This window comes from Lissotriton vulgaris, chromosome 5 (assembly GCF_964263255.1).
Source record: "Lissotriton vulgaris chromosome 5, aLisVul1.2, whole genome shotgun sequence".
NCBI classification, from domain to species: domain Eukaryota; kingdom Metazoa; phylum Chordata; class Amphibia; order Caudata; family Salamandridae; genus Lissotriton; species Lissotriton vulgaris.
In genome coordinates this window covers 1295974892-1296119070 of record NC_141693.1, presented here as the reverse complement: position 1 = coordinate 1296119070, position 144179 = coordinate 1295974892, and the positions used below count along the sequence as shown (strand labels likewise).

At 47.3% G+C, this 144179-nt stretch overlaps 1 protein-coding gene across 1 annotated transcript; it reads left to right on the top strand.

Moving 5' to 3' along the window:
* The first annotated feature begins 44242 nt into the window (after positions 1-44242).
* UQCC2 (ubiquinol-cytochrome c reductase complex assembly factor 2) lies at positions 44243-137184 on the top strand. The gene is made up of 4 exons (XM_086920348.1): positions 44243-44451; positions 106756-106830; positions 134138-134207; positions 136942-137184. Exons 1-4 carry the CDS (start codon positions 44314-44316, stop codon positions 137037-137039), a joined length of 381 nt encoding a protein of 126 aa, XP_086776474.1. The 5' UTR covers positions 44243-44313; the 3' UTR covers positions 137040-137184.
* The last annotated feature ends 6995 nt before the right edge of the window (positions 137185-144179 follow it).

Sequence of the window (144179 nt, the reverse complement as noted above, 5' to 3'; positions counted from 1 at the left end):
GGGGGCACCCACCGTGTGTTTTAGTCTAGGCTGCTGTAGCTCCCAGGGCACACACAGTTCTTTACCTGATGTGTGCGTGTCTGCGCTGGAGATGGGGCCTCAAAGACAGCCCCATACAAAGTATTTTGCAGGTCACCAATAGGCTGAATTGCTGGTGGGAAATGCATTCTTTCATGATTTGAAAGCTCATTTACTTATAGGGATCACTGCAGGTGGTCTCTATGTAAGCAGACAGACATGAGCTCCTCGTCTCTACTCGTGATCACCCTGCCGCCCCTCCCTTACAATTCCCTCCCAGAGCGCTATTATGCCTCAGTCACCACCTTTTTTTTTAAGGTGTTGTGCGAACCCTCCCAATCAACACAGTTACCCTGACCCATCATCCACGGACACCAGCAGCGGGTCGGAGCCAGAGCTGCCATCACCTCTTGGGCAAAGACTCCCCACCCATCCTCACGCCCACCCTTCGCCGCCCAATGACAGGGGGGGGGGGAGGGGGCGGCGGGCAATCCTCCGTGTGTGGTGGGGGTTGCTGAGTGCGCAACACAGCTGTGGCGAATGAGCTGCAGCTTCTCTGTGACTGCCCAAAGTCAGTGTATCCTCCCAGCTGTAAGATCCAGGCACACTTTGAGTGATTACGATCGCGCCCTCCCACCAGGACCGATCGTGGGTTTGAAAACAGCGTTTCAGCGGGGATATTCTGGGCATGCTGATGCGAGCTCTTCTTTTCCGGTAGAAATCGGGAGAGTCCCCTGACAAAGGAGGTTTACCGCAACTCCAGGACTAAGAGGATCTTGATTTGGGCTTAAGCCCCGCTGCGGAAAGTATACCTTTTTGGGGTTTGCGCAGGGATTTATTGAAATGTCTGTTTTAATGAAGACAGTTTGCATAATTGTACTGTGTTGGTCATTTGGCACATCGTGACAGCATTTTCATTGTCCTGACTTTTTGTTCAAGTTCTCAAGTTCTAAGCAATCCTCTCCAATAACAACCACAGACCGGCACCCATTTTGTGCTCCTCTGCCCCCTAGCTGTGCTAGCTCCCCTGGCCCCTGGCTGTGCTTGCTCCCCTGCTACCTGGCTGTGCTTGCTCCCCTGCCCCCTGGCTGTGCTTGCTCCCCTGCCCCCTGGCTGTGCTTGCTTTCCTGCCCCCTGGCTGTGCTTGCTTCCCTGCCCCCTGGCTGTGCTTGCTTCCCTGCCCCCTGGCTGTGCTTGCTTCCCTGCCCCCTGGCTGTGTTTGCTTCCCTGCCCCCTGGCTGTGCTTGCTTCCCTGCCCCCTGGCTGTGCTTGCTTCCCTGCCCCCTGGCTGTGCTTGCTTCCCTGCCCCCTGGCTGTGCTTGCTTCCCTGCCCCCTGGCTGTGCTTGCTTCCCTGCCCCCTGGCTGTGCTTGCTCCCCTGCCCCCTGGTTCCCCTGCCCCCTCCCTGTGCTTGCTTCCCTGCCCCCTCGCTGTGCTTGCTTCCTTGCACCCTCGCTGTGCTTGCTTCCCTGCACCCTCGCTGTGCTTGCTTCCCTGCCCCCACGCTGTGCTTGCTTCCCTGCCCCCTGGCTGTGCTTGCTCCCCTGCCCCCTGGCTCCCCTGCCCCCTCGCTGTGCTTGCTCTCCTGGGTGCGTGTGTGTGTGGCTCTGGGTGTGTGTGTGTGGGGCTCTGGGTGTGTGTGGGGCTCTGGGTGTGTGTGTGTGGGGCTCTGGGTGTGTGTGTGTGGGGCTCTGGGTGCGTGTGTGTGGGGCTCTGGGTGCGTGTGTGTGGGGCTGTGTGTGTGGGGCTCTGTGTGTGTGGGGCTCTGTGTGTGGGGCTCTGTGTGTGTGGGGCTGTGTGTGTGTGGGGCTGTGTGTGTGTGGGGCTCTGTGCATTTGCGAGCTATTAAGATCTTGGCATTGTAAATGACAATGCCATTTATTTAACGATTAAGCTATTGGCAATGTAAATGACAATGCCATTTGTTTATGATGAAAAAAAATGAAAAAAAATGTCATGAGCAATGCCATAGCTCTACCTTTAATAATGTCGAGACCATTGCATTGTAAATGCTTGTTCATTAATGAATGTGCTACAGAGAACGGAATCTGCGATCACTTAAAAAATGAAAATAGTTTACATTTTTGCTGTTCAGAGAGTTGAACCAGTTCTTTGCGTACGAAAGAGAAACAGCTCTTCAGTTGTAAAAACAACGATTATACTTCATGAAGCAAAAGATTTTTTTAAACGAATCAATCTACAACACGATGCCCGCATGCTTTCTTCTGATCTTGTAAATAAAAAAGCTGCTGTGCTGCCTAATCAATGTCCCAAACCCTGGCCCACGTCTACCTGCATGTTCATCAGCAGCGCGGCCTGGACCTCCAGGGCTGGGTAAAGAGACACAGCACAGCCATGCTGGGACACTTGTCGCTAATGTGCCAAGCTCGGTGTCCCAGCTCTCTATATACATGCGGTAAATGCATACCATGAAGCCCCCAGTGCTTTGTCTACACGACAGTGCAGAAACACAAAAGGAGCACCAGGGGGTAAAAAGTCAGGTCGCCAGCCCAACTCAGTAATATATATGCACAAAAAGACCCGAACAGCTCTGAACAATTAACTGATTTTTAAGACATCTGGGGAGTTTTTTGAAAGCTTTAAAACTTCCTCACAGGATAGGCTCACTGCCAACCTGTTAGTTAGTCTGATTGTTCGATTTCAAAAAAAGTAGCGTCAATACACCACATTACATACAAACATCAAAAGGAAATTTGTAACCACACAAGATTTGTGAACAAACAAAAAAATATGTGACAAAGGTCAGAAAGTACCTCACGGTAGTATCACCAAGGGGGGCTTGCTGGTTGGTACTCACTAGCTTGCCCACATTATCATCATCGGTAGCTTTCTTGACTGAAAAGAACAAGCATTTGCAGTGCAATAGGTCTCGCATTAGGAAAGTTTGAGCTATTGGTATTGTAAATGACAAATTTTTTAGTTATGTGTTGGTTTTAAAAATAGCTAAATAAATATCTTTGTCATTTACAACGCCAATTGTTTTAACTTTCACAAATGTGACCCCTATGGCATTTGTAATGCAATATGTGTTGTATTTACATGACTTAGATGTATTAATATTACAAATAACAATGGCTTTTATTTTTTTTAATAATGAATACTTAAATAAAAGTTATTGTAATTTATAATGGCAATAGCTTAAACTTTAGTAAATAACTTGGGAAGATTATGTTTAGTGTATTTTATTTTGATGAAAATCCAAGAACAGAAGTGAAATATTAACATCTTTTTGTGACATTTGTAATAAAGATTTGAAACATTGAGAGAACATATTAGAACCAGTTGTTGTTGAATGGTTGCACAGAGTGATGCTGTGCCGAGTGATATTTTGTGTGCACCCAGCTGAATTACGCACAGCAGAAAATGTCACGCGCCGGCGTCTTACTCCAGCCGAAGAGCAGCGTTGTAACTGGGTCCGGTAGGATTTTAACTCTGTTGCCCTTTTCAGTGACCCTTTTAGCGAACATTTGCACTGCATTTATCACATGTCATTGGTTCCAAGTACACTCTTTCGTAGGGAGCACGCTGTGTATTTATCTACTGCCGAGCATAGTTTGATTACTGTTGAATACATGAGGCTGTTTTCTATTTCCAAATTGCAGTCCGTATTATTTGATGATATCGAATAGTTTAAGGGAACCGTGAGACATCAAAATGTACAGATAATGGTGTATGGATGTATGGATGCAGGATGGGTGGGTGGATGGATGGGTGGATGCATGAATGATGTATGGATGGATGCATGGATGCATGCATGATGGGTGGATGCATGATGGATGGATGGGTGGATGCATGAATGAATGATGTATGGATGCAGGATGGGTGGGTGGGTGGGTGGATGCATGAATGATGTATGGATGGATGCAAGGTGGTTCGGGCTCGCTCGCTGCGCTCGCTCGCTGCGGTGCAATATGCAAATTAGTTTACGCCCCCACCACTTTCAAATGTCACCAGCCGCCCCTGTGAATAGAGGGTACACATCCTATGCCTTTAACCTTTCTGCAGTCATCTGCTTAGAGGAACTCGTCCTGGGAGGTATACTTCTTATCCTTATTGTAAATATGTCATTGTTTTCTGTCATTTGCAAAATGCAGCTCGGCTATTTCTTACCCTGTTCATCACGGCGTGAATGATAGTAAATGGCGCCAGCCGCCACAGACTATTCAGGCACCATCTTCCCCGAGGGGTAAAGCAGGCCCCTGTGTTGCGCTCGCTCGCTGCGGTGCAATATGCAAATTAGTTTACGCCCCCACCACTTTCAAATGTCACCAGCCGCCCCTGTTAGAAAAAAAAAAGTCTGTTTGCCCGCCTCCCTGGCTCGCTCGCTGCGGTGCAATATGCAAATTAGTTTACGCCCCCACCACTTTCAAATGTCACCAGCCGCCCCTGTGAATGGAGGGTACACATCCTAAGCCTTTAACCTTTCTGCAGTCATCTGCTTAGAGGAACTCGTACTGGGAGGTATACTTCTTATCCTTATTGTAAATATGTCATTGCTTTCTGTCATTTGCAAAATGCAGCTCGGCTATTTCTCACCCTGTTCATCACGGCGTGAATGATAGTAAATGGCGCCAGCCGCCACAGACTATTCAGGCACCATCTTCCCCGAGGGGTAAAGCAGGCCCCTGTGTTGCGCTCGCTCGCTGCGGTGCAATATGCAAATTAGTTTACGCCTCCACCACTTTCAAATGTCACCAGCCGCCCCTGTGAATGGAGGGTACACATCCTATGCCTTTAACCTTTCTGCAGTCATCTGCTTAGAGGAACTCGTACTGGGAGGTATACTTCTTATCCTTATTGTAAATATGTCATTGTTTTCTGTCATTTGCAAAATGCAGCTCGGCTATTTCTCACCCTGTTCATCACGGCGTGAATGATAGTAAATGGCGCCAGCCGCCACAGACTATTCAGGCACCATCTTCCCCGAGGGGTAAAGCAGGCCCCTGTGTTGCAGGGGCCACCCAACTCTTCCGTGGGTGGGGTTGTATTCCACTCAAGGCCAATAATATCTGTGAGATATGGGGAACAATCTTCACATCCTGCTCATTTCAAGTTACGCCACTGCATCTCATGTCACAAACTCAATGGAACAAAGGAGAGAAAACACAAACATACTCCTATTTATTTATTTGAAAGATTTTAGACCGGATTAGAAAAAAAAAAGTCTGTTTGCCCGCCTCCCTGGCTCGCTCGCTGCGGTGCAATATGCAAATTAGTTTACGCCCCCACCACTTTCAAATGTCACCAGCCGTCCCTGTGAATGGAGGGTACACATCCTATGCCTTTAACCTTTCTGCAGTCATCTGCTTAGAGGAACTCGTACTGGGAGGTATACTTCTTATCCTTATTGTAAATATGTCATTGTTTTCTGTCATTTGCAAAATGCAGCTCGGCTATTTCTCACCCTGTTCATCACGGCGTGAATGATAGTAAATGGCGCCAGCCGCCACAGACTATTCAGGCACCATCTTCCCCGAGGGGTAAAGCAGGCCCCTGTGTTGCGCTCGCTCGCTGCGGTGCAATATGCAAATTAGTTTACGCCCCCACCACTTTCAAATGTCACCAGCCGCCCCTGTGAATGGAGGGTACACATCCTATGCCTTTAACCTTTCTGCAGTCATCTGCTTAGAGGAACTCGTACTGGGAGGTATACTTCTTATCCTTATTGTAAATATGTCATTGTTTTCTGTCATTTGCAAAATGCAGCTCGGCTATTTCTCACCCTGTTCATCACGGCGTGAATGATAGTAAATGGCGCCAGCCGCCACAGACTATTCAGGCACCATCTTCCCCGAGGGGTAAAGCAGGCCCCTGTGTTGCGCTCGCTCGCTGCGGTACAATATGCAAATTAGTTTACGCCTCCACCACTTTCAAATGTCACCAGCCGCCCCTGTGAATGGAGGGTACACATCCTATGCCTTTAACCTTTCTGCAGTCATCTGCTTAGAGGAACTCGTACTGGGAGGTATACTTCTTATCCTTATTGTAAATATGTCATTGTTTTCTGTCATTTGCAAAATGCAGCTCGGCTATTTCTCACCCTGTTCATCACGGCATGAATGATAGTAAATGGCGCCAGCCGCCACAGACTATTCAGGCACCATCTTCCCCGAGGGGTAAAGCAGGCCCCTGTGTTGCAGGGGCCACCCAACTCTTCCGTGGGTGGGGTTGTATTCCACTCAAGGCCAATAATATCTGTGAGATACGGGGAACAATCTTCACATCCTGCTCATTTCAAGTTACGCCACTGAATCTCATGTCACAAACTCAATGGAACAAAGGAGAGAAAACACAAACATACTCCTATTTATTTATTTGAAAGATTTTAGACCGGATTAGAAAAAAAAAAGTCTGTTTGCCCGCCTCCCTGCTCGAGGCCGCGCTGCCATTGGCGGACCCCTGAGGCAGGAAGCCAGGCAACAGGAGAGAAGACGTAGGCCGGGCCAGAAGAAAGAAGGAAGTCCCGCCTGCTGCTGGGCTATGATTGGCTGCCCGCCGGGATGAAGCAAAGAAGCTGAGTCCTCCCGCGGCCCGGGGCTCCTGTGAGCTACGGAGCGCCCCGGGGCCGCCCCAGAGAAGAGAAATCCTGCGTAGCCGGTGAGTGGGGTCCGGGTCCGGTGCTGGTGTGTGTGTGTGTGTGTGTGTGTGTATGTGTATGTGTGCGTGTGCAATTGCGGCGGCGGCGGTGGGGGGAGGGGGGTCTTTGTATGTGTGCGTGCGTGTGTGTAGGTGCGCTGGTGTGTGTGTGGGGGGTGTCTGTGTGTGCGTGTATGTGCGCTAGTGTGTGTGTAGGTGCGGGGGGGGAGGTGTGGGCCTGTGTATGCGTGTGGCTGTGTATGCGTGTGGCTGTGATGTGCGCATGCGTGAGTGTGGGTGCGCGTGCACGCAGCTGAATCCAGCCGGGGAGAAGCGCGTGGCAGTTTCTTGTCCGTCATTCCCCCGTGTCAGCTAGCTATAGTTCTCCACCTGGACCGCATCCTTCGGATGCGTGTTCCCAGGCTCGACCTAAAAAGAGTGTGTGTTTTCAAATTTCTCGGCGGTGAGAAATCAAAAGAAAGGAAAACAATGAAAGGGTGTATAGATGCACTGTCAGTGCTGTGTCACTAAGTGTCCGCTGGTCCCCGTGAGAAAAGAAAGCAGTTCTCAAAGTTTAAAATGGGCTACGACTCACTTGCAAAACGCAATTTTATTAGGTGCCGTGATCGTCCTCATATTAAATCAAGCATTTGCAATGCAGTAGGTCTCGCATTTGTCAAAGTTAGAGCCGTTGGCATTGAAAATGACTATGCTTTTTACTTTTGCTTTTTTATTTGCAACAATAAATAGACTCCTTGCACGCAAAGGCACCCATTAATAATCAACCTATAAGCAAGAATACAGAGCAAGCTACCCCGGAGCGATAACATGAGTTAAGTTGAGAAAAGTTACTAGTAGGGAAGTAAAGAAGTGTGTTTCTCTTTTCAAAATAAGCTCAAAATGATAGATTACGCTTATATACCTTTCTATGTTTGTCTTCAGAAAATAAGGACCCTTTCAACTTTGCAGCTATCAAATGGCAAGACATATTTTATTAAAATAGGGTAAGCCAAGACGCAGTTTATATATAGATATATTTAGCTGCTAGGTTGAAATTGTTATCTTTATGTGCAGAGCGGAGCTTTATATCTACTATTTTAGGCTACATGAGACAACTTATGATGATTTGTGTATTGCAATCGGACAGTTTGCAAAAACTGCAATAGAAGTATCCAGGATGTGAGGGTTTTCTACGAATGATACCCTAAATTTATTGTAAACTGTGGGATTTATGGGACCAGATGAAGTAACTTTAACAAGAATAATGTGAGGAACGTTGGGTTGAAATGAAAAAAAAACAAAGCAGTAGTGAAGTGTGGATATGGCACGATTTGGGACTCGTTAAACACTAATCATCAAAACTATGCCCTAGCTGTCTCAGCTCTTCCCTTGTACAGTTTAATCCCAGTCAAACAATACACTCAGCAGCTTCCTTGAGTAAACGCTGCCATGCACAATACAGTTGTATACATATACACGCTTATCTCCTTGCTCCCCTGTTGACTTGGACAACAGGGGCACACTAATCAGTCAGGGTTCAGGGCCCAGCACTCGACGGAATCTGCCCTCCTGTTCACTGTGGAGACCTTGCGGGCTGCCATAGACCAGGGGAAGAAAGCCGTACTGATTTTACTCGATCTATCGGCGGCTTTCGATACGGTCTCGCACTCCATATTGATAGACCGCCTGGTAACATCGGGGATAGCAGGAGTGATGCTGGAGTGGCTGAAACATTTTCTCAATCAAAGGCGGCAAGTCACCGTTTTAGGAGAGTTTTGCTCTGAAGAGAAAGCCTTGGAGACAGGGGCGCCGCAGGGCTGTAGTTTGAGCCCTGTACTTTTCAACCTGTATATGGTCCCCCTGATCGAACTAATCTCATCCTTCCAGATTAGCACAATTTCGTATGCTGATGATACTCAGCTAATCCTAGTGCTGGATAGTGAGGTACCTGGAGCAGACGAAAATCTTAAAAACTGCCTCGCAGCCACCTTCGATTGGATGAGGAATAATCACCTTAAGTGTAACTCGGGCAAAAACGAAATTCTGCCATTTGGACAGCAGAACTTGTTTTCACCTAAACAATGGTGGCCGGAGGATGCAGAAGTCCCTCCTAACACCATTTTTACTGCCCGTAATCTGGGCATTAAGTTTGATGACTCCCTGTCATTTAAACAACAGGCGGTGACTGTGGCTGGCACCTGTTTTAATATCATCCGAGGTCTCAGGAAATTCTTTGACCTTCTTCCATTGGCAGCCAGGCAAACGGTGGATGTGGCACTTATATCATCTAGGTTGGATTACTGTAACAGCCTGTATGCGGGAGCAAATAAATCGGTTCTACACAGGCTGCAGAAGGTCCAACATGCAGCCGCCCATTTAGTCCTTGGCTGGCCGATCAAGTTGTCCGCCTCGGCTGCGCTTAACGCCCTTCATTGGTTGCCAATACACAAGGGCATCCTGTTTAAAATATTGGTCATCACATTCAGGGCCTTCCATCTGCGAGGACCCAAATACCTCTCGAATGGTTTCAGATGGTATCTGCCATCACGGAATCTTAGGTCCTCAAATATGTATCTTTTGGCGATCCCTAAATTTAAGCTTGTCACCAAGGGAGGGAAATCCCTTGCAGTGATTGGATCTAGGGCGTGGAACCAGCTCCCATTTAATCTCTGGCAAATCCCCGCGGAGAGCCAGTTTAGGAAATCTCTGAAAACTTGTATTTGCAATCTTACGGACACCGCCTGTAAAGCTTTAGTATAAGTGTGCAGGCCTTCTGATTTTCGAGCAGTCTGCCGGCCAAGTCCATCTGGCTACGGTCCATAGCACCAAGATGCTCCTTGGAGTGTTAGCAGCGCTATAGAAATGTGCCCTTACATTACATTACATTTAACATTGGTCTTTCTCGGTCTGCCCTACAAAGATACTAATATCTTTCTAGAGACTAAACTCCTGTTCTTATGAGATATTGGTTTGTTCACTGTATTTCTTGTTGTTAAGCGTTCTGCCACTCTGTGCTTAAGATCCTAACATGCATGCTATGTCAAGATCTTAAATAAGAAATGTAATGTGATGGCCCATCAGTATATAAGAATGAACTACCCAGATGTACAGTATTCCAGCGCTCCCACTTAAAATCTGCGCCTCCGAATGTAATGGCGCTGTGAGTGTGTGTCAGCTCCCTGAGAAACATTCCAGCCTCTTGTGGGTTCACCTGGCATCATTTACAAAATATCTGTATAACCCAAGAATAAAACACCCTCTGTGCACTGAACTGAAACGGACATGATTAACCCCTTCACTGCGGCAGCTATTCCGCCGCAGTGCGAATGGGGCGGGCGGGGCGGAAATGCGGCGGGCGCATGCTGGTGACGGCACCGCTCCGTCACCAACGTCGGTTGCGCTGTGCTTATGACGGAGCGGTTCCGTCATGGCCCCGCCCGCTCAATAGAACGCTCAGCGCAGGCGCGGAATTCGCGCCGCGCAATAGCGTCGGGCGGGCCATGACGGAACCGCTCCGTCATCAGCACAGCGCCACCGCAGCTGATGACGGAGCGGTCCCGTCATCAGCAGGGGAGGGGTTAAAGCACGGCAAGGCTACTGTTAGAATGCATTCTTCCTGAAAATGTGCTCACCGGGAGACGAAAACCGGGCAGTGTGAATGGGGCTGGCAGGGAGGAGATAAAATAATTCCACATTCCTGCTACAATGCTGACCAAATAAGAACATGCAACCAATACTCCCAACAGAAACAAGCATGATTAGTGTTTGTTGGCATCATGCTGTTTGCCTCAATGAAATGTGTGTCGAGCTCAAAATTGCACCCGCCGTTTTCAGGCACCATCTGCAAGTGCTTATAGAATTCTCCAGGAATGTACATTATCTGATGCTCAGTGAAGGATGACAGTTCTGTATACCAGAGAGTGAACAGAGTCTGTACAATACTTTTGAAACTCTCTGAGACAACCATTTTTTTTTTAGGAAAGTCTATTGAAAGAAAAAGAAAACATGCATTGTACTGCAGTACAGATAATGTGAATTTGTAAGTTGGCCCTTTTCTTTACTTTTCCTCTGAGATTGCGGAAGCTTTGTTATGGATGGCGAGTTTTAACTTTGTGTCTGAATTTGAATGCAGCAGTCGAAAACAAGATGGCCGGCACTGCTTTGGAACGCATAATGGAAATGCATTATACTTGCGAGTTCCAAAGGAGTGCCAGCCATCTTTTATATTCTACTCGAGTGGAGAGGATGTGGCAAGAGCGGCAGCACTTGAAGCTGGCAAATAGGGTTCGTTTTTTGGAGGGTGGTATAAAATGCCATGTTTAAGTTACTGTGCAGGTTTTGGGGTAGCAGCTGAGTGGCGCTCTAGCAGGTAGCTAATGGAAATCAGTGTAAGAGTTTGTCAGTGAGTGCGTGGTGCCTCCAGGACAGGGGAAAACCAAAAACCCCTAAATGAGTGAAGAGCTTGGTAATTATGAAGTGTGGTGAAATACAAATATTTTAATACAATAAAAAAACTCAATTCAGTAAGTGATGATAGTTCCACACGATCATTTAAACGCTATATACTTTCATCAATAAAACTGTACGTACAAATGTAATGGTCATTTCAACTGAAAATGTGTTGTAAGTAATGGCAGAGCGCTACCACACCATGGATACTCCACTTTACCCAACTCCACTCTATGTACCACTTCTAATCACTGCACTCTACTCTGCATCACTCCACATTGGATCACTGCACTCTACTTTGCACCACTGCACTCTACACCACTTCACTCTACTCTGCAACACTCAAATCTATGCCAATGCATTATACCCCACTCCACTTTACGCTAGTACACCTTATGCCAATATATTCTACGCCACTCTAATCTCCACCACGCTACACCACTGCACTCTACTCAACTCTACTCTGCAACACTTCACTCCCTGCCACTGAACTCTACTCCACTCTACTCTGTGCCACCACACTCTATGCCACTGAACTGTACTCTGCTCCACTCTACGCCGCTACACTATACGCCTCTCTAGTCAGCACCAGTCTACTCTATATCAGTGCACTTTACCCCATTCTACTCTACAATGCACCACTGTCCTCTTCGCCAAAGCGCTCTACACCACTCCATTCTAGGCCACTCCAATCTACTCTACTATACTCTGCATTATGACACTCCATTCTATACCACTCTACTCTGCAACACTGCACTCCGCCAAAATACTCTACTCTGTATCACTCCATTCTACACTGCACGTCACTTCACTCTATGCTGCTCCACTCTAATTTTCATCAATCTACTCTACACCTCTTCAGGCTACACCCTTCTACTCTAAACCATAGTACTCTCTGTCAATATGCTCTGCTCCACTTTACTGAAAACCAATACACTCTACACCACTGCACTGTACGCCACTATACTCTACAACACCACACTCTACACCACTGCACACTCCGCACCTTATTTTATTTATTTTATTTTGAAAGTTTTATAGAGTACGAACAAGACCCAAAAGGGTATCAGAACTCCGTACAGGGTTGTAGTAAGCAATTCTACAGAACATAATGAAGGTATAACATTAATATCATTGGTGTAATTTAGCTCTACGACGAGAAAAAACCCAACAAAACATCTTACAATCAACAGTTGATGCAGTTAAACGGGTTGTCTAAGATTAGAACATAAAAAATGGAAAAATATGTCGTAGAACATCAGTGAAAAATATTTCAAGATTTTGGTTATTAACAGAACGCACTAACATGATCAGCTTGCGAACGTTTGTTAATTAGTAGCCTTTTAACCAGTTTTTAAAGGAAGTAGTGGAAGGATTTGATCTGATCTCTGTTGGTAAGGAGTTCCAAATTCTTGGAGCAAGACCGGAGAACGCACGGTTGTACGATCTTTTCTTTTTGTATCTTGGAGATTTCAGGAGAAGGGTGGACGTACTTCTGAGGTTCCTGTTAGAGCCCGATAGTTCAAGTTTATTAGCTAGATAGTATGGTGTATTGTAGTGTATGGCTTTATGAGTCAGACAGGCTATCTTGACTCGTATTCTTGCTTCAATGGATAGCCAGTTTAGCTGCAAATTTCCTAGAACCCGTTAAAAAGCTGGCCGATGCATTCAATGTGGCTCGGAGAGGAGCCAAGCTAGCTTTGGGAAGTCCTGCGAGGGTCACCAGCCCGTATTCCAATCTTGGGATAATCAGGGATCGTACCGCCGGTCTGAGATCTTCGGGGGAGGAATGGTTTGATTTCTTTCAGTGTGTTGAGTTGGAAATTGGCTCCCCTAGTAGTCACACTGATGTGTGCCTGCATGTTTAGGTGTTTATCCAATGTGATGCCTAAAGATTTGGCAGAGTCTACAACTTGAGGAGTGCAGTTCGGAGCAGTTAGGTGTTTAATCCAGTCTAGGGTAGGAGCTGAGTGATTAGGTGGGGTGATCAACAGAAATTCCGTTTTGACAGTATTTAGTAGGAGATAATTCTGAGCTAGCCATTGTTGAGTTTGAGCAAGTGCAGTGTTTAACATTTTTATGTTCTCCTGCGAGGAGATCTTTAGGTACAGTTTTGTGTCATCCGCATACATGTGGTATTGGATGTTGGCTCTGTTCAAAATGACCGCAAGAGGTTCCATAAATAGATTGAAAAGAGTGGGCGAGAGCGTCGAACCTTGAGTGAATCAAATAAGGACAGGGGTACTGGAAGCGAGGGCATGATTAACTTTGATCCTTTGCGTGCGGTTGTGAAGGAAGGAGAAAAAACAGTTTAGGACTGGGCCGACAATCCCATCCTATGTTGAAGAAGATCAATCAAGTGTTTGTGTTTGATCGTATCGAAGGCTGAGGACAGGTCTAGAAGGATCAAGAGACATTTTGGTCGAGGGCACTCATGGCGTCATCAACAATGTGAGCTAGTGCCGTATCGGTGCTGTGCCCCGCTCTGAATCCTAACTGACGGGAATCCAGGAGTTGATATTTCTCAATATGTTTGCATAGCTGAGAGTTAACGCATTTTTCAAGCAATTTTGTTAGAGTCATGCTGCTGGTGATAGTGATGGAGCAAGGATTTGCACGTTAAGCGACTTGCTTGAACTCATGAACCTTGAATAACGTTAATAAAATAACCAACATGTTTGTTTTACTAATTTTGCAAATTTTTCATTATACGGGGCGACCAAGTGAAGCTTGCTTATGTGTTCACTATAATAATTTGCTGCAAATGTCGAAAACACAAAAAGAAATATACTGTCAATAGGAGAGGAATAAAAAGAAATGTTGAAGAACTCGAACTAGAAGAAATGAATTATCAAATTTATAAAAGAGTGAAAAATAATTCTCATCCCAATAAAGATGCAGAGAAAAAGCTAAATAGAAAGTTTGAAGAGATTGAAATGGGTGAAATGTGAAAAGTTGGCATCTGGTTCCATTAATAGTGATGATAGTACATATCATCAAAGAGGGGATTGATGGAGCAAGGATTCGCACGTTAAGCGACTTGCTTGTACTCATGAACCTCGAATAACATTAATAAAATAACCAACATGTTTGTTTTACTAATTTTGCACATTTTTCATTATACGGGACGACCAAGTGAAGCTTGCTTATGTGTTTATTAACCTTATTACGCTTGCATATTAAAATAGCTGCTGCTACGCTGGAATTTAGACTGCGCATGCGTCGGTCATAACCATGTAACGTGACGTATTCAATGTCTTGGTGGGAAAACAGTTGCACATGCGCAATGAAACTAAGATGGCTGCTCTGTGTTCCCACATGCTCAAAGCTTGCATTGCCGCTTTCGCAAAGCTGTCCGTTCTGCATATCAATAATGCTATAGTTATTATAAAGTAATGGGTGAAGTATAGAAATTCATGGTATACAGTGAAATCATTTCATCTATATTCTAAAACCGTTTCTTTTCCATTTCATGTACACTTCGAAAACTTGGCTTTTTCTGTAACGCTGTGCTCCATTTTGAATGAAACTGCGTCTGCGCAAGATCTGCGAGTCTCCAGAGCAGATGAACTTTGAATAGTTGCCAAGGAGCTGATTGACTGAAGAGATGGTCCTGGGAACCTGAACTGTGACCCAACTGAACGAAGTTGAACTATACTAGAGTTGCAACTAATGTATACGAATATTGTATTCACCATTGTTAGCTGAACGGCATATATCATGAGAACCTGGAATTTAAGGGGCGGGTACAGAAATTGAATATTAAGCCTGAGAAAGTATAAAGTTTAGGTGGTGTGATGACTTAACCTCCTCCTTTGTCAAATCAAAATTGGCAAAATTGGGGATCCTTACACTTGCAACATTGGGGGGTGGTACACTGACCCGAAAAACAGTATAACTAGCGTAGGTTTAGCTAGAGAAATTGTCCGACTTGTCCGAATAGCTGACCTGTCACTGACCCAACGCACTCAATAGGTGACTGAAAGCAGAGAGCTGCGAAGCACTTTGCTGGAAGGTTCGAGAAAAACCCATTCGGGGTTTTGGGAATTGAAAGTGCTGGCGAAGCACTTTGCTGGGAGGTTCGAGAACCCAATCGGGGTTTTGGCAGATTCCTTGCAGCGAGGGAGTAGCGCAGGCGTTGCAACCGAAGCTGCGGGTGTTGGTCGTACACTTTGGTGAACCAGGTCCTGATCCAAATTCTGGGGTTATCCTGTCCTGACTGTCCATGAGCTGCACCTGCTCGCCTACTGGCACCTAAGTCCTTGAGGGTTCTTCCCGTCATTTCCAACTGACCCGTGGCCAGGGTTGGTCTTCATTCTATCCTAGGTAAATATAAAGTCTGTGTGGGTGATTTGCTTGTCTATATTTGCATTCCTAAATTCTTGAATATTGCAAAACCTAATTGCATATGCTCCTTTTCTCCCTTATCCCTTGATAAATGAGATATTTCATGTATTTCTGACCTTAGCATATTCCATTTTTTCCTTACCTTTAGTCAATGCTAAATCGTTTCTACTTTTAGTATATGTTCCTTTTTATTACCCTCCCTTTAGGAGATAAGCTGACTTTAATAGTATGTTCCAAATCTTACCTACTCTATAGTATTGAGCTAAATTTAAATTGCAATAAGTTCTTCTTTAAACTGCTGCTTTTAATTGCGAAAGTCTTTGGGTTTAGCATGTTCCCTTTCTTTACCCTCCTTTAATCAAAGTTTGCGAAAGATTGTTATCTAAATATAGCATGTTCCTTGTTCTTACCTTCCCTTACAGTTAGGTTCTTAAATGCTTAGCATACTCTATCTCTTGCATAGTTATACGTTGCTTATGATTTTGATTATAGATAGTTTAATTTGCTTCACCTTGATGCTCATGACATATGATAATGATGATTAGATAAAAGTTTTGAACCTACCCAGAGTCTGTGGTTATTTCATATTTTTCAAATGTTTTATAACTGTTCTTGACTACCTGATTTAAAACTCATCTCCCTGATCCTAGGTATTTAGGTTCCTAGTATATACATGACTAGGTTATAGGTATAGGAATCAGAAGTATAGAAATCTCAAGTTATACTGATAGTAGAGTGCGAGGTACCTTAGTGATGTTAAGGTGTATGAAAATTATGGGCCCAGGTGAGTATTAGTGAAAGTTTCCTAGCTGGGTGACCTGCACGTTCTATCAGTAGACTTTTCTGGTAGGCAGAGGATGGTTAGGGATTAGTTAAAGTTAGGTAGTTAGTTAGTTAGTTAGTAGGTTAAGATTCATATTTTCATTGATCGATCAAATGTGTTATGTTTGAAATGTTTATTTGATGCTGCTCTATGGAAGTATATGTAACTAACTAAAATTGTGCGTACCTGTTATATGTTTGTCTGGAATCCCCGGGGGCAGAATAGCGGGTGGTAATAGAAGCCACATCGCAGTGAGGTCACTTACTAGAGGAAAATTAGTGCATGGTAGGCAGAACTGGAAGCATTAATTAGGGGATTTCTGTATGAATGATTGAATAAATGATAGTTACGAGTTCGCTAGCAAAACTTCTATTGTGATATAACCTAGTAAGGGTCACACGGAAGTGTAGTGTAGTTCCTAGTTTCCCACTAGGCCCTGCGCATTGGAATAACATAAACAGTAGTATCGACGTGGAACTGCGGATATTCCAGGCCTCCACTGACTATGCTAAACTTAATTGGGTTGTGTTACCAACTAGCTCAGAGGTCACTGGAAACTTTCTTCTCTGCATAGGAAGTGATCAGCTTCCTTGGCACAGACAAGAAGGGATTCAGTTTTCCAACAACCGTGCAACATGACAACTTTGCTCCTCAGATCAAGAGTCAATCTCTAGGGTCGTGTGAAACAATAGACATAGATTTCACTCAGTCAGTCTAGTGCAGTTTACTTTCACGAGATGTAGAGAATAGAGAGACGGGCGTTTGTCAATAAAGGTTAACATTTATTGAACAGTCTTTCTTCTCGTACAAGAGAAATGTATTGCCACAATTGCAATAATTGTTATTATAAAAAGTACGTACAGTAAGATAAGTATTGTGAAATAGAACTGTAAAAGCATTGATATGGTTTCTTAGCCATACAATGGTTTAAAAGTAATAAAACCTATATACAGTCATATATACATTAGGCTAACATACTCAACTGGTGCTTCTAACTAAGCCTACCCCAGTGTGCCTGACCTAAGCCTAATACGTGTAAGGGGAGTAAGTAAGTAGCTTTAAGTTAAGTTGGTTTTGCCAAGGTTTGTTTCAAGAATTCTCGTCTAAGGGTTTAGTCAACACCATACCTCTGAATAGAATGATGGAGGATTGGTATCTCCTTCAGGGATCTCTCTCGATATCCCAGTCACCTGCGAGGGTAAACCGGAAACGCTGTAGCTGGATTTCTCTGCACGAGAAAGGCAGCGGCTGCTCTTCAGCGCGTCGAGGAAGGAGGGGGGACAGCGTCCGCGGGCAGCTGGAATCTGCTGGATGTCTTCGCAGAGGGACGGCTGTTCAGCTCCTTAAGCGTACTGCACCATAGGTCGCGCTTTAGCGGCGATAATGGTATCAGCAGCTTCACCACCACAGGATAGCAGGCTGCAGCGACAGAGTGCTAGATTTACCAACACGGGGTCGTGCAGGCAGCTGGCTTCAGTAGCTCGTACAACAGGCATTGCTTAAGGCAACGTTGGTAATATTTATACCTGACAGGTGCCGGGTTTGACGCAAGTTTGCTGGACATAAGACGTCAATTAAAGATGTCACTAGGAAGTGATAGTTATCAGTTGCTCATTAGAGTTCTATTACTAATCAAAACATAGCAAGCGGGGATTTCCAGGTTTGCTGAGTTTTTATCTTGTTGAAGAACTCGGAGTGTTATCTAGGAATATCAGATAGTGACTACTGCTCTGTCATTGCACTAATTGGTCGCAAAGGAAGTGGCAGAGAGAACTATGCTGGAATGTGGCTCTGTTCGTGTGAGGCCAGAGATGACTTTTCAGAAAATCGCACTTGAACGGTTATGCCAATATAGGGAATAAATGGATTATAGCCGAATAGGGGCATAAGGTCACAGTATCGATCAGGAACCTAGATAAACACGCAACAGAAGGAGTAGCAGGTTCATCAGAGCTTGTTTGATAGCAAAAGGGTTCGCTGGTGAAACTTTAGACTGAGTATATATCCCAGAGTGGATGAGTCGAGGGAGTAGCAGGTTCTCTAATGCTTGTATGAAGGATAGGCAGAAGGGATCTATCCGCAGTATATGAAAAGTAGACAGAAGAGGTTTACTTGCAGTGAAATAAATCTTTCCTTTCTAGACACTCGAGTACAGTGGTGAATGTTTTACGTTGTAAATTAAATAAAGCACTTGCACTTTAAAGAAAGAAATTGATTTTCCATTACCTTGTGAAGGAGGGAGTCAGTTGCGGAGCTGCGCTGACGTCACTCAGTGTCGCGCTGGTATTGGTTGAAATAGCGGGCATGTAGCTGAGATAGTATTGTAAAGGAGGGGTGAGCGCAGGAGCGTGAGAACTTGAATCACGGGGAAAAAAACGCGCATCCATTGGTTAAAATTACTTGCAACCACAGTGTTGATTGGTTGTCGAGAAAAATAATGCGCTAGCATTGGGAGTGATTTTGTAAACAAGGAAAACTTGTAGAAAGTATATGTGGTATCCAACTTATCCAGAGATTAGACCGGATCCCAGATACCAGGGGTTTGCCTTTGAACAGTCGATATGAGGTAGACCTCGCAGAATGTACGGAAGTAAGAGAAAATTGACTTTCGTAGACAAAGTTAAAAATTATAAGGACTGAGAAAACGGGACATTTAATGACTAGTGGTGATTCTGATGATGATTACCTGGAGTATTTATTAATGAAAAATCCACCACCGTATAGTGAAGAAATAAGAATAGTAAACCCAAATAATCCGTTCTTTAGGCCTCCCTGTAATGAGGGGTCAAGCACATCGAATCCGACTGCTCCGTTCTTTAAGCCAACTTTATTTCCGCAAGTGATTCATGAGACCTCCATGAAGAGGGTATTACAAGAAAGAGAAAAGGAAGCTTTAAATAAACAGAGAAGTGAATTAATTCAGAAGATATCCCAGTTAAATACAAGTCCTGAGGCTTTGACAATTCAAGTAACCATTTGCCCAGTTGTTCCATTGTACGGAGATAAACAAGCTAGTCTAAAAGCTCCAGTTATAACGACATCAGTAGTACAGCCAAGAAAAGAAACCCTGATAGTAGATGATCAGGCAAGCGAATGTGAATCAGTGATTTCCTTAATAGATTTACCAATACGAGAGCCAGAAAATGGTTCCATGAGAAAAAACACTCCTGTACCTGCAAAGGAAGTACAGATAGAGACTTCATCAGGAACAAGAAGTGCCACTGTAGTCACGCCTAAAGAAATAGAGAGATGGACCCGAGAAATAGAGAGACCAAAAATGCAGCCCAAGCCATTAGACCTATATAAATTAAGAATTGAAATAGAAGAATTGATGTCGGGAAATGTAGGATTAGAAAGATTAAATACCCTTAGTGAAGAGGAATTGCTGTTTGTCTGTAAAAGCATCACTAGAAATACAAGGGTGTTTCGCGAAAAATTAATGGATATGGCAGCTAGCATGGGAATTGACATTGGCAAATCTAAAGTATTGCAGAAACCCTATCTAGTAGAATTTTCTGACAAAAATTTAGAAAACATGAATGTGTCAGGTAAAAAGGTCCAGATTAGAGTGCTGGTGAATTTGATGCAACAATGGGGTGATCTAGAGAAATGGAGAGCAAGATGGGCAAAGAAAAAGGAAGAGGTGCGGTCAAGACAATTGGCTTCAGAATTTGTCCTAAAAGAAGCAGACAAGGTAGAAAAATGATGTCCCTGGTCCTGGGAGACCTCAACTTCCATCTGGAGAAACACAACGACCGCAACACCAGCACCCTGCTCGACAACCTCGCCAACCTGGGACTCAAGCAACTGGTGTCCACCCCCACCCACCTCGCCGGACACACACTCGACGCTGTCTTCTCATCCAGCAAGGACATCGACTTCAGCCACGCCACAGAGCTTCAATGGACGGACCACAGCTGCGTCCACTTCACCTTCAAGAAAACAACGACCCACCACCACCAGCAACAGGCCGCCCGCAGAAGCTGGAACAAGATCACAGCAGACCAGCTCGCCACCTCCCTGAGCCAGCACCCTCCTGCCAGCTCAGCGAACCCCAGCCAGGCCGCCGACAACCTCACGAAGTGGATCAGCAACTGCGCGGACGAACTCGCCCCACTGAGGACCCCGCCCAGCAGACCCGGCAGCAAGAAAGCCCCATGGTTCACCGACGAACTCAAGAGCTCCAAGAAGAACTGCTGAGCCCTCGAGAAAGTCTGGAGAAGGGAACCGACACCGGACAACAGGACCTCCTTCAAACTTGCCACCCGGAAACACCACCAGCTGATCCGCGCCGCCAAGAAAACAGCATTCAAGGACCGGTTGGACAACAACGCACACAACTGCAAGGAACTCTTCAACATCGTCAAAGAGCTTTCCAACCCCAGCGCAGGAAACAACGACATCACCCCATCGCAAGACCTCTGCAACTCCCTGGCTTCATACTTCCACAACAAGATCGCGGACATACACAACAGCTTCAACAACCAACCAACGCACATCATGACCGAACAACCACCCCCCACCACCAACCTCCACGCCTGGACCCCGATCAGCACCGAAGACACCATCCGCACGATGAACTCCATCCACTCCGGATCACCGACCGACCCCTGCCCTCACCACGTCTTCAACAAGGCCGACGCTGTCATCGCACCCCACCTGCGAGACATCATCAACACATCCTTCGACACCACCATCTTCCCCGAGAGCTGGAAACACGCCGAACTCAGCGCTCTACTCAAGAAACCAACAGCGGACCCCACCGACCTCAAGAATTACCGCCCCATCTCGCTCCTCCCGTTTCCAGCCAAAGTCATCGAGAAGACCGTCAACAAGCAGATGGCCGCTTTCCTCGAGACGAACGGATCCCTCGACCCCTCACAGTCCGGCTTCCGAGCCAACCACAGCACCGAGACCGCCCTCATCGCCGCCACCGATGACATCCGAGCCCTGATGGACAACGGAGAAACAGCGGCCCTCATCCTCCTAGACCTCTCCGCGGCATTCGACACGGTCTGCCACCGCACCCTAGTACGGCGCCTCAGCAACGTCGGAATCCAGGACAAGGCGCTGGAATGGATCATCTCCTTCCTCGACGGGAGAACACAGAGAGTCCGCCTACCACCGTACAAGTCAGAGGCCACCGAAGTCATCTGCGGCGTCCCCCAAGGATCATCTCTGAGCCCCACCCTCTTCAACGTCTACATGAGCCCCCTCGCGGCCATCGTACGCAAACACAACCTCAGCATAATCTCCTACGCCGACGACACCCAGCTGATCCTCTCCCTGACCAACGACCCCGCCGCCGCCAGAGCCAACCTGCACGAAGGGATGAAAGAGGTAGCCGAGTGGATGACGACCAGCCGCCTGAAACTGAACTCGGACAAGACGGAGGTCCTCATCCTGGGCTCCTCTCCCTCCGCCTGGGACGACTCCTGGTGGCCTCCCGCCCTGGGCACCGCACCCAAACCGACAGACCATGCACGCAACCTGGGCTTCATCCTGGACTCCTCCCTCTCCATGACCAGGCAAGTCAACAACGTCTCCTCGGCATGCTTCAACATCCTACGCATGCTACGGAAGATCTTCTGGTGGATCCCCACCGAGACCAGGAAGACCGTCACCCAGGCCCTCGTCACCAGCCGACTGGACTACGGCAACGCCCTCTACGCCGGTACCACCGCCAAGCTCCAGAAGAGACTCCAGCGGATCCAGAACGCCTCAGCCAGACTCATCCTCGACATCCCACGAACCAGCCACATCTCCGGACATCTGAGAGACCTTCACTGGCTCCCCGTCAACAAAAGAATCACCTTCCGCCTCCTCACCCACGCACACAAAGCCCTACACGACCAAGGCCCGAGCTACCTCAACAGCCGAGTCAACTTCTACGCTCCCAAACGCCACCTCCGATCAGCCAACCATGCCCTCGCCGCCGTCCCCCGCATCCGAAGAGCGACTACAGGAGGAAGGTCCCTCTCCTACCTGGCCGCCAAGACCTGGAACTCCCTCCCTCCCGACCTGCGCCTGACCCAAGACCACCTCTCCTTCAGGAAGAAGCTGAAGACCTGGCTGTTCGAGCAGTAGCGGCTCCCCCCCCCCCCCCCCCCCCCCCCCCCCCCAGCGCCTTGAGACCCAACGGGTATGTAGCGCGCTTTATAAGTGTCACTGATTGATTGATTGATTGTCCCATGCGAGAAGTACCAGGTGGAGGATATGTACATGTGCCATGGTCCAGACAAGATATTGTATCATTTACAAATGACTTCCCAAAATTACGAGAGAAACCTGTAGAGTGGTCAGACAGGTCGAGAGATTTTTGAAAGTTTCAAAATGCCTCCTGAAAGATTTAGATGGTTTCTTTGACATTGTTGTTCCCGTGGATCTGTGGACAGAATGTAAAATTGCTGTTGATTGTCCAAATGAGGAATACCCTAGAGACCCAAAAACAGGGCTCCTTCCGAAGATGTTATGAGAAAATACAATCAGGTGATGTTGTACCTAAAAGGAAAGGTGCCTGCAAAAGAGACAGACTGGACCCGAATAGATAGAACTACTCAGAATCGCGATGAAACTGTACATTCATATTATGAGCGTCTGTTACAAGTGTTTAAAACGTACAGAGGGCTAGATAATATTGAAATGAAGGATATGACCCACTTTATTTATCGATTTGTGTTAGGGTTTAGGCCTGAGATTTCAGAGAGGATCAAAGACAATAAAATCTGCTGGCAAGCTAAACCAATTGATGAAGTCCTTAAATATGCTAAATACTGTGAAGATGAGCTAGAAAATAAGAAAAAGAAATTGAAAGAAAAAGTCATGTGGGCACAGGTAAAACTAGCAGAGCACCAAGAACAGCAGTTAAGTAAAATGACAAATACTCAGAATCAGAGCCTTGGGAGTGGGGGGAAACAGAGGGTAAAAATGAGCAGAGAGGAGGCCAGGAAGAAATGTCCCTGCCACGGGTGCGGAAAGATGGGGCACTGGAGGGACGAGTGTAAGGCTGTGCAGAATGATAATGTACAAATTAATGATTTAAATCCACAGGCGCAGAATGAGGTACCACGGAAGACCCAGCAACAGGTAAAACAGAATCAGTTGCCTCGTGCACCTAGGCCAAATTATAGAAGCAAAGCACAACAGGGTGAAGACACAGAAGTTTGGGAAGGAAGGGAGGATAGAAATGCAGCAACTTCGCAATTCCTGTTAAATGATACATTCCTCTGTGATGAACCTTACTGACGGTCCCTGAGGGGGGAGGACGAGGAGTGCGTGCTTGGCGCCTCCTTGCCGGTAGACCAGTCAGGGCCATACATTGAAGGAAAGGTCGAAGGAAATGACGTCACCTTTCTGTTGGACACTGGTGCTACCCGTTCTACTGTGAGAACAGCAGACGTTCCAAACCTACCCCTCTCGGGAGAAGCGATCCAAGTAGTGGGCGCTTCTAATAAATTAATTAGTACCCCAGTACAGAACCCATGGAAAATAAAATAGGGAATTTCAAAGAGATGCATAGATTCGTTGTTTGTGATTCAAGTCCTGTGAACCTACTTGGACGAGATTTGCTGTGCAAAATGAACTGTACCATCTTTTGCACTCCAAATGGCGTCGAAATTCAGACCCCAGATGAAGACGGAATATATAAATTAATGCTGATAAGACCTGACTGTGAAATTAAAAGACTGACAATACAAGACTTACCTAAAGAGCTCCAACAGACAGTGAAACCAGAGGTATGGGATTTTACTGGAAAAGATGTAGGATTAATGGCAAATGTTGACCCAATTAAAATTACCATAAAAGAAGATGCAGTTTACCCAAATACTCAACAGTATAAAATGAGTACAGATGTAAAAGCAGGGGTCGCTATTGAAATAAAAAGTCTGTTGGAAGCAGATATCATACAAGACGTGTTGAGCAGTCCTTGTAATTCGCCCATAATTGGAATAAAGAAACCAAGTGGTAAGTACAGGGTAGTACAGGACCTGCGCAAGGTTAATAAAATCGTTGTTCCTTGCTGTCCTATTGTGCCAAACCCTGAAGTGATCTTGTACCAAATACCATGGAATGCTGGATGGTTTACTGTCATCGATTTATGCCATGCATTCTTTTCGATACCATTACATCCAGACAGCAAATTTCTTTTCTCATTTGAATTTGACAGTCATGTTTACGTCTGTAATAGTGTTCCTCAGGGGTATACAAAGAGTTCTTCGATTTTCAATCAAATTCTGAAAAAATGCCTTGAATCTTTGGTATAGCCTGGAGAATCAGTCCTGGTGCAATATATAGATGACCTTTTGGTAGCGTCTAAAAGTAGAAGAGACTGTGTCGTTGACACCATTGCCTTACTGAACCATTTAGGTGAAGGAGGACATAAAGTGTTGCCAGACAAACTACAGTTCTGTACCTCCTCAGTGAAATATCTGGGGCACCAGATAGAGAGAGGTATCAGGAAGGTTACCATAGAAAGGATTAGAATAATTCGAAACATTGAACTGCCCAATACCCAGAAAGAAATAAGAATCTTTCTTGGAGTTGTAGGATACTGTAGGCAGTGGATTGTGGGATTTGCAGTCCTAGCAAGACCATTGATAAAAATGACAAAGAAAAGAGCAAAAGACCCAGTGGAGTGGGATGATGAAAGCATGTCAGCTTTTACGAAATTGCGGGAATGTCTGTGTACAGCTCCCGCATTAGGAATGCCTGACTACTCAAAGGAGTTTGCACTGTTTTGTGACACACAAGGCAGTTGTGCAATTTCAGTCCTGACTCAAATTCATGGTTTAACTAGACGTCCAGTGGCATATTTTTCCTCTACTTTGGATCCAGTGGCTGCTGGATTACCTGGATGTCTGAACGCAGTAGCTGCAACTTACATGAGTCTTGAACAGAGTGAGTTCATTATTATGGGACATCCTGTTACTGTGTATGTTCCACATGCAGTTGTTATTTTGTTGACCAGAACCAAAACTCAGTATCTCACACCTAGGGGTCCATTACGATGTCGGGCGGTTTGCCTCCGCCAGGCTGGCGGTGGCCACCGCCGGCCTGGGGGAGGCAAACCGCCCGACATTGCAAGCCCAAATCCCCCCGCCATATTAGGATGGCGGAGGGGAAGGTGGCGGTGCAAAATACCGCCCGCCTGTTTTCCGCCCCGGTCGCCTAGCGGCCGGGGCGGAAAACGAGTAACATGGAGGCGGTGTCTGTTAGACACCGCCCGCAATATTACCATGGGCATTGTTAGATGCCTTTCCGCGGCGGCGCTGAAAATGTGAAAGTGCATTTTCAGCATTGTGGCAGGCGGTGCAGAGAGCACCGCCCGCCACAATGCTGAAAATACAGGATGTGCCCGCCACTGTGGCGGGCACATCCTAATGGCACCTCCGGGACCCCCGCCCTTATGGCGGGCGGTCCCGATTTACGATAGGATGACGGGCGGGCAAAGTCCGCCCGTCATCCTAATGGACCCCCTAGTCGGCTGACTAAGTATGAGAGAATTCTTGTAGGTGCAAGAAATGTAACCATTGCCCAATGTAATATTTTGAATCCAGCTACCTTACTACCAAATTCACTCACAGCAGAAGTGAAAGGAGAAGTTGAGCATGACTACCTTGATCTGACTGAGTATAGCACTAAACCACGCCCAGACATAAAAGAAGTACCCCTAACTGACGAGGATTACGAGCTGTTTGTAGATGGCTCATGCATGAGACATGAGGACGGAGGCTTAAGTGCTGCTTATGCAGTATGCACTTTGGGAGGTCCAGTGGAAGCATCCTATTTACATGAAGGCAAGTCTGTACAAATAGCTGAATTGGTTGCATTGGCAAAAGCCTGTAAATTTGTGAGGAACATGAAAATAACCATATACACTGATAGCCAGTATGGTTATGGGGTTGTGCATGAGTTTGGCCAATTGTGGCTGCAAAAGGCGTTTCTGAATTCTTCAGGTACTCCTATCAGAAATGGAAATTTTGTGCAAGAGTTACTGGAAGCAATCTAGTTACCAAAAGAATTGGCAGTGGTCAAGTGTGCAGCTCACAAATCTGGCGATGACAAAGTGACAGCAGGTAATCGATATGCTGACCAATTGGCCCAACATTGTTCAAAGTACAAAATGGCTATTAATAAAAAGATGGGGTTAAACGGAAACAGCTGTCAACTTCTGGGGCTTGAAGGAATACAAACATGGGAAGAAGGCAGAGATTTGCAGAATGCAGCAGAACCAAAGGAAAAGGAAAGATGGAGAAATTGTGGTGGTCAGAGAAGGAATGAGGATGGTGTCATTGTTTACCTTGATGGTATGCCTGGTTTCGAGACTGTCTGCTTGCTCCTATGGCTAGATTAATATATGGAGACACACATTTGAGAAGAGATGCTATGATCCGCATCTTCAGGCAAACATGGTTCAACTCGAAATTCAGGATCATACCAGAAAGGTGCCTGGTTTGTCAGCAATTCAATCCCGGAAAGAAAACTGTAGTTTTGCCAGGAAAGATTGGAAAGGCAGAAGGCCCTTTCATACGATTACAACTTGACTTTATTCAGTTACCCCCTTGTCGAGGAATGAAGTACGTCCTTGTCATTGTCTGCCTATTTTCAAAGTGGGTAGAAGCTTACCCTGCACGCAGGAATGATAGCATTACTGTAGCCAAACTGTTACTTAGGGAACTGATACCACTGTACGGTTTTCCAGTCATAATTGAATTAGACAGAGGTGGGCATTTCCATAGCGAAGTAATAAGATAAATCTGTGAAGCATTCAAAATTACGCAAAAAATGCACTGTGCATATCGCCCAGAGGCTTCTGGAGTGGTAGAACAACTGAATGGCACTATCAAGTCAAGATTGGGAAAAATGTGTGAATCTACTCAAATGGAATGGCCAGATGCTTAGCCACTTGTTTTGATGGGACTATGAAGTATTCCAGACCGGAACACAGGCTTGAGTCCTCATGAGATACAGATGGGAAGAGCAATGCGGCAAGCATGGGTGCCAGTATACAAACTGATAAGCATATCTGATGATTTGGTACTAGAATACTGCAAGCAACTGGGTGACCAAGTGCATTCTCTCTCACCAGATTGGGGAAGACGCCGTCGCCAGACCAACAACTCCAGCACATGACTTGAACCCAGGTGATTGGGTTGTAATAAAGAAACATACTCGGAAGAGTTGCCTTGCACCGAAGTGGGGAAAACCAAGACAAGTAATCCTGGTTACCACAACAGAAGTGAAGTGTGCAGGTGTGCCACGGTGGATCCATGCCAGCCATACGAAGAAAGCGACAGAACCTGAAGAAACTGAGGCTGAAGGTTGTGCAGCTGAGGGGTCTCCAGAAATTGGTCCTGAAGTAGCTGAAGAAGAACAACCGAGCTCCAGTCAAGATGAGTGGGTCTCAATAATCGACCTGACTCTAGATCCAATAAGAACAAGAAGACAAACCTACTTAGATAGAGAGTGGGATAGTGAGGACGAGACAGGAATAGAAGAAGACAATCAGATTATCGAAATCCAAATCAAATCTGATGATGAGGAAGACCAGATAGGGAAAGAACAGATTATTGACACTCCTCCAAGAACCCCAGAGCCTGAAAAGGGACAGATAGTAATTAGAGCAGAAGTTCAAGCGGAAGAAAATCCAAAGTTCGAAGTACTTGAACAGGATCAGATAGAATTAGATAAATGTGTTCAGGAAGAAGAAATTGAGACAAAACAAAGCCCAATCCAGCATATACCAGAACAAGAAGACAATGAAGTAGAAGTGTCACGACTGAATGAGAATAAAAGAGCACTTGAAGAAGGCCAAAACACAGTGCCAGTTAAAAGATTCAGAAAAGGAGATAAAGTACCGAGATTTGTCAAAAGACTGAGACTGAGACTAAAGACTATCGATGAAGAACTTGAGCACGAAAATCAAGACTTCAGTAAAACTGATCAGTCTGTGATAAAACCCAAGAGAAGAAGTGCCTGAATAAAGAGACTGAATAACAAGTATCAAAGTCCTGAATGGACTTATACGGTGTTGGAAGACTTTGAAAACCTTGAAATAAGTGACGAAAGTGATGAAGAATTGATTGCTGACCAGACTGACGATGAAGTAAAACCAACCTGAAAGTTGCCCTGAGTAAGCAACCTGTGCAAAGTTACAAAGAGGGGTAGAAGCTTCTTTTGAGCCTAAATGTCCGATTCCTCTGTGAATGGAAGACCGAGACGAAATTGTTGTAAAACATGCTGCAAAGTATGTTTATGTAGTGTAGCATTCGTACTTAAACTATGGATAGGAATAAAAATAACTATTCCTTACATGATGAGAAAAGATACTAATTTGTACCCTACTAAATCAGTGACAAAGGACATAGAAGAGCTGCAAATGAAAGATACACCACAAAGAGTAGATACACAAGAGAAAGCACTTAGCCTTAGACAAACTAGAATGGACGTAGATGCACGAGATGAGGAAGGACTGCATTATCATCGAATCAAGAATAGAACTCATCTAAATGTATTCGCCAACCTTAGTACATTACGTAGAAGCAATGGAGATAGAAGACTGTTCCGTCTGTATGAAGCTACCTACTTCAGTAGCTGAGGGTGTGACCTACCATCACTTGCCACTAACATATGGAATTTCCTGTAGTATTTTAGCTAGTTTATTCTATAAGAGAAGACCTTTACAGTACTATTACTCTAATTCAGATGTGATATTTTCTGAACTTCCTATACGTGGAAACCTGAATCCTGTACATACTAAGAGTGATGTAACACGTTATATAGGTGAATACTTACTAACTATATTTATAATATATTTAGGTGAAGCACATAGAGATAACTTAACATGTTCATTACACAAACAAGAGAAAATGTTTCTAAATATGGCAGAGAAAAGAAGACAAAGTTTCCAAAGAAAAACAAATGGCAAAAGGCAGAAAACTCCTAAATGGGCTGAAAATATAGGGAGCACCTCCAATGGTGGAGCTAATGCTGCTATGTTGCTGGATTTCGAAAAGAAGGGGAAACTTTGTCTTCACAGAGAAAAGACTAGTTACTATATTAGCATATTCATTGGTTCCAGTGAATGCGAACACAATTACAAAGTAATTGGAGGTTGGGGTTTCAAAAATGGGTCAGAACCTGTGTTTCCCGGAATCTATTATATATGTGGGAACAAGGCCTATTTCAAATTGCCAGATCATTGGTATGGAAGCTGTAATTTTGGTATTGTCTTCCCAAAGATATACCATGTAAATGAAGTCGCTGGAAGCAATGAAAACACTAATGGATTAATACGTCGTAAAAGAGAAAGTGTTGGAGAAATAATAGGTGATACATTTAGTGCATTGATACCTTGTGGGGTGTGGGATTCGGCGGGCCGGAATAACAGGCGGGGAGGCCAGATATAGTGCGCTATGTTGAGCGAGTTTTATTGTAGATACAGGTAGGGATGGCTTATAAGTCTCTGAACAAAAGGTAATCGATGGAGTTCTCCTGGGGAAATCAGAGGGAGAGAAGTCTTCCCGTCGGTGGGGAAAAGGAAGGGCTCCGGCTGCTCGGCTGATGTCCTCCGGGTAGGGTAAAGCTTCCCTCTTCGTAATGTCGTGGGTCTTTGACTTCTGCAGGTGAGCCTCGGAGGTTTGGGGCGAGAGAAAAGATAATAGAGGACCGTTAGTCTTTCACTCCTCTCGGTCTGTACAACTATCACCGACACCAGGAGGTGGAGACACAGAAAGTGGAAAGTGAGGGACGGGTATGACGGGGAGGTGAAAGAGGCCGAAGAATAGAAGGGAAGACCAAGGGTTGACAGGGTGCTCGAGGTGTAGGAAGGTGGGGGCCTATCTATAACTATATATACAGTGCTCTCGTGTTCTAGTAGGTGCAGCGCTATATTATTTACACTTAATTACAACTATCTACAAACGGCACACGGAGATGGATGTCGGTTACTCACGTGGCCCGCCGCAACTCCCTGGTGAGTTGCGGCCGCTCTCCAGCAACCTCCTGAGGACTCCACCAGTCCTCAGACCACACGTCGCCGTCGGCGTCCTCCTCCACGTCTTCCGGTTGGAGCTCCGGCTCCTCTTCTCTCTCTCTCAGCTCCGGTTCCTTCCTTGCTGCCTCCTGCCACAAGTCCGCGGGTTGGAACGCCCTTCGTTGAGGTTCGTTGGTTTTTATACCTTCCGGGATGTAGTCGGGGGCGGGACTTCCGGGTTCAGGTTGAACTGCATCCGGGTGTCGGTCTTCCGGTTTCTGGTTTCGGCAACCCTGCAGTGGGAGAGATAGAGAAGAAGTCCTATGGAGAGGGAACAAGGCATCATCGATGTTAGACGGACCCCTCCCCGCGCGAGGATGCCGCTTAGCTACGGGAGGTACGGTGTCCTTTCCACATCCCCTTTCCCTAGCTGTCTTTCTTGTAGGGGTGGAAGAACAGGGAAAGCGAGAGAGGTAATCCGCATTCCCCTGTTCCGCCCCTTTCCTATGTTCGGTTGTGAACCTATAGGGCTGAAGGGAAAGGAACCACCTAAGGACCCTGTCGTTGTGGCCTCGGTTGCGGGCCATCCACGCCAGAGGGGCATGGTCCGTGTAGAGCACGAATTCCCTCCCCTCTAGATAATAACGGAGACTGTCCACTGCCCACTTTATAGCTAGTGCCTCCTTCTCTACACAGGCATAGTTCATTTCTCTGGGGTAGAGCTTCCTGCTTATATACAGAATGGGCCTTTCATTCCCACTGGGATCTCTCTGGGACAGGACGGCCCCCAACCCCTGATCGGAGGCGTCTGTTTGGAGGACGAATGGTTGGCTATAGTCAGGGCTTACAAGGACTGGTCTGGATACTAAGGCCTGTTTTAATGCTTCGAAGGCCTGCAGTAAGGGTACTGAGGGATGTCTTAAGGCCTCATCCGTCTTGGTACTTTTCTTCAGCAGATCTGTCAGGGGGACAGCTGTTTGAGAAAAGTTCGGTATGAACCGTCTGTAATACCCCAGAAGCCCCAGAAAGGCCCTGAGTTCTGTTTTGGTTTGAGGGAAGGGTATGGAACGGATGGCCTCTATCTTGTTGTCTTGGGGTCGGATGAGACCTTCCCCTAAAAGATAGCCCAGGTATTTGACACTTTGGGCGGCCAAGGTGGTTTTGGCCGGGTTTATAGTAAACCCACTGTTGCCAAGAGCGGCCACCACCGCTCGGAGGTGCCCCAAATGTTGGTCCCAGGTATTGCTGTGGATCACTATATCATCCAAATAAGCCTCAGCATAGAGGGAGTGAGGCTGTAGGACCCTGTTCATGGCCCTCTGAAAAGTGGCGGGGGCTCCGTGTAGGCCGAAAGGCATCACTCTGAACTGGAACAAGCCCTCAGGGGTAGAGAAGGCAGTCTTTCTTTTGTCATCCTCCTTCAGGGGTATCTGCCAGTATCCCTTGCATAAGTCGAGCGTGCTGATGTATTTTGCGGCTCCTATTCTTTCCACCATCTCATCAACCCGTGGAAGGGGGTAGGAATCAAATCGCGAGACTTTGTTTACTGCTCGAAAGTCTATACAGAACCGTACCGAGCCGTCGGGTTTGGGGACCAGTACTATTGGTGAGTTCCAGCTGCTAACCGACGGCTCGATAATGCCCATCTGCAACATCTGTTCTGTTTCCTTCTTTATGACGTTTCTGCATGCTTCCGGGACCCGATAGGGCCGTTGTCTTACAGTTACCCCTGGATCAGTTTGGATGGCGTGTTCCACTAGGGTTGTACGTCCTGGCAGGGAGGAGAAGACATTCTGTACCGGGGACAACATGGTCTTTAGTTCTTCTGTCAATGACGGGGGTAGATCCGGGTCTATGCAACCCTCAAAGGACAAGGGGTTACGCACCGGTTCACTAGATAAGGCAGGTCGAGGCCCCTCCCACTTCTTTAAGAGATTGATGTGGTAGATCTGCCTAACTCCTCTGGTAGGCTCGGTCTCTACTTCGTAGGTGACGGGGGTCACCTGACGAAGGACGGTGAATGTACCCTGCCATTGCCCTAGGAGCTTGTGGTCAGAGGAGGGCAGTAGCAACAACACCAGATCGCCAACAGCCAAGACCCTCTTCTTGGCTCCCTTATCGTACTGTTGTTTTTGGGACGTTTGGGCCTTTTCCATGTGTTGCCGTACAATGTCCCGGACTTGTGTGAGGTGGGTCTTTAGATTTTCCACGTACTCGGGAAGGGGCCGGGTACGATCCGGTTCTGCCTCCCACGCCTCGCGGGCCATATCCAGGAGGGTTCTGGGAGGTCTTCCATACAATAGTTCATATGGGGAATATCCGGTGCTACTTTGGGTTTTGCACCGGATAGCGAACAGTGCCAGGGGCAACATCTCTTCCCACCGCTTGCTTTCCAATTCCAACAGCTTTTTCAGAGTAGCTTTCAGGGTGGCGTTGTAGCGTTCCACTAACCCATCCGTCTGTGGGTGGTACGCTGAGGTTCTCAGCTGCTTGATACCTAGCTGGGAGCATACCTGACGCATCAAGGCGGACACGAACGGGGTTCCTTGGTCCGTTAAAATTTCTCGGGGAAATCCTACCCGAGAAAAGATAGATACCAGGGCTTTCGCTATGTTCTGGGTGGTGGGATGTTTCAGAGCGACAGCTTCCGGGAAGCGGGTGGCATAGTCCACCACCACCAAAGCATATCTACAGCCGCTCCTGGAGGGCAACATGGGCCCGATAAGGTCCATTCCTACCCTGCTAAAGGGTATGTCGATGAGAGGGAGGGGCCGGAGGGGTGCTCTTGGGGGTCTGTAGCGGCTATTCCTTTGACAGATGGCACACTCCTTGCAATATTGTTTGATTTGGCTATATACTCCCGGCCAGTAGAATTTTTCGAGTATTGCCTGTCCTGTCTTCTCTTCCCCGAAGTGGCCACCCAGGAGATGGCTATGCGCAAGGAACAATACCTTATCCCGGAATGGAACCGGAATAACCAACTGTGAAGGTTTCTGGGGGTCTGTTTTTCGATACAATAGGCCCCTAAAACGGAAGAAGTAGGGACCTACATGTAGCGGATCCTCGTTGTCAAGCGCCTGCCCCCAGGCGTGTTGCAGGATGGGATCTTCCTGCTGTGCAGCTCTAAATTCACGGTCCGTTTCCCAGGGATGCAGTGCCTCTTGGACTGGATATGCTTCTGTGTACCTCCTTCTTTCCTTTTTCTTTTGGTTTTTGGTTTTGGTCTGCTTCTCGGGGGAGGGACTTAAGGGGTGGTTTTGGGAAAAAGGGGCTTCCTTCCACCATTTTTCCAAGGAGTCGGTAGTGTCTTTCAGGAGAAGGGGGAGACCACTATAATCACTACCCAGAATGGCTTGTTCTGGCAAGTTAGGGATCAGTCCTACATTCAGGGTTCTTCCGTGGTCAGTACTGGTTTGTACCGTGACTCGGGCTGTGGGATAGCTTTTGGTATCTCCATGTACGCACTTGATGGCTACTGATCCTGTGAAAGGGCCGATGGGTTTCGGCATGTCTTGAGGTCGTACTACGCTGTGTCTACATCCGGTGTCGGCCAACGCCATAAGGGGTTGGTTGTTGATTTTCACAGGACACCTAAACGGTGGAGGAGAGGTTCCCGCGGTGAGACACACATAATTCCGAGTCACCCCGATTTCCATAGGCTCCTCCTTCTGGGGGCAGTGACGGGCAATGTGTCCAAAACCACCGCAGTGGTAACATTGGGGTCCAGGTGGGTTTGGTCGAGGCATCATCGGATAGGGAACGAAAGGAGCAGGTTCTGCTTTTCGGGGAGCGGATGGTCGAGGAGGTCGGATGTGGCTTCCATGCGAGCTCCGAGGGAGGTGTTCTTCTTTGGTCTTCTGAACTTCTTGGGCTTTGCTGTAGGCACTGGCTATCTCGACTGCTCGTTCGAGTGTCAGGTGAGCATGCTGCCGCACCCATTTTTGGGTGCTCGGATGAAGGGAGGCGAGGAATTGTTCTAGGTTTATTTTAGCGACTATCTCCTCCTTAGTTGACGTAGTAGTTTTCAGCCACCGGGATGTCAGGTCCTGAATGCGATATGAGAGTGCCCGAGGAGTTTCTTGGGGCCCCTCTCGTACTTGCCGTAGTCGGATCCTATAGGATTCCTCGTCTATCCCCAGACGCTCGAGGATGCATTTCTTTATGTCGGCATACGGCGTCTGCCCCTGTATATTGGCCTGTTGATAGGCAGATTGTAACTCCCCGGTCAGCAACGGACCCAAGTAATGACCCCAGCGATCTTCAGGCCAGTTGGCGGCTTGAGCCAGTCTTTCGAAATTTGTGAAAAAAAAGTCGGGGTCCTCCCCCGCGACATATTTCTGGAGAACGACCGATGGTAATGGGGCCAGAGGCCTCTGCTGTCCCATCGCCTCCGTGAGCTTCCCTAGAGCCTGGTCCTGTGCAGTCCCTTGCCCTTTCAGGACGTCGTGGAGTTGGCCCCGGTCGTCCTCAGCGGTCTTCAGGAAGCGTTCCATCATTTGTCCGAGCTGCTCCTGGCTTTCGGCCAGCTTCTTGACTGCGGCCTCCATGCCTCCGGGAAATCCCACTTCTGACAACACTTGTGGGGTGTGGGATTCGGCGGGCCGGAATAACAGGCGGGGAGGCCAGATATAGTGCGCTATGTTGAGCGAGTTTTATTGTAGATACAGGTAGGGATGGCTTATAAGTCTCTGAACAAAAGGTAATCGATGGAGTTCTCCTGGGGAAATCAGAGGGAGAGAAGTCTTCCCGTCGGTGGGGAAAAGGAAGGGCTCCGGCTGCTCGGCTGATGTCCTCCGGGTAGGGTAAAGCTTCCCTCTTCGTAATGTCGTGGGTCTTTGACTTCTGCAGGTGAGCCTCGGAGGTTTGGGGCGAGAGAAAAGATAATAGAGGACCGTTAGTCTTTCACTCCTCTCGGTCTGTACAACTATCACCGACACCAGGAGGTGGAGACACAGAAAGTGGAAAGTGAGGGACGGGTATGACGGGGAGGTGAAAGAGGCCGAAGAATAGAAGGGAAGACCAAGAGTTGACAGGGTGCTCGAGGTGTAGGAAGGTGGGGGCCTATCTATAACTATATATACAGTGCTCTTGTGTTCTAGTAGGTGCAGCGCTATATTATTTACACTTAATTACAACTATCTACAAACGGCACACGGAGATGGATGTCGGTTACTCACGTGGCCCGCCGCAACTCCCTGGTGAGTTGCGGCCGCTCTCCAGCAACCTCATGAGGACTCCACCAGTCCTCAGACCACACGTCGCCGTCGGCGTCCTCCTCCACGTCTTCCGGTTGGAGCTCCGGCTCCTCTTCTCTCTCTCTCAGCTCCGGTTCCTTCCTTGCTGCCTCCTGCCACAAGTCCGCGGGTTGGAACGCCCTTCGTTGAGGTTCGTTGGTTTTTATACCTTCCGGGATGTAGTCGGGGGCGGGACTTCCGGGTTCAGGTTGAACTGCATCCGGGTGTCGGTCTTCCGGTTTCTGGTTTCGGCAACCCTGCAGTGGGAGAGATAGAGAAGAAGTCCTATGGAGAGGGAACAAGGCATCATCGATGTTAGACGGACCCCTCCCCGCGCGAGGATGCCGCTTAGCTACGGGAGGTACGGTGTCCTTTCCACATACCTACAGTGGAAGTGGCTCTGAATACACATAGTATCTGCAAATTGTCAACAGTAGTAGATCGGTTATCAACTGACACTGCTGGAGGTTTCCTGATGGTCAATACCGAATTGGTTGCGATCAGATCTATGGTTTTACAAAATCGTCTTGCTCTTGATACCCTATTGGCAAAGAGGGCGGCGTCTGTAGAATGTTGAAAGCGCAACATTGTTGCACGTATATATTCCAGACAAAAGTGTTGAAATTAAGAAATATGTGAAAAACATAACTAATTTGGAAAAAGAGCTCAAACCACTGGAGGTTGATAGTGCCTGGAGGAGGCTAACTGATGGTCGCTCCTCCGTAGGTAATTGGTTTTCTAATCTAGGTAAAAGTCTTATGAGTAAAATACTGATGCCAATAGCGGGAATAGGTTTATTAGTGTTCACTATAATAATTTGCTGCAAATGTCGAAAACACGAAAAGAAATATACTGTCAAAAGGAGAGGAATAAAAAGAAATGTTGAAGAACTCGAACTAGAAGAAATGAATAATCAAATTTATAAAAGAGTGGAAAAGAATTCTCATCCCAATAAAGATGCAGAGAAAAAGCTAAATAGAAAGTTTGAAGAGATTGAAATGGGTGAAATGTAAAAAGTTGGCATCTGGTTCCATTAATAGTGATGATAGTACATATCATCAAAGAGGGGATTGATGGAGCAAGGATTTGCACGTTAAGCGACTTGCTTGTACTCATGAACTTCGAATAACATTAATAAAATAACCAACATGTTTGTTTTACTAATTTTGCACATTTTTCATTATACGGGGCGATCAAGTGAAGCTTGCATATGTGTTTATTAACCTTAATACTCTTGCATATTAAAATGGCCGCTGCTACACTGGAATTTAGACTGCGCATGCGTCGGTCATAACCATGCGACGTGACATATTCAATGTCTTGGTGGAAAAACAGTTGCACATGCGCAATGAAACTAAGATGGCTGCTCTGTGTTCTCACATGCTCAAAGCTTGCATTGCCGCTTTCGCAAAGCTGTCCGTTCCGCATAATCAATAATGCTATAGGTATTATAAAATAATGTGAGAAATATAGAGATTCATGGTATACAGTAAAATCATTTTATCTATATTCTAAAACTCTTTCTTTTCCATTTCATGTACACTTCGAAAACTTGGCTTTTTCTGTAACGCTGTGCTCCATTTTGAATGAAACTGCGTCTGTGCGAGATCTGCGAGTCTCCAGAGCAAATGACCTTTGAATAGATGCCAAGGAGCTGATTGAAGAGATGCTGCCTGGGAACCTGAACTGTGACCCAACTGAACGACGTTGAACTGTACTAGAGTCGCAACAAATGTATACGAATATTGTATTTACCATTGTTAGCTGAACGGCATATGTCATGAGAACCTGGAATTTAAGGGGCGTGTACAGAAATTGAATATTAAGCCTGAGAAAGTATAAAAATGTAGGTGGTGTGATGACTTAACCTCCTCCTTTGTCCAATCAAAATTGGGGATCTTTACACTTGCAACATTGGAGGGTGGTACATTGACCCGAAAAACAGTATAACTAGCGTAGGTTTAGCTAGAGAAATTGTCCGACTTGTCCGAATAGCTGACCTGTCACTAACCCAACGCACTCAATAGGTGATTGAAAGCAGAGAGCTGCGAAGCACTTTGCTGGAAGGTTCAAGAACCCAATCGGGGTTTTGGCAGATTCCTTGCAGAGAGGGAGTAGCACAGGCGTTGCAACCGAAGCTGCGGGTGTTGGTCGTACCCTTTGGTGAACCCGGTCCTGATCCAAATTCTGGGGTTATCCTGTCCTGACTGTCCATGATCTGCACCTGCTCGCCTCCTGGCACCTAAGTCCTTGAGGGTTCTTCCCGTCATTTCCAACTGACCTGTGGCCAGGGTTGGTCTTCATTCTATCCTAGGTAAATACAAAGTCTGTGTGGGTGATTTGCTTGTCTATATTTGCATTCCTGAATTCTTTTTTTTTTTCTGAAAACCTTTATTGCAACATTATGAAAGTACAAGTATGGGCCTACAACCGCAGGGGCCGGCAGCTAGTCATAAGTGTAACCAATCATAGCACGGTGTGTCACAGCTCATCAGCCGACATCCCAGAGGTCCGGCAGCGATTCAGGATGAAGTTTGTCTTGGAAAGCATGGATAGGTCACAGGATACACTAAAGGTTTCATTTTATATTATATAACTAGACGGATCAGGTGCCATACAATCAAGCTAAAGGAGACGGGGGACAGGCCAAGAAACAGGATATATGTTCAGAAACAACAATAGAAGGAACCCTGGCGCCAATGCTTATGAATCGAAGTGAACAACAGTACAGAATACAGTGTTGTAAGCGCCGGTTCCGAGAGCCTGCCCACCCGGACTTTCGATTAACCTATGAAGCGTAAGCACAAAATTCCAGAACACAGTGTAATCAGAATAGAACACAGACGACACTGACCCGAAAGCAAAGAGAGGGAAGGGAGAAAAAGGCCATAGAAAATAAAAAAGGCAAAATAAACCCCCCCCCCCCCAACTCCCCACCCTGCTATAGCCTAACCCCACTAGCAGCGTACATGTCGCCCTAAAGAACTAAAACCCTAAAAGAAGGGAAAGAAAGAGGAAGAGTGGAGGAGGGCCTAGTAGTACATGCCCCCAGCCCCTTAGTCCCCCCGCCAGAAACAGACACCCCCTATCGCAAAGAGACGGATGTGGAGCGACCCTTATGAGAGAAATTAGAGGGCACCGTGACACACCGCCCAGCCTCTTAAATCAAACCATTGCAAATCGAACAGACCTAATACCATTTCAAACCGCCCCGAGTTGATTAATCTCACCCCTGACTCTTCCGGACCAGCACACAAACCCTCCCCCGCGAGACCCAAAGGCATACAACCAAGTCATAGAGGAAAAGGGAAATCATCGAGAGTCAGTCCGTTACCACTTGCAGCAAGTAGGTCCACGGGAGCTTCAGGTGCAGGAAGTCTTCCTCCCCCATCAAGACAGTCCCAATGTTCCTTGCCCCGGGGTCGCGACGTATCCAAAAGGGGGAGAGACGACCACGAGATGAAAAAAGAGTCTACAACACAAGTCTCCGGGGGTAGGATGCCAGTCAATACCTCAAAAGTCAATAGCGGTGGAAGGTGTGGTGGCACACTCACGACCTCTAGGACACCATCTTCCAGGGCTTCATCCGATGATTCCAATACTCGCATCCCCACGGGGTCCTCGCAGTGAGTCAAAATGGCCGCTGCTTGAATGGCTACAGATGGTAGTTCCAATAGTGGGGCAGGGTCCGGTACAATAAGTAGCATCCCAGATAGGCTTGCATCAATTTTATTCATTGAAACAGTTACTTGTGATTGAAACGCCCAGAGTTCTGCCAGCAATGACCTCGGCGATGGCTCAGACACATTTCGGTCCATGGTCTCACGCCCGAGACCGAGCACAATCACCTCCCGAGTGAATTGGTGTCTCCGGGGGGGACAGACGAGGATCACGAGAGGGCAAGCGTGGACGGTGACCCGTCTTTCTCCACAGCCGCGAGCACCCGCCTTAACGCCGCAGGCCGGGCCCCCGAGCCGCCGAACCCCGGAGGGAGCCGGCACCGGGTCCGCGGGACGGGAACCCCCACCTGCCGTCAGTAGCAAGCAAGGTCATCTCTCCATCAGTGCTGAGCAAAGAGTACAATCACCGCCAATTCCGGGCGCAAAAGAAGCCTCCACTACGATCGACCGGACCCTGCCTGGATCTCTCAGCCGTTGTTGTTGCACTACCACCCAGCCATGCAGATACTCGAGGCCCCGGCTTCACCGCTGGAGTAGGCCACAATCTTAAACTCGATGTAACTCCGTGAAACCGGCTGATAAAAATTCCCGGATTTCACCCTCGAAGTGAGGAACTGTTCATGCACGCGGGGACTGGGCGTAAAAACAGGATATTGTGCAGGATCTTGCGGCGGAATACGCAGGTCGGTGGAGCAAGGAGCCTAAGCAGCCATCTTGTTTGCCGTCGTAGCTCCTCCCCCAATTCTTGAAAATTGCAAAACCTAATTGCATATGCTCCTTTTCTCCCTTATCTCTTGATAAATTAGATATTTCATGTATTCCTGACCTTAGCATATTCCATTTTTTCCATACCTTTAGTCAATGCTAAATCGTTTCTATTTTTAGTATATGTTCCTTTTTCTTACCCTCCCTTTAGGAGATAAGCTGACTTTAATAGTATGTTCCAAATCTTACCTACCCTATAGTATTGAGCTAAATTTAAATTGCAATAAGTTCTTCTTTAAACTGCTGCTTTTAATTGCGAAAGTCTTTGGGTTTAGCATGTTCCCTTTCTTTACCCTCCTTTCATCAAAGTTTGCGAAAGATTGTTATCTAAATATAGCATGTTCCTTGTTCTTACCTTCCCTTACAGTTAAGTTCTTAAATGCTTAGCATACTCTATCTCTTGCATAGTTATACGTTGCTTATGATTATGATTATAGATAGTTTAATTTGCTTCAACTTGATGCTCATGACATATGATGATGATTAGATAAAAGTTTTGAACATACCCAGAGTCTGTGGTTCTTTCATATTTTTCAAATGTTTTATACCTGTTTTTGACTACCTGAATTAAAACTCAACTCCCCGATCCTAGGTGTTTAGGTTCCTAGTATCTACATTGCTAGGTTATAGGGATCAGAAGTATAGAAATCTCAAGTTATACTGATAGTAGAGCGTGACTTACCCAAGTAATGTTAAGGTGTATACAAATTATGGGCCCAGGTGAGTATTAGTAAAAATTTCCTAGCTGGGTGACCTGCGCGCTCTATCAATAGGTCGGAAGTTGTTTCGATCTGATAAGTCCGCATTGGGCTTCTTGGGGATGGGAGCAACTTGCCCAGTTTTTAGGCAGTCTGGATTCTTTCCCTGTAAGCGAGATTCCTGAATGATCCTGGACCAAAGAGGGAGAACGGCCGAGATTAAATCTTTATAGAGCTTGGCGGGGTGAGGATCACCAAAATGATTTGAAGGTTTGATGGATGCCATATTGCGAAGTAACTCAGTGTTGTCTGGTAGGAGAAAACTCCTCCAAGAGGCGTTGTTCTTGAGGTCCAAAGGTGAGTGTATTGTCGTGGGTTCTGCCACCTCTCCTGCTCCGGCCGGCAGTATCTTGGATAGCAAAGTTGGGGTAGTTTGTAATAGCTCCAGCTCAATTTTCATTGTTTTTTCAGCGAAGTGAGCTGTAAACTCATCACCACCAGGGAGCGGGGATAACCGAGTCGAGCTCTGGTTAGATTGTTCCTTTATGATTTCGAAGAGTTCTTTTGGTCTTGTTTTGGCTCCATCCAGTTGAAGTCTGAAATGATCGATGTTCATCAAACGTACGTGTCTGTTGTAAATGCTTCTCATTTTCCTCAGTTGAGAGAGATTTGAGGTGGAAGGTGAGTTTCTCGAGAGTCTCTCCGAGAGGCTTAGATTGCGCTGTTCATCATTAAGGGCACCATTAAACCATGGTTTAGAGAATTTGACTGGGATTCTTTTGAGCTGTTTCGGAGCAACAGAGTCAAGAATGTTAGAAAAAGTGTTAATGTATTGCTCCGAAAGATCATCAAGGTTGGTTAAATTGGGGGAGGTGGGGGGGGGGAGTTGTAATCTATTATTTGTGATTGAGGTTATCAAACTAATGTTGAGGTCTCTCATATTTCGAGTCATTCGCCTCGCTTTAAGGGGTTGTCCCTGTCTACCCAGTTCCTTGTCTAGGATGAGGAAGGGAATTTGAAAATGGTCAGACCAGTCACAGGGTAGGATTTCTCCTATTTGTATGAAGTTGTCTTTGGCAATGATGAGGTCTAGAGTGGCTCCTTTATTGTGAGTAGGGCCTTTACAAAGCTGTGAGAAATTGAGGTCAGAGAGGAAAGTCTTAAAGGAATAAACAACTGGATCGTTTGAGTCATTGCAATGAAGGTTGAAGTCTCCGAGGAATATATGACAGGTTTGATCCGAGCTCGAGCTAATGATCTCCATGATTTGCTCTGTGAAGACTAGATTGTCACCAGGAGGGTGATAGATCGAGTGTAGCACACAAACCTTCTTGTCTTTGTTCCAGAATTCAGAGACTAGCTGTTCACAGGAGGATAACACAGTACTGGATGATTGTTTTACTCTAAGGTTAGAGCGATCAATGCAAGCAATGTCCCCTCCTCTTTTATATAGTCTATCACTTCTGAGTATTGTGTAGTCGGGAGGTATTAAGATGTCAAGAATTAGTGAGGAAGTATAATTGAGCCATGTTTCAGTGATGATCAGGGAGGTCCAAGTTACGTGCAATGATTAGGTCAGAAATATAAGCTGCTTGTTTCACAGCTGATCTACAACTGAGAAGCATCGAGTTGATGTGCGGGTTAGATGTGACCACTTCTTGAGTCGACGTGTTTATATGACGTAGGTACTCTATGTTCAATTTTCTGAGATTAAGGCTTGGTTCCCTTTCCGGGTCAGCAACGATAGAGGGTATGTTGAGAGTAGATTTGGGTTGGGAGACCGTTTTAGAGTCAGGGTAAGACCCAAGCAGGGTGAGAATGTCTTCATCAGATAACTGAGGTGGGGGTCTGTGGGGCTGAGAGTGGTGGTTGGGTAGAGGTATCGAGCTCCAGCTGAAGCTAAGATAGGAGCATAATGAGGCAATGCCTTTGGTAGAGTAAATCTTCAGTGGGTTGTGGATATCATTCCTCATTGTGGGGGGGGGTGAAACCCAATGCTTTCTTATCTCCAAGGAGAGCTGCAGAATGCTTTGCACCAACTCTTTGATTACCAAGATATCATGCTTGAGGTCATCAATCTTCTTCTCAAAGCCATGATTGTTCAGGCAGTTATTTGCCAGAGTAGCCCATTCTGTAGGAGTAGACCCAAACTGACTGCTGGACAGAAGTGTGACAAAATATTTTAAAGAATGTAAAATAAACTAACTGAGGAACGAGTGTGTGTGTATACCGCAACTTACAATCCAGTGTGTGCCTCGCAAGAGGAACAGAGCAGGCTCAAATTGCTTTTGGGCCCTGGGAGCCGACACTCACAAGCAGCAACTGGTATTGGGGAGCAGGCCCGCAGCTCCACAGGGCACGCTCAGCTTTCACTATTAGAGCCGAGCCGTGATTATTTTCAGAAAGAGGATTCCGTGCTCAGAAATTACTGCTTTAACTTAACACGAGCACGGTCAGACCGTGCACAACATTCCTAAGTAAGGAGCATAAAATGGCATAAAAAAATGAAGTGCTAGATTTCAATTAAAGGCAAAAAGGTCGGTCCCATAATACTGATCACTAAGTAAGCTAATTTTGAAGTTCAAAACAAAGCGCTGCATCACGAGGGAGACTGAAAATCGGCCTTACCATCTTCCAGTTGTAGTCATACATCAGCGAGTTGGTCCCCATCCTGGGCATGGGACAGCCACAATACATGTTGCTGCCAGAAAGCGTGCCGTGGGCTGGTAAAGTGCACCGCATCTCATCAAGGCACATATCCACCCGCCCGACAGAGCGGCTTCTACTGTACGCGGCAGCCACACATGGACCTACTCACACAAAAAACAAGCGCTGAAAGACAAACGCGGCCCGCAGCTGCGAAATTTAAAGAGTACTTGTGCATGCAGAGCGTTTGCCTTGCAGGAGTGAGCAGCAAGGCGCGATAATTGCAAACAGATGGAGACGCTGCTCGCTCCCGGAAGGCAAATGCTCTGCATGCACGAGTACTCACTGGAAACAGTGCAAAACATGCACAAGTTTCCAAGACAGTACAGAGTGATTCCAAGGGGTCATCTCCTAAGCAGCGCTGGTGCGCTGCGAAGCCGAGACCTAAAAAGGGGAGGACACCAGAAGAGAAGTTAGTTACATGTAGAGAAGTTAAGGTATAGCATGTGGCTCCCTCTTGCTGCCATGATAAAAATAAAGACTCAAAGCACTTCTTGTGTTGTATCATTAGAACTGTATAGACGGGACACACTTAACTCTGACATACTCCCTCCAGGACATGACACTCCATGAAATTCAACTATATGCCACACTACACCATTTTACCCTTTAAGCCAATAACCATTAGCTACGCTGAACAGCAGCCACGCTGGTGTTCAACATGGCTAAAACATATCTGCAACGCAATAGCTCTTGCAGAGGAGAGACCTATTATCTTTGCCAATTTGTGAACTATGTTAGAAAAATAAATACAACTTGGGCAATATGGATATACAAAAGTTTGCTCACTTCGTAGGAGGCTCAAAGAAAGCAACCAGTTTCACCGATGTATCTCTCCACTCTCCAACGTGAAGTGTGTTTTTCTTCCTTAAGACAAAGTAGACCTAACTCCGCCCACCGCTGTACACGTGCATAGGATTTAGGGAATAATGAACGACATCAAAGGGGGGGCGGGAGGCGGACTGAATTGCTCCTCCTCAGGGCACCAGACCGGATGGAGTGATGACATTTACGTCACAAATATGGCGGCCACCAGGTACCGTCGCTTCCTGAAACTCTGCGAAGAGTGGCCACTGGACGAAACGAAACGTGGCCGGGACCTGGGGGTGTTTCTGCGACAGCGCGTGGCTCAGGCCTTCCGCGAGGGCGAAAATACTCAAGTAAGCTCACTGGAAGACCTATTTAGGAGATAATCACCCGAGCCCACTGCAACCCTGTAGCGCGTGCGCAGCAGTAGAAAAACAGCTGGGCCAATCAGCCTTTGCCCTTTCTCACTGCTTTTAAAAGGAGAATATCATTTCGGTCAAGTTGAGGTGATTGAGAGGCGTGGTGTTTTAACTGGGTGGCTCAGTCTGACAGTCTCTTAAGTGTAGCTATCAAAGTCAGCCTGTCTTTTAAGATATCCATTTGTAGTCGTGTTGCACCTCAATTGGACTACATCTGCACAACATAATATTATATCGAAGGAAGAACTGCAGGAATTGAATGCAATTTCCTGATGACGTTGGGCCGTTTGATATAGAAAAACAAATAACGATGGGTTGAATGCTTGAATACATTTTAGACAGCCGCTGCTACTCTTAACTACTTGCGCTGCACTCTAATGAAGTTCGTTGTGATTCCCCTCTATGCTATTAGCAATAGGCAAATCAGTCTTACCTTTTGCAGTAGAAGCACGTCAGGTACCTGTGGTGTCGCAGGGCAGGAGGATTGACACATACTCACTGTTACGGAGTACAAAAGTAATATACGGAACCCCCATTTTCGGGGTTCCGAACTTTTGATAGCTTTAATACGCCACAGGCCAAATCATTTATGCCGGGCCCGCGTGGATAAATTGGACATCACCCCTCTCAGTTGTTTACCCTGGTGGAAGGCAATCCCCAAACACTACGGCCCCTCCAGATTAGAACACAAACCCAGGCCTGTTTTGTACTTGTTAGACCTCATTGGTAAGTGGTGGCACGAGTGTTCTGTGAGTAAGTGACCCAGCTCTGGGGGCATACCAATCATAATTAGAGTGTTTCACTTAGGATCACAAAAGATGATGGAAGGAATGCTTGAGCTAATCTGTCGCTGGTACCCAGGTCCTCACTCTTGTCCATCATATTTTGACCACCATATAACTCCAGATGGAGACCAGCCATATGCATATCCGTTTTGGACATGCTACAAAAAGAAAAGTCCAGCCTGAACTGCCTAAGCCATTGCCCAGGTTTGGCATTTTTATGTTTCATCAGTAAGGTGCTGCTTGAGTCCTGTAAAACAGGAAGCATGGGACCCTTGCACTTAAGCCATCTCGCATAGAAAACAAAAAAGTGATTAGTGTAATGCTTGAATTAATGGAATAGAGCTATCTGGTACTTTAACATAGATCCATGGGGCATATTACCAAGCAATAGCGATAATTATCGCTATTGCTTGGTTAGCGAGAAAAAATTATCGCCGAGCTGCGGCGATTTTTATCGCAGATAAACCTTGGTATTACAAAGGTTTATCGCAAATGCGATAAAAATCGGAAATAATGCATGAATATCGCTGAAAAGTCAGCGATATTCATGCATTACCGAGCTCATGCTCTTAGCCATGTTATCCACCTACCATTGGATAACATGGCTAAGAACTGCTCAGGGGCAGGTGTTAGCTTTTGAGGATATTGGTAATAGGAGATAGCGATGTTAGCGACTGTTTCCAGTCGCTAACATCTTGGCACGCCCACTTTGCATGTCATTAGTGATAAATATCACTGACATGCAAAGCGGGGCACAAGATGGTCGCTATCTCCTACTAGCTGTGGGTAACTGGTGTTAGCGACAGCTAGGTAATAGGGAGATAATTTTATCTCCGCTTTCTTGGCTTTTTAAAGCCAAAAAAGCAGAGATAAACCCCCCTTAATAATATGCCCCCTTGTCTTTTGTGCATTATATTTCCAGCCCTAACATGCTTTATTGCAAATCCATTGTCAGTTATGTCAATCTACTTAGCTCAACAGCACATTAACCGCCAGAACTCAAGTCTTTCAAATGAAAGTCTGGGACTGGAAATGAGCATCTCTCAGTCAGATTCATGACCCACAGGTGAGCAACTGAAACACTGAGTTATTCAACTCTTAAATAGAATTCCTTGTCAACTCCGTATTAGAGTTGTGAAGAAAATTGTTTATGAAAGCTTTGAAATGAGAAAAATTTGAAAAGTTATCTTCATGATTAAACTTTGAGACATACTTTCATGAAATTCAGAGTATACTGTGCCACAGTTGTTGGTGTAGAGCAGTGGTACTCAAAATATGGCCCACGGGCCACTTGCGGCCCACCAGACCTTTCCATGCGGCCCCATGTGGAAAACAAGCAGGCTCAGAAGCAGTTATCTCGTCTTTTCCTTCCTCAGGGGCCGCATTCAAAATGAAAAAAAGTTGACAGAGCATGCTCAGAAAAACATGTGTGTCTACCTGCTCACTTGGGCCCTGTGCCCCCCGGCCCCCCCCCCCCCCCATTCCTACTCCGTGTCTTCCCTCACTTGCAGCCGGCAGTGGAAGAGACAACATTGGCGTGCAGGTTGCATTCTGTCCTTACTAGTCCAGCCCAGACATAATGTCTTACCTGCCCCCTGCCTTTCCTTTCCACCTACTTTTTGCTTCATGGCTGTGTGTTTTTTCTAGCCCTCGCCACCAGCACTGCCTCTCACCTGATCCACCCTGAGATCCGCTGAAGCTAAGCTGCCTGCAGAAGAGCAATGTACTGAGAAAGTATAACTCGCATATCTAACCAAGAATCTGCAGCTGGAGTTTCGTTTTTAAAAGTTCCTCAGCTTGCCAGGAAATGGGAAGCTTCGGAGAACTGAGGGATGGGGGCCAGGGTGTATTTGCTGATGGAAGGGTGGGAGCTCCAAGTGAGTAGAGAAGGTGATTTTAAGGATCCAGGTGTTTGAGTTCTAGCAAATATTCGTAAAATTAGAAAGGAAATAAATGTATTTACTTGCCCCTTTTCAAAAAAAAATTTTTTGTAGCCACCCAACATTTTGTTTTTAGATGGACTTTTTTTCCAAAGGAGGTTCAACTTGTTGTAGGAGCAAGGCTGCTCCTGTGCTGTGGTTCTGCTGTAGCATGCAACATTGAGGTACAGATGTTTAGAAATTTGACCGCATGATCATAGAATGTAGTTTACTTGTAAAAAGCGGCAAATTTATCTGTATTTTATTAGGCAGACCAATTTCCGATCTGGGACAGAAAGCAACAACATCTCAACGTTTTTTGATGCTTGGGAAAAGGCTGTTTTTTAAGTTTAATGTAGGAAAGGTTTTGTGAGAGAAAATGTGTTTTTTTTTTTTATTTCTTTTATCCAGTCACATGTTTATTTCAAAATGCAGCATTCCTTCAATCTTTTGAACAGTTTATTTAAAGACGTACTTTGTGAATGCCATGCATAGTTTTACTCTGCGTGGTTAAAATTTGTCCACCAGACTCCCCACCAGGCCATGTCCTGCCAATCTTGGCCCTGCTCCAATCACATGCCACACCCCCACCCAGCCTGTCCGTTTCGGCCCTTGAGGGAATGTTTGTGAGTACCCATGGTGTAGAGGGACACAGTGGACCACTGTGTGCTGGACACTTTTCTGACACATAGTTGTCCAAAATTCACTTCCTTGAAAACCACGGTGTCCTGCGTTACCTGGGAGTGGTATTGGATTATTAAGGTTGCAAGTATTGATCCCTTGTACACCCCTACCTTTTGGTTGGAATCTTAGCCCCCGAAGCCGCCATCTTTGTTGAGCAATAATCCAGTTGATTTATTCCACTGTTCTGTGCACTAGACAAGTGGGGGGGAAAGGTGGGGGTGGGGCAGCTAGGTGGTGATTGGGTATTGACTAGCACAGTTGATTTTATTGTGCACAATCTATGGATTTGAAAAAGTAGACATATGCCTGTTGTTTATAAAGTTCTTCCTAGGACACTACTGTCAAATCCGGGCTTGAATTGTTTGGTCCTAAAGTGGTTGCTTCTATCAGAGGTGTGAGTATGCAGTGGCTGATTTTTTTTTCTCTCTCTCATGTCCCAAGAGGTGGGGCTCATTATTTTTTTTATTTCTGAAAAATAGCTTGTTTTTGTAATAAAAAAAAAAAAAGTAAAGCAGCAGTTATGGTGGAGGGTACCATCTGTTGGATGTTTCACATGTTGACAGGAACTGCTGGCCACAGGGATGTGATGGGCCATCACTGGCATGATGGGAGGGCGCAGCCCTACTTGCACTTGAGGAGTAGGCTGAGTCCTCCCTCTGCGCAAAGGGCTGCATCACTCCTGTTGTTACTCCGGAGCCTGGGCAGGGGAGTCAGCATGCCTGGGGACTTCAAAGTGATACCTCTAGAACCTTCTCCCCCTACTTCAAAGGCACAACTAGATATAAATATTGGATCTCAGACACCAATTCCTCAGTACACTTTAAGACCTGTGAATACTCTGCGAGGAAGAAGGACTGTTGTGGTGCTGAAAGGACTGCCATTTACTAGACTGCTGCTCTGAAGGACTGTTGCCCTGCTGTGCTGACCTGCTGCCCTCTTGCATGGTTGAGAAGGACTGGGCCTGCATCTCTTGAACCCAGAAGCCCAGAGTGACTCTAAGGGCTGGTTGACTGGCCTCCGGATGTGAAGCCTCAAAATACAACAGACTTCCAACAAGATTGCACCTGGTCTCTGCCATCTAGGAGACTACCTTTCCAAGTGGTGCTGCCCTGGTCCTGGACCCTTGAAAGTGGGCCCAAGGTGCTTTGGCAGCCCTTGTGGATCCAGTGGAATTCATGCATCTCCCCTGCTGAGTGGCGTAAACCCAAGCAGAGCAGGCTTTAAACTCAAACAGGATTTTACACTGTAATGTCAAAAAGGATGCACACAGCCCCCATCCTGCATGTTCTGAGAGGTATAGAGGAGTCCTCTCTGCCCAATCAGGCCCGCCTATTCTTTGCTCCCCTCACCGCCTTATTGGTTAGGGCCTAGGAGCCATTCCCACCCACTAGTTCATGCCAGGCATAAGTGTAGCTCCTCCAGGCACTCACATTTGAACACTCCTAGGTGTGAGAATGTTAAGAAGAGAACTGAACCTGCTGTCCGTGATCTGAGAAGAGCGCTGAGGGACTGAACCTGCTCTGTCTTGTATCCAGGAGAAAGAAGTGGACTCCAATGTAATTCTGCCTAGTCAACGCCAACCTATGCTTGCATTAGGGTGGGGTAGTGGCCAACAATTCTGGCTAACTGTTTCTAGACCGGGCTCACCACTTTCAGAGCTTTCATTAAAAAAGAGAGAGAGAGCTATTCACCACTTCCCCTATCTTACTCTCTCTCCCCTGCCGACAGATTAGAGTGAGTAGAGAGAAGAATTAGGTGAAAAGAAAAAAGTGAGGGGAAGAGTGGTGTCGCCTCACGGGAGTAACACCATGGAGGCTCTGCAGGAAGGTACTCGCCTGCTGCCTAGGTTCTCATCATCAGCGTCCACCACTCGAACCAAAAAGTGTGAGATGAAAGAAAGTAAACCGTGAAAAGGATGGTGAAGGTGCTAGGGCAACAGTACCTGCCTGTGCACCAAAATTAGTACACTGCAGGACTGGACCCAATAGTGCGGAGAAGGGTGGCACGAGTAGTGCCACTCTAATCCTGTGAAATTAAAAGTGAGCTAATACACGCTGGCCGTCTCTACTTTATTTTAGGCTGCGTGTTTGCTCAAATTAAAACGCCGACATGTTTCATTGCCTAATAGGAAACTTACGGCAACTTCTTCAGGGCTCGGGTCTGTAACTCCACCCTGCACCAATTCACTGGTGTTCCTGTGAAAAGAAAAAGAAGGAGCGCTCCCTTTGTCAGTGCTAATCAGATTAATGGCTGACTATCTCTAACATAGAAAGTGTACTCCATGTTGAATACACATATCGGTTCCCCTTTGTTTATATCTCAAAAGATTTACCTTGTTGAGGTGATACCTGGCGCGCGACGTAGAAAGCAAGACGTGGCCTCCCGCGCGCGCCCGGGTTACCAATCAAGATGTACCTTTTCGAATCGCGCTCATTGTCCGCAGCTGTGAAGGATTCTGTTTTCCACCGTTGTCTAGGGCTTGTTTCGATGCCCATTTACGAAGCCATGTCTCCGGGGCTCTCTTCTTACCTAATTAAAAGGTGAGAAGGATAGCTTTCAGTCACGACAAGGTCACATGATTCATCATGCCTCGGCCTTCATTCCTCCGGGGAAAGTTGTAGCTGCAGAGGGCCATGCTACAGTACAAGGTAAAAGAAATGTGAGGTGGGTGGACCGGCTAACTGTTTCTTTTGCCAGAACGTAACGTTTATTCTGACGTGATCGATAATGCGCCTGAAAGCATTGTTGAAGTTGGGCTGCCGGGATACTAGAGGTCTAGTGAGTGGAAGACTGCCTCTACGACTGTTATTGGTCTGGAAATGCATTGTGCTTATTTCAGTAGTTAAACTTACGACATAAGACTATTGCATGGCATGCTAGGCTGTTGCCTGAACATAGTAAACAAATGCCTGCTCCCAATGTGTTCTGATAGATGTCCAGCTGCTGTTTAAATACAGTCCAAGTGCGATGTCCTGGGTCTCACAACTAGCACTTAATATTGTAAAACAAAAGCAAGACTGTGTTCTTTATATTTTCTTTGAAACTATTACCAAAATGTAGTTATAAAACACACGTCTTGTTTGGGGGAAGAGGGGAAACCAAGGAAGGGCTAAAGCATACATCTGAAGTACAACAGTATGCTTAGCAGCACTGGTAGATGTACCCGACCCAACATACTTTTTCTGACTCAATTATTTTGTAGTAAAATAAACATTTGTACACACACAATTTCACTTTAAGGTACAACATAGTCAACATTTTACTTGTAAGTTTGCATATACACAAGTACATAAAATACAGCATGGCAGTCTCTCAGGACATTTTTTAAAATTAAGCTGTGTCTATCTGGAAATGTCCCTATGTCTTGGGATTTTTATGCGGACATTCTTGTGCATTGTAGATTGGTTCTACAATTTTCAGCGACCTGTCTGTCAACGCACATCCATATCCTTAAACCATTCTTTTCTGGGGGACCTCTTTCTGATTTCCAATATTTAGCTAGGTCTCTTTTTATCCAACACAACTCACATTGGAGCCTTCCCTCCCCATTCTCCCCCAACTTATCTTATGCCCTTAATAAGTTCATTTTGGGTGGCATGTCAACGAGTCTCCCCAATATCTCTGTTAGTGTGTTTAAGATGTATTACGAGTGTTGTGACAGTGGGACTTTTGCAAACCATGTCAAAAAAATCTCCATCAATTTGGCATCTACGGCGTGTAGGGAAAAGCATCCTCCCAAGGTAAAATGATCTCTGAAAATAAATAAATTGTATTAACCTCTTTCTGGATAAAATGGCCAGTGAGCATGGGGACATTGGTGGCTCTCTGTAGTCAGCCTCGTCTAGGTTGCCCAGATATTCCTCACATTTAGATTGAATGTTTTAAAGGTGGTTGGGAGTGTTATATATCAGAATACCAGTGTTCTTTATGTCATGGAGGTGTCACCTTGTGCTAGGCATCCCATTAACACTCTGGCCTTGATTGAGCCATGATAAAATCTGATTGTGTTTTGTGCAGATTACATTCTTGCTGTAATGTGGCAAAGTCCATCATGCAGTTCCTTTATCTGACTTCTTAAACACTAGCTACCTTTGGTAACATTAAATACCAACCCAACAATGTGTGAGATGTTTTAACTTCTGGCAGATTAAAGACATTCAAGACTACAATTTTGGGTCAATTTAGAAATTAAACAGACAGAGTTCTGATGTTCATGGCAAATTATTCAGTTGTGAAAGAAAAATATCAAGTGAATCCACTTGATGTCTACAATATGTTTATTGAGCAAAAATATAGCAATATCACTTTTCAGCAAGACCGGTTCACCTCACCAAACAACTGACCATCTAATATTTGCCCATCCCTAAATTTCACCAACATTTATAGATTTTACTCACATAGACAGTTGAGGTGATACACACATGAGAGAAATTGAAACTTTAGATAATGGTGCCAAGAGGTGCCTAGGATTCTCAAGAAAAAAATAAAAAGTACCTTGTGAAAAGATACAACAGCGCAGATCTCAGACACTGAGCTAGCTTAACTGAGAATCCTTGCTTTATAGTGCCATCTTGAAAGCAAACACAACCATGTGGCAGGCAAAATAACTAAAGTATATTAGTATAACATGGGTATGCCAAATGCCTGCTGTGTGTTGTGCATGCCAGATTGTAAATTCATAATTTAATTTATTGTTAAATCAATATATAATAGAACCTTCTCTGTGCAAATCTAAAAAGCATCCCAATGTTCGACCCCCTCAAGATGCCCCTAATCTCCTGAGCATGGCCCTTTCCTTCTTTTCGAAGGTGTCTCATTTTGCAAGCCCTCAAGCGGCGTATGCACCTGCAGTCCCACTACTTGGACTTCCGACCCAGAGGAGCCGCCTTGTCAGCCAGCAGCTACAAGTGTGGGAGGAGAAGGGACTGTCCAGTTGGGGGACCTCTTTTAGAGTGCGCAGTTAATATCTTTGAGACCCTGACTGAGTAGCATGCCTTTCCTGAGGGCCAGTTCCTCCTTTATGTGGCCCTGAGGGGAGCCATGGGGAACCAGACACAAACCTAGTCCTGCAAACATTACACACAATGGGGAATGGCCGCAAGCTGATACGTTGGCTCAACACAGCTTTAATCGCACACACTGACATTGCTGTGTTTCCTACGAGACACCTGGGAAACAGACTTCGATAGACCACTCCACGATATAGAATGAGAAAGAGACCTGGTATACCCCTGGATGGTCTCCCAGAATGCAAGGTTGAAATTAATTCAATTCTACATTCTGTATGGGGCATACTTACCCCCGAAATGCTTAGTCCATATGTTCCCTATGGCTGCTGACACCTGCTCCAGATGTAACGCCCCGGGGCGAGCCTGAGACAGGCTTCTTGGATACTGGGGTGCGATCCTATCCACCATGAATCAATTCACAGGGATCAAAGGTATTACAACATGGGAGGCAGGAGCTCTGGGCATCTATACATGATCACCTAAGCAAAAAACAGTGAAACAGAACTAAGAACTGCCCCTAATCATAGCCAAGAAACTTATGATGCTCTGGAATCTCCTGGCACCTCCTGGCTCGGAGCACTAGCGGAGTACCTTCATTCTGTGGAGGAGGTCTGAGGCAGTAGCCTTACACCACATGGAGGCCAGAAGCCTACGATGCTGCTCACGGATGGGAGACGTTACTTACCCAATTAATTGACGCATACTCAGACTCCCAGGACTCAACAGCCATGACACCCTAGCTTTTTCTTCAGACCGGGCAGAGGTGATTCCTCCTTCTTGGGGGCCATCAACTGCACCACCGGTCTCTACGGAACTCTCTACCTTTGTCTTTATCTGCAAGCAGTAGATAAAACAAGCATTGGCATAGCCAATAGGTCTCACCTTTGGGACCTTTTTAATTATTTAGCCATACAACAGTTGTTGTTGCACCGAGAATATTGTGCTGCATAACTAAATACTTAGGCAGTCCCAAAAGCGAGACCTATTGGCCATGCCAATGCTTGTTATATTAGCAGAGAAATATGCTGTCAAATAGGTCTGAATTCATAACGACTGATATGAATTAATCACATACCAAGGATGATTTTTCTCTGCTATTGCGGTTTTATCCAACTGAAGAGATTCAATATTCTTTTTTTATTATAAGTAATTTATAATTAGACGTTGCCAATTCCCGAAGGGCTACTTGCAGATCCCTTAAACATGTTAAAATATGGGATCTCCATTTTACAGTATGGATAGACTTATTTATATCAATCCAGCAGTAATTTCCGAGGGAGGCAGGAGCAGCAGACAACATAGCAGAAAACATAGAGTACATACATTTAAAAAATACTCTGGCTGACACCAAACTCTGCCTTCGGAGACCAAACTCTGATCTAATTCCTGCTTTCTCTACTGATCTCTGGATCCCACAATTTGATTTAAAAGCCTTGACCAGCAATAAATCTAAAAGTTTTACATCTTTCCCCTGGTAATGGGAGAACCATACAAAAGTGTTGGCTCTAGCTTAGCTTTCATACATTTAAGAATATAACCATAAGATTGACGATTCAATTTTTTTAAAACCTTTAAAAGCATGAATTAAAACCACAGTTTTTGCCCTTAGATCTTTAAAATGAAATGTAAAATAAACTTTGTTATCAAACACCACCCCTAAATATCTGTATGTTTTAACAACATCAATTGCTCTGGCTCTCAATGTTTTAAACATTTGTTTAGTAAGTCCAGTTTTCATGATTTTAGTTTTTTTAACATTCAATTTGAGTCTATATAAGCATTTATAAGTCGTTGGAGACTGATAGGTGTGTGACTGAGAAGGATAGTATCATCTGCATATTGGAGGTAGCTAACTTGCACATCCCCCAACCTTGGCACGTTGGCATTTACAGAGTCTAAATGCTGAGCCAGATCTGCTAAAAATAAGTTAAAAAGACAAGGAGCAACAACACCCCCCTGCTTTAGGTCCTAATTTTCTTTGTTAATGATCTACCATCACCCAACTTAACTTGAACCCAGGTAGAGGTGAAGCTCCTGATCAGGAACTTCGCTCAAACCAGGGATGGCTGAATATGCACTCTTCAGGCAGGATGCAGAGTCGTGCAGGATTGAATAGGCGCACTTGTTTCACGAATCCAATGCCTGGTTGGGCCTTCCCCATGTATTTGCCCACCTTTTCCAGTGAATTTTCAAAAGCTTCATTCAGCAGGGCTGTTATCTTTTCTTTCTGTGTCAGAGTTAATTTAGCCCCTGCAGTGGTCTGTAGAAATGGTTGTAGTGACTCCAGAGTGAGGACTGAATTGTTTGTTAGGTTCATGTGGAGGTCCTCCAGATAATCATACACCTTCCTTGTCACTGGTGTCTGACTCTGCACATGCATATCCACTGTGTGTTTCAGGATGTGGTCCACCGCCACATTGCACACACTGCAAAACTGCACGCCACCATCAGCATGCATCACGGTACTGTACTCTCTGGCTCTATCTGCTGCGGTTATATTAGTAGGTAGATGTGATCGGTGCTTCACAGGCTGCAGAAACTTCTCCATCCTGCTTTTGTTGTGGCTTGTTGCTCCCTTGGATTCCAAAAGATCTCTGGGTTGTGGCACAGTGACGTTACTCACCTACAAATATATTATGTGTTACTAGATGTGTTTCAAAGAAGAAAAAGGCATTGCAATTGTTGAATGGAAAGTTAAGATAGCGTAGGGAAGCAATGATTAAAAATGCATGTAACTCTGAAGCACCTGCAAATGGCAAAAAATTGAAAACTTGTTGGGACAGAACCACAATGGGTATGGCACTCCCCAAACGGAGTTGAACAAACCGTGTTAAAACAGCATGGTCAGTTAAAAAGAAAGGAGAATGTGATACCTTTTGAAGCAAAGTTACATACGTGGACCGTTAATACATACAGGTAGGCAGAAGTCCTGTGAAGTGAAATGGCACACTTGTGTGGCCCGCTAGGCAACTTTGAGTCGACTGTGAACGGCAGTGGGGGTGAGAGGTAAACATAAAAAACATAAGGCCAAAATGTTTTTCAAAAAACAACCAACCCTGTCCCAAAGTGCCTGCACGTAAAAAAATAACATAACAAAGGTTGCATGGGTGGAGAAAAATTGACAAAAAAGGGCAGGATGAGCCACCTGCAAACAAAAGTGAAACCTCACCATCCAAAACAAATTTGTACAAGTGTACTTTATAGGAGCTAGGCGTTTACACTCGGGTGGGGGAGGGTCGGTTGGGAGAAGAGTAGGAGCAGCCAAGTGCTTAACCGGTATGTACGGAAAATCCACAAATTGCCCAAAATAAACAATTATGAAACCCAATATTCATCTCCCCAGAAGTGTACAGAACCCTAAACTTACATGCGCTGTGCATATATTTGTTGCCAGGCTGCCCAATGGCTCTTGAGCCTGCAGATTCTTTCCTCCCAGACTCTACAAAAGAAGAAAAAAGAGTTGGAGCAGGCTCAGCTAGCCCTTTCTAGGTCACCTGGGCCACCTCACTGCCACTTACCCCACTTTGCCTCCTTAAAAACCACAGCCCCCCATATGCCCCTGGGGCCGTGTGCCCAGTGTTTGGTGGGCCCAAAACAAACAAAAAATAATGCCTCCAGGGCCTGCCCCACACTGGGCACGCGGCGTGCCCAACATAAACATTTAAAAAACAAAAACAATGCTGCAGTGCCAGTGTGCTGCGGGCCCCAAAAAAATGACCCCTGGGTGTGTTGGGCCCCAACAATTTTTTTTAAAAAAGTGGGCCCCTGTGCGCTGGGCCCACAGCAACAAGCAACAGCAAGAGTACCAGCCTGGGCCCAACGATGATCCAGCCAGCTATCTGTCCCCACAGCCCTCAGGAAATGAAGGAAAAGAACAGCAACAGGGCAGGTGAGGGGTGTAAATAAACACACCACCTCGCCTGCCTGCTGTGAGGACCTTCCATTGGCTCCGTGGCGAGAGCCACGGGGCCAATAGAAGGGGTCGGATTTCACGGGCACTTTTGTAAAAATTGCTGCAGTTTTACAAAACTTCTGATTTTGCGTTTTTTTTAATGCAAATCGTGAAATCCTGGAGGGTCTGCCCAGTGTGAGCAGGCATTCTGAGCAGCCCCTAAAGACCGTATTGCATTTGTATGCTGCCCTCATTGCTATCATTGGGTACGCAGGTGGAAAAGTGTCAATCTTATTGAGGAAAAGCAGTCCGCGAGGCAGGGGAGAGAGGAGATGAGGAGAGAAAAATAGATAGAACAATGGATGGACAAAGAGAATTTACGCGAGAAAATGAAGGGAGTAGTTTGAGCATTTTTGCCATGGCTGCTTTTGATTTCCCAGCTTGTAAAGATTTCAGTAAGGATTTCACATGGGCTGCTTCGTCACGGTCTTGGTGTTTACACCTCTGTGTATCAGTTAAAAATAAATTGTATTAGTTAAACACTTTTGGCTTTTGGTAGGCTTTATTTTATTGTATTGTAAGTGCATTTGTATAGCGCTTACTACCGCAGACGAGGTGTCGAAGCGTTGTTTCGGCAAATAGCCCATTACTCCGGGACCCATAGAGGATTATTGTTGAATTAGTATAGTGAAACATTCAAGTAAATGTTAAGTGGTAGATATGTTAGTCAGTTATTTGAATTCTGAAGGATAGAAGAGGAAAGAAGGTTTGTATTTATATAGCGCTTCTAACCCCTGATTGGGTATTAAAGAGCTTTTTTGGGGGAGTAGCAGGATAATTGGTGAATTAGCATGGTGAAATATGAAAGTAATTTGAGTAGTGGATATTTAGTCAGTTATTTGGAGTGAGAAGAATAGCTGGGGGATAGAAGGGAAAGAAAGGTTTGCATTCATATAGCGCCTGTTACCCCTGATGGGGTGTTGAAGTGCTTTTCTGGCGAGTAGCAGGCTACTCCAGAACCCATAAAGGATTAGTGTTGAAAATTAGTATAGTGAAATATGAAGTAATTTGAGTGGTGAATATGTTAGGCAGTTATTTGGATTGAGAAGGGTTGGGGAGGGGTGAACAAGGAAAAAAGATTTGCATTTATATAGCGCTTGTAACCCTGATGAGGTGTTGAAACGCTTTGTTGGCGAGTAGCATGCTACTCTGGAACCCATAAATGATTAGTGGTAAATTAGTATAGCGGAATATGGAACTAGAGAAGTGAACATGCTAGTCTGTTATTTTGATTGAAAAGTATAGTGGAGAGATAGAAGAGTGGAGGATTTATTTTTTTAGGTCATATCAGTAGCAGGAGGCTTTTGGATGAGTGTTTTTGGAGGGGAAGAGTCAGAGGGAAGAGTTTGGAAAGGTTTGTTTTGGGGATCGGTATAGTAAAAGAGGTGTTAGATGATGCAAGGAGGGGTAGAGGAGAGTCAAAGGGTTATTTTGTGGAACATAGTAGTGGTATGGGGTTTGGGATCAATGAGAGAGTGGCTGTAGAGCATATAATGATAGATGTGTAGGGTGAGAGATAGGGTAGTGAATTAGAAAGAGAAGTAGAAAGAAGTTTGAGATGAGTCAGAAAGTTGGGCTAGAAGACATATTGAGAGAGGTATAGGCTGAGAAATAGGGTAGTACATTGGAAATGCTAAATTAGAAGAAAGAGATAAATATATAGATGGGGCGCTAGAGGGCGCACAAGCAGTATGGCCGCACAAATGTGAGGCTCCTGCTGTCTGGACAATTAATCCGATAATTATCCTTAACAACTGGTGTGATGAGAGACAGAAATGCCGCCAAGTTACAGAATGAGGTATGAGGGACACTCGGTGCAACTTTGAGGAGATATATGCAAGCGCCTACCGGATCAAGTTTCGCCCGCTATCTGACCTGCCACACTGTGGAAACAGAGTGCGGGGCAGTGTACCAGGCAAGACTGGGGATCGAGATACAGAGAAAAGGCCGCTGAGTGCAGCGCGCGAGAGGCGGATGCGGCGGCACGATCCATGGAGACGCTGCAACGCTGTGCCGCTGAAGCGGGCATAACAGAGACCAGCGTCCCAAACTGGGACAGAGTGCACTGTGAAGGCAGCAAGAGCGACGTAATGGCGCATAGGAGCCTCCATAACGGGAAAAGTGTGGCGGAGGGCGTCGACTGCCATCAGCGGAAGACGTGGGGGGGCAGAGGACAAGCAGCTAAACACTGTGGGGAGAGAACTGCGCCACATGAAGGCTGGGGAATAATAACGTGAGGTGAGCCGGTAGCCCTGCTAAGGAAGCGGGAGATCGAGGCGTGGTACGCCACAATTGGGAGCTAAGGGGAAGGTGGCACCACACAGAAAAGGCGGGCACTGCTGGTCCATTTGGAAGTTGAAGACCCCGCTTGTGGAACGGGCCCACAGATCACTTGGACCGAGACCGGCACCTGGCGCTCCGCCTAGGCCCATAATCGCGTGATTATTGAACTATCGGGACAGGGATGTGGCCCTATGTGCAGCTAGAACCTAGCAGTCCTTGAACTTTGTAGGTAATGCGTTTTCGATCTATCCGGACTTTACGCCCATAATGCAAGAAGAACGTAGGAAATTTATTGAAGTCAAGAAAAACTTGTGAGCGGCGCAAATGGACTACGCCCTACTGTACCTGGCGAAAATAAGGGTCACGCACCAAGGCAAACAAAGATTTTTCACCAATCCTCACCAAGTGAAGGAATTTCTTCGCACTGTGAAAGGAATGCACCTCGGCGGAGGAAGTCGTAGCAGGTCTCAAAGATCCTCCCCTGCAAGAGACCAGGAAAACCCACAGTAACTACGAAGTAGGCGCGGAACGGACGTTGCATTGGACATGGCGAGTATGTATTCGTTTTGTAGAGATGCATTGGTGAGACCTTACAAGATACACCAGTTGTTTAAAGTAGTTGAGATCCAGGCCCGCCTCCCCATGAAACGAGGTCCTGATGAGTTACATCAAGGAGGGCCTAATAGGGGAGGCGGGTATGAGTAGGCCTCTAAAGATGCCCCCCAGAGGGTGTACCCCTGAACTGGTACACAGCACACGAGATGCTGTGAACCTAGAGACCCTTTTGGATATGTTGTTAGGGCAGTGAGAGGGGGGGAGGGCGATGGATACTGGCAAAATTGGGTTGCTTCAGTGGGAGGGGGAAGTGGGGGGAGGTAAGGGGGTGTTGCATGTTTGAGATGTGTTGAGTTAATGGTACACGTTAGTGAAGAGGATGGGGTTCGGAAGATACAGTATGTGCAGCCTACACATTGCATTGTGGCTCAGAAATGTAACATTACGCTAGGGAAGGGGCGTCCTCCCAAGGGACAATATGGCTAACACAGCAGTGAATACACTGAACATCATTACATGGAATGTGCAGGGACTGGGAGATCCCAGAATGAGGAGGCAGGTTTTGTCTTATTTGGATAGACATAATGTGCACATTGCTATGCTACAAGAAACTCATTGTCCACGCAATGTGCCAGTTACTTTTGCCAGTAAGAGGGCAGAGACTAGAATATTCTCTTCCTATTCCACATATGCAAGAGGAACTGCGATACTGGTTAAGAAACAGGCTCCCTTTCAGATGGCAGGAGCCTCGTGGGATTCGGAAGGCAGGTATTGTATAGCGTGGGGGCGGTTGGGGTCCCAATCGGTCACACTGGCCTGTTGTTATGGGCCAGTGTGACCAGGTTTTTTTGATGTACTTTGGGCTAAGATTTTTGAGACAGAGTATACGCATGTCATCTGGGGAGGGGATTTTAATGTTACATATAGTCCCATTACGGATCGATCCCACTTAGCACCGCACCATTACACCAAGGCACAGGCAGTGGTAAAGGAAATTTAGACGAGCTATCAGTTGATAGACGCATGAAGACATGTACATCCACAACCACGGGAAGGTACACACTTCACTGCACATGCACAAACTTGGGCTAGGCTTGACTATTTCTTGGTGACCAGGGGACTGGCCCCTGCGATAGCTGACACACGACACCTAACTAGAACGTATTCAGATCATGCACTAGTGTTAATGGCACTTTCCTCTGCAGAGTTTAGTATACCGCATAGACCCTGGAGACTATATGCACCTATCCTACTAGATACGGTCTTCCAGGAGGAATTAAGAGAGGAGATCAGCGATTTTCTTTTTTTTTTTTTTTGACGAAATAAGGACTCGGTTGCAAGTGTGGAAGTAGTTTGAGGGGCATTTAAGGTGACAATACGGGGGTACTGTATAGCGAAAGGTTCAGGAGTTCTTAAGGATATACAGGCCACATTACATACGTTAGATGGGGAGCTGAAACGGCTGGAGGCCGAACTCGCTGTGACACCTAGTGGAGAGGCACAGGCGGCCTTCAGAGAAAAACTCACTCTGTACATGGAGGAAGCGCAGAGGGAAGTGAGATTCAAAAGTAAATATTGGGTGGCCGGAAGTTTGGGGAGGGAGATAGACCTGGTCGGATGCTGGCACAAAAGGTGAGGCAACCACGCTGCACCACGTACAAAACAGAAGTAAGAGATGCATGTGGGGAGGTCTGCCGGGATACGCACACTATACTTAAGGCATTCCTGGGACATTACAGCACACTATATACCACAACAGGACAAGACAATATGGAGTTGGATGACTTTCTTGGAGTGTAGCTCTGGGGTGGCTTAGTGACGGGCAGAGGGCTTTTTTATGTGCGCCATTCGAACTGGATGAGGTACGGGAGGCGATAATGAGTATGCAATCCAGCAAGGCTACAGGCACGGATGGGATACCAGTTGAACTTTATAAGACCTACATTGACATCATGGCACCTGTGCTTAGGAAAGTATATGAAGATGCACTGGAAGTAGGACATCTGCCCCCTACTATGAGAGAGGCCCTCATAACTTTTATTGCTGAAACTGGGTAAAGCGCCAGAACTTTGCGACTCTTATAGGCCACTGTCTCTTCTTAACTGCAACGCTAAAATATTGGCCAAACTCATTGCAACGCGGCTGAGCCTTCTCATTGAAAACTTGGTCTTGCCAGACTAATCGGGCTTTGTGCCTGGAAGGGCCACCTCTCACAATCTGAGAACGCTTTTTGCTATTTTAAATACAGTGTCCCTGGACCTCCCTATGGCGGTGATTTTCTTAGACGGCACCAAAACATTTGACTCCGTGGAATGGAGTTATATCTTTGGAGTAATGAAGAGAATGGGGTTCCCACCTTTGTTTTTATCATGGATCAGATTGCTATATACTGAGCCGGTAGCAAAAATTCTAATTAATGGCCACACGTCTCAAACATTTGACATAACAAGAGGAACTAGGCAGGGGTGCCCGTTATCACCTTTATTGTTTGCACTGGCTGTTGAACCGCTTGCGGCGAAATTACGGCAAAACCACAATGATAAGGCACTGCAGTGTTATCAGCGCCAAATCCTTTTGTCCCTGTATGCGGACAACATCACCCTGTATGTCCGAGACCCATAACAGAACCTGAACCCAATGCTAAGGGAATTCATAGTTTTTGGGAGACTACCTGGGATACAGATTAACTGGGCGAAGTCTAGCCTCTTCCCACTCACGGACGCCACGGAGCGCTTCGTGATGGATTACCCCTTGGAATGGTGTGCAGACGACTTAAAATACTTAGGGATCAGGATCTCAAAAGATAGGGGGGAACTTCTGAGATTGAATTATGGAACGACCATGACCAGGCTGACGGAGAACGTGACGAGGTGGGTGGCTTTACCTCTGTCCATGGCTGGACTCGTGTCATTAATAAAAATGGTGATTCTGCCACAACTCTTGTATCTCTTTCTGAATATCCCATTCTATCCGGGAACGCATTTTTTTAAAGCACTTAAGTCGGAGACGATAAGACTTGTATGGGGAGACAAACAGTCCAGATTGCAATGGGAAGTAATGACGAGACCTTACTCACAGGGTGGTTCGGAATCCCAGATTTTGAACTCTATTTTAATGCAGCGCAAGCCCACTTCGTATGGTATTGGGTTAAGCAACCACGCTATATGCCACAAGTGGCAGCAGAACATTGGTTGGCACACCCTATTCCTATAGATGGAGCACTACACATGCATGTAGGGACAAAAAGAGACCACCCAATGCACTTAGCAGTGCAATCAAAGCCTGGCAGAGTATTTCACAAATGCTGGAAGTGCCGTGGTCGTACTCACCGCTGTTGCCACTAGCATATCACCCTGACATTCCACTGCTGCAAGAAGAAATAATTCATAATTTTAAACGAAAGGCTAATATAGCCACTTGGGGAGACCTGTATTATGAGAACAAATTTCGAGCCATTGACCATATGTTCCCATCGGCACAAAAGAATGGATGTCTTTCTACACATTAGGCTAAGACAAAGTATAAGATCACTAACTCCGGGGTTCCCGAAGGAACCTCAGGTGCTGACTCCTCTTCACCTTATACTGGTAAAAGCCAAGCCCACGAGGCTTTTTGATATACAAAACAGTGTGCACACAGAGAGAGCTGCCTGATGCAGGGGGGCGTGTGAAATGGGGGAGGAGCTAGGGACTGCCCTGACAGATGATCAATGGGAGACATGCTGCTTACAGATGGAGAGAGTTTCAGCGAGTAGGAGACTCCGAATTATACACTATAAGTTTTTGCACAGGATATACTACACACCAGCTATGATGTGTAAACACAAGCTTAGGACGGAGGATAGATGTGATAGATGTCCGGCTGAGGGAGCTGATTTTCTACATTTAGCATGGGATTGCCCGAGAGTTAAAGAATATTGGACCCAAGTGTTTAATGCATTGCAGACAATGATAGATACCCCTTTGGAACCAGACCCTCTAATGGTGTTACTAGGATATTTTAAACCTGTAAGAGCAGAACACCGTAGATTCATGGCTATGGCACTTTTAATGGCCAAGAGGAGGGTGGCCTGCAGGTGGGGTAGGGGAAGAGCACCCAAATTCAAGACATGGCTGGATGACTTAATAATGTGTCGGGAGAGACTGGCTACATATGCGGAACTACTACCAGTATCTTCTAGACCTAATGATATATGGGCTCCACTGATTGTAGCCTAATCGTGTTGAAGGATGCAGTGATGTGTAGAGGAAAACTATATGGTGGTATCAGGGGGTAAAAATAGCTAGCAGTGCAAAAAGAAGGAATGCCATGTGTAGCATGTGACTAAGTGAATTAATATTGGGTTGTAGGAGTGGAAGAAATAAATTTTAATAGAATCCTACCCACACCCAAGGTTAAAAAACAGTGCAAAGTAGTGTTACAAATAACCACTTAGGTGTAATCCAGGTCAGACCTAGCTATTTTTACCCCCTGATACCACCATATAGTTTTCCTCTACACATCACTGCATCCTTCAACACGATTAGGCTCAATCTACCTAATCCATAGTGGATTCGTTTCCACTTCCTTCGGGTGAAGGATCCCAAATGATGTAGGGCGGTACAGGACGGGTATCTGATGGGAACACATTTTTTCACCATGAACACTGTGGATTCATAGATTGTATCCCATCAACAGCACACAGGTTTCTAGATAGCTTCACTTTGTTTTTTGACCCATTGTTATTTGTGGTTTTTCATTGCTTGTAGGGATCATAACAATGCAAGGTCAATAAATATTCCCCCAATACGCCCTCCTTATTGTATTGTTGTTCCAGTCCAACAGTGACCATGAGAGTGATCACTGGAAAAGTGAGAATTACTAAGGGGTGCTGCGCACTTGGAGTATAGATTTATGATGGGTTGACACAAATATTGTTCTTAGTTTGTATATATGCACATATTGTTAGAGGGATCGCATGCAAATGGCCCCGCGACAGATGAGGTGTTGTATAAACTATTTTTAGTAATTGCGGATAGTAAGCTCTAAGACTGGTGCAATGTAGTGTCAACAAGTGTAATGATGTAGGCTATGTGGCATACAATGCGAAATGCTGTAATTTTGAGTATTGTGGAGATGAACCCAAACAGTCTTGTATTATGATGAAAGTTGGACTTGTAATTGTCTGTAACCTGAAACAATAAACAGAATGTTAAAAAAGAGAGATAAATATATAGATCCATAAGTACATTGAAAGTATATAGATGCATAAAGAAGGTAAGTATATGTAGATTAAAGATATTGATAGAGGTAGCGGATGAGAAATAGGGTAGTGCATTGGATTAGCATTTTCAGGAGAAAAGTAACAGACACACCGATCCAAGTGCATGGAGGTACATAGATGCACAATGTAAGCAAGAAATAGGAATATGGCCCGCTTCCAAGTATCAGGGATAGGCCCTCCTGCCAAAATGGCATTGGACAACAAATTAATATATGGTCTTTGGCAAACTCTCCTGCTTCTCTCCTGACCTTTTCTCCCTCCTCCCCCTTCACCCTACCCCCTTTCCAGCTATTGACCTTTGCCCTCACCTGTCCTTGCTCATAGTTCCCACCCTGTTTATCCACTGGACTTTCTTCGGTGAACTTTCCCTGGTCAGTTGAAACCTAGCTATTTAACTGATGCCCAATGGAGCTACCTTGTTTAGCTATAGGGGTGACGTGCTGTGTATTCCCTCCTCGGACGTCACCTACACAGTCGGTGTTTGGGCAGACTTCCTGTCGTCTCTCCTGCTGTATTTTCCCTCATCCTCCCCCTTCACACTTCCCCACCTCCGCTCTATTTGTCTCACCTTTCTTTCATCTCTCAATGTGTTTCTTGTTTTTGATGTAATGTGTAATTGTTATCTTTTTCTGTAAAATTGTGTAACCTAATGTAAAGCGCTCTGATACCTAGGGGTCTAGCCAGCACTATATAAAACTCTTTAAATAAAATAAATAAATAAACATTAGACCACAGATGTATGTTTTTTTCTTTTGTTTTTTGTTTTTATAACAACATAATTATTGTACATGTTTATACAAAGCAATACACAAAGATAGGCACATAGCTATAGTGAAAATAAATGCTTATATACAGAGGAACAAATACATAGGGTGGGTATTATTAAATGGGAACATGGGCACCATTCCTGCCCCTGGTCCCAACCAGTCTCGAACAGGCACTCACCCTTGTCCTCTCCACCCTTAGCTTCGACTCCCAGGCTAAGACGCCCTAAGCCTTGGCCGTTTATAAACCTATTAGTCAGGTGACCCCTTCAACCAATGGCAACCCTAGCCCTAACACTATCCAATCACAGCACTAGCCCTAAAATCTAGAACCAATAGGAGACTAGTACCTTACAGCCAATCTTAGCCATAGTCCAAGCACCCAGGCAGTTTCAAAAACCCTGATCTCTACGTCCAATAGAGTCTCTAGCCCTAGCAGTAGTCTCAACCCTAGTCCAAGCAACCAATGGCACAGGAAGCCCTAGTCCCTACTTCCAATAGAAATCCTAACCCTAGTCCAGCAACCAATCACACCATAAGCCCTAATCGCTTCTTCCAATTAAAGGCCTAGCCCTAGTCCCACCCTAGTCCCAGCAACCAATAACACAGGAAGCCCTAGTCCCTACTTCCAATAGAAATCCTAATCCTAGCCCCAACCTTACATTGATTGAATCACAGAGCCAGAAACCAATGAGAACACTAACCCTAATCCAATAGAAACATCGGATACAACCACCAATCAGTGTACACATGTACCAAACAATATCAGACTATATAAGGTTCCAGCTACCTCAGACAAGGTTTACTGGCCAGGGAGTTGGAAGCTGCTCCTCTATTCAGTAATCTCCTTGGATACAGACCGGCTCAATCCACACTTTGGACTTCTGCAGGTAAGGCCCTAACAAACTTGTCCTCTTGAGGAAATATACATTTTATGGTCAAGAAATGTTCCCTAGCGTGTACCCCACCGTCTCCATGTACGAGCTTAAAGTGCATGTAACTTCCCTCCTGTGCCAGCTATGAAGACGCAAATACATTTGCGTCCAACATTAACATGTCCTCTTTCAGATCCACCCTGAACGGGTTGAATATTCCGTGCCTAAGTATGCCGTGCCAACGTCTTTATGTAGTGTACTTTACACGTTTCCCAGCTCTGGCGAAGTAGGCCCCTGAATTCTGCCATCGAGCTTTTTCCTGCCTTCTGACTCTGAAAGCCTCAGCCTGGGCTGCCTCTGTACCCGTGACCTCTGCCTTACTCCCTGTGCGGCTCACGGCGCTTAGCTCAGCCTGTTGCCTGCCAAGACTGTGTTCAACCTTCGAATTATCTGCTCAGCTCCTCAAAATATACATTCCTGCCTACTAGTTCAAGTAAACATCCTTCCAGCTGCAGAGCAAAGGGCCCGGCCTCACTGTCTCTGTGCAAGTAATTCATAGCCTCTGTTACCATGGTAGGCCCATGCCCCCTCGCATCTCATGCAGACACGTAGACGCTTATACACGCACTCACAGTCAGTATAGAATAGCCTCTGCCCAAGAGACCTTTCCCTCTAGATAATATGGTTCCCAAACATCAGATATCAGATATGATATAGGTACAAGTTGATCTGACATGCCAGACTTCTGTCTCTTTCCGCTAGTGTAAATGTCAAGTCCCCTGCACCCTCCAGCTCCACGTCAATCACACGTCATGCAGCTGCGCGCGCATCCAGACCTCAGATTTCTGCTGACATTGCAAGATTCTGCTACGTACCCACCTACTTGTGACACTTTCATGTGACGTTTTCTAGCACACACCTCTATGTTCACGCCTAGTTCACGCCTCCTGATTACGTATTACTAACACGTGTATGCTTTTATCTTGTTTCTCTCAGCTGTTACGCCTACTGTATTGGTATCTATTGTATGATTTAAGTATAAAAGTTATGTCTTGTCAATAAAGTAGGCTCTATCCCTTCCTGCACCCCAGTGGTGTCAGGAATCCGATATCCGGTTCTAGAACCATTCCTTTTTAAGGAATAAAACCCCTAAGAACTCTAACACCACGGACTCTGCGTCTTTCTTTCCGATTGAGTTATTTTTGTTTAAGTACTTACCTGCATAGAAATTAGGACGGTAAATCAAATATTTACCACATTATTTTGGCGCCCGAACAGGGACCCCTCCCCCACCTTACGCGCCGGTTGGTGCGTTGCAACCTTTGCCCCCTGCCATAAGTCAAGACGGACAATTACGCGTACCCGCAGGATTTCCTGTATCTCCCTCTGGCCCACGGAGGTGACGGAGACTGCGATCAGCACCCAGACGAGGCGGTGAGGAGTGCGGAGGATCCCGACCAGAGCCTAGCCGAAAGAAGCAAGGTCCGAGGTGTCAAGAGGCCCACCAGTTTCCGAAGTATCCACGTGTCGAGTCGAGTCGAGCCGAGTCCGGTCCAGTCCAGTCGAGTTTTCCGAGGCCTTCTGTTCCGTGCTTCCCGGTGAGTACCATTGCTGGGACGTATCTAGACGGGTGCATTATTATGTATCCGGTAAAGACGGGTTTGGGTACACAAACGCGGTCTGCACTGTTTTAGACAGTGTATCTGTACTGTTTAGCAGTATATCAAGCATTCAATTTCTTGCACTGTTCTCGACAGTGTATCTGTGCTGTTTAGCGGCACATCTAGTATCAAGGTAGTCATATATGTTCAAAATGTTTTTCATGTGATTAATGTCGTGGTATGAGTGACTGTTTGATGTACATTACTGTGTTTTTGTGTAACTAGCAGTGTTCAGAGTAAGTAACAAGTACCGAGTATCCAGTACTAAGTAACAAGCTGCCGTTTTTCAATAAATTAAGACAGATAGGAACTAGGAAAGGGATACTAGAGGAAGAAATTCCTATCCCCCCTAGGGACACTCCTGGAAATTTTATGTATCATAAGCATGGCTTAGATGCCATACTGTATCTAGATTTATGGGCCGATTATACCAAGCACCTAGACGAGAGACACAGATGGCCTGTTACAGGAACATGGGATGCCGAGTGCATCATGAAGGTAGAAGAAGCGCTATGGAAAAAGAAAGCCAGACAATCTCAGAAAGACGCCATAGAATTTTGGCGTAAAGAATCACATAAACGTGCCGAAAAGGCACTTCGCAAGGAAGACAGACATAGAGAAGAGTCGGATAGAGTCCGAGAAAACAAATTAGTTAATGAAGGGATCCGAGTAAAAGCAGAACAAGTAGACCGTATGCGAAATAATCTTGTAAATGGCATGTACTTAGTGGCCGAGGGTTCGCCTGAAGCCACTTCAGAAATACCGAAAGATCTGCCGCCACCATTGGTTCCGACTAAAGTAAGTCACAGGACCACTAAAGACATATTCCTTGCTTCCTATCTAGACGATGTGTCACCAGCTTACACCAATCCACGTGCCCGCGTCCCGCCTACTGACGGTGACGGTGACGGAGGTGGCAACCCGCCTCAAGACCATATCCCGCCATTGCTGCAACAAGGTTCACCCGTTCGACAGCCTGCTCCTCCACCTCCACCACTTCCCACACCTAAGATTGACACAACAAATCCGTTTACGCCTGACCCTAGTAAGAGACAAGTTCAGGTACAGATACCGACTCCACAGACCTACAATTTTCAAGCGTCCGCTACAGGAGGTGCAACCGGAGGTCTCCAGACCCCCGCCAGCAACACACAGATTACACCTTAGGGACATGCTGAAGCAACGTACACCGCAATCACCCCGTCTCGACATGCTTAAAGAACCCCTTCCATTTTGCAGATATGATCCAGTACCCGGTAAAGACGATAGAATGATGTTAGCATCACTACGCTTACGAAAAGTTGTAGATTACCTAGTGTTATTTCCAAGAATGACTGAACACCTAGATAGAATATATCATTTTGTCCAGACTGGGGAAGATCCTGATAGTATTAAAGAGGCCCTGGCTCACCAGAAAGCTGACACTCAAGGTTGTATATTACGTTTCTTCATAAATTGCTTAATAAGAGAACGAGACCGGCCTGGAGCAGACCAGGAAGAGATGGAAGCACTAAACAAGTGGGGTCAAAATATAGCCGAGGGAAAACATGACAAACTGAATTGTATAGCAAGTATGTACAAGAAAATTAGAAAGACAGTAATAGAAATACACGAAAAAGAAAAAGAAAAAGAAAGTGACAAGAATGACTCCTCCGAGGAGGAAGGACTTGAAGAACCAGACACGGTTAAAGAAATGATAGCGTATGTAGGTAAGGGAAATTATCTTAGGAAAGGCATTCGTCCAGAAAGCAAGAGAGTTTTTCTCTCTGGCATAGCAAAACCGAGTTCTCCTGAACATCTGTTCCAGGTTACCGATAAAATTCTTCAAGAACAAATGGGGTACCATGTACTCAATTCTATGGACAAACAAGAACTAGCCCGGTCAGCAGTACTATGGGCTGACAATCCCAGCACATACAATGATGATACGGTAGCACAGACATTTCTGAACCTTTCCCCAGACGAGCAGAAATTAGCTGGGGTATACATGATTCAGCATCTCATCACCTTATACAGACAACAACATTCTGATCCAGGTCCCTTACCGGATACATTAGAAGCGCTACTTATGAATAGATGGAGAGGCCTAAGTACCAGATTAATTCAAATAATTCTAGAACAACGCCGCAGATATAACACTTTCTTAGGCCCACAATATGTTTCAGCTCCGCCTCCAGAAAGAAAAATGTGTCATTTCGAGAATCCTTTACGAGAAGTACACCCAGTTATGAATGCCAATCATGCCTTGGAACGTGTGTTCGTGTACACACCTTTAACAAAGTTAGAATTGTTAGAAATGAAGAAATTAGTACCCTGTCACGATAAAGACCCTGCAGGTTTTCACCGAGAACTTAAAGACATGTTACTCATGGGAGATTACACTTATACAGATATTATGAAATTGTTAAAAGTACTGCTGCCCACCGGCATCTACGAGAAACTCAAAGAAAAAGAATGGGAGGTGGGAGATAAAAAGATTATCTGGACCGAAATAGAGGACGAGGAAAAAGGTCGTACACCAGGGCTAGGCCTTGGGGATAAAGCTAAAGCATTACCAGGTTTAATAGTACAGGTCTTACCAAGGTTATTGACAACTAAAAAGGAAGACTGGGACGCAATCTCAGCCTGTAAACAGAAACACGATGAAGATACTAGTGACTTTTATTCAAGATTCGAGAAATGTTTCATTATTAATAGTGGCCTAAAACCAGGTAGCGAGTCGTACCCGCATCTTTTTGTAACAAAATTAGTCGAGAATTCCCTGACAGCAGTTAAAAACCGTGTATATAAAGTTGAAAGTACATGGCAAGCAAATACGCCATCCCAGATGTTACAAATGTTACAATATCACCAGAACAGAATTGGAGAAGAACAGGATCATGAACAGAGACGTATGAAAGACACGAAAATGAAAATGTTAGTGGCACAGTCGGTTCCAGCCGACGGTCAGAGAAAGGGTACGACCCAGACAGGTAATTCGGCAGCTCCCGTTAAAGGGACATGTAACTATTGCAAACAGCCAGGTCACTACGTACATGAATGTTCAGTCCTGAAACACAATATAGCAACAGGTAAAACTAAAGAAAGACCGCATCCGCCTAGACAAGACCAGGGTCAGCCACAGACTTCACAGAATTCACAGCCTATGCATGCTCCACCACATACAGCACAGACCGCAGCGGTATCACAGCCACAGCCACAGCCCATTGCCGCGACGCAGCAAGTTTCACGACAAATGAACCAGTATGCCCAATCTGATTATCCCGATTATCAGCGATGCACATGAAACAGCCTAGAGAGGGAGGTTGGCTTGCCTCTTATTGAGATTCCTGTAGATCAAGAGGGTCCTTATGTACACAGTCAAGTATTGGGAAAAGACAGAAAGTTTTTAATTGACACAGGGGCAAGCCGCACAACGATCAGCCATAATGAAGTCCCAGGGGCACCCCTCTCAGGCTCACAGAATGTTTCCCTTGGTTTTTCAGGACAGCCTATTGTAAATGAAGTATCGAAACCAGTCCCTCTAACTGTAGGTCCATTATCACGCGTTACAGACTTGTTACTGACTAAATCATGTCCAGAAAACTTGTTAGGTATCAAAACATTGAAGGCTCTAGGAGCTGTGATATGTTGTTCTCCGGAAGGAGTTAGACTTTTCCTGCGTGACTTTAAGGGTCACTATGTATTACGAGAGTTTGATGTCAGATTGAAAAATGTACCGAAACACCTGTGGGCACAAGGCCCAACCGATGTAGGTTGCATGCACATTACACCATACCGTGTTACACTCAAACCAGGAGTTGTTTTACCACGAATCAGACAATACAAGTTACCACCCGATGCTGTGGTGGCTTTACTGGAAATCGTTGAAGAGCTCATTGCCCAAGGAGGGGTCGTAGAAACCGACTCCAATATCTGTAATTCCCCTATCATTCCGATTCTTAAACGTACTGATCCCAATGCACCGCCAGTATATCGGCTGGTGATTGATTTACGAGAACTCAATAAATGCATTGTTCCACAGTATCCTGTGGTTCCCGACATCTCATCCTTATTGACTGCTATTGAATCAGAAGCGACGTTCTTTACTGTAATTGATCTCAAGAACGCCTTCTTCAGTGTCCCCATTGATCCAGAGAGCCAATACCTCTTCGGATTCAGTTTAAATGGACGAAGTTTCAAATTTTCACGCGCACCTCAAGGATTCACAGAAAGCCCCAGCATCTATAGCCAAGCACTGAAAAGACAACTTGATTGTATCCAAATGCCAGTTAACACTGCCTTGCTACAGTACGTCGATGATCTACTGATCACCGCACGAAGTGAACCCGAATGTGAACAAGCATCACTGACAGTTTTACATTTTCTGGCCGACAAGGGACACAAGGTGTCTCCTTCGAAGCTACAATTCTGTGTTCAGCAAGTTGTGTACTTGGGTCACTTGCTGTCCAAAGTGGGGAGACAGCTCACTCCCGACCGCATCCAGTTAATTGTAAACATGCCACAACCCCAGACACAAAAGGAAGTGCGGGCCTTTATAGGCCTCACCTCGTACTGCAGACAATGGATTCCTCAATATGCATTTCTAGCTAAACCACTCATTCAGTTGACAACACAGGAGTCAGCGACTTCGACTGCCCTTCCTTGGACTCAGGTACATACACAGGCCTTTGAGGAATTAAAGAAAGCTTTATGTCAAGCACCAGTTTTAGCGACACCATGTTACAGCAAACCTTTTACACTTTTTATTACAGAACGTGATGGTACAGCATTGTCTGTCCTCACTCAAGATCAAGCAGGTTCACATAAGCCTTGTGCTTATTTTTCAAGTACATTGGATTCAGTAGCCCAGGCACTCCCTGCGTGCTTAAAGTCAGTCGCAGCGACAGCCCTAGCAATCAGACAGAGCGACTCAATTGTATTAGGACATCCATTGACAGTACAAGTTCCACATTCTGTAGAGGTTCTTTTAAACCGAACCCAGACTCAACACTTGACAATAGCACGACTGACAGGTTATGAATTGACGCTATTCCAGCCACACATAGAAATCAGACGCTGTAACATTCTAAATCCTGCAACATTGTTACCTTCAATTACGACAGATTCAGCCCCGCATGATTGTATAGAAATCATTAATGCAGTAACAAAGCCCCGACGAGACTTAACAGATGTTCCACTGACAAATCCAGACCTGACACTTTACGTGGATGGTTCATGTATGAGAACAAGCACAGGAGAATTAGTGGCCGCGTATGCAGTGACCACTGAAACTGAAGTCAAAGAAACACATCGTATTGATACACTGTCCGCTCAAGCAGCAGAGCTTATCGCTCTGACCCGAGCCTGTATACTAGCCAAGAACAGAAATGTTAACATATACACAGATTCACGTTATGCTTTCGGAGTCGTACACGACTTCGGAGTGTTATGGCAAGAACAAGGTTTCTTGACCTCTCACGGTGCCAAGATCCAACACGGTCCCCTCATTCAAGCACTGTTAGAAGCAATACATCTGCCTTCAGGCATTTCCATCATGAAGTGTAAAGCACATACTAAAGTTACAGACTCTATTTCCCAGGGTAACGACCTGGCAGACCAAACAGCAAAACATACAGCATTGACTCACACCCAGACAACTGATGTAACAAAGATCATAGTGCCGACACATTGTATGACAGTTAGGGATCCCACACTAGATGTAATCGATATCCAGACACATGCTACTCCAGATGAAGTCAAGAAATGGACTGAACTAGGAGGGATCCAGACAGATCAGGGATGGATGACGAAGGGAAAATCTACATGGTTTCTCCCCGATTCTATGGTTCAAGTCATAATCAATACAGCACATAGTCCAGCACACCTAGGGGAAAAAGCTATGTTAGACAGTTTACAGAATCTCTGGTACAACAAACATTTACGAGCAGCAGCAAAACAGAAAGTGCGTACTTGCATGATCTGTTGTCAGTTCAATCCAGGTAAAAGCGTCCCTGTAGAACAAGGTGGATTTCATCCTCCCGATCACCCTTTTGAAGTCCTCCAGATGGATTATATCCAGATGGACCGTTGTCGAGGATTCAAGTACGTCCTCGTAGTTGTTTGTGCACTTTCCCGTTGGACCGAAGCATATCCAGTCCCAGATTACACTGCCCCGACCACTGCCAAGCAGCTGGTTCGTGAATTCTTCCCACGGTACGGCTTGCCTCGTATCGTGTACTCAGATAACGGACAGCCATTCTCGTCCGAGCTCATGAAGCAGGTTTCACTTCTGATAGGATATCAGTGGAAATTCCATTGCGTCCGACATCCCGAGGCAGCTGGCCTTGTAGAAAGACATAACCAGACACTGAAAACACGCCTCGCCAAAATATGTAAAGAGAAAGGGGTCGACTGGATAGTCGCCCTGCCAGTTGCACTGTTCTATATGAGAATGGTCCCCCATTCGAGATCAGGACTATCCCCGTATGAGGTGGTCTTTGGCCGACCACCAAATATGTGGGGGACGCCCATGCCTAAGAAAATAACCGATGTTGATTGTAATATGCTGACAGATTACCTTGCCTCCTTGATGTCTGCACTCCAATCATGTCGTTCACAGGTTGCTGCAGCCTTTCCCGACAACACTGATGTAAAGCCACACGATGTCCGTCCAGGTGATACAGTCTTAATCCGCAACTTCGACAGGAGAAGCCCGCTGGAGCCCCGCTGGAAGGAGCCGAAGATCGTCCTTCTGACCACGAGGACGGCAATTAAAGTGGAGGACCGAAAGGGGTGGATCCACACGAGTCATATTAAAAATTTAATGAACTGTTGCCAGAAACTGACTCTTCCACCCCCTCAAAGGACTGTCTCGATTCTAGTGACTTTAAAGTTCCCAAGAGAGAGAAAACTCCCCAAGAGGAGTATAAAACGAAACTACGGTCTAGCAAGTCAGACAGTTTAATTGTTTAAGTCCTCCCCTAGGTGAATCGGTTAAATAGTTTCTGACATGTATCCCCTAGACCGAGATAGAGAGAGAGACAACTCAAGAAACATGCATATTGTAAATCACTTCGTAGTCACTGCATAGTGACATTATTAGTTATGTTTTTTCTAAGCCTTCTGACGATTGTTGCCAGTATATTGCTGCATATATACTACCCTATCTTCAGGCGTGAACAATCTGTTTACAATGTCACTGCCGAACATTCTTTTAGTGAATTACCCCCTCATGAATTGTCATACAGACTTGCGCTGCGCAACAACACATTCATTAGTATGTTACATCACTCCCATCAGACTAATAATTCTACAAACTGTTGGATATGTGGCCGACTCCCTCCCTATCAGAAATACAAGGGAGTTCTGCCCCTTTTTCCATACCCGTTCACTCACAATGGCTCATGTGGAGCATGGTTTAGAATAATTAATTCCTTAGATTCTGATATTGCTGTTTTCGAAGGAAATTGGGTTTGGGGAAATCTGAACTTAGTTCTGCTTAACGCCTGTTATCCCGACAAGAAGGGACTTCCCACTAGGATAGGAACTGATCTAGAAAATGAAGTATATGGATTAAGTAATTATACAATTAACCTCATGATTCTTACTGTTGAATCCGAAGCTGCACCAGTTCTCCCTGCTATGTCAGTATTACCAGTCACTGGTGATTTATGTGTCAGAAAGAAGGGTTCAGTACACTTAGGTCATAGTAAATGTACTGCTGTGGTCGAATTCAGTGATCAAGGCAAGTCTTCATTTAGAGCTACTCGTCATTCTTACTTTGTTTGTGGCCATACCGCATACATACGCTTACCTCCAGATTGGGATGGTACCTGTTACATTGCATTCCTTCTGCCACCTGTTTTCCTAGCCCCTCCTGATTATCACAGAAATGCAAATCTAGTAAAGGATAGACTCCGAAGAGATCTCCCGATTGTCGACTATACTGAAACGGCATGGGAGCAATACACAGACTTCAATAAAGGTTTCTTCCCCTACTTAGGTACTGTCTTTAATAGTAAGCTGATACGAAAATTAACTAGAACTCTCGAAGCAGTAGTGAATGAAACTACCTCCGCTCTAGGCAACTTAACAGAGGAGCAATCTGCCATGCGGGTTGTTGTTCTTCAAAATCGTCTTGTTATTGACGTCATCCTAGCAGATAGGGGCGGAGCTTGTAAGGTCATCGGGTCAAGTTGCTGTGTTTTCATTCCAGAAAACGCGCCAACAGTATATAAAGCTATCACACGTCTTCATAAAATTGCAAGTTTAATACATCAGAATCCAGGCACCTGGACTTGGTCCGGTTGGTTCTGGACAACGTTGACCGCTTGGGGATGGAAGATCCTATCCTTCCTAGGCATTGCCCTTGTCATAGTATTCAGTTGCTGCCTGTGCCTACAGTGCGGGCCAGCGATTTGTGGTCTATGCGCCACATCATGTATTCCGCATTCAAGTTTCCACTCAAAACGCGAAAAGAAGAAAGAAGAGCAAATGATGTTACATGAACCGACTGATCGGTTCATGAGGATTGATATATCATGAAGGGTCCGTAGGGAACAAGGAGGGAATGAGGAAATATAAATTTTATGGTCAAGAAATGTTCCCTAGCGTGTACCCCACCGTCTCCATGTACGAGCTTAAAGTGCATGTAACTTCCCTCATGTGACAGCTATGAAGACGCAAATACATTTGCGTCCAACATTAACATGTCCTCTTTCAGATCCACCCTGAACGGGTTGAATATTCCGTTCCTAAGTATGCCGTGCCAACGTCTTTATGTAGTGTACTTTACACTTTTCCCAGCTCTGGCGAAGTAGGCCCCTGAATTCTGCCATCGAGCTTTTAACTGCCTTCTGACTCTGAAAGCCTCAGCCTGGGCTGCCTCTGTACCCGTGACCTCTGCCTTACTCCCTGTGCGGCTCACGGCGCTTAGCTCAGCCTGTTGCCTGCCAAGACTGTGTTCAACCTTCGAATTATCTGCTCAGCTCCTCAAAATATACATTCCTGCCTACTAGTTCAAGTAAACATCCTTCCAGCTGCAGAGCAAAGGGCCCGGCCTCACTGTCTCCGTGCAAGTAATTCATAGCCTCTGTTACCATGGTAGGCCCATGCCCCCTCGCATCTCATGCAGACACGTAGACGCTTATACACGCACTCACAGTCAGTATAGAATAGCCTCTGCCCAAGAGACCTTTCCCTCTAGATAATATGGTTCCCAAACATCAGATATCAGATATGATATAGGTACAAGTTGATCTGACATGCCAGACTTCTGTCTCTTTCCGCTAGTGTAAATGTCAAGTCCCCTGCACCCTCCAGCTCCACGTCAATCACACGTCATGCAGCTGCGCGCGCATCCAGACCTCAGATTTCTGCTGACATTGCAAGATTCTGCTACGTACCCACCTACTTGTGACACTTTCATGTGACGTTTTCTAGCACACACCTCTATGTTCACGCCTAGTTCACGCCTCCTGATTACGTATTACTAACACGTGTATGCTTTTATCTTGTTTCTCTCAGCTGTTACGCCTACTGTATTGGTATCTATTGTATGATTTAAGTATAAAAGTTATGTCTTGTCAATAAAGTAGGCTCTATCCCTTCCTGCACCCCAGTGGTGTCAGGAATCCGATATCCGGTTCTAGAACCATTCCTTTTTAAGGAATAAAACCCCTAAGAACTCTAACACCACGGACTCTGCGTCTTTCTTTCCGATTGAGTTATTTTTGTTTAAGTACTTACCTGCATAGAAATTAGGACGGTAAATCAAATATTTACCACACTCTAACAACACTATTTGTATAAAAATGTACTTCCTCTCCTGGCCAAAAAAAGAAGTGCACAGTCCCTTTTAAACAGCTTACAGCAGATTACTTCTGTCTGAGGGGGAAAGGTGGGGGGCTGGTTTCACTGACTTGCTAACACAAAATGGTCGCTGGGGGTGCACTGCTTAACATACAGGTCTTAGCACAGAGCAAAGGGGATATTTGGAGGGAAGAACTGATAGTCCCGGCGAATGAGAGGGAAAAACTACAGAGTTTGGACTGCAAATCCCACAATTCAACAGGTTAAATGGAAGCAGTCACAGGCAGGAAAAAACACAAGTTAAAAACACAAAAACATGGGATAAATTATGCAATCACTGGCAGGCTAAAATTATAATTTTAAACTGTAACAACCACAGGCAAAGACCGTTAAAGAAATTTAAAAATAAGATGATGCAATCGCAGGTAGAGAAAATCGTTTTTTAAACTTTTTTAGGAAAGAGACCGCACTAGTCTTCCTACTTACCACTTCCTGGACTCTGCTCTCTGCAATTTGGGGCACAGTTAGGCTGCAAATCACAAAAAGGATGTCTGGCACTAATTATATTTCTAACTAACAGGAAACCCTTAGGATATGGCATAACAAACAGAGATGCCGACTTAGTGCATGGGGAACCAGGTTCGAGTCTCTGCGTTGGCTTTACAAAAACATGCAGATGGTAACAAATAAAGGTAAATTCTTATTTTTATAGTTGAACATGTACAGTTACCCGATCTGGTGAACAAACGGCGCTGGAGCAAAAGAAAACGAGGCAGGGGAGGGAATTCATGGAACAGGCGCCCTCTGAACTCGTCTGATAAACAAAGGAATCTAAATGTGTGTGTGTTTGTTACCTCTAAAGCCATGGCAGGACGGGGAAGTGCAGGGAACAGGCACCCTCGGAATGCGTCTGATGAGCAGGAAACGTTTGTTAGCTCAAAAGCGAAAGTCAACAAAAAAGCATTTGGAAAAAAAAGCAGGGTGACGCGTTCTGTTCAATTAATAACCTGAACGAGGAGCGCCGCTGCTCGCACCCGCGACCCAAACACCATGGAGTCAACGTTTAGAGAAAAGGCTGGACATGCGCCCGCCTTTGGCCAATTGCGTGCTTTCATTTTTGAAAGCCACACGCAAAAGGCCAATAGAGTGTGTGGAAGTTGAAAAACCACACAGAGTTTTGAGAAAGGCTGGAGTGATTCCAAGAGGCTTCCCAATAGAGCAGCGCATGCGCGCTGCGCTAGGCTCGACCTAAAAATGAAATAACAATTCTTTAAGTTTATTATTATAACCACAGCTGGCTTCTTAGCCGTTTAACAGGCTTTCCATAACCTTTAAGTGCCCTCTTACATAATAGAGAACAATCACTGAAACGAACCTCAGAGCTTTAACTTGGAGAATTAACACACTGAGTTGGCTTAATGCACTCTTGCTTGTGGCAGCATTTACCTTGCGGGAGCGATCAGCGGCGTGCCACAAGCGCGCGCACCACTCGTGGGCTCACCACCTGCTCCCCCTCTCTCTCACAACCTCTCCCTCATCCTAAATTAATCCCTCCTCCTGGCACCCGACTTATTTCTTTATTTCTTCAACCGTGCACCCCTCAGCCTCTCTCTCCACCTCTGACGTCCCTACTGCTGCAGCCTGCACGCGTCTCTCCTACCAGTCAGTTATCCTCCTCTTTCAGCCGTTGCTTTTTATTCTACTTTCTGCCTCTCTCACTGAGCCTTTCTTCTGCACTCACCCATTCGCTCGCTGTGTGGCTGAAAGTGTAGAGCGCTACTTGGCTGGCTACGTCCAGCGCTTAGGAGCAGGCTTTGAAGCGCTAATAATTGAAAATGATTTAATACTGAAACTGTGTGTTACAATGCCCGTGCTTTTGCGGGCAGCTATTATTTCAGCTACAATATAATTTATCTTGCGCGTGGCAGTCGCTTTGCAGTTGCCTGCAAGGTTTGTAGGTATAGAGGTTCTGTAACACGATCTTCTGCGGGCATATAGTGTGTAAATTATTTCTGTTTGTTGCGCGCCTGTTGAACACAGTCTCATCCCTCCCCGCGGGGCACGATCTTCTGCGGGCATATAGTGTGTAAATTATTTCTGTTTGTTGCGCGCCTGTTGAACACAGTCTCATCCCTCCCCGCTCCCCGCTTCCCGCCACCGCCGCTAACCCCGCCCCTTTTTTCCTTCTGTACCCTCCCCGCCTCCCAGCTGCTCCGCCCTCCCTCGCACTTGGCCATATATGGCGGCCGTGCGACGCAGGTGAGTGTGACCTAGTTTAGGACACCCCCCGCGCCGCACGGCCACCAGCTGCTGCGTGTGCCTCCCGCCTGCCTGCCTCGCTGCCCCGGCTGCCGCCGCGTGACCACGCCCCCTGCCATCGAGCGGCGTGGTCTGTGCTCGCCTGACCTGCTTCTTGCCTTGTACCCCTGTATTTAGTGTATGGAATAGTAATTTGTTTTTTGTAATATTGTTTTGTTCAGTGCCTGTTTGCCTGTTATTTTGCCCCCGTCTCATCCCTCCCCGCCACCGCCGCTAACCCCGCCCCTTTTTTCCTTCTGTACCCTCCCCGCTCCCGCCTCCCAGCTGCTCCGCCCTCCCTCGCACTTGGCCATATATGGCGGCCGTGCGACGCAGGTGAGTGTGACCTAGTTTAGGACACCCCCCGCGCCGCACGGCCACCAGCTGCTGCGTGTGCCTCCCGCCTGCCTGCCTCGCTGCCCCGGCTGCCGCCACGTGACCACGCCCCCTGCCATCGAGCGGCGTGGTCTGTGCTCGCCTGACCTGCTTCTTGCCTTGTACCCCTGTATTTAGTGTATGGAATAGTAATTTGTTTTTTGTAATATTGTTTTGTTCAATGCCTGTTTGCCTGTTATTTTGCCCCCGTCTCATCCCTCCCCGCTACCCGCTTCCCGCCACCGCCGCTAACCCCGCCCCTTTTTTCCTTCTGTACCCTCCCCGCTCCCGCCTCCCAGCTGCTCCGCCCTCCCTCGCACTTCGCCATATATGGCGACCGTGCGAACGCGCAACGGTCACGCGCAGTGGGCGCGCCGATTGTGCGCCGAAGGCGCGCCAAAGGTAAGCCCGTCTGCGACTGGACCGCGCCCAGCGCCAGGACCCCTGGCCCCCACCGACGGATGACGACCCGACTCTCCTACAACGCCACCAAACTCATCGCACTCAACACCGGCGGGATCCCTGGATGCTACAGAGCCACCCCGAAGCACACCCACGGACCCTTCAGCTGCAACGCCTGCAAGTTCACCTGCATCCGGACCTGCCCCACACCAGCACCCGCCAAGCCGATCACCAGCAGCAACCACCTCAAGTGCATCCTGATCAACACCCGCTCCGTCCACAGGCACGCCATCGAACTCTGGAACCTCCTCGACACCACAGCTCCTGACGTCGCCTTCCTCACGGAAACCTGGATGAACGACTCCTCAGCGCCCGACATCGCCATCGCCATCCCAGAGGGCTACAAGATCACCCGGAGGGACCGCACCGCCAACCAGATGGGAGGAGGCATCGCCATCATCCACAGGGACACCATCCACATCACGACCAACACCGACGACACCCTGAAAACCGCCGAACACCTACACTTCCAGATCCGCACCGACCCGAGGACCACCCTCAGAGGCACCCTGATCTACCGACCCCCGGGACCACGCACACAATTCAGCGAGGACATCGCCGACTTCATCAGCCCACATGCCCTCCCCTCCGCCGACTACATCCTCCTGGGGGTCCTCAACTTCCACCTGGAGAACAACAACGACCGCAACACCATCACCCTGCTTGACAACCTCGCCAACCTCGGACTCAAGCAGCTGGTATCCACCCCCACCCACCTCGCCGGACACACACTCGGCGCCATCTTCTCATCCAGCAAACACATCGCCTTCAGCCACGCCACTGGACTCCACTGGACGGACCACAGCTGCGTCCACTTCACCTTCAGAAGAACGACGATCCACCACCACCAGCAACCGGTTGCCCGAAGAAGCTGGAACAAGATCACAGCCGACCAGCTCGCCGCGTCCTTGAGCCAGCACCCCCCCGCCAGCTCAGCGAACCCCAGCCAGGCCGCCGACAACCTCACGAAGTGGATCATCAACTGCGCGGACGAACTCGCCCCACTGAGGACCCCGCCTAGCAGACCCGGCAGCAAGAAGGCCCCTTGGTTCACCGACGAACTCAAGAGCTCCAAGAAGAACTGCCGAGCCCTCGAGAAAGCCTGGAGAAGGGAACCAACACCGGACAGCATGACCGCCCTCAAGCTTGCCACCCGGAAGCACCACCAACTCATCCGCGCCACTAAGAAAACTGCATTCAAGGACCGGCTGGACCGGCTGGACAACAACGCACACAACAGCAAGGAACTCTTCAACATCGTGAAAGAGCTCTCCAACCCCAATGCCGGAAACAACGACATGACCCCATCGCAAGACCTCTGCAACTCCCTCGCCTCCTACTTCCACAACAAGATCGCGGACATACACAACAGCTTCAGCACTCAACCGACGCACGCCACAACCGAACCACCGCCCTCCACCACCACCCTCCGCACCTGGACTCCGATCAGCATCGAAGACACCATCCACATGATGAACTCCATCCACTCCGGATCTCCGACCGACCCCTGCCCTCACCACGTCTTCAACAAGGCCGACGCGGTCATCGCACCCCACCTGCGGGACATCATCAACACCTCCTTCGACACCGCCACCTTCCCGGAGAGCTGGAAGCACGCCGAACTCAGCGCCTTACTAAAGAAACCTACGGCGGACCCCACCGAACTCAAGAATTACCGCCCCATCTCGCTCCTCCCGTTCCCAGCCAAAGTCATCGAGAAGACCGTCAACAAGCAGCTGGCCGCCTTCCTCGAGACGAATGGATCCCTCGACCCCTCGCAGTCTGGCTTCCGAGCCAACCACTGCACCGAGACCGCCCTCATCGCTGCCACCGATGACATCCGAGCCCTGATGGACAACGGAGAAACAGCGGCCCTCATCCTCCTAGACCTCTCCGCGGCTTTCGACACTGTCTGCCACCGCACCCTAATGCGGCGCCTCAGCAACGTCGGAATCCAGGAGAAAGCACTGGAATGGATCATCTCCTTCCTCGACGGAAGAACACAGAGAGTCCGCCTACCACCGTACAAGTCAGAGGCCACCGAAGTCATCTGCGGCGTCCCTCAAGGATCCTCGCTGAGCCCCACCCTCTTCAACGTCTACATGAGCCCCCTCGCAGCCATCGCACGCCAACACAACCTCAACATCCTCTCCTACGCTGACGACACCCAGCTGATCCTCTCCCTGACCAACGACCCCGCCGCCGCCAGAGCCAGCCTTCACGAAGGGATGAAAGACGTAGCCGAGTGGATGACGACCAGCCGCCTGAAACTGAACTCAGACAAGACGGAAGTCCTCATCCTGGGTTCCTCGCCCTCCGCCTGGGACGACTCCTGGTGGCCCCCCGCCCTGGGCAGCGCACCCAAACCGACAGACCACGCACGCAACCTGGGCTTCATCCTGGACTCCTCCCTCACCATGACCAGACAAGTCAACGCTGTCTCCTCGTCATGCTTCAACATCCTGCGCATGCTACGGAAGATCTTCCGGTGGATCCCCACCGAGACAAGGAAGACGGTCACCCAGGCCCTCGTCACCAGCCGACTGGACTACGGCAACGCCCTCTACGCCGGAACCACCGCCAAGCTCCAGAAGAGACTCCAGCGAATCCAGAACGCCTCAGCCAGACTCATCCTCGACATCCCACGACACAGCCACATCTCCGGACATCTGAGAGACCTGCACTGGCTCCCCGTCAACAAAAGAATCACCTTCCGCCTCCTCACCCACGCACACAAAGCCCTACACGATCAAGGCCCCAGCTACCTCAACAACCGCATCAACTTCCACGTTCCCAAACGACGTCTCCGATCAGCCAGCCACGCCCTCACCGCCGTCCCCCGCATCCGGAGAACGACAGCAGGAGGAAGGTCCTTCTCCTACCTGGCCGCCAAGACTTGGAACTCCCTTCCGACCGACCTGCGCCTGACCCAAGACCACCTCTCCTTCAGGAAGAAGCTCAAGACCTGGCTGTTCGAGCAGTAGCAGCACTCCCCCCCCCCCCCCCCCCGCCCCCCCTAGCGCCTTGAGACCTTCCGGGTAAGTAGTGCGCTATATAAATGTCTGTGATTGATTGATTGTGATTGAGTGTCTGGCTTATCCGTGCTGTATGAATACACTCAAATGCACATGTGTACATCCCATGTTCGACTCTGTCTTCCTTCCATTTGAGCCCAATGAAGCGAGCTGCGTGGCGTGACATCACTTGCACCTCCTACTATTACATCTAACTTTAGTTTTATATGGTACTTTAAACCCCAAACTTGCGTTTTTTTTAGAGCTGTAACTGATGCTCCAGGGTTTACCAGGTTTTGTTCTCTTTCTACTCTCCTCAACTTCCAGCCGCTATAACCGAGGCACAGGCAGCCATCCAGGATTGGGCACCATATACTATTCAAATCCAGTTCTTTTGTTCCCACAGGTGACCGCTGCACCGCAAGACCCCGTATTGGCAGTACATGCCGCGCAGGTAAATGCATGGCACCCATTACTGAAGTGCCACGACGCGCAGTTTCACAAACTGACTGCATCATAAATTACCAATGTTAGCAGCCGTCTATTACATCTCATAACCAGTGTTTTTAAATCTATGTTGTTTTTTTGGAGGCAGTGGTATTTTTGTGAGCAGTGGTATTTTTGTGAGCGTGGTTTGCTGGAATGTATAATCTTTTGCTCGCTCCTTTGGCACACACCTGCAGACACCCTTCTGTGGTTGAAGCAATTAAACGCCAATTAGTGCAACCACAGCCCTTCTGAGGGTTGGGGCTCTTCTAGAGTGCTCACAATTTTTGGGAAATGAAGGCATTTTGGAAAACGCCTTACAGTTCAATGCCCACGGTCGCACAATTAATCGAATGGGGAAAGACGAGATTAAAACTCAAGTATTCATTTTGAGCAGGCAAGAACTGTGGAGTTCAATCACAAAACTGATTTTATCATCTACGCAAAGGCAACAGAAGCGCACTGCAGTATTATACCTGCCCCAACCTCCATTGTTAACAATCATTGGCATAGTCAATATGTCTCGCCTTTGGGACCTTATAAGTGTTTAGCCATGCAACAGTTGATGTTGTTGCACTAAGGATATTGTGCTGGATAACTAAACACTTCTAAGGTCCCAAAGGCGAGACCTATTGGCTTTGCCACTGCTTGTTGTTTGAGAGACATAACCTTCAACGTGTGTGTGTCCATACCTAAGCAGATCTCCAAGGCCCCACCTGATTCTTCCGGTTCCCCAATAATATCACTATTTACATCTATCAGTAGTTGCTGCTGATTCAGAACTATACATGATGCATCCGTTCCCAAGGCTTCATGTGACACCGAGATTTTATCAGAAAAAGTATTCCCTACTGATCTTTTTCACTCCATTGACGAGTGATCCTGCTATTTTCGGGAGTTCGGCCGCCTTATCTAAAATATGTGAACATGTACAGCTTATCGATTGATCAACGTCTTCGTTTTGAGCCTTAACCACAAAGCTTGTCAAATTTAGCAGTTTTGTATCAATGCCTGCCACATAGCAGAGTGTTTAACAGTTCCAACTGTATTCCTGGTTTGTAAGAGTGGAACTCAAGCGCAGTTTTAATAGCGTTCATTGTATTCAGTACATTTTTCCATGCACCGTTATTAGCTGCATTTTAATGGATAATAGAACGCTCATATTTTTCCTTAAAAGAGAGATCTGCAGAGTTTAATGAATTATCCATGTGGTCTGTGTACCAGGTTAAATATTTATGGCATTACTTTTCAAAGGGACTAGATGGGAATGGGCATCTATAACCTGATCCACATAACAGATCCCTGAGCCAAATGGACTCCATGTTTGTTTATTAATAGATAACTCCAACATAGCAGAATCTAGATTCTCACATTTCTTCACAACCCCTATGTTAGGTTCATGAGGTTCCAAGAGGCTTTGATTTACAGTATTTATATACAGTTTACCCACACAAATACCAGAATCAGTGCTAACATTTGAGAGATTGTTACACTTGGATATATCTGAAGGAATATCTCCCGCCTGTTGCACACAATTCAGACTACGTTTCAGATTGGATTGGGAAGCCAACACATTTACCTGCCCAACTTTGAGGTCATTATGAATTTGAGCTATAACTACTACCTCACCAGGTAAATTTGTTGCCACAGATGAATGAAACACTAAAGGCAAACCACCAGCAAACTATTCTCCGATGACTCTGTTTGTTGCAATTTAAAGCTGCAGACGCATTTGACTTTAATGATGTACAGCTTGCTGACAGTCTTCCTGTGTCGCTCAGTTTGTTGCAGTGCAGAATGGTATCATCACAAAGTGTATGGACAATAGATACACATTTTCCAAATCAGGCGTAGAAAGAAGAATTTCGGTTTAATTTTTGCCTTCAAACAGAGCAACATCTTTTGGTTTAAATAAATCCATTATACTTGACTGGGAAAAATGGGCCACACCAGCCCCCCCTATGGGGGATTGATTGCAAACTACTCCCACAACACTCTGTACTCCCACCAGATTTTTTAAAGGCCCATCTGTGGCCTGTAAGTCCTCAAGATCTTTATGGAAGCAAGTTTGCACATTCCTTCATGTTTTTTCTCCTTTTTTGGCAGTGCAGAAAAATGGGCAGATGGATGAGCGGTGAGGCAGTGGGCAGAATGTCACCTGGTTTTATTTTGGCTCAGTTTCAACAGTCTTTCTTTCGTCCCTCCGTTGCAAGGATATGTGTGTTTCTCACCTTGGGACAGTCATGACTCAGTGACTCTGTATAAGGAGTGTTGGGGGAGGAAGCACTATGAAGTCAGGGCTTGCAGTTGAACTAGCTGCTTTGCATTATTAGAAAAGTAAAGCTCTGGTCCTACCATGGGTAATGGTGAGGCAAGGGGCGATTATGTTCACAAGGCAGCTGCCAGCTTCAGAGGGCCCCCTGCTATTGCTGTCATTTATGCTTTTAACTCACTGCTCGCATTAGCTTACTTCTTATGCTGATTCAGAGTCCAAACAGTTTCTTTATCAGGCTTAGGCAATACTTTTAACTCTTCTCCTTCAGCGTGCCACGCGAGTGGGGCCCGCCAGGCAAGCCGCACTTAGACCTGGCCAGGCCGCCTCCGCGGTCACCCGGGGGCTCACTCTCTGCGTAGACAGAGTACAGCTCCAGCACTCGCCAGGTGGTCCAGGTCTAGTCCATAGAACATCAGGGTTGACCAAGCCCCATCCTCCAACAATAAACGACAAAGACTGAAGCGGTCAGTTACAGGGGCTTGGCTGGTGATACTATGGGACCCACATAACTGAATACTGATTGTGGCATAGGCCCCCAAATAGAGAAAGTCGCACTATGTCCAAAGAAAAGGCCTCTAGAGCGGGCCTGAAACAGAGTACTATGGACCTACGGCGGTATCGCAGTCCACAGAGGCCATGGACGCCGCGGCTGGTCTTCCAGATAATGCAGCCCTCCTGGCGGCCATCACTCAGTCTAGGCAGGCCTCCTAGCGGCCATCAATCAGTCTAGGCAGGCGCTTGAGACCCAGATTGGTGCAGTTGGGACCGAGGTCACACTCCTGCGACAGGACCTCCACAACGCCGTCGGTCACATCTCAACAGCCGAGATGAAAATTGCGGGGGTGGAAGATACTGTAACCACACTACAGCACAAAGTTACCTCCCTTGAACAACTGACCAAGGGACTGGCCTTCCAAGTGGAACATGCAGAAGGTCGTGCGAGGAGAAACAATCTACGCTTTGTGGATTTCCCTGAAAATTGTGAGTTTCTTACACAGTGGCTTCATTCTTGGACAGACCGACGCCCTTTCACCGTGCTTTGTGGTGGAGTGCGCGCATAGGACCCTACAGCAGAGGCCAGGCCGCGATCCATGATTGGACGCATTCTAAATTTCCAGGATCGAGATGTCATCCTGCAGTGGGCGAGACGCAAGTCTATCTTTAAATGGACTGACGAACAATGGACCCTGAAGCCGCATACTCCACCATGCAGAGACTCCTACTCCTCGCCTGTAGAGTCAACCAGACCCCGCCAAAAGACAGACGACGCCATAGGTCCCGATCCAGCTGGCGCTCTAAGAACAATAAAGTACATGACGAACATATGCTGACTAAACCGAAATAAGAGTAGGTATTATTAGGCTGTGCACCGTTTTACTGTGGATGACCAGCATTGCTATGCAAGTCGCAAAATGGGCCCTACATGTGGGCTAGCTCATGTCCCCTGTGTAGAACCCGGGGTATTATAGGGACTCTGGATCCAATGGGGAGCCAGCGTTCCACCTCCCGTTGGGGGTGAGACGTGGGGCCTCCCGCGACAGATATTTCAGTTGTTGCAAGGTATTGGAGTGGGGTAGGGAGGGGTGGGGTTGTTGAGCGAGTTAATGACTATGTTGCCTTTTTATGTATGCTGCGATGCTCAAATGTCCCTAGGATCACATGCACTCGGTTTTGCTAACATATCATACAATCCCTACATACAACAATGGCAACAGACCTAACAAGATGCTCTCCAGGCCAGATGCATGTTGTGGGATGGAATACGAGGGGTATGCTGGCCTGCACCCTAATTGGCGGCATGCCGAAATTGTTGTGTTCCACAAACCAGGACGCCCCCCCAGAGCTCCATGCATCCTACAGGCCCATTTCTCCTTTAAATGTTGAGGTGAAGCTCCTGGCAAAAGCGCTCGCCACCAGGCTGTTGGCTCACCTTCCGGATCTGATCTGCACAGATCAGGCCGGGTTTATGCCCCAACGGGCCACGCAACATAATATTCGCAAAGTACACAATGTAATCGTGCCTGTGGATCACCTCCATCGCCCGGCCGCCCTATTGCTGGCCGATTATCGATAGAGCATTCGACTCGGTCAGCTGAACATAGCGCCTACATTTTGGCCCAAAGTTCATATTGTACATCCGCTTGCTATATCACGGCCTGACTGCTTCTGTGCATGTTGCCGGTATGGTCTCTGCACTATTTCCAATCGGCCAGGGTACTAGACAAGGATGCGCCCCCGCCCCCCTGCTGTTTGCCATGGTCATTGAACTGCTGGCGGCCTGGATTCATTTGGCTGCCCAGGTCAGTGGATTTGAGTGGACTGACGGAGAGCCGGATTGGATGTTATACGGCGATGACGTCCTTTTCTTTATGACAGAGCCTCATAGGTCAGGCCTCCGAATTCCTCAAACAATACAAATATTTGGCGAGACCTCTGGGTTCTTCATGAATGTAAACAAATCTACACTATGGCCCTTGGGCGGGACAGATCATCATTATAGATGGGCTTCAGACCTCTTGCAGTCCCAACAAGCATTTACAATGCAATGGTTTTGCTTTTGTTAAAGTTAGAGCTATTGGCATTGCTCTTGACATTATTTTTATTTATGTGTTTTTTAAAACGTAATAAATGGCATTGTCATTTACAATGCAACTAGCTTTATCTCTCGCAAATGACACACACACAGAGAGCCCCCCCCACACACACAGAGCCCCCCCCACACACACCCACAGAGCCCCCCACACACACACCCACACAGAGCCCCCCACACACACAGCCACACAAGCCCCCCCACACACACAGCCACACGGAGCCCTCCACACACACCCACACAGAGCCCCCCACACACTGCAAGCCCTACACACTGCGACCCCCATTTCAATAGATGTGTGATGCTTACCTGGTACTAAATTGGTCCCTGTATGGCTGAAAGGTTGAAATGGTGTAGGAGGCAAGGGGACAAATGTGAGCATGGAGAGAAAGGAGTATAAGTTTGAGATTAGTGACTGGGTGAAAATAAAATCAGGAAGGACACAGGGTGGTCTTTCCAAATTAGATGGTCTATTTCAAGTAGAAAATGTCAGTAGGTTCTTTGTGTTCTTGAGGGGGGATAGGTCCAACCGGCACCATAATCGGACGTTTATTGTTTATACCCATTCACAACAGGCAACTAGTCAGGATGGTTGTCTCAGAGCCCAATCAGCAGTGAAGCAACAAGGTCCCTAAACCTCCGTAAAAGCATGTGAAACACTGAGGGGCCCTCCTCACCACACACAGGGCTGAATCTGCACTCTGAATCTGCACTCTGAATCTGCACTCTGAATCTGCACTCTGCACTCTGCACTCTGCACTCTGCACTCTGCACTGCACTCTGCACTCTGAATCTGCACTGCACTCTGCACTCTGAATCTGCACTGCACTCTGCACTCTGAATCTGCACTGCACTCTGCACTCTGAATCTGCACTCTGAATCTGCACTCTGAATCTGCACTCTGCACTCTGCACTCTGAATCTGCACTCTGCACTCTGAATCTGCACTCTGGACTCTGAATCTGCACTCTGCACTCTGAATCTGCACTCTGAATCTGCACTCTGCACTCTGAATCTGCACTCTGAATCTGCACTCTGAATCTGCACTCTGCACTCTGAATCTGCACTCTGCACTCTGAATCTGCACTCTGCACTCTGAATCTGCACTCTGCACTCTGAATTCTGCACTCTGAATCTGCACTCTGCACTCTGAATCTGCACTCTGAATCTGCACTCTGCACTCTGAATCTGCACTCTGCACCTGCACTCTGCACTCTGAATCTGCACTCTGCACTCTGAATCTGCACTCTGAATCTGCACTCTGCACTCTGAATCTGCACTCTGAATCTGCACTCTGAATCTGCACTCTGAATCTGCACTCTGCACTCTGAATCTGCACTCTGAATCTGCACTCTGAATCTGCACTCTGCACTCTGAATCTGCACTCTGAATCTGCACTCTGCACTCTGAATCTGCACTCTGAATCTGCACTCTGAATCTGCACTCTGCACTCTGAATCTGCACTCTGCACTCTGAATCTGCACTCTGAATCTGCACTCTGCACTCTGAATCTGCACTCTGCACTCTGAATCTGCACTCTGCACTCTGAATCTGCACTCTGAATCTGCACTCTGAATCTGCACTCTGAATCTGCACTCTGAATCTGCACTCTGAATCTGCACTCTGAATCTGCACTCTGAATCTGCACTCTGAATCTGCACTCTGAATCTGCACTCTGAATCTGCACTCTGAATCTGCACTCTGCACTCTGCACTCTCACTCTGCACTCTGCACTCTCACTCTGCACTCTGCACTCTGCACTCTGCACTCTGCACTCTGCACTCTGCACTCTGCACTCTGCACTCTGCACTCTGCACTCTGCACTCTGCACTCTGCACTCTCAATCTGCACTCTGCACTCTCAATCTGCACTGTTGGACAGGCCACATGAAGGACCCGCTCCCCCTCTGCCCGACCAGGCCCGAGCCCGGTCCCTCAAGTGTTACCCACCACCACTTCACGTTTTCCGTCCCCTCCGGGACCCCTGCCTCTGAACATCTCGACCCCTTGGGCCCGATCCACTACTGGGCCGCGCGCCCGACCTGGGTGCCATCTTGGACACTGCACCACAAGGCCGCGTGGCCTCCGACCGACCCTAACCCTGGGCCTGGCCAGGCCTCAGACATCCCGGCACCAACATCCACCCAGGAGGTGAGTGGACTACTTGGCAGGTCAATGGGAGAAAGAGGTGTCGATGGCTCTCCCCCACCAGGTACCGCTCGCCCCCAGCCTCCCCGGGCGCTGGCTCCACCCCCCTGCTGGGTGTCTGGACTCCCTCATCCTGGACCCACCGATCTCCAAGTGCGAGGGTCCGGACATCAAAGGGCATCAGCCCTATAACTGAGGCAGCTCCAGAGCAGGAAGGCAGTTGTATCTTGGAGTCGAGAGACGCAGAGAAGAACTCATCCTTGACGGACTACTGGCGCTGCCGTAGCCCTACCTTGCGAACTACCGTACTGCCTGCTGGCGCTGCCGCAACCTCCGTAAACCTTCATCGTCGTCGGGACCTGCTGACGTGGCCGCGGACCGTTTGTACCTCCATCTTCATCGGGACCTGCTGGCTCCGCCGCGGACCGTCGCCACCTTCAACCATCTCGGGACCTGCTGGCTCCGCCGCGGCCCGGTCATCTAGAACGCCGAGCTCGAGGATTGAGAGCTATCCATCCACCCATTTGGTAACAAGACTGTCCCGCTACCCCTTTTCCCCACCAGAGACCCGAACCGAGGGGACCCCTGAGTCCAGACCTCCTTGTACCATTTGACCGTACTCAAAGAATTGCTGATAAAGTATCGTTTAACCTTATCCTTGTGTGGTGTCCGTCTGTGGGGGGGAAGTTACTTGTCTGTACGATCGCTGGAGACGGCTCTCCCTGGAGACCTCTCCCCTTATACTCGGCCGACCCTCCCGGTCCGTCTAACATTGGTGGCCAGCGGCGCGATCCGAATCACCGCATAATCGTACAGAGAGTAGCTCACCCCACGACGAAATCACGATGACTACCAAAGAAAGCGGATCCACCGAGAAATTTCAGATGGAGAAAGTGGAAGAATACAGCCATTGTGAATTAAAACAATTCTGCATCGAACTAGGTATCGCTACCACCGGTCTAAGCACCAAAGATGATTTCAAACAGGCCCTGGAGTCCTGGGCAGAAACCGGGGCCGTCAGACCCCCGGACCAAAATATCGCAGCAGTAGAAAAAGACACCGCGGCTCCCGAGGAGCGAAGAACGGGTCTCTCGCAAAACGAGATCCAGGAACGAGAAAGAACAAGACTACATGAACTAGAAATGGCCCGGCTCAAAATGGATGGTGAACTCAAGTTGGCCGAACAGAAACTGAACTTAGAACATCTGAGGCTCCGAGAAGAAAGAGAGGAAAAACAGAGACAAAGAGAGCTCGAGGAAAAAAGACTGGCATATGAACATGAGCGCAAATTAGCTGAGATAGACTTACGCAAGCAGAACAAGGAATCGGGGGCGACCGAGCAACCCCGCACCCCGGGAGCAACAGATAAGAAGGTACACATCCCCAAGGATGTCGTCCGAGAATACTTCCGAGAGGACGACATCCAACAATGGTTCAAGGCCTACGAAATAGCTATGACCTCCCACCGGATCGATCGAAGCGACTGGGGAGCCGGTCTATGGGGGAGATTCCTCAATGAGGGCCGCGATGCCCTGCTACAGCTCCCGGACCATCTGATGACCTCCTATGACCACATGAAAGCGGCCCTCCTCACCCGCTATGGGCTCACACCCGAGATGTACCGCCAGAGGTTCAGAGACTGCACCCGCATCCCGGGTACAACTTGGGTGGAGTACGTTAACTATTTCAGCAGAGCCTTCGAGGGTTGGATCAAAGGAAGCAATGTCACAACTTACGAACAACTCTTCAATCTAATGGTGTGGGAGCATCTGTCAAACAATTGCTTCATCGAGCTCCGGCAGCACCTCCTCGATAGCAAATTGACTGATCCACGGCAACTCGCAGCCGAAGCTGACCGGTGGGAAATCACCAGAGTGGGCCGAAATGGGTCCTATGAACAGAACCGAAACCACCACGGTCAGCACCGTCCCCGAGCTCTGCACTCTCAATCTGCACTCTGCACTCTCAATCTGCACTCTGCACTCTCAATCTGCACTCTGCACTCTGAATAGGCACTCTGAATAGGCACTCTGAATCTGCACTCTGAATCTGCACTCTGAATCTGCACTCTGAATCTGCACTCTGAATCTGCACTCTGAATCTGCACTCTGAATCTGCACTCTGAATCTGCACTCTGAATCTGCACTCTGAATCTGCACTCTGCACTCTGAATCTGCACTCTGAATCTGCACTCTGCACTCTGAATCTGCACTCTGAATCTGCACTCTGCACTCTGAATCTGCACTCTGCACTCTGAATCTGCACTCTGCACTCTGAATCTGCACTCTGCACTCTGAATCTGCACTCTGCACTCTGAATCTGCACTCTGAATCTGCACTCTGAATCTGCACTCTGCACTCTGAATCTGCACTCTGAATCTGCACTCTGAATCTGCACTCTGAATCTGCACTCTGAATCTGCACTCTGAATCTGCACTCTGAATCTGCACTCTGAATCTGCACTCTGAATCTGCGCTCTGAATCTGCACTCTGAATCTGCACTCTGAATCTGCACTCTGAATCTGCACTCTGAATCTGCACTCTGAATCTGCACTCTGAATCTGCACTCTGAATCTGCACTCTGAATCTGCACTCTGCACTCTGCACTCTGCACTCTGCACTCTGCACTCTGCACTCTGCACTCTGAATCTGCACTCTGCACTCTGAATCTGCACTCTGCACTCTGAATCTGCACTCTGAATCTGCACTCTGCACTCTGAATCTGCACTCTGCACTCTGAATCTGCACTCTGAATCTGCACTCTGAATCTGCACTCTGAATCTGCACTCTGAATCTGCACTCTGAATCTGCACTCTGCACTCTGAATCTGCACTCTGCACTCTGAATCTGCACTCTGCACTCTGAATCTGCACTCTGCACTCTGAATCTGCACTCTGCACTCTGAATCTGCACTCTGCACTCTGAATCTGCACTCTGAATCTGCACTCTGAATCTGCACTCTGAATCTGCACTCTGCACTCTGCACTCTAAATCTGCACTCTGAATCTGCACTCTGAATCTGCACTCTGAATCTGCACTCTGAATCTGCACTCTGAATCTGCACTCTGAATCTGCACTCTGAATCTGCACTCTGAATCTGCACTCTGCACTCTGAATCTGCACTCTGAATCTGCACTCTGAATCTGCACTCTGAATCTGCACTCTGAATCTGCACTCTGAATCTGCACTCTGAATCTGCACTCTGAATCTGCACTCTGAATCTGCACTCTGAATCTGCACTCTGCACTCTGAATCTGCACTCTGAATCTGCACTCTGAATCTGCACTCTGAATCTGCACTCTGAATCTGCACTCTGCACTCTGCACTCTGAATCTGCACTCTGCACTCTGAATCTGCACTCTGAATCTGCACTCTGCACTCTGAATCTGCACTCTGAATCTGCACTCTGCACTCTGAATCTGCACTCTGAATCTGCACTCTGAATCTGCACTCTGAATCTGCACTCTGAATCTGCACTCTGAATCTGCACTCTGAATCTGCACTCTGAATCTGCACTCTGAATCTGCACTCTGAATCTGCACTCTGAATCTGCACTCTGAATCTGCACTCTGAATCTGCACTCTGAATCTGCACTCTGCACTCTGAATCTGCACTCTGCACTCTGAATCTGCACTCTGCACTCTGAATCTGCACTCTGCACTCTGAATCTGCACTCTGAATCTGCACTCTGAATCTGCACTCTGAATCTGCACTCTGCACTCTGCACTCTAAATCTGCACTCTGAATCTGCACTCTGAATCTGCACTCTGAATCTGCACTCTGAATCTGCACTCTGCACTCTGAATCTGCACTCTGAATCTGCACTCTGAATCTGCACTCTGAATCTGCACTCTGAATCTGCACTCTGCACTCTGCACTCTGAATCTGCACTCTGCACTCTGAATCTGCACTCTGAATCTGCACTCTGCACTCTGAATCTGCACTCTGAATCTGCACTCTGAATCTGCACTCTGAATCTGCACTCTGCACTCTGAATCTGCACTCTGAATCTGCACTCTGCACTCTGAATCTGCACTCTGAATCTGCACTCTGAATCTGCACTCTGAATCTGCACTCTGCACTCTGAATCTGCACTCTGAATCTGCACTCTGAATCTGCACTCTGAATCTGCACTCTGAATCTGCACTCTGCACTTGCACTCTGCACTTGCACTCTGAATCTGCACTCTGCACTCTGAATCTGCACTCTGCACTCTGAATCTGCACTCTGCACTCTGAATCTGCACTCTGCACTCTGAATCTGCACTCTGCACTCTGAATCTGCACTCTGCACTCTGAATCTGCACTCTGAATCTGCACTCTGAATCTGCACTCTGAATCTGCACTCTGAATCTGCACTCTGCACTCTGAATCTGCACTCTGAATCTGCACTCTGCACTCTGAATCTGCACTCTGCACTCTGAATCTGCACTCTGCACTCTGAATCTGCACTCTGCACTCTGCACTCTGAATCTGCACTCTGCACTCTGCACTCTGAATCTGCACTCTGAATCTGCACTCTGAATCTGCACTCTGAATCTGCACTCTGCACTCTGCACTCTGAATCTGCACTCTGCACTCTGAATCTGCACTCTGAATCTGCACTCTGCACTCTGAATCTGCACTCTGCACTCTGAATCTGCACTCTGAATCTGCACTCTGAATCTGCACTCTGAATCTGCACTCTGAATCTGCACTCTGAATCTGCACTCTGAATCTGCACTCTGAATCTGCACTCTGAATCTGCACTCTAAATCTGCACTCTGAATCTGCACTCTGAATCTGCACTCTGAATCTGCACTCTGAATCTGCACTCTGCACTCTGAATCTGCACTCTGCACTCTGCACTCTGAATCTGCACTCTGCACTCTGAATCTGCACTCTGCACTCTGCACTCTGAATCTGCACTCTGCACTCTGCACTCTGAATCTGCACTCTGAATCTGCACTCTGAATCTGCACTCTGAATCTGCACTCTGCACTCTGCACTCTGCACTCTGCACTCTGCACTCTGAATCTGCACTCTGAATCTGCACTCTGAATCTGCACTCTGAATCTGCACTCTGCACTCTGAATCTGCACTCTGCACTCTGAATCTGCACTCTGCACTCTGAATCTGCACTCTGCACTCTGAATCTGCACTCTGAATCTGCACTCTGAATCTGCACTCTGAATCTGCACTCTGAATCTGCACTCTGAATCTGCACTCTGAATCTGCACTCTGAATCTGCACTCTGCACTCTGAATCTGCACTCTGAATCTGCACTCTGAATCTGCACTCTGAATCTGCACTCTGAATCTGCACTCTGAATCTGCACTCTGAATCTGCACTCTGAATCTGCACTCTGAATCTGCACTCTGAATCTGCACTCTGCACTCTGCACTCTGAATCTGCACTCTGCACTCTGAATCTGCACTCTACTCTGAATCTGCACTCTGCACTCTGCACTCTGCACTCTGCACTCTGCACTCTGAATCTGCACTCTGCACTCTGAATCTGCACTCTGCACTCTGAATCTGCACTCTGCACTCTGAATCTGCACTCTGCACTCTGAATCTGCACTCTGCACTCTGAATCTGCACTCTGAATCTGCACTCTGAATCTGCACTCTGAATCTGCACTCTGAATCTGCACTCTGAATCTGCACTCTGAATCTGCACTCTGAATCTGCACTCTGAATCTGCACTCTGAATCTGCACTCTGCACTCTGAATCTGCACTCTGAATCTGCACTCTGAATCTGCACTCTGCACTCTGAATCTGCACTCTGAATCTGCACTCTGAATCTGCACTCTGAATCTGCACTCTGAATCTGCACTCTGCAATCTGAATCTGCACTCTGAATCTGCACTCTGAATCTGCACTCTGAATCTGCACTCTGAATCTGCACTCTGAATCTGCACTCTGAATCTGCACTCTGAATCTGCACTCTGAATCTGCACTCTGAATCTGCACTCTGCATCTGCACTCTGAATCTGCACTCTGCACTCTGAATCTGCACTCTGAATCTGCACTCTGAATCTGCACTCTGAATCTGCACTCTGAATCTGCACTCTGAATCTGCACTCTGAATCTGCACTCTGAATCTGCACTCTGCACTCTGAATCTGCACTCTGAATCTGCACTCTGAATCTGAATCTGCACTCTGAATCTGCACTCTGCACTCTGCACTCTGAATCTGCACTCTGCACTCTGAATCTGCACTCTGCACTCTGAATCTGCACTCTGCACTCTGCACTCTGAATCTGCACTCTGCACTCTGAATCTGCACTCTGCACTCTGAATCTGCACTCTGAATCTGCACTCTGCACTCTGAATCTGCACTCTGCACTCTGAATCTGCACTCTGCACTCTGAATCTGCACTCTGCACTCTGAATCTGCACTCTGCACTCTGAATCTGCACTCTGCACTCTGAATCTGCACTCTGAATCTGCACTCTGAATCTGCACTCTGAATCTGCACTCTGAATCTGCACTCTGAATCTGCACTCTGAATCTGCACTCTGAATCTGCACTCTGAATCTGCACTCTGAACTCTGAATCTGCACTCTGCACTCTGAATCTGCACTCTGCACTCTGAATCTGCACTCTGAATCTGCACTCTGCACTCTGAATCTGCACTCTGCACTCTGAATCTGCACTCTGCACTCTGCACTCTGAATCTGCACTCTGCACTCTGAATCTGCACTCTGCACTCTGAATCTGCACTCTGAATCTGCACTCTGAATCTGCACTCTGAATCTGCACTCTGAATCTGCACTCTGAATCTGCACTCTGAATCTGCACTCTGAATCTGCACTCTGAATCTGCACTCTGAATCTGCACTCTGCATCTGCACTCTGAATCTGCACTCTGCACTCTGAATCTGCACTCTGAATCTGCACTCTGAATCTGCACTCTGAATCTGCACTCTGAATCTGCACTCTGCACTCTGAATCTGCACTCTGAATCTGCACTCTGCACTCTGAATCTGCACTCTGCACTCTGAATCTGCACTCTGAATCTGCACTCTGCACTCTGAATCTGCACTCTGAATCTGCACTCTGCACTCTGAATCTGCACTCTGCACTCTGAATCTGCACTCTGCACTCTGAATCTGCACTCTGCACTCTGAATCTGCACTCTGAATCTGCACTCTGCACTCTGAATCTGCACTCTGAATCTGCACTCTGCACTCTGAATCTGCACTCTGAATCTGCACTCTGCACTCTGAATCTGCACTCTGCACTCTGAATCTGCACTCTGAATCTGCACTCTGCACTCTGCACTCTGAATCTGCACTCTGAATCTGCACTCTGAATCTGCACTCTGAATCTGCACTCTGAATCTGCACTCTGAATCTGCACTCTGAATCTGCACTCTGAATCTGCACTCTGAATCTGCACTCTGAATCTGCACTCTGCACTCTGAATCTGCACTCTGCACTCTGAATCTGCACTCTGCACTCTGAATCTGCACTCTGCACTCTGAATCTGCACTCTGCACTCTGAATCTGCACTCTGCACTCTGAATCTGCACTCTGCACTCTGAATCTGCACTCTGAATCTGCACTCTGAATCTGCACTCTGAATCTGCACTCTGCACTCTGAATCTGCACTCTGCACTCTGAATCTGCACTCTGAATCTGCACTCTGCACTCTGAATCTGCACTCTGCACTCTGAATCTGCACTCTGAATCTGCACTCTGCACTCTGCACTCTGAATCTGCACTCTGAATCTGCACTCTGCACTCTGAATCTGCACTCTGAATCTGCACTCTGAATCTGCACTCTGCACTCTGAATCTGCACTCTGCACTCTGAATCTGCACTCTGCACTCTGAATCTGCACTCTGAATCTGCACTCTGCACTCTGAATCTGCACTCTGCACTCTGAATCTGCACTCTGAATCTGCACTCTGAATCTGCACTCTGAATCTGCACTCTGAATCTGCACTCTGAATCTGCACTCTGAATCTGCACTCTGAATCTGCACTCTGAATCTGCACTCTGAATCTGCACTCTGCACTCTGAATCTGCACTCTGAATCTGCACTCTGAATCTGCACTCTGAATCTGCACTCTGAATCTGCACTCTGAATCTGCACTCTGAATCTGCACTCTGAATCTGCACTCTGAATCTGCACTCTGCACTCTGAATCTGCACTCTGCACTCTGAATCTGCACTCTGCACTCTGAATCTGCACTCTAAATCTGCACTCTAAATCTGCACTCTAAATCTGCACTCTAAATCTGCACTCTGACTCTGAATCTGCACTCTGACTCTGAATCTGCACGCCTTAAAATCCACTCTCGGTTCCTTTGTTTGCCTGATGTTCGTTAAGAAATTTTATTAAAAGGTGAGCAGGAAGTTTCAAAGTGCGACAGCATAAACATTTTTTTTAACTATCAGCTTACGATTCCTACCTTATTTGGAAGTTTATCTACTTGAAATATTCCCTTTGTTCTGTAGTAAGCAGACCTTTTTATTCCTCGTGTTAATACGCATGCAATGTTTGTCAATGCCCAGCGGGTCAGGCAGTGTTCAGTAGCACAATATTGCTGCCTCGTGGCCTTTCACTGCCGCGGGAAGTGCACAATTAGGCGATGCTGGGATCCCGGGTGCACCTTTCTGGTCGGAAAGTGGAAAGTTAGTGGTTTCACAGTGGGGGTCGGTGCCCTATAATAGGTAACACATGGGAAGCTCTAAATAAATAACTTCATCTAATGAGGCTGTCATTAAATAAAAAAAAGAAGCATGCTCGCCGCTGGGACATTTATCACCGCACAAATTAGTCTGTTTTCGCCTCATAAAAATAAAGAGAAACCAGCGTGAATTCGGTATACTTTACTCCCATGAAATAAAACACATTTTTTCCATGTTGCTGAAAAGGTAAACGATAGAATGCATACGGAAATGTTATACACAGGGCATCTTTAACATGGGATTTTTTTTTCCAGAAACGTTGCACCCAGCAAAGGACCTAACTCTAAAACGGATATTCACACGGTTTGGGTTTTTAGAATAAGATTAATATTATGTTAGAAACCTACAGTGTTGCATTTTAGTTTATATACCCGCCTGCTTCTGTCCGAGTGTGGCATGCCTCCCAACAATGAAAATGCTGCATCGGAAGGCTGGTGCCGGCAATGCCGGACCAGAATCGGGGGCGTTCCCGGCGTCGCGTGACGTCGGCAAAAGCCAAAGAATCTCGGGAACGCCCCCGTGTCTGGTCCGGCATTGACGGACAGGCCCCTCATCCAATGGCTAGGCTCCATTTATGGAGCCAGCCAATGAATGACGAGGGCCGACCCAAAGCCACACTACAGTTCTCATTAGGTTTTTGCTGCGCTAAAAAGATGCGCAGAGCGCATCTTTTTGGCGAGGCAAAACCTAAAAAGGGCTGAAATATCTAGGGGTCTTCGTCACAGATAAACAGGATATGGCGTGGGCCTGTAATCTAGACAAGGTCCTTATTAACGTGAAGGTGGGATTGAAATCATGGATGCGCCTAACCCTTTTCCTATATGGACGATCAGCTATATTTAAGATAATCTCTCTCTCCAGGCTCCTCTATAATCCTCCATATCCCATTTCACAAAGGTGGTTCAGACAGATAAATTCCCTGTTAAATGGATTTCTAGGGAGGGGAAGGGGCAGGAGGGGCTGTCAGACTGGTGCATCGCACATGTTTTCTTTCCACATATTGTGGTGGTATATTGTGGTGGTATAGCAACGGTCGATATTCAATCCTATTACGCGTCTGCCCAGCTCCGGGTGCTTAATGATTGGTGGTACTGCTCAAGAGAGTAACTGGCATACAATGTTGAGAGATGGCTATTGGGAGACCCATCGTTACATAAATTCCTCTAAGGGTGTGCTAATACCCAAGCCCTTCCATCAGCCACAGGGGTGGTACTCGCAGTGTGGCGATATTCTCTTTGACGCATTGGCTGGATAGATAGGCTCACAGGTAAGGTGTAACTGCCTCCTCCCACAACTACAAGCTTTGCAGGTCTTTCAGGGATGGGACTGAATTGGGATCTCTACATTAGGTGAGGTCCTACAAGGCACTACCCTTTAGTCCTTCTTAGATCTACAGAAGGAATTCTCTATGCCACGCACCCAATGTATAAATATTTACAGTTCTTCCACGCATTTTAAAAATCTCCCAGACTTACCCGAATTCAGTCCACTGGAGGACAAACTTCTTATGGGTGACTTACAAGAACACAAAATTTCTAAAATATATCTAACCCTGGTTACGCATAGTGCATCGTCATTGGAGTCCCTTCGGTAGGCCTGGCAGGCCGACATTGGCCCGATTGACAATGATGACTGGAGGGAGGCCCTGGAGTCCCCCCGAGGAGCAGCCATCTCCTCACGATTGTGGCTGATACGACTAAAATATTTGCACAGGATATATTTCACAAGTACGGCTGTACAGGGCCGGGCTCATTGTGTCCCCTGCGTATCTGCACTGTGGAGTGGAAGAAGCCACCTTCTTGCTTACGGTCTGGACATGCACGGGTTTAGACAGATTCTGGACGAGGATTCATAGATGCTTAAATGAGGTGCTGGGATGGACCATAGGTTGAACACCACAACTAGCCTTACTCCATATTGCAGAGGATATTGAGGGCAATAGGGTCAAGCGCTGCTTGCTGTTCTTAGGATTCATCCTGGCTAAACAAGACATTGAACGCTCCTGGAAGACACCCTCAGCACCGCTACTAGGAGTCTGAAAACAGGGTATCGATTTTTGTATGGGATTGGAAGAAATCCTCTTTAGGGCCCATGGCTGCACTCAGAAACATGCGCATATGACCACTTTGGGCAGATTATAGAGAATTAGTACTGACCCCACCCCGACTCCACCACCCACCATACTGGACATATCTCACTCAATTCACAACACTGCTTTTATACATACTGTTGTCAATGTATTGATTAAGCAGATAGTCTGGGACAGTATCCAGGGAGTGGGTTAATTTGTAAAGATATATTTGTATTTTGCCTTGATCACAGCAGGTTGGGTGTTTTGTTTGATTTCAATTATGTTGTTAAATTCAGTAACTATTATATTGCTTATATATGTCAACATTATTTCTAGCCAATGATTATATATTGATGTACCTGGTGCATGATGTTGAGAAACAAAACTCAAAATATGTTTATAAAAATAAAGGAAGAAATGATACTGTTACAAAATGTGCCCCATTATGGCACATTATTTACCTTTTCTTGCTGCGTAATTTACTCAATCCTGCCGTATAATTCAAGTGGCCCTGGCTATACAATAAAAAATCCAAAACTAGTTTCTAAAAATCAAGAAATGAGAAAAAAATTACTCAAATTATTAAAATCAAGTCAGTAAACTAAAGATTTTCTGTTGTTGACAGTTTATTCGAAAAAGCTGCAGTCAAAAGTCACTGTTCGCGACCGAAACAGGTGCAATTCCAGGATGACAGTGATGTAATGGTAGTCTGATAAACTGAGCAGGATGCCCCAGCCAATTTTCTTTACCTTATGACTTATTCTACTTTTTGGAAGTCAAAATCCTCTGGTGCTGCAAATTGAAGTTTGAAGGCTGTGTCTGTTGAGGGCACTTGAATTCGTTGGCCGAGGTACCACTGAAGCCATTGGTTGTGGCGGAAAAAGTTTTGAGTGGGAAAATTCTTATTTTGTTGTCGTCAGTCAGATAATTTTTGCAACTTCACCAAGTCAAGAACTGTTTCTTTTTTTTCTGGAGCTCGGTAAACCTCCACCATCTGCAATGCATAACCAGGTTGATGTCACTGAAACGAGATACCTTGCCTACGAGAGTTGAAATATTCTTCCACGTGGCAAAAATCACCAAGCAGGACCAACATGATTTTCTAGCCTGCTTAGGTTGTACCTTATGTGATTGTTCCCAGTCCTCAGGCGATTTGAAAGGTTTTTTTTCCAACTTTCTGCAGTAGCTTCTCTTGGTCACTTCTTAAGCTCCCAGGACCTCGGCTCAGCACTCAAATGTACAGGATCATTTCCAACAGAGGCCACCAGCAAAGTCCAGTCGGGGTCCACTTGCCACTGGTCATTCCAGGAAAAAGCCTCTTGCAGTTTTTGTGTCCATGTAACCACACAGGAGGCCAGCCAGCGAACAATTTGAGTCAACTTCTCAGTCCTGGGTATAAAGTGAGCAGGTCGAGCACTTTAGGTCTCCATACAGACCACAGACAGAAGGTCCGGCCCTCTTCTGTTATTCTGCAGTTCCTGATTTGTTTAGAGGAGCTGGTGCCTTTCTGCCACTTTTGTACAGTTAACTAGCCAGTAAGTAGATGGGGTCGTGGGGCAGTGGTTTTAGGGGGTCACTCCTAGAAACACCTGAACAAATAAGGAAAATGTTTCAAAGGGCAAACCTTCCCTAGCTTGCATTGCATCCTGTTTGGTTTGCTGCATACTGTTTCACAGTTCACTGTTCTGTGGGGAAAATCAAGATGGCAGACCTTCCTGCACATGGAGGAGGCTGCTGGCTCCCCTACAGGTGTGTGTAGAGAAATGAACAGTCTTCTCCACCTTAACCCCTCCAGACTGGTTCTGAGACCAGTTTCACATTAACGAAATTCCTGAACCCTCCCCATCTACCTTTACTGAGAGGGGATGAACTACATACTCCCAACCAGGTCTCCAATGGGCCAAGTCATTGTTTCTGCCCTGTGAGCAATTTTTACAACTAATCAAAGGAAAAGCACTGATGGGAACCCATCCTCGGGCAGGCTAATGACAATGAGGCAACTGAGGCTTCAGGTGTGCAAACTCTTAACCTTTTTAAAGTTCTTTTTCTTGTATATGTTCGCAAAAATCCAGCTTCACCACTGAATCTGATTTTTACTAGATATTAAAAATAATGATTGAGTGGGCTCTGTAGTTTATTCCTCCCAACGTTACCAAAAATAGTACTTTAAATGTACTTTAGTGGGTCTCAAAGGAACATCTACAGACCTATAAAGGGGAAATACCTTTTGGGAGTTAGTCACTGTAGGAACATACCTCCTTGAAATTCTCACGTTACACCTTTTAAATACTAAGCAGCCTACCATATGGCCTACCTACTTATTAGATAGTTACTTAATATTTCAAAATAAGGTCCCTTCCTGCCAAAAGGGATTATTTTGACAGGTTCACCCGCATGTTTAAAATCTGCAGCAGTCACGCTACACGTGTCGTCCCGAATCCATGTTTTCTTTGCCTGCCTATTGAATGGCACAATATGTGCTGCAGTCTACAGGTGAATATTTAACTTACTTGGCATTGTTGTTTTACCTAAATTAGAGCAAATAAAAATCTAAATATGTCAATTGAATATTAGCAATTTTACTGTGTTTTTAGGACCCTTGTTAGCAGTGCCCAAATGTGCAGAGTTAATAAAACAGCAATACCACTCAGCATAAAATGAGGATGATGACGCACAAAGGCATTTTCTAACAATAAGTTTCCCCCATATTGCGTCTCCGTTTGTATGAGGGTCTCACTTAAGCTATTTATTAATAATTTGTTTTGTATTATGCCTCAGTCTACTGGACATAAGAGCCCTGCCATATCGGGTAGTAAGTTCCAGCTCTCAATTTGTAACTGTAATACCAAATCATGTCCAATAAGCCATTAAATGATAAAGACCTAGAAAGAAGTGGAGGGTTTGGGTTATGGGCGCAGACTCTACTATGATGCGGAGCTTCTTCCCTGAGACTGGATGGACAGGTCTTGGGCCATTGAAGAAGCCTCAATGACGAGTGGGTCGGAATGGAGTCGATCCCATGCATCTTTCCGGACAGCCATTTAAAAAAAATTCACATATCAACACTGGTTAACTGCTTCATGGCGTGCAGCCGATTAGCACGCTTTTTTTTTTTATTCTGCCGCCACTTCACCTACGATCATTACAAGTTGTCAAGGTGTGGCCTCTGAAGGACATATAGAAGTTCAAACTCCTGGAAATTAAAATATTTACTCTAGAAGTCCATGAACTTTGGAAGTTGGTATAAAAAGGGCAGAATCTCAAGGGGCAGTGGCACTAGAAGCAGATTTGATGGCAGCAGCCCATTTGGCCAATGAACGTGGCAAATAAAAATGTGCTTGTAAAGCTATCGTACTTACTTTTGGTTATATGTTGCATTTTAAGATAGTCTAATGGTTAAGGCAACTTCACGAGAAATAGATGTGCATCCAAGTCTCAGGGTACAATATTGGTAAAATAGCTCTCAGGTGGTTAATGCAGTTGCACCCCCTCCCTCCCCCCCAAAGGATGGTGCGCAAACTCTAGTCTGAGGTTTGAATCATCTTAAAATATATTTGTGGGTTAATGGGTCTCCTACACGGCATTGGGTTTAACATGTAGATGATCGATTTGTGTGCATGTAAAACAGGCCAATTGGGTTAATGTTTGCTGTGGGGCCTCGTGTATCCTGCCACGTGCAACTATACATATGTTTGAACTGTTGCAGGTTTTGACTCGTTTTTGGCTTTTTAAAAAATATTTTTTACGAATGATGACAAATCAAAAATGTGTTGCTTTGGGTTGTAATATTCGCATGTTAAGTGACTAAAATATTCAGTTTGTATTGTTTCGTGTGTAACAGCCGACCGACATACCTGTCACACTCCTACATTGAATGCTTAGACTTGCATATCATAAATATAGTTTACTCTTTCAGATCTTATGTTTATGTCTTGCAGTTTACGAAGTAGCTTGCTGGGCTGATCTTGGTTTTTCCCCTGATGAGCAGCTGAGTGGGTGCGGGATAGGAATAGCTATCCCCACTCCGCTTGAGCTTGGCCATCTGCCTCCAGCCGCAACACAACTCGGACAGAAGTAATTGCTAATTGACCGTGAAGGGGGGCATTTGCAGTCGGCCTTTATTTTGCTGACGTCAGAATAGAGACGGGACACATCACAAGAAAGCAGTTCCAGGACAAGAATAGGTGCTGCAACTAGAATGCAACTGGTTCTCCCCTCAACGCCGTTTGTAATACTGAGTATGCATGGGCAGCAGTGTTCTGCAATAAATAACGTGTCTTCCTTTATCCCTTTGTACAGATCGCCAATCCTGAGACCTGTGACTTGATGTACGAGAGCTTGGCCCGCATCAACAGCAATTTCTACAGGGAAAAGGTGATGATTGATTGGGTATTTATTGTTTGAAAATTGTGGTGCGTGTTTTTTGGTTTGTGTAGTTAAACGCAAAATGCAGTGATAACTAATGGCCCAGTGAAGACAAAAGGATTGTGGGTTTTTTGTGAAGACACTTTTACCTAATAGCAAGATATTTTTAATGTTTACCATGGATGGCCCCGAATCCTACCACCATGTTTGAGAAGTGTCCAAGTCACGTGTGCAGTTATTACTTGAAACGGATTGTGTTACAGGTGAGTGGGAGAAATATGTTTAAAAGCCTATTTCCGTTAAGGATTACAAACCTGCAATAATTATAAGGATCTGGGAATATGGCGGTAGTGGGAGGACACATCCTACAAGAGCATTGTTGGACAGGCCTCATGGAAGGCCCGGTCCCTCCCCGCATGGCAGGGCCCGGACCCCTGCTCCTCCTATGTCCTCCACAAGAACCATCCCGGCGACCCACCGGGGCAACCCACGGCCCGTCACAAACGGAACCCCAGCTCCTGAACCCCCCGGTATCGGCTGGCCCGGGCCCCTTTCAGCACCCCTGCCCCCGGCCCAGCCGCCATGTTGGACACTACACGACAAGGCAGTGTGGCCTCAGATCGACCCCAACCCCGGGCCTGGCCAGGCCCCGACATCGAGGCACCACCATCCACCCAGGGGGTGAAGAGACCACTTGGCAGGTCAATGGGAGAAGGAGTGTCGCTGGCTCTCCTCCGCCAGGTGTCGATCGCCCCCAGCCTCCCTGGGCGCTGGCTCCACCCCCCTGCTGGGTGTCTGGACTCCCTCATCCCGGACCTCCCGACCTCCAAGTGCGAGGGTCCGGACATCAAAGGGCGCCAGACCTATAACTGGAGCAGCTCCAGAACAGGAAGGCAGTTGTATCCTGGAGTCGAGAGACACCGAGACAAACTCATCCTGGGAAGCCTGCTGGCGCTGCCGCGGCCCTCTTCATCGTGAAACCATCTTCGAAGCCTGCTGGCGCTGCCGCGGCCCTCTTCATCGTGAAACCATCTTCGAAGCCTGCTGGCGCTGCCCTCTTCATCGTAAAACCATCTTCGAAGCCTGCTGGCGCTGCCGCGGCCCTCTTCATCGTGAACCATCGTCAAAGCCTGCTGGCGCTGCCGCGGCCCATCCTTGCGAACTCTCCAGCTCGAGGATTGTGAGCTCCATATCTTGCTGCTTCTGTACCAGACGGGTACTAAGACTGTCCCGCTACCCCTTTTCCCCAAAGAGACTAGAATTGGCAGGATCCTCGTATCCTGGTCCCGCTGTAACGTTTATCACCTTGCCTCAAGATTTCTATATAAAGTGTGCAGAACTCATCTTTGTGTGGTGTCCATCTGTGGGGGGGAAGTTACTTGTCTGTACGATCACCGGAGAAGGCCCTCACAGGAGGCCTCTCCCCCTGTACTCGGCCGACCCTTCCGTCCCCGTCTAACAAGCATCAATCTAGGTTTCCTGCTAGCAAGAAGGGAAATTGGTAGGAAATGGGGCAGCGCGATATGCCGGAACTCTGAGACTGGGAAAAGGGCATGATATATGTCGAATGAGAGAGAAAATGGCGTACACGGGGATTGGCTTCCCCCCACAAACTTGAGAAAGTATGGGGAGGTAGGGCACTGAGGAGTAGAGGCATAAGAACTAGACCTGTACCCCAGGGGCTCACCAGAGAGAGACACCTCCACTCTGCTGAATGGCCAAAGACACAGGAGGGAACCGGCCCTCCATCGTACTGGAGATATGATGGAGAGGAAATATGTTGGAATGGTCTAACATATGGAACTCATAGTATATGGGTGGTGAGTTTGAAAAACAGGTTAAACATGACCGATATCGCCGAAACCAATCCGCTTTATTAAGGTTTGCTGGTTTGCAATGTTATTTGACAATCGTTAATTTAAAGAAATGTATAAAAATATATATATTAAAATAAATTATAAGGACATACAGAGCTGGCTGCATTTTTGACTTGGCTGATATGGAGGATAGAACGAGGGTTTATGCAGTGTTGGTATGCAGAAGTGCAGATAGTGATTAGGTTTATTACTTCATCTACTAAACTAGGTTGAAAGTTTGAATTACCAAAATTCTAGGGGGGGTGGAAGTGATACCACGCACCCTTAAGCATCAAATGATATAACAGAGTGGAATTATTGTCCCCATGGATGTCAATTCACCAAAATGCCAGCGGTAGCAGAAGTAACATCACTCGCCCTTTAACATTCACTTTCCCTCACACACCTTTATAAATACACACACTCTCACATAAACCCTTGGTCACTCATGAGCATGCACACAACATACATTAAAAAGTATTTTTTTTACTTACATCAGCTGTCAGGGAAGGTCATATTCCAGCTAATTGTACCCCATTTTTATTACATTAATAGTGAATAGAATATTTCATTATTCACTATCAGTGTAATTAAAATTGACAGAAAAAAAGAGAAGGAGCTCCAACCGTGGTCCAGAAGGACGAGCTGCTGCTGTATTCCAGGCACTGATTTTGCCACCTCTGAGGTCAGGGGTCACAAACTAAGTGCTGGAGGTTGCAAGGGGCAAGCCAGGAGTCGGAGCTACGACCCCTAAAATACGTTTACGGTTGTCCCACTCATATCCCATCAGCTGCCCCCTCTTTGCTTCTGAGGGTCTGTAGGAAGAGCAACATGGAATTTGCAGAGAACAAATAGGGGTTTTCGAACCCTGTTCATTTTCAGTTCCTTGGTTTAACAACCTTTGAAACTAGTGGCACCAGAGGATAAGTTGCAGTAGCAACTCCTATTTTTTTTTTTTTTTAAATAATTTTTATTGTAGTCATACCTGTATAGGTCATTACACATAGAAGTATCATCATAAAATGTAGCAGACTTTCAACTTGCTTCGTCAATCTGTACACAGCCTTCATGCCCACAACCCAGGGGTTGGGCGGCGATGATGTCTCTGCTCGTCCATACCTGACGTTCTATATGGAGGAGTGGTCAATGTCCGGCGGATTATTGTGCATGCCTACTTTTATAGTCCTACTTAACTACGCGCTAATCCCCAACTCCCCTTCCCTGCGCAAAGCCCAGAACTCCCCCCTCCCCCCCCAACCAATCCCACCCACCACCACCTGCCTGAGGTCCCATTGCGACCATTCCTGGATTGCTAGTGTCATCCCTCCTGCATACCTGCTGTTCCTATGGCCTCAGCCCGCCTCCTCCGTCCCATCCGCCCCGGGAGCCTCCCCCTCATCATCAGCCTCGCTGTCCCTAAGTGCCTGCACCATTACTTCCCATGAGGTCGCAGTGTCAGCTGCTGTTGGGCTAGGGGTCCTACGCGCAAGCTGGTACCTATGTGTGCTGTCTGCCGTGGCCCATTTCAGAAATTCCTGCCGCCACCTCTGTGGAGTCGGCCCCACTCTCGCCTTCCAGTTCTTCGAGATCTCCCTCTTGGCCACCATCAGTCCCATGTCTATAAACTTACTCGTGAGTTTATTCTTGGGGGTGTGGGGGAACCAGTGCAAAAGACATTCCGCTGGACCGTATTCTATGGATCTTTCAGTCACCTCATTCAGCACCTCTCCTATGTCCTGCCAATAATCCCGCAGGGCCGGGCATGCCCACAGCATGTGCACCAGTTCGGCCCCCTCTTCTGGGCACCGAGGGCAGGCCGCTGTCTCATCTCCAAAATACCGCCTGATTCTGCCCGGGGTCATGTACGCCCTGTGCAACACATAGTAGTGGATTAGCTGAAACCTAGCGTTCCTTGTGCTGTTGCGAGCCCTACGGACAAGTTGCTCCCACGTTGTGTCAGGTATTTCCCTTCCTAGGTCTGCTTCCCATTTGGCTTTGAGGGACGCGAGTGGAGGGATATTCTCTCTGAGCATTCGATAATAGAGGCACGTTACCGCCTTGATCGTGCCCGCTGCCATCATGGTGTACTGGCACGCCGCTGCCGTCCCAGGTTCCTCCAGTCCCGTGCCCCAGTGGGCCTGCATCGCCCTGGTTACGGCTGCGTGCAGCAGAAATCCCCCTCTCGGGATGCCGAAGCGTTCTATCAACTCCTGGAATGGGAGCAGTGCGCCATTTTCAAACAGGTCCCCAACCACCTGTATTCCCGCTTCCTCCCATTCCTGTAGGTGCGACCAGTCGCCGCCATGTGGTAGGGCCGTAAGCATGCCCAGGGGGATCTCAGGCGCGTATGGGCGCTGGATACCCGCTCTCTTTTGGGCCCGGTTCCAGCATTGTCGGTACGTGCGCTGCTCCAGCGACAAATCCCGACTGTCCAGCCGCTGTTGGAGGGTTACATATGCTAGGACATGTCTGGGCGTCCCTCGTAAGCTTTCGTCCTCTGGGCCCCGGAACACCCTCGCAACTTCCTGCGTGAAGACTTGCAGTTGGGCCGCTAGGTAATAGAACTCAAAGTCCGGCACCGCAAGCCCACCCTCATCTTTCGGGCGAGAAAGCGTGGCCAGCGCTACTCTGCACCGTCCCGCTCCCCAAATGAACGCCGTAATCTGAGATTGAAGTTGTCTAAAGAAAGAGCCGGGCAGCCAGATTGGGAGCGTCCGGAAATAATACAATAATCCCGGCAGGGCAACCATCTTAAGTAGTGAAATCCGGCCCGCCACCGATAGTGGTAACGTGGCCCAAAAGGCCATACAGCCCTTCAGTCCGCGTATGCAGCGCCCCAGGTTGCCCTCAAGCAAGTCTTCTGGCTTATGGTAAACGTGGACCCCCAGGTATTTTATACAGGTAGGGTTCCAGGCCGCTTCCGATCGGTGCTGTGGCTGGGCAGTGCCCTCCAGTAGCGGGAACAAGCTCGTTTTGGGCCAGTTAACCCTTAGGCCCGACATCTCTCCGAAGCTCCCCAGCAGGGCTTCCGCTCTCTGCAAGTCCTCCACACCGTCGCAGAGGAACAACAGTAAGTCATCGGCATATAGCGAGATGAAATGGTGTCCGTCTCAGGCCCGTACTCCGCGAGTATGCCGCCCTGTTCGGGTCGCAGCCGCCAGCGGCTCAATAGCCAGCGCAAATAATAGCGGCGAGAGGGAACAGCCCTGACGAGTGCCCCGCTCCCCTGGGTAGCGGAGGGATACAGTCGAACCCACCTTCACTCTTGCCATCGCCCCCGCATAAAGGACCTTCGTCCAGTGAATATAACCAGCACCCAGCCCGAGGCGCTCCATAACAGCATAGAGGTAGTCCCACTCGAGGCTGTCGAAGGCCTTTTCAATGTCGACCGAGAGGACCTGCTCCGTCCCTGCCCCGCCGTCCAGCCCGTCCATGATACGGACAAGCCTTCTGATATTCAGTGAGGTGTTGCGCTGTGGTATAAACCCGTTCTGGTCGCCGTGTACAAGCCCCGTCATGTGAGGCAGGAGCCTCTCCGCTAGTATGGAGCTCAGGATCTTATAATCCGCGGTGAGCATGGAGAGTGGTCGGTAGGACGCAGGGTCGCTCCCCTCCCTACCGGGCTTCAATAGTGGGACCACTAATGCCTCCCGCATCGACTGCGGTAGCCGGCCCGTCGCCTTGGCCTCTCTATAGACGGTCAGGAGCCGTGGTGCCAGTGCGTCCAGGTACTTGGTATAGAACTCTATGGGGAGTCCATCTATTCCCGGCGATTTGTTCCTTGCCATGCGCCGCACCGCCGACCGTATCTCCCCCACGTCAATATCCGACCCTAAATCTTTCGCCTGGTCAGCTTCCAGCCGGTGTAGGGGTAGGTCAGCCAGGAAGGGTTCCACCAGCCCCGTCCTGTCTCCCGGGGTACTCTGGTATAGGCCCTCGTAATACTGCTGAAAGCCGTTGACTATGCCCAGCTGTGTGTGTTGCACCACCCCCGCCGTGTCCCTCAGTTGGAGTATGGGAGCGCAACGTCTTGTGGGGTTCGAGAGCCATGCCAGGAGGGTGCCCGCCTTATCACCGTCAACATGGGAGCGCAGTACATATCGCTTGTAGTCGAAGGCTCGGAGTCTCTCCACTTCAACGGCCACTGCCTCCTTGGCCGCACACAGAGCCTCCTGGAGTTCTGGGTGTCCGGGCCGCCTTTTCTCCGCCTCTCTAAGCTTAGCGTCCGCCTTAGTCAAGTCGCCCAACAATACTTTCCGCACGCCTACATAATCCTTAATACAGATACCCCTCACCACTACCTTAAAGGCGTCCCATTCCGTCGCTCTAGAGGTCGCCGTCCCTTCATTCTCCGCGAAATATAAGTCCACTCCTTCCGCTAGGGCCTCCCCGAAGAGGGGGTCCTCTAGGGTCTCCGGCCTCAGTTTCCAGAGCGGGATACTGGGCTTCTCAGCTATCCACGCTAGCCGGATCAGGAGCGGGTTATGGTCCGAAATTGTTCTCGAGAGATACTCTGATCCGGTGACGCTTGGTAGCACTCCCCGGGAGCAGAATATCGTGTCCAGACGGACATGTAAATCATGGAGCCCGGAGAAAAACGAATAATCCCGGTCTGTCGGGTGTTGCCCTCTCCAGATATCCATTAGCTCCCAGCTCTCCTGCCATTCCCTCCTCCCTCTAGATAGCCTATGAACTGGGGAGTCACGTAGGGGGGGGTGGGACCTATCCAGCAAGGGGTCAGCAATGGAATTAAAGTCGCCCCCCAGCAGGACCGGGCCCGCCAGGGAGTGGGCCAGCGTCCCTGACAGTGTCGCTAGGAAAGCCAATTGGTCCGTATTCGGGGCGTATATACTAGCCAGCACAATATCTTTACCTTCCAGCTTCCCCTCCACCACCACGTACCTCCCGTCCTGGTCTACCCATTGGCGCGTTAGTTGGAAAGGGGTGCCCGCTCTTACCCATATGAGCACTCCCCGCGCATAGGCCGAGTAGCTGGTGTGAAAAACCTGTCCCCGCCATCTCCTCTGTAACGCCACCCCCTCTTGTCGTGTAAGATGCGTCTCCTGCAGCATTGCGATGTGTACTCCCCTTCGCACTAAATAGGCATGCACTTTATGTCTACGCTGCATGGTGTGTAGGCCCCGGACATTCCAGGCAATACAGTTCAACCCATTCACATTAGCCATTGTCCCAGTGGTCCAGTCGAAATATTCCCCCCAGATCCTGCCCCTCGACGGTGGTGGTGCCCCCCCTGAACAAAACAAAACATTTCAGCAGCCCTACCCATGGTACACCCAGGGTCAACAACTTCAAGAAAAGTAAACAATCCCCAACTGTGGGACCCCCCCCCCCTTCCCCCAGAACAGGCCCCAATATTGAAATATCAGTCCCCATCCAAACTCCCATACCTGATGACCCAGGTCTCAACTACACAGCCGTAGCCGTGGGTGCCTTAAGGGCTTTCGGAGCGCGGCCTCGTCCAGAGGGGGGCTGCGCCGCCTCGCTCCCCGTCTCCTCCCCCATTCCACATGATCGCCCTGCCCTGAACCCTGCGGTGTGCCCCGGCCCCCACTGTGTGCATAGGCAATGGTTCCTCTCCCAGTCATTCAAACATTACCCATGCTGCATCGACAGAAGTTCATATGTTTAGGATCTCGTCCGCCGTTTGCGGTGTCACCAGCGGCCCCTCCGTGCGGTGAATCCCTGAAAGGTCCGACTCTGAACCAGAGGCCGATACGTGGGTGTCCGAGTCCGTGGCCCCCCTGGATTCAGGGCCCTCCGCTCGACCGAGCTTCTCGACCTCCAGTAGCGCGGCCTGCCGTTCCGCCTCAGTCTGGGAGGCCGTTGGACCCAGCTTCCCCCGCCCTCGTTTCCATAGCCTCCTCGATTTCCGCAGCCGTTTGGGCGAGCGCTCTCGTTCCTTTTCCCGCTCTTCTCTTGCCTTGGCGCCATCAGTCCCGGCCTTGTATGTCTCCCACCACTCCCAGGCTTCCGCTGACGTTGCGAAGAAGATCGCCTTGTCGTCCACCACTATTCTGAGCCTAGCTGGGAAAAGCAAGGAGTAGGCAATCCCTTCAGTCCGCAGTTCCTTCTTGATTGTGAGGAAGGAGGCCCGTTGCTTCTGCGTCTCAAAGGTGAAATCCGGGAAAAGCGTGACTCCGCTGTTCGCTTTCTGGAAAGGGCCATCCTCTCGAGCTTTCCGTAGGAGCAGATCTCTGTCCTTGTGGTGCAGCAACTTGGCTATAATCGGTCTAGGTGGGAGCCCTGGCTTGGGCGGTCCCGAGGGGACCCTGTGCGCTCGCTCCAGAGTGAAGAACGGCGAGAGCCCCTCCGGCGCCACCACTGACTTCAGCCATTCCTCCATGTAGGCAACCAAGTTCCCCGTCCCCTCCGTCTCTGGCACGCCCACGATCCGCACATTGCTGCGTCGGCTTCTATTTTCCGCGTCCTCTGCTCGCCGTTCCAGGGTGCGTATGCGGTCCAGGGCCTCCGTTAGTTTATTCTCCATCGCCTTGTGAGCCGGCGCCAGGTCATTCAGCGCCACTTCAGCATCCTTGACCCTGTCTTTTAGTTTGTCGTGGTCCGCTCGAAGCAAGCCCAGCCCCGACGCCACCTGCGCTATGTCATTATGAAGCGCGTCTCTAGTGGCCGAAATGGCGTCCAAGATCCGATCCTGCAATCTCTGCAGGTCCGTCTGCTCAGCGGGGCCCCCCTCTGCCACACTCGACGTCGCCGCCTCCTCCGCCTTGGCTCTCGGTTTCCCCATAGCCGCCGGCCTCCCCGCTCTCGCCTGCCACGTCCGCCTGTTATCCTTGGGCCTCCGCCGCGCGGTCAGCTCCTGCGCGCTATGGGGTCTTACTGCTCAATCACTTCTCCAGAGGGAGCGTCCGCCGTGGTGTCCGATCCCCGGGTGCTGTGGGGGATTGCTCTTACTCCCCTGGCTTGGCGCGTTAGGCTGGCTGCGCCATCGGGTGTCTGGCGTCGACTGAGATCCCTCCCTGGCCCACGGGCTCCTCCGTTATGTCCCCACTTGCTCACCGGGCTCCCGCTGCGGGGGGGAGGGGGGGCCCAAGATGTGCAGCGCCGTGCCCCGTCTCCCCGGGACCCCCTCTCAGGGCGGCCCCCGCTCACCTGTTGGATTGTCTGGCGATCAGGGCCGGGCCGATGCTCCAGGTCCCGCTCCCTCGGCCAAGGAGTCTGTCCGGAAGCCGCGCCTGTAGCGTATCCGGGCGGCTCTCCCCGTCCCCACACGCACTCGCTGCACTCCGCGGCCGCGGACCCAGGATCGTCTCCCGCTGCGTGGGGGATCGTCGCTGCCGGCTACCGCGCCTCCTCAGTGTACGCCGGCATTGCGATCTGCTGTGCAGCCCACGGTTCTCCGGGGCGCCGTCGTGGCAGCCATCTTGCGTGGCGCTGTTCGCCTCTCCGCACCAGCGATCGGCGGTCTTTCTCGGCGCAGCGGGTCCGCCGGCAGCCCAAACCTCGCCCAGCCGGTCTCCGTTGATCCCTCTACCGGCGCCGGGGCACACACGGGCTCTCCGGCCCCTTTTTCAGGATTTTCGTGGGGGAGAGGCACGGAGCTTCGAGCTCACGCCGCCATCTCCCTCGGCGCTCAAGCCACGCCCCCACAGTAGCAACTCCTATGCCTCACTGACGTTAATGTATTTAATAGATTTATCCCCCATTGTATTGGGCTTGAAGACGTATGCTCAAATATACCTGTCAAGAGGAGATGGAGACATAAAGTATATAAAAATAAGTATTTATTTAAGTGCTATAAAAGGACCCACTAGTGCTGATGCAAAAGCCTCCAGCTGTATCAATCTCCTACCGCTTCTTCTCAATTGAAAACAAGCTCTTCTACCACAAGTCCTAACATTACATCAATATATTCTAAATGACCTAGGTGAACTCTAAATTCTTCTAAATGACATAAATGAGCTTTAAGTTCTCTAAAAGAAATTTAAAGGACACCATTACCACATGTATCCTTTTATAAAAAGCCAAAAATAAATAAAACTTAAAACAATGAATCCAAAATGTAATCCTCAAATTTCTTTGGAATCTTTGTGCTTCTTTTTTGTAACCCAAAATTATCTTAATCAAAAGCACCCTGTGAAGCTTCTACTTCCACCGTTGAATCAACCTGATGAGCATTGACCCCATTAGAACTTTCATCAGCGGAACCTTGCACAGGAGTGCACCGTACACCATTTTCTCCAAACCACCCACCAGCATCCATTGCTCTTTCCTGTTCAAGCAAACTTTCCTGTCCAGGTTTGAGAACAACTACAGAACTCTTGTTCCACCAACCCTTGTCCTTTAGCAGAACAGCAGAATCCAACACACTCTCCACTTTGAAAGGAAGAGTGAACTTAGGTGAGCCTTTGCAAGTTAAAGATGGTTTGATAATACTCACCCAATTACCCATTTCAACATCTTTGCTCCTGGCTTTATGCGTAATATCATGACAAGTTTTTCCATAGATACGAGAAGAAGTTGTATTACTTCTGGCTTTATCAGTACAAATCTCGAATGTGTCATTCACACCCCAGGGAGGCGTAAGTAACATTTTAACTTGCCTACCTCATTAAAAATATGGAGTCACTCCAGTACATGTATTTGGAGTAATATGATAACTCCAAACTTTCTTTTTAAAAATTCAAAAACATCAAGATTACTCTCCAAGGCAGTCTGAATCCCTTGATTATAAATCTGTTTACCCTTTCCACTTGACCATTGGCCCTAGGACAATACAAAGGTGCCCTCTCACAATGCCCGCCAAAACCATTAAAAAAGCACAACATTTTGTTAGAACAAAATTGCACCCCAATATCTGACATGAGTACCTGAGGTGCTCCCTCAATTCTGAAAATATGCTCTAAAAAGGATATTACTTCATCAGTATTGGGATGTTCAACAAAAGTGTAATACATCCACTTTGAAAAATTGTCACTAACAACAAGCAACAATGTGCTCTCCCTGCCTAAACAATCATAAGGCCCAGAAAAATCAATAGAAATGTTTTCCCAAGGTCCCCTAGGAACAACTTTAACTGAAAGGTTCAGTAGAAACTTTCCAATGCTTGTCGGATTTAACACACACACTGCAATTATCCACAAAGCGCTCAACAAAAGCATCCATTCCTGGCCACCAGTAATGAAGTTTGAGTAATTTCTTCGTCCCTGAAACCCCAAGGTGCCCAGAATGAGCCAACTGAATAAGTTTGTCTCCAATACCCACAGGTGGTCCAAACAATTCATGTCTCAATAGAATATCATTTTCTATACTAAGCTCATCAGCAACTTGAGCAAAACTCCTTAGAGAAGGACCCAAATTCCTGGAAGGTGGCCAACCATTAACCACAAAGTGTTTAACTTTGGATAAGACACTATGCAGAACCGCACATTTATTCCATTCTTCTTCTGAAACGTCAACATTGGAAGAACTCACAACATCAACTAAGGCAACAACACATTCATGTTGATCACTTATTTCCCCCTCAGACACCTCAGCAGGAGGAAGCCTAGACGAACAATCTGCAGTAAAATTCTTTCCCCCCAGGAATGTGTTGTATTTCAAAATTGAACTCCTGTAACCTGGCAATAAGTCTTACCAACCCGGACGAAGCATTACCCGAACTGACCCCATCCATCATGTAGACCAGAGGTTTGTGATCAGTCACCAAAATAAAATGATGCCCCCACAAAAAGTTTTTTAACTTCTCCACCGCCCACACACAAGCTAAGGCCTCCTTCTCAATAGTACTGTAGTGTTTCTCCGCACCACGAATACCTCTGGAAATAAATGAAATGCCCTTCTCCTTACCGCTGACCATTTGAGTAAACACAGCGCCTAGGCCAACAGCACTAGCATCCACAGTAACATACATTTTCCTTCAGTATCAAAAGTATTGATACCAGGAGCTTTAGCAATAAGTTTTTTTACTTGATTGAAAGCCTCATCAAGTACCACAGTCCAAGTAAAAGAAGCTCCCTTCTTTGAAAGTGGTCTTAAAGGCGCCACAACAAGAGCATACCCCTTCACAAACCTGGCATAATACTCTCCTAAACCTAAAAATGAACGTAAAGAGTCTTTGTCTTGAGGTTTACTAGTCTTCTCCAAAGCATTAATGAGATCCTCTTTGAGAAATATTCCTTCACAAGTGATCCTATGGACCAAATAGTCAATTTCATTAACTGAAAACCTGCCCTTATCTTTGCTCACTGTCATCCCTTTACTTTGCAAGATGTTTAACAACTTATCCAAAATAACATTGTGATGATCACAAGTTTAAGCAAAAATTTAAATATTGTCCTGAAAGGCCTGCACTCCTCTCAATCCTTGAAATAAATTCTCAATAAATTTTTGAAAAACACTGGCTGCTGAGGCCAATCCAAACAGCATTCTCAAAAATCTATAAAGACAAAACGGAGTGATAAAGGCTGTGAGATCCTTAGAAGTGTCATCAAGAACCACCTGGTCATAAGCGGATTTAAGGTCCATCACAGAAAAATATTTTGCACCATTAACAGCTGACAACAACTCCTGTATTTTGGGCAACGGGTAAGTATCTATTACAATATACTCGTTCAGTGACCTAAGGTCCACACACCTATGGCAGAAACCCATTCAGAACTATCAGTGGGCTCAATGATGCCTTCAGAACATAAGCCATCTAAATGAGATTTTAATTTCTGGCGAACACCTAGGGGTACCATATGCACTTTGTGCTGAATAGGCACAGCATCTTTTTTTTTAGCTTGATTTTGTATGCAAAACCTTTAACTTGTCCTACTGTATTCTGAAAGACAGTTTGATGTTTAGCTAAAATAACATCTACAGAATAATTATGATCAGTCACACTTTTGATTTCAATGTCTCTTAGTTGATAAGGACAATCCATGCCTGGACACAACATGACACCCAACTTCCCCAAGTCGAAACATCGATTACATTTTTACCATCAGTAGCTACATAACTCTTTTAAATGTATTGCGTCCTTTAAACTCTAACGTGTCTTCAAAAAATCCTAGCATATGAATATCAAAATTACTGAAAGCTTTAGGATTAACATCAGATTTCGTAAGTTGAACATTTCCCCAGTTCTCATTGAAGAAAACAGACAAAATAGTAATGGGTGAACCCGAGTCAGCCATAGCTTCAAGAGCTACATTGCCAATATGAACAATACCCTAAGGTGCATTGAAACAAATGCTAAGATTGCTTAATGTTTATGATTCTTCGTTTGACTATTCTGTCAAATTCTGTAAATCATGCTCAACATTAGATATGTTAGTCACAGTAGTATGTATTCAATACTCTTTTTTTGTACTCTGCATACAGTTTGAAAGTGACCATATTTGCAACAATTGACACATTTCTTTTTTAACGCGGGACAATCGGGAGAATTAGCCAAATGAAACTTAGAGCCACACCTATGGCAACTGGGTTTAGCATCTTCTGCTGGCACTGTCCTGACTGAACTCTTGACAGAAGATTGTATAGAGCAAACGGGAGAAACAGCAATTCTACCCTCATCATTAGTGATGGCTTTAGCAGACTGAATAGATCTTTCAATACCTTTTGCCAAATCAATCACCTCAGCTAATGTAGGATTGCGACTTACTTGCAAGAAATCTCTCTTGCTTTTTTTTGGATTTACAATTAAAAACAAACTGATCCCTAATCGAAAAATCAACGTTGGCCCCAAACTCCCAATTTGGCAGCTAAAACTCTAAGAGCTGCAACATACTTTTCAATAGTCTCATCCGGAAATTGTTTTCCTTAATGAAACCTATGTCTGTCTATCATGACATTAGGTTAGTCTTCAAATTGTTTCTCTAATCTTGCCACGGCTTCCTTCAAAATGTTCCAGCCATCTCCTTCACCACTGGGTGGTGCAATGGGTACAAGATTTTCAAAAATTTCTATAGCTGCAGTACCACTGAAACTAAATAGAATAGCCTTCTTCCTGTCGGGTGCAAATTTAGTACCATCTATACCTACAATCTAATTTTCAAAAGTAGTAAACCATTTCTTCAATGCAACTTGGGTTTACCTGGAATCTGCAAAAATATAGCAGGTTGATTGCAGATCTGAGAAGCAGCCATCTTAAACTGACGTAAAAGTAATAAATATAAATTTAAACACCGTTAGGAAAACTCCTATAAAGCAGTACGTATAACTGTAACTGTATTCAATTTAAGTGTACATATAAATAATAAAGTAAAACTATCAAACGTAGATGTAGTGAATACAGTTGTCAAAAGTGTGCATATCACTGTAGAAGAAGAAAAACGGTAAATATGCACTCAGTAAATGTACTAGTTAACAATGTGCATATCATTGTAGAAAAAGAAAAATAGTTAAAGTGTGCGCATCATAGTGAAAATGAGCAAAAAGTAAATAAGGAAGTACCATTAATAAAATACCGAAATGATAACAAGGCTTCCAGATGAATAGTGTGCGAATCACTGGATCCGCTCCAATCACGACAAATTTTACCGAAGAGATGCACACGGAACCGCTGAAGAACTTGCTGTGAGGTTCCCTTGTGAAATTATGAAAATCCAAGATGGCCGCCAGTTGCGTGCTTTGCGTACAGAAACAATTGAAGGGACTGAAACGCAGCTTTGGGTAACTAAGCAACGTAGAATAATAAAATGGCCGCTATGTAGCGTTGTTTGCGTGCTAGCAACGTGCTTGCTGAACCGCAACGAAATGTTGCTGCGAATGATGATCCAATGTCATTCCCCTTGGAACATCAAGGAAATTCGGACGGCAAACACTGCAGTCCCCCTTCTTGTGCAGGAATTCAGAGCATTTAGGCATCCACGAGCACACAACGGCCAAACTGTAAATGAAAAATTTCCTAGCTAACGTAACGGAAAGTTTCAATTCTATTAAGGACAAAGAGGCGAGGATTATGCAGTCCTTTCTTCTCTTTATTTCGACAGCACATTCAAAGTAGAACCAAAACAAAAACTTAAAAACTACAACTCCCATGAGCACATGGGGCACAGTGTCCATAGTAACTGCCAGCCAATGGAGATGGTGTCCGCTGTATAACCGGTGCTGACGTCCCTTCCGCTTCCTCTTCTTCTCTGTGAGGAAAACTCCCGGGAACGCTCCTTAGTCCTTTTGATCTTGTCCTAAATCAACACAAAACAAACCGTTACCTCGTTCTTCTTCCTTACAAGGAAGCATCAGAAGACGGTGTACAACATTTCCTAGCAATGAGCAGTGTTGAAAAAACATATTACCAAGAGAAAACTGTGTACCTGTACCAAAACATTCTACAAACTATGAATACCACACAGCAGCAGAAAAGACCCATAAGTAAACATAAGGTGTTACTTACTGAATGTACGTAGATACGGGTGGGTGAGACCAGCAAGTCTCGGGAGGGATAATCCTCGGCTCCTTGTCCTTAATAGAATTGAAACTTTCCGTTACGTTAGCTAGGAAATTTTTTATTTTATGTCAGGACGGAGGCGAGGATTATGCATGTTTAAAGCTTATCCACCACCAGTTCTGCTGCGCCATAGATGGGCTTCAAGTAATATTTTTTGAACGTGGACTCCGAGGACCAATCCGCTGCCGCCATGATGTCCTCCAGCCGACCGCCCACCTGCACCGCCTTAGAAGCCATTGCCCCTCTCGTGGAGTGGGCTCCAAATCTGGTTATGTCCACACCCGCCTCGGTCATGATCCAACGGACCCACCTGGCAATGGTTGGAGAGGAAACCGGTTTAAAGGGTTTCTGCAAGTCAATAAGGAGTTGGCGCTCTCCAGGAGGGCGATACTCTGTCATGTCCTCGTATGTTTTGAGACATCGTACCACGCAGAGCTTGGGCTGGTCCGGGAAAAAGGGATACGACACAGATCTGATATTGGTCTTGGTCCTTCTTGTCACCGTAAACGTGACCCCTTCCGGAGTAAACATTCGAGTTGTGATGTCCAGCGCCCTCACATCCGAGACGCGCTTGCACGAAACCAGACATAAAAGGATCGCCAGTTTGGCTGACAGTTCCTTCCTAGAAAGATACTGGTTATCCCCCCCAGGAGGAGAGGAAACACAGAACAATGTTGACATCCCAGAGACCTTCATACCTGGGTTCCGGGGGCTTAGAAAGTCTAACACCTCATCACTTTGCAAACCCAGGGGTGCTCGCCCGCCGGTTTTCCATCGACGTGGGCATGCCCCGCCGAAATGGCGGATCTGAAAGAGTTAATAGACCGGTAGGCCATACCCGACTGATTCAATTCAGCCAAGAAATTTAGGATGTGGCTAACGTCCGCCCCCACAGGATCGACGTGTCTTCCCAGACACCAACGACGCCACCGCTGCCAAGCCGAGCGGTACCTCTTGACAGTTCCTGGAGCCCAGGCTCTAAGGATAAGGTCCTCGGCATCCTCCGAAAGGCGTCCGTCCTGCCAACGTCCCCTGAAATCCTCCATGCCATGAGGTGCAGGGTCTCAACGAAGGGAACAAGGGTAGTCAAATCGGACAGTCCCATGACAGTTCCAATAGAGAGGGAAACCACGCCTGGGCCTGCCAGAAGGGAGTCACCAGGATCATGGGTGCCCGTTGCCTGCGGACTTGAGCTGCCACTCGTGGAATCATGAGAAAGGGGGGAAATGCATACGCCAGTTCCCGTATCCAGTCCTGTAAGAAGGCATCGGTTGCCGAGGCCTCCGGGTCCGGCCTCCAGCTTACGAACCTCGGGAGCTGTCGATTGAGTCGAGATGCGAACCGGTCTATCGAGCATGGACCCCATCTGGCCATCAAAGCCTGGAAGGTTGAACGTTCCAGCCGCCAGTCGCTGAAGTCCTGGAAGTTCCTGTAGTGCCAGTCCGCGATCGAATTCTGTGTGCCCGGAAGGTATTCCGCTGACACCGATATCTGTCTCTCTCTAGGCAATAGTGCCAGAAGTCTTTCGCCAGATTTGCTAGTGCACGCGACCGAGGGCCGCCCAGGCGATTGATATACTGTACTGCTGACACATTGCCCATGCGTAGCAGAATACTGCACGAAACTCGATGCTGAGTCAGGGACCTCACTGCAAACGAGCCCGCTAGTAGCTCTAAACAGTTGATGTGGAGTTGCAACTCCTCCTGCGTCCAACGACCCCCCCATGGTAACGTCGCCACAGCGTGCGCCCCAACCCGACCTGCTGGCATCCAACTCGATGATCAGGTCCGGGCTGGATCCGAAAATCGCTCTCCCATTCCACGCACTCATGTGCTCGATCCACCAAGGAATCTCAGTCCTCGTCTCCTCGTTGAGAGAGATGAGTTCGGAGTATGTCAGCCCCTTCCTGAGGTGCTGTGCCTTCCACCGCTGGAGGGCTCGGTAGTGCAGGGGACCCGGAAAGATCGCCTGGATCCACGAGGAGAGCAGTCCCACGATGCGGGCCAACTGCCGAAGGGATATCCTGTCCTTCTTCAGAACTTGGGAAAGTTCCTTGCGGATCTTGGACACCTTCTGTTGAGGAAGGCTGAGAGATGCCGTCTCCGAGTCTATCAGGAAACCCAGAAAAGTGATCTGTCTGGTCGGGAGGAATTCCGATTTCTGGGTGTTCAGCACGAACCCCAGGTCTTGCAGAAGAGCAATAGCCAAATTCAAGTTGGATTTGAGCCGGATCGGAGACTGGTCCAGCAGCAGTATATCGTCCAGATATATGATCAGTCGGACCCCTCGTTCGCAGAGTGTTTCCACCACCGGCTGAAGGAGTTTCGTAAAACACCAAGGGGCCGATGATAGGCCAAAAGGGAGAGCCTGAAACTCGAAGACTTCCCTGTCCCAAAGGAACTGGAGGAACCGTCGGTGTGGTGCAAAGATGGGGACCGTGAGATAAGCGTCCTTCAAATCCAGGCGCGCCATCCAATCCCCTTGGAGGAGAATATCTCGTAAGAGATGAATCCCATCCATGTTGAAGTGGCGGTAGACCAGCCACTCGTTGAATTCCCGCAAATTTATCACTGGGCGAAAACCCTTGTCCTTCTTCTGGACCAGGAAGATATTGCTTAGGAATCCCGCAGGATGAAGCTGGGATCTGCAGATCGCCCCTTTCCTGAGGAGGTCCGCGACCTCGTCGGCGATCAGAAGTCTTTCCTCCTGTGAGAAAACTAGAGGGCGAGGGCGAACCCTTTGATGGGGAAAACCGTAGAACTCGATCTGAAAACCTTGAACTGTCTGTAGGACCCAAGGATCAGAAGTAATCGTGCGCCAGTTGCAAAGGTGCTCCCGTAACCACCCCCCAGAACGTGTGGGGAAAAAAGGGTAACACTCACCGGATGGACCTCCTGGGGCGTTGACGCCACTTCGGTAGCCTCTGCCGCGCCCCTTGCCTCTACTGGGGTAGAAGTTTCCCTGGCGACCGTCGTTCCAGCCGTTGTTTCGGCGCTGGTTCTTGTTATGGGGGCCTTGCTGGGGTTGCTGACCGGAGGAGCGGCCCGCCATCGTCCGGCCCCGGCAAAAACCCGCCCCGGGAAAATCTTTTTGACCGTCGTCTGAGCTCTGTCCAGTGTTGAGAAAGTGGTGACTAATTTATTAAGCTCCTTAATGAAAGGTTTGCCAAAAAGCTTGCCTTGTGCAATGATCCCTGCTTCTGGGGTGGCCAAGTCTCCCAGCTTGGGATCTATTTTGATGAGGAGGGATCGTTTCCGCTCAGCCGCTAACGCACAGTTCGTGTTCCCTAGGAAGCACAGGGCTCGCTGGGCCCAGCCCACCACGACCTCCGTGGACTTCGGAGTTCCCGACTCCTTGGCTCGCTCAGCCAGTTGGATAATTTGCGTCACGGGTCCTACCGCATCCAGGAGTTTGTCCTGGCAGGCTTGCCATGAGCGATCTATGCCTTTCTTCGGGTCCTTCGTGAACTTTGCGAAGAACGCACAGAGCTTCTCGTCGATATCCGGCGTGATGGCCACCCTGCCCTCTAATTTCGGGCGAGGGCATTCACCTCGCATGCGGGTCCTAACGTCCCTTTCCAGGGGTTGGCGCACTTTGCTTGCAGCGTAAGCCGCCACCTTGGGATCCGGTATCCACTCCGACGACCTAGGGTGGTAAATGCTCGTCGGGTCAAACATGTCCGAGGGAGTGTCCTCTCCCTCCAGGGATCCCGAGGAATGAGGCGTCGGGCGCCAAGGTCTACCCGTGTAGCCATCATCCTCATCCGAGGAACCCTCGTCCCCCGAGACACCCTCTCCCTCCAAGGGGAAACCATCCTCCTGGTCCGTGTCTTGTGCGACCTCGTCGCCATCATCTCCGGGCAAGAGCCCCTCCCGGCAGGGTACATGCTTCAGTGTCCGCGCACTTTTGCGGAAAGTCTCGCAAACGCTCGAACTCTTCCAAGTGCCCCGCAGGACGCTTAGCTGATTTTTTACACCCCCCCCCCCCTGCGAGCCCTTGGACCCACGGTCCGCAGGTCCTGCAGCGCCAAACACCCCGGGGATACTCTGGGCGAGAGCGTCCACTCTATCCCGCAGAGGCGCAAGCACCGAGTCCAGGGCCGGCGACAACGCGCGGCCCACCGCAGGCGGGAAGGGTTGGGCGAGGTGGAACTCCTCTGCCTCTTGGGTGACACTTGCATCGTGGTCCGAAGACTGCATTATGGAGGGTGTAGGCACCAAACACCTTAATTAATACCAAAGGTAGCCCCCTCGCCGGTGCCCAGACAGCAATCTGTCAGAAAAATGAGGTGCAATACCTCAACTCGCCACTAGAGGGCGTTGCGCAACGAGCACGTGAGGAATCACCGAGAGCCGGTGTCAGGGCGAGGGTTGGTGAGGACAGAAAAATCTGCCTCAGTGCTCCTTATCAAACGGAGGTAGGCCGCCGAGCAGCGTCTCCGTGAGAAGCGGCGCCCCACAGAGCCGGGAAGGAGCGCGAAGCACTCCTGACATGGTCCGCGATATGCGGGAGAACGCGCAGGCAGAGCCTGCCGCGTGTCAATTCAGCCGCGTGAAGTAGCGCGCGTAGAGAGCAGGGAAAAGCACAGGCAAAACCAGGCTAACAATCATTAAGGCCACAACAATATATATACGTCAGAAAAATAAATGCCACTTATCTGACGAGCAGAGAAGAAAGAGGAAGCGGAAGGGACGTCAGCGGCGGTTATACAGCAGACACCATCTCCATTGGCTGGCTGTTACTATGGACACTGTGCCCCATGTGCTCATGGGAGTTGTAGTTTTGAAGCTTTTGTTTTGGTTCTACTTTGAATGTGCTGTCGAAATAAAGAGAAGAAAGGACTGCATAATCCTCGCCTCCGTCCTGACATAGAATTATAAATCACGGTACCTCAATAACTTCATGTTGAATCCATAAAGTAAACAAAGTCAATAAATCCAAAGTAGGCGCAATCCAGCAAAAATTATCTCTTGAGAAGGAGACAGACAAAAACTTGTCTTGTCTAAAAAAATAAAAATGAATAAAGAGAGAAAAAATAACGCACAGTGGGTCAGCACAAGAACTAGTACCTCGCCGCCATTATAAAGAGGCGATGGAGAAATAAAGTATATCAAAATAAGTATTTATTGAAGTGCTATAAAAGGACCCACTGGTGCCGATGCAAAAGCGTCCAGCTGTATCAATCTCCAACCGCTTCTTCTCAGTTGAAAACAAGCTCTTCTACCACAAGTTCTAACATTACATCAATCTATTCTAAATGACCTAGGTAAACTCAATTCTTCTAAATGACATAAATGAGCTCTAAGTCTCTAATAGAAATAAAAGAAATTTAAAGGACACAATTACCACAATACCATGCAAAGTCAAATACCCAGCGTACTGTGCAAGGAAAATATTACCATAGATTTTCTGGTCTTTTTAATTGGACGAGTCTATGCGCTACACCTACGTACTCCAGCTACACCCCCTGACCAAGCCCAATGAGGCAGAGCACTCTTAGGGTTTCTTGTATGCTAATGCAGTTTTAAACAGCCTGCTACTTTGAGGACCGGATTTGTGGCTTACTTTTTGCATTACATGAAATTTAAAGGCGATTTAACATCCATAGAAGTACCGTTAATATGCAGTGAGACTGTTTTCCTAAATGAAATCCTGAACATGTTACTGATTTTCATATGGTTTGCTTACTTCATAACTACACAGACCTGCTTAAATTTTATGAAATGGTAACCAATGGCATAAAGTAATAGCTCCTCGAGCATTATCAAAATAGGTTCCTCGCTGCAGCAACTGAAAAATTTCCCAAAACGTTGCTTCCAAAAAATAATGTGCCATTACCCTAGATCGTAAAATAATATACAATTCAAAATTTGCAAACATATGTGACAAGAACTTTCAATTCTATTAAGGACAAGGAGGCGAGGATTATGCTTTTCTCATTTCTTTATAATGAAATGCTCAGCAGCCAATATGATAACAAAAAACTACATTTCCCATGAACACCAGGGAATAACCATAGAGTGTACAGTATAAAAGATCACAACACTAGTCCTTCTTCCTCTTTCTTTGTTGTGGAAACAGTTCAAGTCCAAAAGGCAATCCAACGTAGACCAAAAGGAACAGAACAAAGCACGCCGCAGATATCCAAAGGAACTGGACGCAGGCAGTAGAAGAAGACGTAGACGGATGACACCGGCCAACTCTACTTCGGGTCAGAACCTGAAAAGAGACCTATAGCCGTAATATCCAAATAGTGCAAGAGTAAGAATGCAAACCAGGGGGGGAAAAACAAGGGATGAGAGAGTTTTTGCAACATCATCAATACAGATTACAGCAAATAACAATGCAAATCAATAACAATGGGTGGGATAATCCTCGCCTCCTTGTCCTTAATAGAATTGAAAATTCTTCTCACGTATGTTTGCAAATTTTGAATTCTATGTCAGGACAGGAGGCTCCGATTATGCTTGTTCAAAGCTGATCCACCACCACAGAAGCAATATGATCAATTGGTTTATAATAAAACGTTTTGAAAACTGAATCAGAGGACCAATCTGCGGCCTTCACAATGTCAAAAAGAGTGACACCCATGGAGAAAGCTTTAGAAGCCATCGCCCCACGTGCAGAATGTGCACCAAACACAGCACATCAATGCCAGCTTCTGACATGAGCCATCGTACCCAGCGTGCTAAAGTAGCTGGGGTCACAGGGCGAAATGGTTTCTGTAAAGCAATTAACAATTGACCCTGCATATCTGCACGTAAAGAAGCAGTACTCACCTCGTAATCTTTGAGACACTGCACAACGCAAAGGTTGGGATGTGTGGGAAAAGGATACGTAATCAAAGCAGTATTAGACTTAGTACGCCTGGAAAGACGAAATGTAACGCCCTCTGGCGTAAAACTGCAAACCGCAAGATCCAATGCGCGGACATCCGACACACGTTTACAAGAGACAAGACACAGCAACATGGTCAACTTAGCAGACAACTGCTTGCGGGACAACAACGGATTAGAAGGCCAAGCCTCCAAGAACCGCAAAACGATGGAAACATCCCATAAAGAGACATACTTAGGACTGGCCGGTTTCGAAAGACGAATACCTTTAAGCAATTTGGAAATGAAGGGGTGTTCACCAGCAGGCTTGCCATCAATCTAGATGTGGCCAGCCGAAATAGCAGAACGAAAATTATTGACTGTCCTATAAGCTAGGCCGGAAGAGGCCAGGGACGCCAGAAAATTAATGATCAAGGAGACATCTGCTGAAACGGGATCAACTTCCCGTTGAACACACCAATCACACCACCGCTTCCAAGCACCTTTGTAGCGTTTGTGAGTATTGGGAGACCAGGCCTCACTATTGAATTTGGAAGCGTCGCTAGTAATGCCTGGGATCGTCCAGCGGTCCCCGAGATCCGCCACGCCAGCAACTGGAGAGATCCGGACAGAATTAGGGGATGCGGATCTTCGAGAGGATTCAGCAAAAGATTCCACTTCTGGGGAAGAAGGAGAGGAGCCTCGCAACACATTTCCAGGAGAACCGGGAACCACGCTTGAGCCCTCCAGAGCGATGTAATCGGAATCAGATCCGCCTGATATCGTTTGGTGAAAGCCAGAACCCTGGGGATCATCATGAATGGGGGAAACGCATAGCACAGAGTCGACGGCCAAGCCTGAAGAAAGGCATCCGTGGCCAGTACTAGTGGATCCGGCCTCCAACTGTAATATAGTGGAAGTTGTGTGTTGAGGCGAGAAGCAAACAGGTCTATGTGACACTGGCCCCACCGCCGAAGGAGGGAGCGGAATACCCGAGGATGAAGCCTCCAGTTGCTGAAATCCCGAAGATGTCGTGAGTGCCAATCCGCAATCTGATTGTGGCGTCCGGGAAGATACTCCGCAATAACAGTGATCTTGTGCTGAAGGCAAAAATGCCAAAAGTCCTTGGCTATGTCCGCAAGCACTTTGGACCGAGTCCCGCCCAGCTTGTTGACATAGTGGACTGCTGACACATTGTCCATCCGTAGGAGGATGCAGCAGTTGGACTGATGGGGAGTGAAGCACTTGATCGCAAAGGAACCCGCTAGGAGTTCCAGACAGTTTACGTGGAGAGACAATTCCTGAGGAGACCACCGACCCCCCCATCGAGACAGGACCGCACCGGGCTCCCCAACCCCAGCGACTGGCATCGGACTATCACAAGCTCCGGCGACGCGCCGAAGAGGGCTCGACCATTCCAGGCCTCCATATGGTCCAACCACCATTGCATCTCCCACCTCACTTCCTCCGACAGAGGAATCTGATCTGAGTACCTGAGGCCTTTCCGGAGATGTAGGATTTTCAGACGCTGCATTGCCCTGTAATGCAGAGGGCCTGGAATGATCGCCTGAATGGAAGACGCTAACAGACCTACTACACGTGCCAACAATCTCAATGACACAGTCTGTCTGGAAATAACAGAAGCCAACTCCCTCTTGATGTAACTAATCTTCTGGCCGGGCAAGAGAAGCTGACAGGCAACCGAATCGATCCTGAAGCCCAGAAAATCTATTGATTGTGTCAGTGTCAAAATTGATTTCTGAATGTTGACCAGAAAACCGAGGGATTGCAAAAGATCGATGGACCACTCCAGATGAGTCAGGAGCCTGAGAGGACACTCCGCCATAAGGAGAATATCGTCCAAGTAAATAATTAGACAGACACCCTGAGCTCGGAGGTGTTTCACAACCGGCCTCAGAAGCTTCGTGAAGCACCACGGTGCCGACGAGAGGCCGAACGGGAGAACCTGATACTCGTACCAAACACCCTTCCACTGAAACTGGAGGAACTGACGATGGGGTTGGAAAATTGGAATCGATAGATACGTGTCTTTGAGGTCCAGACGGACCATCCAATCTCCCTTGCGAAGGAGATCCCGTAAAAGATGGATGCCCTCCATCTTGAAGTGCCGGTACACAACCCCTCCGTTGAAGTCTTTCAGGTTGCGAACAAGGAGCGATCCGCCCCCTTTCTTCTCGACCAGAAATACTGAGCTGACGAACCCCATCGGATGACGGACCGTGGGAAGAATCGCCCCCTTTCTGAGAAGAACGTCGATTTTCCTCGGAGAGGCAAGCTTGATCGTGAAGGGAAAAACTTAAAGGAGGGGGAGGATGGGTCTGATGCGGGGGCTGGTGAAACTCTATTTTGAACCCCTGAACTGTGTCCAGCACCCATGCATCTCTGGAGATCATGCGCCAGTTGTCGAGAAAAAACTGTACTCTGCCCCCCAAAATCACATCGCAAGCATGAATCAGGCTCACCTGAAGCGTTAGAGTCTTGATAATGGCCTTGCTATCCTCCTTGCTATCCTCCGGAACGGCCTTTTCCATAATTCCCTCTACCCTTGCGTGAGGGATAGAAATTCGATCTGGTGGAATAACCGGAGTCTTGACTTCCTCCACGTTGAGAGTTGCCTCCTCTATGGGACTGTTGATGTGAACCACGGTCGAACGAGCGTCCACCCTTTGCAAAAACAGGACGCATAGCACGTCGCAAGGAAGCTTGCACTTTATCAATGCTACTAAAGGTTGAAACAAACTTGGTCAGCTCCTTCAAAAAAGGCTGTCCGAATAGAAGGCCTTGCGCCTCTGGACCCGACTCAGATGTAGAGAGTTCTGCCAGTTTAGGGTCCAATTTTAGGAGAATAGAACGGCGTCTCTCGCAAGATATAGCACAATTGGTGTTTCCCAATTGGCATACAGCTCTCGGCGCCCATTCTATCAGCTCATCAGGGTCCACAAGAGCCGAAGCCTCCTTGGCCTGGAAACCAAGATCCAGAATCTTGGTTAAAGGACCAAGCAAATCAAGCAATTTGTCTTGGCAGGACCGCCAAGACCTGTCAAGGCCCTTCTTGGGGTCCTTTGCATACTTTTTTAAATAGGTCACCATCATAGGATCGACCTCTGGCGTGTCCGCCAGATGATCAGCGAGATCAGGCCTTGGGCATTCCGAGCAGAGCCGGGCCCTAATAGTAGAGTCAAAGGGCTGACGGATGTGTGCCTGAACATATGCAGCAACTGCTGGAGAAGGCAGTCAAGAGGTAGACTGAGGGTGAAGAATATCAGCAGGCTCATAGGTCAAAACAGGGGGACGCTCAGGAGCATCAACAAAATGTTCTTTGCTGACTCACTTCCGTGGAGGAGCCTCATCATGGTCAGACGAAGCAGAGGTATGCACCTGATCAGAGTCATCAGTATCTGGAGGCGCAGAAGACTTGGAGGCCTCAGCCGCTAAAGACTTTGCCAATTTCTGGAAATCAGACTTGTGAGGATTGGCGGGAGATTTGGAGGACTTCTTTGCAGCCGGCAACCAACCCTGTTGCTGCGCATATTTATTCAAATGTCTTTTAAGGGGGGTAATGGCACGCACTAGTGCCTTATTAACCGACTGCTGGACACCCTTGTCCAATTCCTCAACCAAATCATCTCCGTCATAATAGTAGTCATCATCCTCACCATAGTATTCTTCCATGATACACAATGTGTAAATATATATAGCCCACAAGATGACTGGGATGAAATATGGAGTGCCAGAGACACAAGTCAGGGGGAGTGCAGGAACCCCACAGCAAGCCCAAGAGCATGCACAAACCAGGCTCAATTCGTTGTTAAAAAGTGGAGGGAGTAAGGCTTGCTGATATCAAGCAACACACTCTAGGCAAAGCCTATGCAGAAAAATAACAGCCAAGGCCTTCACAGTACTCCGGCGTCAAACGGGGTCAAATTCCGAGCAGGCTGTGGGCTGTGACGCATAAGCGATTTTCTTTCAACCGGCTCTGTCAGGGAAGCCGAAAATAACGCCAGTGCGCATGCGCGACGGCTGCCCGCAAGGAAAAACCGACTCGAGAGCGCTCGCGCTCCTGCAGAAGCCGGCGACCCCTTCTCCCACTCCACGAACAGAAACAAAGGCGCACAGAAGCGCCCGGTTTCAGGGAGGTGACCACACGCCCCCAGGAAAGGAACCGAACGAACGGAAAGGGAAACGGGCACGGCAGGCAAACGGAGCCAAATCGCTCAATTGAGACGCAACACACAGCGCACAGCAAGCGCCAAAATCAAGGCAAATAAGGTAAACAGAATACCAACATACAATAATGTAACCACAGTAAATACAAGTAAATACTGGAAAGAGCACTTAACTGGCTGCGGAGCAGCAAAGAAAGAGGAAGAAGGACTAGTGTTGTGACCTTTTATACTGTACACTCTATGGTTATTCCCTGGTGTTCATGGGAAATGTAGTTTTTTGTTATCATATTGGCTGCTGAGCATTTCATTATAAAGAAATGAGAAAAGCATAATCGGAGCCTCCTGTCCTGACATAGAATTAAAGGTCATTATGCTACAATATTTTTGCTTCTACGCAACATTAGAAATTGGTAGCTCTGTACACCATGTGTACTGTGTGGCATAACATCTTTTGTAGTCTTCCATACACCTTATGCACCTTATGCCTGTTAGACGACTACCACTACAGCAACAGGACACATTTCTTTCATGGCTTCACTTTCTTCAGACAAATTCCACTGGCATGAGGTAAAGGAATGATCTGGGCATGAACCAGTACTGGAACAAATGTTATTCTGCTGCTGTTGACTTGTGCTGTTTGCGAAGTCCCACTATTGGTTGGGCATAGTTTTAATGGAAGTGGTGCTAAAGAGTGTTGTTGCACTTGCCCTCCTGGTTCCGTAGATGAGTCTTTTTTTAAGTGTAGATTACATTCCACTGCGATTCTCCCTGCGCTCAGCAGGGACCACAGCAGTGGCATGTAATGTTTGGATCAGTGGAATGTAATATTGGATTCAATATTTAGACCTACACTGTGACTTGAGGCAAGAGTTCAGTTTCAAGCAAAATCTGCTATCCTTTTTTGTCAGTTTTGTTTTTCTGATAAATACAGATTGTTTTTAAGAAGTGCTGAACCAGAGTTTTGCTCAGACCAGGCCTTGTTTTAGGCTGCTTAGGGTGGCGTTTCCATAAAGCTCAACACATTTTCCCTCTATCTTTTAGTATCCCCGTCTGAAGGACACAAGCTTTACCGGAGTGACAGCAGAGGAGTGCCGAATGGTGCTAGCAACAGGTAACGGTGCTTTGCAGTGTTTTGATTAGTCTTTCTAGAGCCCTAAGAGTGATCCCAAAAGAAGTCTTTCTCTTTCTCTTTCTCTTTCTCTTTCTCTTTCTCTTTCTCTCGCGCTCTCTCTTTCTCTCTCTCTCTCTCTCTCGCTCGCTCTTTCTCTATCTCGCTCGCTCTCTCGCTCGCTCTCTCGCTCTCTCTTTCTCTCGCTCGCTCTCTCGCTCTCTCTTTCTCTCTCTCTCTCTCTCTCGCTCGCTCGCTCTTTCTCTATCTCGCTCGCTCTTTCTCTCTCTCTCGCTCTCGCTCTGTCTCTCTTTCTCTCTCACCCCCCCCTCTCTCGCTCTCTTTCTCTCTTTCTCTCTCACCTCTCTCGCTCTCTTTCTCTCTTTCTCTCTTCCTCTCTCACCCCTCCCCTCTCTCGCTCTTTCTCTCTTTCTCTCTCACCCCTCCCCTCTCTCGCTCTCTTTCTCTCTCTCTCTCGCTCTTTCTCTCTTTCTCGCTCTCGCTCTTTCTCTCTTTCTCTCTCTCTCTCGCTCTTTCTCTTTCTCTCTTTCTCTCTCACCCCCCCGCCTCTCTCTCTCTTTCTCTCTTTCTCTCTCACCCCCCCCCTCTCTCTCTTTCTCTCTTTCTCTCTCACCCCCCTCTCTCTCTCTTTCTCTCTTTCTCCGTCACCCCCCCTCTCTCTCTCTTTCTCTCTTTCTCCCTCTTTCTCTCTTTCTCCCTCTCTTTCTCTCTTTCTCTCTCACCCCCCCTCTCTCTCTCTTTCTCTCTCACACCCCCTCTCTCTCTCTTTCTCTCTTTCTCCCTCTCTTTCTCTCTTTCTCCCTCTCTTTCTCTCTTTCTCTCTCACCCCCCCCTCTCTCTCTCTCTTTCTCTCTTTCTCCCTCTCTTTCTCTCTCACCCCCCCCCCCCTTCAAGAGGTTGGAGCACCTGGAAGAGGGATATCTCTATGGAGAGGTAAAGGGGCCTACTCTTTCTGCTTTCATGCAGCACATGCTCTCATCTTAATGATTTGTATCAGGCCCTTCCTTAGCAGGCCTTGGTTTTTCTGTAGGGAACATTGGACGTTGTCTTTACCAAGTGATCGGCAATGTCTCTGTACTGCTACTCACTTCTTTTTCTAATTGTAATTACGAGTTGGGGGGGGGAGGTGACATCACCATGGAATCTAGCACTGCTAGTTCATTAAAGGTCCAGTTAATACATTGCTCCTAATGGACGGTTCATTCTTTTGCTGGACTAATTCAGAAATAACATCAATTATTTTTATTGTTTTAAAGTGAAAAGCTACAAATTACGTCTTTCACTCTTTCCACTGTAAAGAATGTAAAATGTAGTCTTAGTTGAGGTAAACAATAAAACTCCAGTGTACTTAAGAACCTGAAGAGCTTCTGTGGTGTCCATAAGAAGTTTTAAAGGGATTTTTTAAAGCTATAAATTAGTGCAACAAACATAGTAGATTAAAATAAAATCTAATCTAGTTTCGAAAACAAACCGTTTATAAGTTACACTTTTAGAAAACAAAGCTTTTAGAGGTCAATTATTAACCCAGTGTAAAAGCACATAATTGTTTTTACACTGGGTTAAAAAGTGACCTCTGATCGCTTTATTTTCTAAATTCGTATCAACTATTCCGGACTGAGCAGCAGGACAAAGAGTATGTCTCCGCAATTTAATATATTTTAACCCCTTCGCTGCGGCGGCTATTCCGCCGCAGCGCTAAGGGGGCGGGGCGGCCGCATGCTGGTGACGGAGCCGCTCCGTCACCAGCCTCAGTTGAGCTGTGCTGATGACGGAGCGGTTCCGTCATGGCCCGCCCGCGCAATAGAACGTTCAGCGCAGGCGTGAAATTCGCGCCGCGCATGAGCGGCGAGCGGGCCATGACGGTACCGCTCCGTCATCAGCACAGCGCGCCCACAGCTGATGACGGAGCGGTTCCGTCATCAGCGTGCAAGGGGTTAATAGGTGACAATATGTAGAATACATAAACATTAACTGATCAATTCACATTTTTCACTTCTTCCATCAGCATGAAATTTATTAAAAATCAGTGAAGTTCTCAAGACATTGAAAGAGATTTTGCCTGGATTATACGTCAAATTTATTTTCAATGCAGTGAATCTGCTAGTTTATTTTTCAATGGACGTGTTGGAATTGCAGTAGAGAGTTAATGCAGAAGCAGGGCTCATGCAAAGAATTTGTCATCCTAGGTTTTTCCAGACCCTTTGGCATTCCGTAGCATGGGCAATCAGGCACCACCCTTGGGTGGCGCCCCTGGCTTTGCCATTGAATCGTCCACATTAATCTTGCCCTGGCTAAGACCACAGTAATATCTGGAGGACTTAATCATGGAAACCTTAAAAAAGCATCCCTGAGACTAAACTGCCATCTGGAATTCCAATTAAGACTCCGAGACCTAACCATTCTAATCCTGTCTTGATTTTAGGTAAATTAAACATTTTTCCAAAGCTTTGATGATTGGGTGAGCAAGAATTATGCCAACTAAGTTTACAAAGACCTGGTGTGTGAGTTTTCAGGACTTCCAACCTCATATCACTATGATTCGTAATGCTATAGAAGATGTAATTCTATACTACCTCATGTAATTGTGAAGCGCTCTGATACCCAAGGGTCAAGTTTGCGCTATACAAAACTCTTTAAATAAAATAAATAAATAAACTTCAGTCAAAGGGGCAGTTAATAACTGAAACTATGACCTTGATTTCTTTCTCTGTTACAGACAGCTTGGATCAGATGGAAGATGACAAGAAGGGCATTTGGAAGAAACTGATGGAGAAGTTTAGCACGAAAGGCCCTGACGAATCTGCCAAAGTATAGCTATCCTCTGCACGTCAGACGCCTAGCCCATGCGAAGGACACCAGTCTTTCCCTGCATCATAGCTTAAATGAAGTGTACATATTTATTAAGCTCTGTACATTGCTGCAAAACCTTCATATTAAAGTAATCCCCATTTTCCGATTATTTCTGCTTTGTTTATGTGGTGATTGGCAAAGCCATACACCCCTTTCCCCCCGAGATGCAGCCCCGTTGTTGCTTGTGAGAAGTAGAAATAACATATCTGTTGCTAATGTTATTGTTTTCTTCACAGTGCAATATTCTCATCTGTTCTCCCGCAGGTTTGTCTCAGAACAGTGGCCATATATATATAACTGTTGAGAAAAATATCAATTTAGATCGCAAGTGTGTTCCATAGATCCGGTGCAGTAAAGAACGGACCCTGCCGTTTGAGAAATTGATGCAAACCAGCAATACTTGCCTTTTTCGTATGGTCCATGGAAAAGGTGTATTTTTTGTTTTTGGGTGCTAGTTTAGGGTAGCACAATTATCTGACTGTGGGCAAAGTACATTGATGTTGGATTTGAATATGGTTACTTGAATTAACCTTGTTATGTCCTTGCGGTTATTCCTCGATCCAGTGGTAAGGTGGGGCGACTTTGGCCACAGGAGTCTGTGTCCCTTGACGTCCTCTTTAAGCCAGTAGCAGGTCAATTGGGGCAGAGCTACCACTTTCCATACACAGTGGGTCCAGTGGTATCCTGTGCTGAAGGTTGGTGTTCGTCTTTGGCCACCAATCTGGACTTGGGCGATACTCCCAGGTCCAGTAGACTCTAGTGCAATTTTGGGCCATCATGGATCGGTCTCTTGGTTTGCCTAGCGGCAATTCGAAGAATGTGGCAATTGACTTGCCGATGTGGGCTACTTCAGCTTTGATGGGCCTGGTGCTAGTTCCAGGGAGTCATCCGACTGACCCTTGGAGTCACTACTTTGGTCTGGGGCCCAAGAATGACTTTTCCACGAGCCAGAAGCCACTGGAACAGCCCTCCCTTTGCTAGCCCAAGGTGCAGCAGGTACAGTCCAGCAGTCGGTGCAGACTCAATTTGCCAGGTCCAGGGTCAACAGGGCAGTCCTTCTTTGGTCCTTTCTCCAGTTCCATTGTCATCTGAGATTCAGCGTCCCATATTTATGCCTAGAAAGTAACCTGTGGTGATGATACCATCGCTTGCCAATGGGTAACCAGTATCCTTCCCATCCTGTAACAACTTCCGACTATGTCTGGCATCTACCAATCCTAGAGTGCCATATTCTGCCCACTCTTAAGGTATCGGAACTCTTCCTTGGATGTTAGGAGCATAGTAACCCACTCCAGGAGTGTTGCTACCCTTGGGCTACAGTCCTATGCCTATGGGAAAACCTGTTTTGGCACTGGTCTCCCCTGTGTTCCCACCGCCAGCATGTCTACCTGAAAAAAGCAACCTTTGGTGGGCAAAATCACCATTTGCCCACCAAAGACGGCGTTCCCTTTGAATCTCACCCTTTGGGTCAACACACTTTGTTGCTTCCTGCAAGGGGGAGGTACCACCTCCCTCTGTTGCAGGCTATTATTTTCCAAAGCCTGGGAGTTGTTCACACAACTCCCCAGGAGGCTATCTGGTGGCCAGCAACTGCAAGGCCACAGGACAAGCTGGGCAATAGAGGGGGGGGCAATTTTTTTTTAAGCTGCCTTTTCTTACAAGTGACATTACATTTGAATTCAGTGTCAAGCCTGGTTTAATGCCAGGATTAATTTGCTACCTTGAAGTACCCTTTTCAGTAGTCACATTCAGATGTCAAGTGCACCGAGGGGTTTGGCGGTAACTCTGTGTTAGCCAATTGGGCTACTAACGATTCCATTGCAAAAACGACAATTTGGAAGTTTTGGTGTTAGGACATACTAAGAGTATATATCTTACTTCATAATATACACCTCCCTACCTTAGGGCTTCATAGGCCTTCCTTACGGGAGACATGTATATTAAGGGAAGTGGTGAATTTGCCATTGTTTTAGATGGCAAATTTGAACTAGCAGTTTTAAAACTGCTCTTCCAGGCAGCAGTGGCAGGCGGAGAGCCAGTTTGTACTATGTCACACACAGGGTGGCACAATTAGTGCTGCAGCCCTTGGGAAGGCAATATGTCTTGCATGCCCTTTGTACCATATACTAGGTACAAAGTCACCTGATGCTAATTGGGGGTAGTCAATTCACCATACATATTGTAATCGGTGAGCACACTGGCACCGAGGTTTGGTTAGAAGGCCGCAGTGCACTCTGTCGGAAAAAAAATCTGCAGTATCAGTCCAAAACTTTGGGGGTTATAATGTAAAAAGAGGCATTTCCTTACAATGAATCTGAATAGTACTCCCGTTATCCTCCTCAGAAGAATTAAATACTTTGTCAGGCAGACACAGTAAGTTGAAGTCGCTCACTCTGATCCAGCGGTAATTTCACGGTAATTTCTCAATGCAAAACCTCATTTACCTCTAGTTTACCACTTTAAAGGTGATGTACCTTTGCCACCTTCAGGAGACTTTACATAAACATGAACAATCAAAATGCAATTAATATTTAAGCCAAAGAGAGTTGTGAATATTTTAAAGGGTTTTATTTTCCAGTCAAAAGTTAAGTTTCTCTGACCCTTTATTCATTAGTCAAATATCAATCCGGTTACAGAATTGAAAAATAGAATTAAAACAGAACATATTATAGATTGCATACAAAGCACTCCAGAAAGGAAGGGAACCCCCTAATTATGTCAGTCAGAACTCTTTAAATAGTTTCAGGAAAAATATAATTCAAGAGTGAGTTTTGCAAGGCTAATCAATAACTAATAATTGGCAAAAATCTCCCATAAAGAGAAATTGATGCATAAGACAAATCTTTTCAAAACTAGTTAGTTAGTCAAAGCATAAACTTAGAGTTTTAGCATCTAAATCTAAACCTGTTCTATCAGCTGCTCTCTCTGCCCTGGTCGGTTCATCTGTCTCTCACACAGAGAGGCTGCCCTCCCTTCACAAGACCTGTTAGACGGACCGGGAGGGTCGGCCGAGGATAAGGGGAGAGGTCTCCGGGGAGAGCCGTCTCTGACGACCGTACAGACAAGTAACTTCCCCCCCACAGACGGACACCACACAAGGGTAACGTTCAACGATACTTTATAGGTAATTCTTTAAGTACGATGAATGGTACAAGGAGGTCTGGACTCAGGGGTCCCCTCGATTCTGGTCTCTGGTTTGGGAGAAGGGTAGCGGGACAGTCTTGTTACCAAAAGATGGGTATAGCTCTCAATCCTCGAGCTCGGCGTTCTAGATGATCGGGCCGCGGCGGAGCCAGCAGGTCCCGAGATGGACGAAGGAAGCGACGGTCCGCGGCGGAGCCAGCAGGTCCCGATGAAGATGGTAGTTACAAACGGTCCGCGGCCACGCCAGCAGGTCCCGACGACGATGAAGGTTTACGAAGGTTACGAAGGTTGCGGCAGCGCCAGCAGGCAGGATGATGATGCGCAAGGCAGGGCTACGGCAGCGCCAGTAGTCCGTCAAGGATGAGTTCTTCTCTGCGTCTCTCGACTCCAGGATACAACTGCCTTCCTGCTCTGGAGCTGCCCCAGTTATAGGGCTGGTGCCCTTTGATGTCCGGACCCTCGCACTTGGAGGTCGGGAGGTCCGGGATGAGGGAGTCCAGACACCCAGCAGGGGGGTGGAGCCAGCGCCCGGGGAGGCGATGGGCGAGCGGCACTTGGCGGGGGAGAGCCATCGACGCCTCTTTCTCCCATTGACTTGCCAAGTAGCCCGCTCACCTCCTGGGTGGATGGTGGTGCCGGGATGTCTGAGGCCTGGCTAGGCCCAGGGTTGAGGTCGGCCGGGGGCCAGGCGGCCTCGTGGTGGAGTGTCCAAGATGGCGCCCAGGCTGGGCGCGCGGGCCAGTAGTGGGTCGGGCCCACGAGGTCGATATGTTCAGGGGCCGGGGTCCCGGAGGGGACGGAAGACGAGCAGTGGTGGTGTGTGGCCCTTGTGTGTCCGGGCTCGGGCCTGGTCGGGCCGAGGGGGGGGCGGCCCTTCATGTGGCCTGTCCAACAAGACCACAGAAGAATGTGATCCGTCTTGCCAAAAATATGACTTGCAAGGCTAGCATATACCTCTCTGAAAAAATATGAGCAAAGCCCCCTCCTCCCTCTGTCTCTCCTTGGACACAACCTCCTCCCAGGCTGCACCCGCGACGTTCATGTACCTAACCCAAATGATGTCTGGTCAGATCTGCTGCTTCTCCTCTCTCCTCCTGTCTCATCTAAGTCTCTTCTGGCACGCCCCCTAACGGTCATTATTTGTACCCTAATTCTTGGCTGACTACTCTAAAATGTTGCAGTTTCAGTAGAACTTGCACTGTGATTGGTGACATAGGGGTCTCATCATCCTGTTCTCATTGCAACTCCAACTCATACCGGTTTTAACAAAGGATGTGTTAAGGCTTAATACAGTCATATGTTTCACCATCAATATTTATACAATATTGCAACATTTAAGCAACAAAAATGTATCAGTCCATTTCCGTCTCTTTCACATCGCACGCAGGGATGACACTCTCCCACAAACACTGGTACATTGGCATGGTGACAGGAGTGTACAGCTCATTGTGGCCTTGACCAATTTGTCTTCACTTGAGGCACTTGGCAGTTCATGCAGCTGGCACATTTTTCTGCGCATGCGTCTCTCATTCATACACTGCTAACCATTCTCAGTCTTGCTGGATTCTTAGGCAGCCATTTTATTGTGGGCCCAAAAGCAAAAAAACCACAAGAATATAAATTTATGATGTAAAACCCATTATGTGCACCTCCACCATTCTAATACCCTGTATTAATTATTACTTAGCGAAAGCTAATTTTGAAGCAGCTTTTCTATTTGTGCAAAATATGTGCAATGTTTAACAGCATGAACATGATCTAGTGCAAATTTTCAAAGCGCAAACAATATATACTCATAGCAACATGCTCTAATGTTTTAAATAGCTTTTCATGCAAAATGCGTTTGCCCCACGTGTAGTGGTGGTGCATGGTTGATTAATTAATACACATTATGAGAAAGATGTGTAAGGAACTGAATATGCATTGTCTAAATACGCAACAAAGCCAAAGTCTCTTGAGACGGGAACAGTGAGTGTAGATTACAAGGAAAAGGAGCTGGGAGGAGAGAACACACATTCCATTCTTATCTTCAAAGCTAAAGAGGCCACAGTGAGCCTTCTAAAGGAAACTGAAATCAAAAGTGTTTCTACACTGCAATAACACATGTTAATTTAGCACAATTATGTGCTACTTTAAAAGTAAAAAAAACCTCTAAATTAAATGTACATTCTATACTGACTTTAAATCTAAACTAAACACATTAAACATCAATGATTAATAATTAAGCATGGTTTTAAATGAAAGCATTTCAGACTGAAAGCATTTTGACCAGGCCTAATTTCATGTCTTGCACTTTGCATGCACCAAAAGTGACTAGGCCTCATTTCATGTGACATGTGTTTTCACTTGCACTAAAACCTGCTTGCCATTTTAAATCCGGTCTGTCTGAACCACAAAACGGAGCTATGCTTAATCTTGATGAAATCTGGCTCCATCAACTCTCTCAACTCCATTTTCTGTCAAACTTGATGACACAGAAGTCTGACAGTATATCCCTCAGGTTGGGCAGGGCCTGCCAGCAAAAGTGTAAGACTTGCTGTGAAGCCCTGCACGTCCATATTGTACCCACATATTCTCAAAAGCACATACAGCTGGGCTTAAAGTATACACTTACTAACTTGATTCTAGAAGCACTACTTTATTAAACCCCAATCGTGCGCTTGCGCTATGAAAAAAAAGTTGTCTGCAATTAAAACTGTCAGTCAATAAAATACCTGCATTTGGCGATGCAGCGCGCGCAACAAAACTCATTTTTTATTTTTTTAGTTACTTGCCTGAAATCGTCTATTACCTGCATTTTACAGCTGCTCCTCCACCCCATGTCACCGCCCGGTGGCACGCCCTATGCGGGCCGTGGCTGCTTTGTTCCCCAATTTTCAGCCTGCAGCTAGCTGATCACTATTGTCTGTCTTCCGCACGCTGCTCTGTCTCTCAAGGCTGCTATTTACTGACGCCAATCAAACCTAACCAGTCCTGCAGCTGCTCTCCTGCTGTTTTCAGCATGAGAGAAGCATCTGGATTAGATGGAGTAGGCTAACCCAGCGCTCCTTTTGCAAGTGGGAGCTTGTCTCTGCAATCCCCCAACTTTTAACAGCTGTTCGATTTGTGCAGCCAGAAGTGCGCTTGTCAGGCTGGCAGTCACAACACTGCACTTTTCGTATCATCCCTGACCCTGCTACTACCAAACAATCAGCACAGCAGGAATCGCCACCCTCACACTTGCCAGTGAGCACATCATAAAAATGGTAATAGCCATTTTATTAATTTATCCATTCTTGTTTAACCCCTTCGACGTAGCCTCCTCGCACGCTGACGAGCCCAGCTCGTCACGTAAAGTGTGTTTCCGCAAAACCCAGCGTGCGAGCGGAATTCCGCTAGCGCGCATGGTGTTAAGGTTTATTGTTGCGCTCGACGCCGGTGGGGAGACGTTCCTCCACCATAAAGGAGGAACTGCCACTCCAGGTAGAATGAGCACACTCCTTCTGGAGGCTGCTTTTTGGCCAATACATAGCAGATCTTAATGCAGAGCATAATTCAGCAGGAGACAGTTCTCTGACTTCTGCACTGTCCTGGCTTTTTTCACTCCAGGGAACCCCACACAGAGCTGATCGTCCACCCAGTGGTTTTTGGTACAATCAATGTAGCAGCTCAACGCTCTCATGTGGTCCAAGCCCTAAAGTCTCTTCTCCTCCTTAGAGGTCTGAAACGGAGCATGGACCACAGGCAGGGTCAAGGTTTGACTGATGTGAAAACGGTGCCACAACTTTCTGTCTGCAGGAAGGGTTGCCATGTCTGTAGAACCAGTTTGTCTGGGAAGAAAAAAGTGTAAGTTGGATTGACACAAAGGGCCTGAAGCTCACTCACAAGCTGTCCAGAGGTGATGCCAATAACGAACATAATCTTAATGGAAACGAGTTGTAAGGAACAGTTGTTAAGCAGTCAGATAAGTCGGGACCAGAT

What these genes read in the sequence shown, in the direction of transcription:
- UQCC2 (XM_086920348.1), top strand. Translation starts at nt 44,314, where the DNA reads ATGGCGGCCACCAGGTACCGTCGCTTCCTGAAACTCTGCGAAGAGTGG. An exon ending in GCGAGGGCGAAAATACTCAA is followed by an intron (nt 44,452 to 106,755) that starts GTAAGCTCACTG and finishes CCCTTTGTACAG; the next exon opens with ATCGCCAATCCTGAGACCTG. An exon ending in CCGAATGGTGCTAGCAACAG is followed by an intron (nt 134,208 to 136,941) that starts GTAACGGTGCTT and finishes TCTCTGTTACAG; the next exon opens with ACAGCTTGGATCAGATGGAA.